This window comes from Atractosteus spatula, chromosome 18, assembly GCF_055471065.1.
Source record: "Atractosteus spatula isolate fAtrSpa1 chromosome 18, fAtrSpa1.hap1, whole genome shotgun sequence".
Classification (NCBI taxonomy): Eukaryota; Metazoa; Chordata; class Actinopteri; order Semionotiformes; family Lepisosteidae; genus Atractosteus; species Atractosteus spatula.
The window spans coordinates 4,191,170-4,316,194 of NC_142723.1; the positions used below are offsets into that span (position 1 = coordinate 4,191,170).

At 44.9% G+C, this 125,025-nt stretch overlaps 11 protein-coding genes across 18 annotated transcripts; 5 read left to right on the plus strand and 6 right to left on the minus strand.

Annotated features, from left to right (window-relative positions):
- Positions 1 to 1,648: 1,648 nt before the first annotated feature.
- abat (4-aminobutyrate aminotransferase) lies at positions 1,649 to 26,304 on the plus strand. The gene is made up of 16 exons (XM_088936424.1): positions 1,649 to 1,848; positions 9,366 to 9,494; positions 12,461 to 12,558; positions 13,241 to 13,270; positions 14,397 to 14,514; positions 18,577 to 18,626; positions 19,224 to 19,304; positions 20,295 to 20,387; positions 20,918 to 20,980; positions 21,077 to 21,140; positions 21,465 to 21,613; positions 21,925 to 22,062; positions 22,582 to 22,749; positions 23,163 to 23,309; positions 23,553 to 23,664; positions 24,565 to 26,304. Exons 2-16 carry the CDS (start codon positions 9,425 to 9,427, stop codon positions 24,684 to 24,686), a joined length of 1,503 nt encoding a protein of 500 aa, XP_088792550.1. The 5' UTR covers positions 1,649 to 1,848; positions 9,366 to 9,424; the 3' UTR covers positions 24,687 to 26,304.
- Positions 26,305 to 27,684: 1,380 nt separating this feature from the next.
- tmem186 (transmembrane protein 186) lies at positions 27,685 to 29,295 on the minus strand. 2 transcript variants are annotated; one of them, XM_088936675.1, is made up of 2 exons: positions 29,109 to 29,295; positions 27,685 to 28,785 (listed from the first exon to the last, which is right to left on the minus strand). In XM_088936675.1, the coding sequence occupies exons 1-2, from the start codon at positions 29,196 to 29,198 to the stop codon at positions 28,069 to 28,071; spliced, it is 807 nt and encodes a 268-aa protein (XP_088792801.1). In that variant the 5' UTR covers positions 29,199 to 29,295; the 3' UTR covers positions 27,685 to 28,068. The 2 variants fall into 2 exon arrangements, with proteins under 2 accessions (XP_088792801.1, XP_088792802.1); XM_088936676.1 differs by having other exon boundaries at positions 27,685 to 28,780; positions 29,109 to 29,158.
- A 116-nt stretch (positions 29,296 to 29,411) lies between these two features.
- On the plus strand, positions 29,412 to 36,822 carry pmm2 (phosphomannomutase 2). The gene is made up of 8 exons (XM_088936785.1): positions 29,412 to 29,620; positions 30,036 to 30,147; positions 32,333 to 32,409; positions 32,636 to 32,727; positions 33,282 to 33,381; positions 33,679 to 33,754; positions 34,357 to 34,472; positions 34,794 to 36,822. The coding sequence occupies exons 1-8, from the start codon at positions 29,546 to 29,548 to the stop codon at positions 34,896 to 34,898; spliced, it is 753 nt and encodes a 250-aa protein (XP_088792911.1). The 5' UTR covers positions 29,412 to 29,545; the 3' UTR covers positions 34,899 to 36,822.
- Positions 36,823 to 37,237: 415 nt separating this feature from the next.
- carhsp1 (calcium regulated heat stable protein 1) lies at positions 37,238 to 52,984 on the minus strand. Of its 2 annotated transcripts, XM_088936421.1 has the most exons (5): positions 52,810 to 52,953; positions 48,795 to 48,979; positions 40,188 to 40,427; positions 39,494 to 39,616; positions 37,238 to 38,617 (listed from the first exon to the last, which is right to left on the minus strand). In XM_088936421.1, the coding sequence occupies exons 3-5, from the start codon at positions 40,367 to 40,369 to the stop codon at positions 38,455 to 38,457; spliced, it is 468 nt and encodes a 155-aa protein (XP_088792547.1). In that variant the 5' UTR covers positions 40,370 to 40,427; positions 48,795 to 48,979; positions 52,810 to 52,953; the 3' UTR covers positions 37,238 to 38,454. The 2 variants fall into 2 exon arrangements, with proteins under 2 accessions (XP_088792547.1, XP_088792546.1); XM_088936420.1 differs by lacking the exon at positions 48,795 to 48,979 and having other exon boundaries at positions 52,810 to 52,984.
- A 1,319-nt stretch (positions 52,985 to 54,303) lies between these two features.
- On the minus strand, positions 54,304 to 61,726 carry naa60 (N-alpha-acetyltransferase 60, NatF catalytic subunit). The gene is made up of 7 exons (XM_088936422.1): positions 61,539 to 61,726; positions 59,801 to 59,916; positions 59,286 to 59,415; positions 58,489 to 58,585; positions 58,129 to 58,363; positions 57,009 to 57,212; positions 54,304 to 56,523 (listed from the first exon to the last, which is right to left on the minus strand). The coding sequence occupies exons 2-6, from the start codon at positions 59,908 to 59,910 to the stop codon at positions 57,056 to 57,058; spliced, it is 729 nt and encodes a 242-aa protein (XP_088792548.1). The 5' UTR covers positions 59,911 to 59,916; positions 61,539 to 61,726; the 3' UTR covers positions 54,304 to 56,523; positions 57,009 to 57,055.
- A 496-nt stretch (positions 61,727 to 62,222) lies between these two features.
- On the minus strand, positions 62,223 to 67,743 carry ints15 (integrator complex subunit 15). 4 transcript variants are annotated; one of them, XR_016094453.1, is made up of 7 exons: positions 67,594 to 67,743; positions 66,677 to 66,874; positions 66,106 to 66,327; positions 65,376 to 65,541; positions 64,385 to 64,912; positions 63,908 to 64,098; positions 62,223 to 63,452 (listed from the first exon to the last, which is right to left on the minus strand). XR_016094453.1 is itself a non-coding variant. In XM_088936952.1 (7 exons), exons 2-7 carry the CDS (start codon positions 66,866 to 66,868, stop codon positions 63,215 to 63,217), a joined length of 1,386 nt encoding a protein of 461 aa, XP_088793078.1. In that variant the 5' UTR covers positions 66,869 to 66,874; positions 67,594 to 67,743; the 3' UTR covers positions 62,223 to 63,214. The 4 variants fall into 4 exon arrangements, 2 of the variants coding, with proteins under 2 accessions (XP_088793078.1, XP_088793077.1); XR_016094452.1 differs by lacking the exon at positions 67,594 to 67,743 and adding an exon at positions 67,412 to 67,537; XM_088936952.1 differs by having other exon boundaries at positions 63,908 to 63,947.
- A 1,880-nt stretch (positions 67,744 to 69,623) lies between these two features.
- On the plus strand, positions 69,624 to 74,492 carry dnase1 (deoxyribonuclease I). The gene is made up of 9 exons (XM_088936463.1): positions 69,624 to 69,714; positions 70,074 to 70,221; positions 70,730 to 70,818; positions 71,270 to 71,356; positions 71,625 to 71,740; positions 72,468 to 72,580; positions 73,214 to 73,368; positions 73,926 to 74,022; positions 74,280 to 74,492. The coding sequence occupies exons 2-9, from the start codon at positions 70,075 to 70,077 to the stop codon at positions 74,331 to 74,333; spliced, it is 858 nt and encodes a 285-aa protein (XP_088792589.1). The 5' UTR covers positions 69,624 to 69,714; position 70,074; the 3' UTR covers positions 74,334 to 74,492.
- Positions 74,493 to 75,413: 921 nt separating this feature from the next.
- Positions 75,414 to 81,143, minus strand: eci1 (enoyl-CoA delta isomerase 1). The gene is made up of 7 exons (XM_088936491.1): positions 80,906 to 81,143; positions 80,066 to 80,194; positions 79,396 to 79,523; positions 78,319 to 78,465; positions 77,788 to 77,909; positions 77,005 to 77,183; positions 75,414 to 75,790 (listed from the first exon to the last, which is right to left on the minus strand). The coding sequence occupies exons 1-7, from the start codon at positions 80,946 to 80,948 to the stop codon at positions 75,624 to 75,626; spliced, it is 915 nt and encodes a 304-aa protein (XP_088792617.1). The 5' UTR covers positions 80,949 to 81,143; the 3' UTR covers positions 75,414 to 75,623.
- A 1,163-nt stretch (positions 81,144 to 82,306) lies between these two features.
- Positions 82,307 to 87,182, plus strand: ptx4 (pentraxin 4, long). The gene is made up of 3 exons (XM_088936718.1): positions 82,307 to 82,444; positions 83,025 to 84,048; positions 86,542 to 87,182. Exons 1-3 carry the CDS (start codon positions 82,307 to 82,309, stop codon positions 87,180 to 87,182), a joined length of 1,803 nt encoding a protein of 600 aa, XP_088792844.1.
- Positions 87,183 to 88,969: 1,787 nt separating this feature from the next.
- On the plus strand, positions 88,970 to 111,583 carry clcn7 (Cl-/H+ antiporter 7). Of its 3 annotated transcripts, XM_088936640.1 has the most exons (25): positions 88,970 to 89,233; positions 94,281 to 94,355; positions 95,220 to 95,285; positions 95,601 to 95,666; positions 96,219 to 96,351; positions 97,132 to 97,241; positions 97,506 to 97,586; positions 98,121 to 98,183; positions 98,461 to 98,544; positions 98,704 to 98,797; positions 99,361 to 99,425; positions 99,792 to 99,908; positions 100,751 to 100,805; positions 101,007 to 101,067; positions 101,729 to 101,867; positions 103,526 to 103,619; positions 104,739 to 104,911; positions 105,097 to 105,148; positions 106,012 to 106,139; positions 106,723 to 106,808; positions 107,208 to 107,340; positions 107,619 to 107,678; positions 108,014 to 108,190; positions 108,611 to 108,691; positions 108,959 to 111,583. In XM_088936640.1, the coding sequence occupies exons 1-25, from the start codon at positions 89,120 to 89,122 to the stop codon at positions 109,043 to 109,045; spliced, it is 2,394 nt and encodes a 797-aa protein (XP_088792766.1). In that variant the 5' UTR covers positions 88,970 to 89,119; the 3' UTR covers positions 109,046 to 111,583. The 3 variants fall into 3 exon arrangements, with proteins under 3 accessions (XP_088792766.1, XP_088792767.1, XP_088792768.1); XM_088936641.1 differs by lacking the exon at positions 94,281 to 94,355 and having other exon boundaries at positions 88,987 to 89,233; XM_088936642.1 differs by lacking the exons at positions 94,281 to 94,355; positions 95,220 to 95,285 and having other exon boundaries at positions 88,987 to 89,233.
- A 6,602-nt stretch (positions 111,584 to 118,185) lies between these two features.
- Positions 118,186 to 118,869, minus strand: percc1 (proline and glutamate rich with coiled coil 1). Its single transcript, XM_088936643.1, has one exon. The coding sequence runs from the start codon at positions 118,867 to 118,869 to the stop codon at positions 118,186 to 118,188; it is 684 nt and encodes a 227-aa protein (XP_088792769.1).
- Between the last annotated feature and the right edge of the window lie 6,156 nt (positions 118,870 to 125,025).

Consider the following 125,025-nt stretch of genomic DNA (forward strand, 5'->3'; position numbering starts at 1 on the left):
AACTTTTTTGCTGGATGGACCAAATATCTTGTTATTTTGTTCCTAGAGTGTCTGCACAACTCCCTGTTCACCTTATTTAAAACTGCCCTGAAATTTTAAGATGTCAATTTGTAAATCCAGTGTTGCACCTTTGTCAAAGTGAAAATTAGTATTTAATTCCCATGCCTATTAAACTGTAACACTGCCCCAAAATGACACTTTTAATAAATCCTATAGCATTTTTTACCTGTCCAGAGTCCTGCCATTGGCAAAAATCTGGGAGAGCTCATCAGTATCACATGCGTGCCGTGCACAGGCATTCAGAACTCATTTTCATTTCAAGGGGCAAAGGCCAAATTTACAAATGAACATCTGTTGGTTTAAGGGCAGTTTTACATTTCAAGTCACCTCACAGACGTGACATCTGGAGATGGCAGCTGTTATGGTTCTGAAAGAAATTGAGTGTAATTAAGAGCATTATCGAGCTAAGCGCTCAAAATCTCTGGTAAAAGGTACTTGGTTGTCCTGTAATTTTATATATTATAAGGTAAAAGAAACTTGATTTTTTTCTGCACTTTGCTAACTTATGAAATGAATTCACTCTGGTTTCTGACATGTTATGTTACAGTACAGGTGTGAAATGCTCCTAATGAGATCCCAAGGCCATTTGCACTTCTCATAATACAGTATAATATGGTCATTCAAAATTCCAGGGTGTTTCTTTAAAAGAGTAGGGGTGTAACCCCTGCGTCCTGGCCAGATTTCCCATTGGCCCCATCTATGAACTGGCTTCATCACTCTGCTCTCCTCCCCACTGATAGCTGGTTTGTGGGGAGCGTTCTGGCGCACTATGGCTGCCGTCGCATCATCCAGGTGGGGGCTACACACTGGTGGTGGTGGAGGGGAGTCCCCATTACCTTTGAGTGGAGTGTCCAGAGAAGCGCTATATAAGCGTAAGCAATTATTATTATTACCCCTGTGCTGGGCTTTGCCCACTACGCCTGTACTCACTCTGTACCAGATGAAGGCAGTCTTGTAGGCGTTCTCATTGGAACAGGACCCACAGGCCATTGTCTGCACCTTCCTCAGGCCCTTGGGGGCCACCTGTGGGCGAGCAGAGACCATATCAGTGAGCGGGCTGCTACGGCCGAAGACCCCCACTGTACAGTATTGCTTCTTACAGTAAGGTATCCTTTGTTACTCCTTCAGTCAAACAAGACTTTAATAAGTCAGGCAATATAGCAAGGCATGTTACACAGGTAATATATTGTAACGCTTACGGCCGACAGGTACTGTGTAAGAGCCGGCGTACCAGAGCAGGTGACGTCACCGCCCTTCCCTGTGATAGCAGGACTACAGCTACTGGGCTGTGGAGAGATCTCTCTTTAGCTCACGGGGCTGGGTCGCTGCAGAGAGACGCGGAAGTCCCGGGTTCGAGCCCCGGACGGTGTGGGGCCGACCTGATGCGGCAAGGGCGCCCGCCTGAGCCCCCGTTGCGTTACAATATTTAAAAAGGGGAGGAATCGTGTGGTTTCGTGATCTCTTGGGCGTACGCGAACGGACCTCGGTCCCCCTCGCACCCCGTCTTTGGCTCCCCCAACACGCCGCTGGAGCGGTGGTGCCACCCGTTTCCCAGACGCGTCCGCCAAGCGGAGCTGGGAGGGGAGGCAGCTGTCCCCGATTGGCTGCCAGTCTGAAGGCTCGTCCCGTCGTCTCTCCTCCCCTCCTCTCCTCTCCCCCCATCCGTGAAGGCCGCCGCGTTTTAAAGCCAGCTGCGGAGCTCTTGCCTAAACCGGAGCCTGCACGGACGCCGACCGCCTGCTCTCCCCTGCCGGTCCCTGTCACCTAGCTAGGCAGCATCACATCACGGTGGGTCTCTCCCGCATTTCCTGCAGAGCCGAGCTCCGGGTGCCGCCAGCCGCAGATCGGCTTTGCTGGTGGAGGCGTATTCGTTGTTATTTTTAAGTTTGTCGATATGCACCCGTTTGTGCACGATTGTTAATTTTGTCAGCCTCCGAAGCCGGTCGCTCCAGCCCGAGCCCGGTCACGCAGAGCGTGCGAGCCGATGGTTTTCGTGCCTGTCATTTTTTTTTTTTGTGCGTGTGTGTGTTTGTATTTACACTTTGGCCTGAGGGGGCCCCTTCAGTTAAAATTGTTTTTAACAAACTGGGATCAAACTGTCACGATAAGCGCACGCTTTGCCGTCGATGTCGAAATCGCAAGTAAATCGCTCATCTGTGAAATGGAGGTGACGTCCTCCTGCTGCTTCCAGCCCACGGCTGCTAGAGCGTCTCGGCATAAACATCCGTCCAGATCTAGTCGGAACCGGCTGCATCTGGGTGTTGCATAAACTCTCATCATTGCTTTACGCAATGACGGTCTTGGCACGGATAGTTACCGTTATGTGCCTTCCCAGTTCATACACGTGAGGAGTTCAGGACAAAAGGGCGAGTGGGGCCAGCTTAAATGCAGACGCAATTTGTGCCTGAACCTATTTTGTCAGCCTAGTTTGTTTTTAAACCTGTTCCGTATATCCTTTTTTATAGCTGCCGAAAATAATCATTTTAAGTTTCTGGAACGGAGATGCCTCCCAGCCAAAAATGAAAGATGTGAGTCGGTGCGCAAACTGTAGCCTGTCTTCTAGGGACGTGCGTCCCTGCGGGGGTCGAGACAGATCACCTGGTCTTGGAAGACCGTCGCACCTTGAAACCCCCATAATTGATAAATGACCACCACGTTTTGCAGAGGCAGATTTCAGAAGTGTCCATTTAAAGCATCTCTTTGTTAACATCAGCCGAAGATAAACACGGTACTGTACTGCATTCACCTTTTCATGTGCTAAAAACTGAAAGTGGAGTTCTGAAGTGCAGGCTGTATGATTTATCAGAGGCGGAGAGCGGCACATTCCTGCAATTGGTAAAAATCCCGTGTAAAGCGAGTCAGGACTAACCAGAATTGTAGCATCCGTGTTATCCCCCATATGCAATTTTATATTGAGTGCAGGTCGACACCTGCTGAGGGCTGATACAGTAATTAAAAAGAGCCTCAGTTATGTGACAAGTTAATTTCTCCCCTCGCACTGGGAAATCGACTTCATTCCTTTACTTTCACGGAGCGCTCATTGACCGGTGCAGGATCTGGCATCTGCTCTTCAATCTAAAACGGGGGACCCCTGTCCTGGTTATGGGGATCCCCACACCCACTTGTTCCAGCCAGGCTCTCACCTGCACAAATTAAACCCTTCATTGCCTGACTCATAGGATTCGCTCAAACTGTTTCAGCTCTCGAGCGTGTCGGAGGTTGTTCTCCTGATCGTTGCTTTTCAGAGCTCATCGAAAAATTCCAAAACTTTTTGAGCGGGCAAAAAAACAGCCAACAACTGGCATGTATTCCAATGAAGCCGCCTGCTAAATTCAATTAAGGCTTCGAGAGGAATCCTACTCCGTTGGGCCCCTGAGCAAGGCCCTTAACCCCAGCTGCTCCAGGGGCGCTGTACAATGGCTGACCCTGCGCTCTGACCCCAAGCTTCTCTCCCTGTCTGTGTGTCTCATGGAGAGCAAGCTGGGGTTTGCGAAAGACAAATTCCTAATGCAAGAAATTGTATAGGACTAATAAAGTGATCTCTATTAAGTAATTAACCTGGGCTGGAATGAAAACCAGCAGGTTTGTTGGTCTCCAGGACCAGGACTGGTGGCCCCTAAGCTGAATAAGCACAGCTTCCTCCACCACAGTCACTCTGAACCTCTCCTGGGAAACACCAGCTAACGACCAAACAGTCATCCGGGCTGCTTGTCTCCATAGTGATTCCGGGACCAGGAGGGTGCCAGCCTGGGAAAACTGGAGTTGGTGCTGTCACAGCACTTTGAGTCTTCCAGTCACTGCGGAGTAGATCCTTAATCGCTTAATTAACCCACGTGTTACAGATCACAATGATAGATAAGGATTAGCTGGAGCACAGACTTGGAATGGCCTGGATTCCATAATAGAATCTGCCAAAAAAAAAAAGGTGATTTTCTTTCATACTGGTTGGTGCAATGTTGAACATGTAATGTTCACAGGGAGTTTTTTAGCTTCAGGTAAATCATTTTGCACTGTATAATATTAACCAGCATACTGCACAGTGACTTTGATAGTAAATGCCCCCAGAGCTGTAATTATTGGGTCAGATAAGGTTTCCTCAGTCCTGCTGAAATTACCGGCCTTATCTAAGATGGGTCAAGGGTAGCTGCCATTCTGTACCCTGTCAAATAATGTAATCGTGTGTGCTGACCTTTATAGGCTTTATAGGCTGTAGGAAATTTCCATTATGTTTTTAGGAAATGTCACTTCTTTACACTTGATTTAAAAATGTCTTGTTCAGACAACAAAGGTGAAGAATCTCTCAATGTTTGAAGGCCCCCTCTGTGACAACATGGTGCTGTGGCTGCAGTTACTGCTGCACCTAATAAAAGAAGTGTCAGTAAAACGTACCTTCTCTTCAAATGAGCGCTCCTTATTGATTTCTAACATTGGCATCATAATTCCTCTGTGTACAGTATTTACAGACAAGGCGTTTCAGAGGCCTAAACATTCTGGTCACCCCGAAAACCCCAGACTGCTACTAAGCATTAAACTCTTAATGTCTCTCCTGGGATGTTTGTATCAATTGTCTTTCTCCCCATTCCTGAAAGCCAATCAGTCGATCGTTTCCAGAAATTTGAAGAGACTCCATGCACTGAGGTTTCCTTTTACAATCCTGGCAAGTCCTCTGGTTTGTCCTACAACCCACATGTGTGGTTACTGTTTATTTCCTGTTCTGGTATTTTCTCTGTTTGTGCCAGTATCACAAAATACACTACGACAAGCTGTGCTATGCCTAGAAGTACAGTTTCAATAAAAGTGTGCACAAGCGTGTATACATGTGTGTGAGCTCTGCTGTGTACACATGTGTGTATACCGGTGTATGTATATATACGTGTGTGTGTGGTCGGTGTGTGCTCTGCTGTGTGCACATGTGTTTATACATGTGTGCGCTCTGCTGTGGTCTGTGTGTATTTGTACACGTCTGTGTGTACTCTACGATGAACTGGTGTCCTGTATCTGCATCTTGCCTTCAGCCGGTTATCTGTAGAGTCAGGTTCCGGCTCTCTAGAGCCATGTATTGAACTGAGCAGTTATTGAAAATTGAACTTTTTCTATCTCTCAGGGCAGTTTACTTACAGGGTTTTCTGTGAAGCAAGATAACACCTCCACTGTTCACTTCAACCATTAATGCACTAAGGATGTGATTATATTCCTGTGGCCACAACTGTCACACTGTATTCAGTACAGCCCATCTTGAAAACTGTAAAAGTGCACTGAACAGCCTCGCCCATACAAATGTGTGTTTTAATTTAATGCAGTTCAGCAAGAGTCCGACAGCAGTTTTTTCTAGCTCTGGCAGAAGTTGCCACACAGACCTGAGCAGTGCCAGTCCAAAGCACAGACACTGATCTTTCACAAACACCGTAGATAAATGACATTTTCGTTTTGAATAACTGACCAAAACTGCACCAGTTTGTAAAGCCATTTTACTAAAAATAATCGGCTGATAGGAAATTTTAATATGTTTTGTTTAGGATATGTTTAGTTTAGAAAAATAGGATACTTTGACGGAGTGATTAAAGTAACACTGTATTCTAATATGTTCGGCTTAATTTGTTACATTTTTTTCCTTGTTGTGCCCATGTTTTGATTTTTCACATTTTACCAGGATTGTGCTGTAAATTGCCTAAGTCTACCGTGACAAAATCCTTCACAAAATTAGAACCACTGTTGCCACCACTAGTAAGGTGCTCTGTGGGCTAGGCCTGCAAAAGGGTAAATACATCTGCTCTAATGAGATTATAAAGCATAGTGCCGTGGGTTAGTCTACGTAATTATAGTTTAGTTTTTTCTGTTTTTTGTCAAGTGGTTACCTTGGCAACTGTATAATGGCGTGTACTTTCCTGTTGGTGCGGTTATTGAATTGCTGCCTCTGTCTCCTGCATCAGGGCTCCTTCTGTGAGCTCTTGTGCTCGCTGCCTCTCTCCCGTTTCCCGGGCAACGGATTAGAAGCATCCGCTTTTGTGTGGTGAGTGCGCTGTTCTGAAAGTGAGTTAACCCTCGGGGGGGGGGGGGGAAACTGCTGAATGTCAAAAACAAGTAAATAAACGAGCAAACTAGTGCGTGTGATGCTGAAGTGTATAGCGTGCGCCGTATCTCACCTTGACCAGAAAGGTTCGTGCTGCGTGCTTTCAGTAGCGGAGATATGAGTGGTATGTCAGGAGAGCAATCAGATGACACCAGTTTGACTCGTCTCTCAACCTGTCACAGTTCTGCAGTTCCTAGGCCAGCTCCTTCATGCTCATCCCTGAAAGCTTTGAGCTCCTTTGACTTTATCAGTTATTTCAGCTCACAGGTAGAAAGGGTACAGGGTATGACCTAGGCAAAATTATTTGGAAAACCTATATAAAAATATTGCATGTCAATTGATACATTGAAGCATTAAATCCGGTCACAATAACAAGCTCCAGTGAACACATCTGATAAATAGGAACTATAGCACCCTGTGGTCCTATTAAGATGTCCTTAATCAATGAAGTACTTCACAGATACGTGAAAATAATGAAGGAGAGCTCTTGAAGATTGTCAGTTGCAGCCTCTTATCAGAATTAAGATTTATCCTTCTCCGTTTCTTCGTTCACTCCTCCTGTTTTCTCCAGCAGCACCAGTGTTGGGATAGAAGACCTTAACAGTAAAACCGTGAAGTGCAAAGCAATTAGCATTTTAATGGGCTGTGCAGATGAGTTTTCGCACTGCATTTGTCCTTATTCTTGGTCATGTTAGATTCCTCAAGAACGGCATAGCCATTTGTAATAAAGGACCAGTGATGTTGAGGTATTGAGTGAATAACTAAACAAAGTCTGTCCTGTCTCATGAGGGATTCTGTTTTATACTGCCTCTTGTTCTTTACCGTCTCTCTTGAAGTGTGATTCCTCACCATTAAATAGTTCTTATGAGGGGTATTATCATTGGGGGGGGGGGGGGAAGAGCTACATTTGTAAAAAGTCACCACAATGACATTGTAATTTTTTTGTTGTTTTCTGCATAACATATTTGTTTGAGATAAAAAGCCATATGTTAGTGAACAGTAAATCAGACTATATACAGCACAGATTTATTATTCTTTAATATGTATGTATATGTTTGATAAATATGTATGTGTAAGGTGTCGGCTAGTGTACCTTTTCTCCATTGGGATTGAATTTCCAGTATTTGCTGGATCTGCTGGAGTCTCAAAGACAGAAGACTTGCTTTCTGAGGCATGCTCGGCGCAGTCATGTTTTTGTGAGAACCAGTTTTATCCAGTAAGGCTACATGTGCATCAGCCTGTCTCCTAGACACTGTGGAGAGTGTTCTTGTGCCTGACGCTTTGATTATGTAACCAAGCCAGAATCCAGAGCAGAAGGGATGTAGCACTGACATTACTACACATGGATAGCGATGCACTCTGGTTGTCTGTTGGCGAGCTGTGTGTTCAGGCTCAAAGACTGATGCCTTCAGACATCTGCATCTAGCTAACCGAGTTGAAACGCTTTGGGAAAACCTCTAAATGTTTTGCTTGGGCTGTGTTGTCATGATCATCGTAGATTTAATTTCAGAACATGCTCATTGCTCAACGGGTAACTGGTATCGCAGCAACCACATTTTCGGCAAAGCCTGCAAATTGCAGATTACCTGCGTTTTTTAGGTTATATCAACTGGGAATGTTTCTCGGTTTTTGTGAACCAGCTGTGAATCCCTTTAGAGTGAACTGTCATCCATCCGTTCCCCTAGTATATGTGTTGGACATGAAAATAAAACTGTTTAAATCTGAACAGTTTTTGCAAGATATAACTGTATGGATTTTATATGTAAGTGGAAGAAATATATAAAAATTAATGTTTAAGAATCTTTTTTTAATAGTGATGAACATTGGGACTGGAGTTTGCTGTGCGTGTGACAGATTGCTGGTAGGGAATGCTATTAATGGAGAGATGGGAAAGGGTTATAGAGGTGCTAGCACTGGGAATCTGAAGCACAGTATTTTATATGCTGTATAGAACCATTCTGACCTGTAAAGGTTATTGTGAGAGGAGCAGTTAGGAATACTGAGAACAAAAAAAAACAACTAATGCTGACAGCTACTCCCCAGTAAGCAACAAACACATGCTTGTTCTTGTTAACTCTTGGTGAATCACTGAAGTTTGGCGTTTCTATTAAGGACCATGCAAATTCCTCCTACACTTTGCTTGCCTGGTGGCTAAACACGAGAGTCTGCAGTGTGGGGTCCTTTTGCACAGGGGTGCCAAACTCCAACCCTAGAGAGCCACTCAGTCTGCAGATTTTTGTTCCATCTCTGCTTTTTAGTGATCCCATGGAACTAATTAGTAGTTCACTGGCGGCAGCCTAAGAGCTATTACCAGCTCTTGAGGTGATGCTGAGACCCATCATTTGTATTGGACTGTGGCCTCCCGGACTAGAGCAGGGCACCCCAAACTAAGGAATGCACACTGGCCCCAAAGCCTGGGGTGAGAGCTTTCTGTGGTGCTGAACTGGCTCCGTGCACACTCACACTCACAGGCCAGGCTGCAACCAAGCAGAAAGGGGCGCATCGCTGTTAACTTAACTTAACTTCAGCAGCATTCTTTTGTTTTGAAAACCAAGTCTTGGCTAAAATGCAATCCTGCATCTGTTTATTTTCTTCTCGCGCGGCTCTGCTCCTGTCGGCTGGCGGTTGTCCAGGGTGCCCGGCGCCTACCCGTGCGTTTATGATTTGCATCGCGATCCTCCCGTGAAGCTCACACGTAGGACGCCTGCTTCCACTGTGTAGTGCTGTCCAGACGCATGCCTCACGCACACACCTGGCTACCCTGTGGAGCTTCCTTGCAGTTAGTTTACGCATAATCCTCCAATGATAACATATAATAGCATTTTTTTGCATACAGACTTAAATTTCTTCCATTGTGATCGCAGTGAAATGGTAGCACCTAATGCACATTGGTTTTTTTGTGTGTGCAATTTTCATGTTTTGTTCATTTAAAAAACATATGTATATGATACAGTCTGAATGTGCAACCAGGGTTTCTAAAAATCTTTACTTATTAATATATACTATATCAGAACCTGATTGCCTCTCCCTGAGTAACTTTCTGTAATAGGGTTAACATACCACAGGAACTCCAGAACAGTACATCCATTTTAGGATACACTGTGTTGTACACTGTCTGTGTTATTGCCTGAAGATAGGATCCTCTGTTTCCAGGACCTTGAACTTGCTCTTCTGCTGCAGCTGCAGGTGTAGGCACGCCCCCAGACTGACTCTTCCTCCTGTCTGTCTCTTACAGGTAAAGTGAAGTCTGGTGCCGAGGGCTGAGCCTGTCTCCATCTCTCTCCACACACAAACATGGCTTCCAGCCTGCTCAGCCGCCAAGTGGCCGTCTCTCTCCAGCACAACCTCCGGCTCTCAGCGCCCCGTAAGTAGAGCCCCGATCTTCCCCGAAACACAAAAGACAAGTCTCTCCTCCTTGGGTCCACAGCAGTCAGTGGGCTTTCCTGTAGACCACAGGATTTCCTCTTCTGACAGAGGACGGCACCTCCCTCCTCCTCATGTTTGTCACCTACTGTTGATGTAAAATGCTGCTTGTTTTGTGTCATTTTAAAATACTGCAGTAAAACATCGTATTTCAACCCTCTGGGCTCTGTGGTTTAAAGTCGCAGTTGCAGCGCACTCCTTTATAAATATGTTTGATGAGTTAAAGTAAGTTTAATGCCTGCATACCTTGGCTCATTCATGGATATAAAGTAGCGAATGTTTTCAGTGACGTATTTCAAAATGTAAAAAAGGCATGGATATGTATTTTAATTTTTAGAGTCAGCCATGCACTTTGAAAAGTGTGCAGAAATTGAAGCTGTTTTTAGTAGGCAGTGTACAAGTGCTGTTTTCATGTAATACTGTGACTGTGAATATGTCTGTGTAGAACTGTTGCTTCAGAAATGGTTTTGAATAAGAGTGTGTTCCACAAAGAAAATATGTAGCACTAAGAAAAGCTTTCTGGAGATGTAGCAAGTTGTTGCACACTGTGACTTTGATACACCCCTGACCTAACTGCAACCTTGCCGAAAGATTTGACTACCTGCCTAATTCATGGCCTCGATTTACTGGGAGAAATAAAAATATATTGACATCGAAACGTTTGATTGCAGGCTAATGTTCTTCTTGCACAACAAAAAAGCGATTGTCATGCATAAAGTAGTTAACCATTCTAAAATTCCTGATTGCCTGCTGTATGAATTTTAAGGTGATGTGGTTTAGCTATTGTACAGTACATGGACTCACTTCCTGAAATGTTGATAATACTCATTTGCTTCTGTAGAGCTATAAGGCAAAGGTGGAAACTAGTCCCAGTAGTAGTGTACAAGTAGTGCTTGTGACTGAAGGTTTCATAATCTGCTGCAGGTCAAAGCTCAAAGGTTTCTGCAGCTGTAATTTCTGGATCTATCTAGTTTTTAGTGTTCTCAGTTTATGTAACATCTGCTGTAACTGGAGAATGCCCACGAGGACTGATCATGTTTGCTGTGGTGCTCAGTGGGTCTACATGCCTGTCTTTCTTGTGTAGAGCAATTCAGAGAAGCTCTGCAGTTCTCTTGCAGCTCCTCCAGGAAGGAAGAAAGAGTTTAAATAAAAAGAAGAAAGTTCATGACATCGACTCACCCTTTGTGTTGGTGCACACCTTTTAGTACTTATATTTGATCAAAAATGGAAAATATCTAGACACTGTAGTCTAGATCAGTGATTTGCAGCCTCCGAGACTTCAAATGCTAGATTTTAACTAGGTTGAGAATGCAGAAAGACATTATGTGGCGCAGTGTTGTATATCATACAACTCCTTTGAGAGGCTAGTCACCTGCAGTAGGGAGACCATTTTACTGCTGCTAATTGTTGCTGATAGATGTAATGAGTGGTTATTTTCTGCAAAGTGATTGTACTTGCTTCAGGTGCGCAGATGATACATGGCATTGAGAATAATCTCAGTGTAAAAAAAAAAAAAGATATTCCTCAATGCTTTTTAAAAGAATCATCTAGCACCAGTGGCTAGAGAAGGCCCTGAAGTGGGACCTAGTTATGAAACTCTTGCCAACTGGAGATTCAAAGAATAGGGCATTTCTTTGCGAAGCATTTTTTACTTGTGATTGGCAGAATGTTTAATAGCAACTGGCTACTCTGTGTCTTTTGGTTGGAGATAAAAAGTGCCAGAACATATTCGGGCCGGACCGAACGTTTAGCATGGGGACTTCATCTATTGTCTGTCTTGGCATGGTGTGAATCTCAGGCTCAGTGCTGCCAGTATGTATGTGATTTGTAAGATTTTAATTATCTGAATTCTTGAATGATCATGCAGAGGATCTACTCTACAGCAGGCATTTATAGTTCAAGGGGATTCCGTTCTTGAAATCCCCATCAAACGGAGCTTCCACTATGTGCAGAGAAAAGTTATGGGGACTGGTTCCTTACGTAGGCAAAACAATGTGTTTTTTTATTTGGATTTTCTTCTGTTATGGATTGTTGACATAATCAATAATATGAAATATATTTTTTTGTGTACATAGAAGAAATGTAGCAAGCTGGTGTTTAAAAAAAAATTCGACAAGTGAAAATGACAATAATTGTGGGATCATCTAGGGCCACAGAACTTTCGAGCTCAAGTAGCTCTTCACTTTGTGTTCAAAACAATAGTTGAATAGACTATTGAATAGAAACAAGTCTATGTAGGCGTCTGCAGCAACCAAAGTCCTTTCGTTAGCTTTCCAGCACACCGGCAAACAATTCTTATTTTAACCTTTCACAGCACAGCGTCAGTCAGCACAGGCTTGTCCTTGCTGTCTCCAGAGGCACTCTGGCAAAGCTGCAGCACCTACAGCCTGTGCTTTTGCACTTTAAACCCTGGCGCTGTTTTTTGCACTTGTAAAAATGTGCAGCATTTGCTCAGGCTAACATTCCTTCTCTTGAGTTTTGTGGCCAGCTGATGCAGAGTCTCTGCATGGAAAGTGCTCGTTTAAAAAAACAGGCTCTGCTCCTTTCTGTGAGCACCTGGGAAGCACCAGTGAGCAAAGAATGTTGCTTCTGCAGCCCAACCTCGATCACTCAGAGCAAGGATGTTGCCCGCAGGTCACGGAATAGGGGCTAAAAAAGCTGACTGTGGATCAGTGAACTGTGAAGGTCTGTAGTGTACCCTGAATTATTCTGAGACCGTTTCTGAGAGAATTTCTTCTTTTAAGCACGTTATAGCCTCAGAGCCCCAGTCTTAAAGTTGAGCACAGAGTTTAGCACTGATGCTAAGATGCCATGTCTGAGCAAACATGCCCACTCCTGTCTCTTGTCAGCAGCTGTCGGAAGAACAGTGGTTTTACTGGTCTTGACTGTCATGTCGTTCTCTCGCAGGGTACAGATGTGTGAGCAAGGCTGCAACGAAGAGCTCTGTTGAGTTTGAGTACGATGGCCCCTTGATGAAGACCACAGTCCCAGGGCCCAGATCCAAAGTAAGAGCCCAGCATCTCCCAGCATTTACCACTGCTGTCTGAGCTGTACGCTTCTCACCTAAATAGATAAGGCCGGATTTGAAAAACATGGAGTCACTTTGCCAAAAAGCAAAGTCTCTCCTCTTCTTTGTAAACTCTCCTATGTAAAAGACACAGAGTATTTCTAAAAATGCTTATTAAGTAAGAACTAAATTAGATTAACAAATGCAATATATTTGCCCTCTCATCAAATTGTGAGTTTTCTGAAAGTTAGGGCCCTTAAAGGTTGCAATCAAGGCTTCAGATAGTGTGGGAGTGCTAAATGCAGAGCAGCCCATTCAACTTTTCTGTCTGCGAAAAATGTATTTTCAGGTAGGAGCTGGTCAGACCAAATATTTTTAAAAATATATTAAGGACCAAAAAATAAATTCTGAGCCGAAATGGAAGAATTAATTTTGGAAGAGTGCTTTCGCATTCAGGTTGGGGTTTCCTGGAGTTCAGCGGTTGGCTGCTGGCTGGCTGAATCATTCTGAGCGTGCGCTCAAAACTTGCTTCAGAGAAAAACTGAAATACTAATGAGTGTCTGAAAATGATTGCAGTGCGTGCGAAACGGTGAAGTTGACCAGAAAAGGAGTTACTCAGCTTGAGTGGGAATGTAGGCATGCAGATTGACTGCATCTCTGTCTCTCTGTATCCTCCACAGGACCTGATGAAGCAGCTGGGTGAAATCCAGGTTAGTTCCAGCCACCCAAAGAGTGCACGGACTGCTGGCATCGAATGCTGGTCAAATGAGGCCAATCTCTGTCCTTTTCCCCTGTGTTTTATATAATCTGCTCATTCACATTTCAATAACCCCTTGCATGTTTCATTGATGTAACGTGATTACATAAAAAAGAGCCCATTCTTTTGACGCATCTCTGAATTAATCAGAAACCAACTGAAGACAATTGTGTCATGATGTGGAGCAAATAAAATCCGAACACTGCCCACATTTTCGGCATCTTTTCTTAATATCGGAACTATTCATCTCAACATCAGATGAAACCAGATTTTTGGTGGGCCAAGTGGCCTCATTTGTGACCTTTCTTACAAACGTTTCAAACAGACATGCCTGTCTAATTTAAGGAACGTCTCTGAGGCTACAGCCGGCATGTCAAATTCTTGCATTCTTTCCTTTGGGCATTCAATCAGAAAAACAAAAGACTAAGTAATAAAAATAAAGACACAGAACTCATTAACAGCTATTGAGTTTAGTTGTTTTCCTGTTGCTTAAAGCTATGTGCTCAGCTGAGCATTCTGGCAGGGAAACAGTTTATTAATGCACAGTTTATTAGAGACGACAGCACTGATGGATGACTTTGCTCCTGGGAGAGGGAAGATGCTGATGTTAATGAATTTTATAATGGTTCTGTGTTAGTGGTGACAAGACAAAACCCCGAGAGGGCCAGTTTTGCAGTAAGGCCATGGTTTTGTAGACCTTCCAAGCTGATAAAAAATAAATTTGGAAAATGTTAGCCATTTTCCTATGTGTATGTGAAGAATCTGACTTTTCTAGTTCAGTGTAAGGGAGATGATCCTCTTAACAGCATAAAACATGAGATTAAACTAGACACTTTCTTCATCTGCAGGAGCCTGATAATTTAGTGTAATTGCAGTATGATGTAATGCTCTTGTGAATATGTGAACAAAAAAACGTTCAAGGTTGAGTTAGCAGTTCTTCTCATTAAAATTCACTCATCATACAAATGTATGCTGTTGATGTGGTTATACAAAGCGTTTTTTACTCGACAGGAGAGGCAGAGTCCACACATGCCGAGCGTGATGCCTCATAACCTTCATCTGCAACCCTGTCGTTCCAGGAAGCTGGCGCAGTGAATTTCTTCTGCAACTACGAAGAGAGTCGGGGTAACTACCTGGTGGACGTAGATGGGAATCGCATGCTGGACGTGTACACCCAGATCTCCTCCATCCCTATCGGTAAGAACTACGAGGTGTTGACAGCAGAGACGGTCGGAAATCAGACCCTGACTGTCGCGGGAGACCAGCACTTTTAAACACAGTGGCCTCCAAGACATTTTCCTGCTCATCTGCGTGCCTCAGTTCCCACCAGAGTCATGCTCCCTTCTGCACAGAAATCTTAGTAGCAGCGGGTTTCTGAAGCTCCAGGCAAAGATTTGTGCTGAATTTGACTGACCTCCATTTGTGTTACTCAAGGACACACCTACAACTGCTGTTTAGACAAGCATACAGTAACTGCAGGATCTCTGGTTCTTGCTAACACTAAGACATTAAGATATTTCCTTAACTCCTTTAGAAACCTCAGCCCCTTGAATCCTGGTTGGAAACCAGGCTGTTAATGGTGTCGGAGTCGGGGAGGTAGGCAAGGCTCCAGCTCGTTTTCTTTCAGCCTTGGTGATGATTTTTGCATACAGCCTTTGTGCCGAACAGAAATTTTAATAACAAAAAGACAGCACAGGCTTGTGTAGACTTGTGTCCCGGTGATAGGCTTTGTTTCAGAGTGGCAGCAGAGGGTCAGTAGAGTCTGAGAAACCTTGCACCTTCTCTAATGCACACCTCAGGTGTTCACTGAGTCAAGCTCAGTTCTCTCTGGAGAATTGGTTCCAATGCTGCAGGGGTGGAAACAGGTCTTGTGTTCGTGCTTTTTTTTGCTGTTCCTGAGTTCGGCAGCTGCAGTGGGTTTCTGTATGTGAGCACAGTCTAGGGGTCTGTGTGCATGATATATATTCACAATAAATGAACAGTCGTATTTAGTAAACCCTGATATGGAACAAGCTGCAATGGAGTAAGCTCTGCATTTGCATTCCTGTATTTGTGTCATGGAGTTTTACAAGTGATCCACAGACAGAGGCCCTCTTATAGTTTGAACAAAAACACATTCTCCCTGCACGGGGGTTGATAAAAGAGCTGCATTAAAAACAAAATGGTTTGAAATAAAATTTCTTTCTGATGACTTTAAACGAGCAATTTGTTTTACCCCATATAAGGCATTTCTGTTTTGGAATTGAAGCACTTTGTTACCTGAGGGATGAAAATGCAGCATGCCTGGTTTTTCCTCCCCCTCCCCCCAAAAACATATATTTTACAGTAAAACTCTGCCAATCTCTGAGTTATTTATTGTGAGGGACTAACAGGAGCATTGGAGAAAATGAATAACTACGCGAACATCACCGAAATCGATATTAATCATATATGTCACTTCTGTTGCTTTCAGTCATCCATAACTTTGGATACGAGGCCATAAAATCTTTGCAAATAATGTGGAAAACATGAAAGAAATGCATCGGCAGCAGTACATTCACATTTTACAATATATTGTAACTCTGGTAAGCCCACCACAAGCAGCCCTCTGTACTGGCACTCATACACTGACTGGAGGCCTTTGACCAGTGTGAGCCTCACTCCAGCAGAGGGCGAGAGTTTGTTGCTTTTGCTGTTGCTCCCTAGGGAGGAATGAGGGGAGGGGCCACATAGTTAAAAGCACCTCATCTAACATCACTGAAGATGGCTTCTTCACCGGCAATTTCATGAGGCATAGCACCTGGGAGCTCAGAGTGAGAAGTGATCTGGATACGACAGCATAGATAGACCTAGAGCACCGCACCCAGTAAAGTATGCATGCCATCCATTTTCTAACTGTTTATCCCAATCAGGTTTGCTGGGAAACTGGAGCCCGTCCCAGCAAGGAACGGGCGCAAGCTGGGACTCTCCCTGGATGGGACGCCAGCCCATCTGAGGGCACACACAACACAAGCCTACACACACTCACACAAGGGCCAATTTTCTCGAAAGCCACTTAACCTACCGGTGTGTCTTTGGCCTGAGGGAGGACATTGGAGCGCCTGGAGGAAACCCACGTGAACAAGGGGAGAACGTACAAACTCAACACAGTACAAGTGGCGCCCAAGTTGTGTTATTTTGGTTCTGCCCTGTAGGCACAAGGCGCTGACCTCGCCAGAACTGATTTTGCCTGGACAACAACAGGTTGTAGCTCCTCGACAGTGGCTCTTGTTAGTGCAGCGCTAAACAGACGTGTTTCACAAAACTCCTGGCGTTGCGAATGGGCTGGATTGTTCTGGAGGAACTGGGAGTCTCTTTGATTCTCTCACTGCTGGCAAGAGTTTTTTTTTGCTCTGTGCAGGACTGCCATGATTACTGAAGCCAGATGCACAACTGTGCAATATGTCCTCCGACTTCATTGAATTTGATTCTCAAGTGCAGTTTGCTCTATCATTTCTAGTTTCCCCTATTGTTCTGGGGTGAAAATGAGGCCAGTGTCTTTTCAGTTCTGAATATCCACAGGAATCCATCATTGCCTGTTTATACCGAGGGCGTTTTGCTTGAGCTCCAAAGACATTCATCATCTGTGACAATGTACTAACGAAGGTCTGTTCTGTGGAGATAAGATGTAGACTAGAAGAGACTTCGGAGTGGTGTCCTCCGATTGTCACATGGGCTGGTCTTGTAACAAGACATTTTTCTGCTGGCTTCTTAAATGTATTTATTTTTTTATTTCTAACAGAAAAAAAGCCAAAACTCGCAATGTTGAAAACCTGCTGGGGAAAAAGAGGTCCAAACTCCTTGTTGGCTGTACCAGTGCATGTAAAATGGACCGATACTAAGAATTAAGATGCGGTATTCAGGAGGAGGCTTCTGGACGGCTTGGTACCGTTAGTGGAATATTAGTAATTTTTTGGATCCTCTTCTGCAACCTCAAAGATTCGTGTATGTCTGATAAAGTTGTGTAATCTGACCCGGACTGTAAAATACAGCTACACTACACTTAATAAGTATCCATTAGTGTTTCTGGTTAAACAAATCTCATTAATGGATGCTGCGTCTGAAACTGATTTATCAATGGAGGAACCTGCCTTCATATTTTTCTCACTACTATTTGTTTTCTTTTGGTTGATTGAAACGTAAACATATTAAGAGATATTATTATTGTTATGAAGTATTATACACTCTTAAAATTTGGTTCTGTTTCAAGGTGGAAAACATTCCATTCACATTTGATGACATGACGTGGTGCTCATGCTGTCCCATTACAGTTCAGTGGTCCTGGCCGGAGCAGAGCAGCTTTCTAAATTGTACTCCCCATACTGAGTGGCAGTGTCTAGAACGTCTGCAGCTGCTTGTATGAGGGAAGCTTTTCAATTTGTGGCGTGTAGCTGGGATCCCCGATACAGGATGCCCTGTGTGCAGCCAGCAGCCTCATTTTTGATGCAAATGATGCAGGCAAGCAATTCCACCACTTCAGGCCCCTGCATTTCCTGACGGTGACGATTCGGCTCTGGAACCTGAAAGAGCTGCTGCGTACAGCTGCGGTTGATGTTTCTTTCAGTTTCAGTTTTTCTCACCCAAACCGCATTGTCCTGAAACCCCAATCGGCTCGATCAAGAGCCAGCCAGTCCTCGCAGTCGTGTCCTTCCTTTTCTTTATGAGGCTGGACCAGGCATTGACATAGCTTGGGTAGGCAGCTACATCAGCATGCAGAGGCTGCACAGGAACAGGTAAAGGTTTATTCCATGCTGAAAGGAAACGAAAGAGACAGCATTTCGGCTGTTGAGCCTTCTTCAGGTGTCTTCTTCACTTCTCTCCTTCATTTATTTGGAGTCATTACCATGCCATGATAATATCACAGTCCTTCTCTTCAAGTTCTCTTCAGCAATATATACACTGTCACCTACATACAGGTAACTGAGTAATCAAGGATTAATTTCTGTAATGCAATAAATAGCAACAAAAGATGAGGGTTCTGTTAAAGATCTGTGGCATTTCTTGTGTCTGTTTCCATCTCATAAAGTACAAACTGTACAAACTGTCTTGCAGTATATACACCCACGGTAGGGACAAGTAGATTTAATGAATGTAATACCATTGATGAAATACTGTTATCTGTGCCAGGAGGATGTGAGTGTACTGATAAGCAATTTTGAAAGATCAAAATGTTCTGTAAGCATGAGTCTGACCTCTGCTGTATGTGTCTTTCTGATTGAATTATATTTTTTTGTTTCTTAGGATACAGCCACCCAGCACTCATCAAAGTCATGCAGAATCCCGACAATCTGGTAAGTGTGGTTTGACGATAGACCAAAAAAAAAAATCTTTGCATATCTTAAGAGTTATAAAAAATGTTCAGTATTCGTGTTGTCGTGTTATTTTTTCATCTGTTCCATCTAATCTCAATGGTCACAGCACGTCTCAGAGCACAGAAAGAGGAGAAGCCAGAAGAGGGGGAAAAAATCACATCCTGCAGTAACCTCGCTGAGGAGGGGGGTGTTGGAAACTGAGGCTTTGCTCCTGAAAGCAGCAAAATAACATTGACTTTTTTGAAACGGTGTGCATCTGTGAAAAGACCGTTGATGCTTTTCAAATGGTATTATTTTGACAGATTAAATTATCTGACTGTGTTCTGAGTGTTTGTGGTTAGACTTTAAAATACTTAAATTATTTTAAAAGATAAATGCAATCCTGAATCCTGATGTTTCATTTATTGTCCTCATTCTGCTGTGATTTGCACTTCAGATATTTTTCCTTTACTGTGGTGGAAATACTACTACTAATAATGCTAAACGTGTAAACCTGTGGAATGGAATGGTTTTTCTCACTGACTCCTCTTTGGAGCTTTACTCCTGATTTCTGCTCCCTGTCTTGTTCTCCTGCAGAGTGCATTTGTGAATAGACCAGCCCTGGGGATCCTGCCTCCTGAGAACTTCCCAGAAAAGCTAATGGAAACACTTTTGTCGGTAAATTCTGCAGGACATCCCAGCACCAGAGAAACAGGCTCAGGACTCCTGCAGTCCTATATAGTCGTATATTCTCATCAGCTTGGGCACACTGCTTGCAGAGACAGGCAGGGGATGGGCTACAGAAGTGGGGCTCTGAGTGTGTGAAACACAACAGACTGAACAGGAGTTGTGAGGGTGGGTCAGTCCGCCTACAGTTTGGACTCCCGGTCAGAGCTGTGATAATTGCAACCTTCCCTCTCAGCTGTGCGCTGCAGCCTCAATCAAAAATAAGGGCTTTTTATTCTGTTCTGCATCATTCCATTCAGGGTAAGCGTTATATTGATACTTGTTTAGCTATGGTTCACAGCTGATTTAAGAACACGGCTCAGCAATAAATCTTGGATCCATTTACAACAAGCAAGTGCAAGAAAAATGGTATTTCTGTGCTTTTACTACATCTGTGCTTGGTGGGTAGATCCCCTCCACCACCAGTGTGCAGCCCCACCTGGATGATGCGACGGCAGCCATAGTGCACCAGAACACTTGGTGTGTAGACCCGAAGCAAGGGGAGTGCAGACACCGTTTGCTGTTTAGACCCTGCAGTTGCTCTGCAAACTGACCAGGCAAGGAGACAGTTGCACAGCAATCCTGCCAGATCAAGCAGCCTAAAATCACTCGACAAGCTACCTAGAAATGCATTTTATTGATTGATACCACCAGAGCCCAATTTGCACTTCAGCGTGTCATAATGTGGTAAAACTGTAGCTGTGCTTTAGTTCAGAGATATCTTTAAAGGTCTTTATCGCTTTTCTCCAACTGAATGAAATGTGTGAAAACTATCATGCCATTCATTTAAAGTAAATGCTGTACTGTCAGTATCTTCTGTTGACTAGACCATACAGTCGGAAGTCCTGGAGTATGTGAAGTAAAGGCTGTGTGTGTACGTGTGTGAAATTACCGCTGAATCCGAAGCGAGCAGGTGCTGATATGGTCTCTGCTCGCCCACAGGTGGCCCCCAAGGGCCTGAGGAAGGTGCAGACAATGGCCTGTGGGTCCTGTTCCAATGAGAACGCCTACAAGACTGCCTTCATCTGGTACAGAGTGAGTACAGGCGTAGTGGGCAAAGCCCAGCACAGGGGTAATAATAATAATTGCTTACGCTTATATAGCGCTTCTCTGGACACTCCACTCAAAGCGCTTTATAGGTAATGGGGACTCCCCTCCACCACCACCAGTGTGTAGCCCCCACCTGGATGATGCGACTGCAGCCATTGTGTGCCAGAACGCTTCCCACACACCAGCTATCAGTGGGGAGGAGTGCAGAGTGATGAAGCCAGTTCATAGATGGGGCCGATGGGAAATTTGGCCAGGGGGCTACCCCTACTCTTTTCAAGAAACGCCCTGGGATTTTTAATGACCCCAGAGAGTCGGATTCTGGGTGAGGGGCTGCTGCTGTCCCCTTGAGCAAGGCTCTTCAGTAAAACGCCCAGCTGCATTGGTAGCTACAAGTGTGTGTTTCTTTGGATAAATGCACCTGCGTAATAAATTAGTATAATGAAATACCTGTCAGCGTTGTTGCTCACTCTTTGCCATTGAGCTCATAAAGCCCCTCCATGTTTTTGTGTGTCTAGAACAAGGAGAGAGGAGACATCAAGCCCACGAAAGAGGAGATGGAGACGTGTATGGTCAACCAGGTATGCGGCCTGTTCTGCTTTCATTAGTGTCTGCAAATCTGGGGGACTCCACATTGCCATCTGCTGGAGAAATAAATGACGTGTCTTTCCTCTCAGGCCCCAGGCTGCCCAGATTACAGCATCTTGTCTTTCATGGGCGGCTTCCACGGGCGAACTCTAGGTAGGGCGAAACGCCAAGCTCACTTTCTGTAAGAACAAACCGTACTTGATATGGAGGACAGTGCTCCTGCGCTTACAATTACTGCACCAAAGAAGCGGGATTTTTTTGGTTGAGGTTTTTTAGTAAGAGCTGCATTCTTAGCCATTCTCATAAGGGAAAGACTTAACAAACAACAAAAGTGAAAACCGAAATGGAACAGACTTCAGATATGACTTTAACAGCAGGGTTTACTTGTGTGTCGCAGGAGATATTAAATCCTCAGGAAGTCAGGGTTTACATTCCATGTGTGGGTCTTGCTGGCTGATGCTCGATTCTCGCGTGCAGGTTGCCTAGCGACAACACACTCCAAGGTCGTCCACAAGCTGGACGTGCCCTCTTTTGACTGGCCCATCGCCCCCTTCCCCAGGCTGAGGTACCCCCTGGAGGAGTTTGTGAGGGAGAACGCCCAGGAAGAGGCTCGCTGCCTCGAAGAGGTGAGACCTGAGCTCACACCGCCCTCCCACTGACCGCCTGTTTCCTGTTTAACCAGCCTGCAGATATTTGGTTCAGATTCTGCCGTCTTGTATGAATACGTCCACATATATATATACAGCGGGGGGCAGGAGACAGACTCTCGGGGGGGCCGTTGGTGGGGGGCTGTGAGTCAGACTCTCGGGGTGACAGTGGGGGGCTGTGGGACAGACTCTCGGGGGGGCCATTGGTGGGAGGCTGTGAGACAGACTCTCGGGGTGACAGTGGGGGGCTGTGGGACAGATTCTCGGGGTGACGCCGGGCTGTTTTGCAGGTGGAGGACCTCATCGTGAAGTACAGGAAGAAGGGCAAGACTGTGGCAGGGATCGTGATTGAGCCCATCCAGTCGGAGGGGGGGGACAACCACGCGTCCGACGACTTCTTCAGGAAGCTGAGAGAGATCGCCAGGAAGGTACAGGCCCCCCTAATCTCCAGCGCCCCTTTCACAAGCATGGGGCTGCAGACGCGAGAGCCTCAGGGAGAATAGCCTCCTCTCCAGATACAAAAACAGAAATGATTTCTCTGTGAATTCAGAATTGGCTACTTTTGAGCAAATCCGCCCGTGAAATAGAGAGTATTGTCTGGGAGAGGTGTGATTACGCGACGATCAGAGACGCACTCCGGGGACCACGTTTTGTGACAGGTTGTGTGAAGTCAAGCGTTAAGTGTTTGGAGAGGAGTATGTCTCGAGTGAATGTCTGGTGTCTGGTGTCAGTGGGTCGATCGACAGCAGGGCCGGCTCAGTCTTCATTTTACATTGTGAGCTAGCCGCCCACTTGAGAGTGAGGGGATTAGACGGCAGTTTGCCGGTGCTGAAGAAGCAGGCCTGCTGGTCGCCCTTGTTACCACGCTCTCTCTCCGCTGGGTGGGGGGTAGCTGACCGTGACCCCACGCCTGTCCTGCCTCTCTCTCCCCCCCCCCCCCCCCCCAGCACGGCTGTGCCTTCCACGTGGACGAGGTGCAAACGGGCTGCGGCGGCACGGGCAAGTTCTGGGCACACGAGCACTGGGGCATGGAGGACCCCGCGGACATCGTCTCCTTCAGCAAGAAGATGCTCACCGGCGGCTACTACTACAAGGAGGAGATGACCCCCGACATGGTATAGCTCCCTGCTTCTCCGAGACCTGCAGCCGGCTGTTTTCACCTCTTTTTTTTTTTAAGCTTCTGTTTTTGTTGGGGGCGCTTACGATTGGGTTTCAGGGTGGTGTCGCAGGACTGGGTCCCGGACTCTCATGCACCTCCTGTGTGGAGTTTGCATGTTCTCCTCTTGGTCATGTGTTGATATGCCAGGGTGTTTCAGTTTCTTCCCTCCTTCCAGAGACACACTGGTTTGGTTAACTGGTGTCTCGGCATGGTTCCTGTGTTTTCCACTTCATAACTCACATTTCATATGCTCTTAGAAAGGAACGGCTGATAATATTAAACTAGAAGTGCGTCACTTTCGGGTGTTGTTGCGGTTGTATAGATCACTTACACTGTGGCAAAACCCGGTCTTGTGTTTGATTTACCCAGCCCTACAGGATCTTCAACACGTGGATGGGAGATCCTTCCAAAAACCTCTTCCTGAGCGCAGTCCTGAATGTCATAAAGGCGGAGAGGCTGCTTCAGGAGGTGTCCCGGTCTGGGAAGGCCCTGCTGGATGGCTTGTATGAGTTACAGGTACTGTACATGTACTGCCGGCTCAGCCGAGCTCTGGGATTAACTAGCAGTAGCAATGATTAAGATGACTCTGATAGCACTGATGTCAGGCTGCATCTTGTAGTTCAGCATTAGGGCACATGATGGCTAATGGCTACATGGTTAAGGTTTTTATTACATTCAAGCAGAGAGACATTAAAGCACCCAGGCCTGTATGTAATCTGAGGACCCAGATTGAATTTCACCTGCGGTGTCTCCCTGCAGGCTCGCTACCCCCACATCCTGAGTGCTGCGAGGGGCAGGGGGACGTTCTGTGCGATTGATGTGCGAGATGAAGACTTGAGGAACAGCCTCATCACAAAAGCCCGAAACAAGGGTAAGAGCAAACTGAGGGGGAGATTAAAGGTTTAGGACTGGGGATCTGGGGCTGGTCTTTTTCACTCTGGTCCACGTTACTGAACCATTAATTGGTCTTGGGTTATGATGGTATGTAGCCACTGGCTGAAGGCACCTTTAACACTTGACAGCTTGATCTTGTTTCCCAGTCTCATCAGATCTCAGAACCCAGGTAAGGCCAGGTCTGATCTGAGGGATTGAAACCTCTTAGGAAAACCAGCTTGCTGCAGTGAGTGGTACTCTTGGACCAGTAGGAGGCACTCTTCTATCCGGATCCAAATTTCTAAACCACTGCCCCAGTCTTGGGACTGGTGACGTGGTACTATAGGAGGGTGTACTTCGAATGAGACATTAATCTGTGGTCCTGATCACCTCACCATTATTTAAGATCCCATGGCATTGTTTCTGAAAGTAGAGGTGTTAACCCTGGTATCCTGCCTTAAGCCCCAAACTGAAATTAAGTCTACATAATGTTCCCAGCAATTTCTCCCCTCTCTACCTGACAGCTGTGTAGTAGGGCTACGAGCACAGAATACCTGCTGTGCATCACCCAGGTTCAGTCCTTAACTGTATATGAAGCACTGGGATACTTCCATTTGACAAATGCTGTATAAAAGCAGGGAATTATTATTTCCTGAAGGTCAAGAGCTTTCAGGTGTTGTCATTTTCCAGATTAGCCTCAGTTATAAATAGTGAGCCCTTTATCACGAGAAGCTGTTTCTGTGATTCCTTTTGTGGTGTTGGAGAGTCAGGGGGTTCAGCACATCTAATATTGTTGATCATGATAATACGTACAGAGAAAGGACATTACTCAGGCATGCAAAGCTCTGAAATCTGGACCTCCCTAATCTTGCGCTGCACAAAATTGTGTCCCACCCAGGGGTGGTGCTGGGAGGCTGTGGAGAAAGGTCCATCCGTTTCCGCCCGGCCCTGGTCTTCAAGGAGTACCACGCGCACCTCTTCCTCAACATCTTCAGCGACATCCTGGCGGAGTACAAGTAGGCGCCGGGCATCTCGGCGGAGCGACGCACAGGGTCCACGTCCCGAGGGAAGAGAGCACTCGGACATATCGCCACGAGGCCCCCTCCCCCCCCCTTCCCGAAGCAATCATCACATCACAGAAAACATGTTTCTCCCAACGACACCCGCATAAACACTGATTTCAAAAGCAGCCCCGAAAAGGGCTGCGGCAAACTCAAAATCCATTGTCGGCTGGACAAGGAGGGTTTGTTGTTTTTAATTGTACGGAAAACCCGTTTATTTGGGGGCATTGCCCTCTTACCAAGGGAATTTTTTTAGCCATTTCAGCATTGTTTCTTTCAAAACAATGTTACAGAGAGCAATAGAAGCAATATACTGTATACTCCATCAGTACTGGCACAGTACCCCCTTTTCAGGAGACTGTGGGCAGAAGGCAGCTGGCATGCTGTATTGTGACGGGAAGATGTTCTGCACTTCTGAAACACGATCTACCAACTGATATGCGGCAGAAGGAGGTTAGGTGGATGCCAACCTAAATGTACTGATGGGTCTTTTAAAATACGCCTGATGGTTTAAATGGCACAATTCAAGTAGGCATTACTGAACCTCCTCCAGTGCAGACTTGAATTGACAGGACTTGGGGGACGCTCACAGAGGTGGGTGGCATTAAAAAAAAAAATGTGTTGCCAAAAGGCACAAGACATGCAGTGTTGGAAAGGTGTTGGTAAAGAATCTAGCCGGGAGTGTTTACACATTTACAAAACGCTGGCTTCTTCGGAATTGGAAAGAAATTCTAAGAAGGAACTCAATAGCTAATATCACTGAATTTCTCCGTAAGGCTTTTATTACACTACAAAGCTGCCCAGGCTCTAGAGCTCTAATATTCCTTTTACAGTCCAGCTCCACCATGCACATTTATAAAATGTGTTGCCCCTTAGTTCATATTTTTGTTTTATTTATGCCTCTGTTTACCAACAAATTCTTTATTGAAGCCAAGAACACAGTTCAAAATGAATCTCCACTAATGATTTGGAGTCCTGTTTATAAAGCTGGGCATTTTACTAAAGTAATTTGCAATGTCCCACTTGGGCTTTAAACCCACGATCAATGGAAGATGAAGCTAATAAATATTTTGTAATCGTGTCATACAGCAGTTATCACATTAAACGTAAGAAAAATAATGAACATTTTGCATCCTTCACACACTAATCACTTGTCAGTCATGTACACGCACAAATATATTAACTCCTTTAATCAAACCTATTTTAATGTTTAAAGTGGTTTCCTTTTATTGTTTTAATGTTGATTCAATGTCTTAATTGTTCCTGCTCGGGTGAAGAGTGCAGGAACACTCTGAGTTTCTGAACAGAGGTGGTTAATGTCTGGTTTTTATTTTAAGAATATGTACTGGCCATATGTGAATGTGTGGAATGTGCAAGCCAGTCTGTGTAGAGACTTCTGTATCTCGTGATTCCTGCCTGTTAAAAATAGACAAATGATAAGAGTGCATTTTTGTTTACAATGTTCTGTGACCTAAGCGGTGCCAAAAGTTGGTGTGATTTACTAAAATAGGTCTCATTCTCGTTGGAAAAAGAAAATATATCTGAATTCTAAAATAAATCTTAGACATTTTGATTAACTTAAGTGTGATTTTGTTCCTACCTGCACTCTTTCCCAGTGGTAAGCTGAACTGTGTACTTGAATATCTCCTAGCACCTTTTGTTCTTAAGCCTGAAATTAACATTCACACAAAAATAAGAGGGCAGTGTGAACTTATTCACCCTTGGATACACATTTTATACGGATGTACTACTAACAATAAGACTGTCACATGTACACGACAGTACTATTTGACAGTTCGGTGCTTTCTTTCAGTGTACACATCCATGTTGTCAGAGCCGATACTCCGAACCACTTCTTGCAAAGACACAGCTGGACGAGACGCTCACACCTACTAACTACGACATAGGCAGATGACCATCTCTCGTTTGCAACCTTTCTTACCAGTTTAAAGCACATATATTCCTGGCTATGGCTCCCAAATTAGAGGTGTTTTATGACTGACAGGAAAAGATGCACCTGCACGGAGGGAAACTGACCAGGTCTAGTGCAAATGATCACATTACTCCTATCCTGGAGTCCTTGCACTGGCTTCCTGTCAAATTCCGTGTGGACTTTAAAATCCTCATGCTCACCTACAAGGCTCTGCATGGCTTGGCACCTCAGTACCTGTCTGAACTATTATCGCCCTACTCCCCACCTCACAACCTTCGCTCTTCTAATTCTGGTCTCCTTACTGTCCCCCAAGCCCGGCTACATTGTATGGGTGACAGGGCCTTCTGTTATGCCCCCAAGCTCTGGAACTCTCTCCTCAAGGATATCAGAGAGTCACCTTCTCTAAACTCCTTCAAATCCAGACTCCAAACCCTCTTCTGTAGAAGAGCCTTTACTGAACTGGTTCCATTCTTCACCCCTCTGCTTTTCTTAGTACCACCATCCACGCTCTCCTCTATATATTGTAATTGTATCTTATCTTGTGTATTCTTTTTATTTATTGTTGTTGTCATTCTGTAAAGCGCTTTGAAAAGCCACCTTTAAAGGCGCTATATAAAATAAAGTTTATTATTGTTATTATTTATTATTATTATTATAAACTGAGATATGCCCATTCATGCAGACGGCACGGCTGTGGAGTGTGGGAATAAACCAGAGCACCAGGCAAATGCCCACAAGGTAGCCGAGGCCCCAGACAAGCTGGACAATCGAATCCAGCGCACGGGTGTAGAGGCAGCAGCGCGGTCGCACCAGTGTGCCAAGGAAACCCAAGAAAAAGGATTCTCCTTCGTGCAGCACTCGTGCACATCCCATTTCAAGTGTGGAGCAGTGGTCAGGGCTCCAGCCATGTCACCGGAAGGGTGTGGGTTCAAATCCCAAGCCAGACATTGTTGGTGTAGCCTTGGGTAAAGATGCTGCTCCCATAAAATACATTCGTACCCATTTATAGAGCTAGGCAAGTCAATTTGGGTAAATTAATCTTTAATTCATACACTGATCTAATTAAGCACACAAGAAGGCCTTTTTTCAACTCTACATTACATACCGCCACTATATGCAAACAGTGTCAGAGGTCCAGCACTCGTCCCAGACAGATCCTGTTCTTTTTCAGAACAGATCAGAACAGATCAGCCTCCCAGCCGGAGAACAATTTGCAAAGCTGGGCCGTAAGGAAATGCCAAAGAGCAGCACCGCTACAGGCTCTCCCAGCCGAAACATCCGCGATTCTAGTCACTGCAATACTGGATAGTGTCAGTTTTCCTCCGAAAGATTAAGTCAAGTGTTTCATTCTGCCGATCCTTTGCCTTCCACTGGGAAACCATTTTAAAACAATGCTTTCTTTGGAGTGTCAGGGGACAGGACCAAAGACTTCCACGAATGCCCGTTTGTCCACGACCTGTCCCAGGCGAATGGTGAAGTACAGGACCTCAGGGTGGCTGTAGCGCTTAAACCGCAGCAACATCTCATTGTGGGGGTCCCCCGTATCCCCGAGGGTCATGATATCTGCCACTGGCACATACTGATCCCGTCTTTGACCCCAGAAGGTCAGGTGGGACACCTTCAGGACAGTTTTAGAGTCGTTAATGTACATCATCCCGATGATGTGCCGGAGGTAGTGGCTCAGAGAGAACAGCATCACAGTGGCAAAGACGGCAACGCCTGTGGCGTAGCTGGCGAGGGTGCCGGAGCACAGTCCCTGCGAGAACAGGTAGTACACAGGAGGCAGCGTAACCACGGTGATCCCAGTCTGGAGCAGTTTGAGTCGGGACACTGCCCTGAGGACCCTGATGGCCGGAAGCCTGTAGATCAGGGAGAATTTCTCATTGGAGCAGTTTTCAGGGCTTTGCAGACCCTGGCTTTGGTGAGCTCCGGTTAGCAGCTGGCTGTGCACCCTAAGTGTGGTCCATACTGTGCGTTCCTGCATCGAAGCGAGGGGACGGCGTTCGTGCTGGTGAGGGGTGAAGGTACGGCCACCGACCAGACATCTCTCACGATGCGCTGCAGGAGCGCCGGGCCACACACACGAAGAAGCACGAACGGTTCGCAGAGACAGTATTGATCTGTACTTTAAAGGAGATAAGCGGGGGAAAAGTTTGCTTATTATAGACTGGTGTAATTGACTAATTTATTGTTAATAATGAATAAACCCAAGCATGAAGGTTAAGACACAGAACAAGATTAACATGTCAAATACCACAAAACACAGGTGAACTAGCTAACAGTATTCTATTCGACTGGGCTGTAATAAACGTGTCACAATCACAAACGTCTCTTCACACATATAAGAGCAACCCTCCTGAGCATAATAAAAGTATTTGCTAAACAATGCATCCTCCTAAACGTAATTGCTTCAGATATTAAAAGGAACGATGCAGCAAAATCAATTACCATCACAGCAGACCGAAGTTGCAAGCCAAGAGGGATGACATCGTAAACGCTCCGGGGGAAAACAAAGCCTTCTTCGACAGAGTACCGCATTCATCGAAATCTACCTGATCATTATTTTTATAAGAACATTATTGAAACAAAAAAAATCGTGTAAATGATACTGCTTACTATTAACCGCAAAACCGACATAGATTGTTTTTCTAGAGTTCGGTTACTCCAACCATCTCTAAAATAATGTCTTTGTAGTCCACTTCCGGACTCACTAGCTCATTTCCGCCGATGGTGAACCGAAACTGTACTACAAGTCCCAGAGTGACACGTAATCTTTTCCTGGTGGAGCAGGTCTGGTGTGGCTGTGATATTTGACTATTTTCACGTTAATCACAATCAAGACTATCTTTTCATTATTTGAAACAAGCAGTCTGACAGTAAAGAAAATGGCACCATCTGGGAAGGATACGACAACTCTCTGCTTGTTCGATGTCGATGGGACTCTAACTGCAGCAAGACAGGTGAGTTGTAAATATTTCGAGCTGGTTTTCCTGAAATGCTCGTTCTTCTTTGGAGAAGCTAAAGATGATCCTGAAAATGTGAAGGGATCGTCACGGGATGCTGGAGTATTCAATTTCAAAAGGCGCGGATTAATGAGGATGGCGAGAACGTTTAAATAACCAAAAATAAAGACGTGTTTCCATTCTGATCTTTCCAAGCCAGTCACTCTGATGTCGAAGTCACACCATTGGTTTTAGTCTGGCTAGCTTTTACGAACATATTTAGACAACACAGAACCGATTCACCCCAAGAGTAACGTAAGAAAAGAAAAGCGAAAAGCAAACTGACTTAGAGTTCTTTGAACAATCAACAGTAATCAATAGTTAAAATAGGATTTTTCGTTCTTAAATTCTTACGAAACTTTCCCCTCCATAGAAAGTCACCCCTGACATGGATGAGTTTCTTCAGAGGCTGAGAAAGAGGGTGCGAGTTGGAGTAGTTGGGGGATCTGATTTTGAAAAGATCAAAGAGCAGCTCGGAGCAGATGGTGAGTATTGACAAGCCATTAATCATATTGATTGATTAATCATATTGCAAGTCAGTTGGAAGATGAGTGATGGTAATTTGCCCACCCTGAGGCAAAAGCAATACTATAACTTTGTTGTGATCTGAAGCCAATCCAGGCTATTAATGCTGTTTTTTCTTTAATAATTATAAAGTATTACATTTAGCAGCTCCAGAATCTGTACAAATGCACATTATATTTGTAGGAAGGTACAAGCAACCATACCTGCTGCTAAATGCATCCTTTGTTGTAAAGATATTGTATTTCACATTTGAACCTACAGTGGGACCAAGGCCTTGTAAATCTAAGGTATTGTGATTTTTGCCTATTTGATCTGAAGATTTTTGAGTGGAGGGGTTTTTAGTACAATTACCTCTCTGTAGGAAGGCTCTCAGGTGCTGGTCAAGACTGAAAGCCTGAGATAATGATCAGTGTAGCTCCAGTATTTGTAGGATATAGTATTAATAACTAAATTATTAGTATAGTATTAGTAACTAAAGTAGTGTATACAAGGAGGAGAAAAAAAAGGTCAATGTAAGAAATTCTGTGCATATGATTATATACGATCTCCAGTCTGTTCACTTTGCACAGATAATTATAAACCGCAATTTAAAATGAGCTGATGGGTTTTTTGACAGTCCAGACAACGTCATACATTTCGGGATTGAAAAGCGGCGAATTAAACTAACACCGCTTAAATCACGTTTCTTAATGAGTACCATGAAAATAAACTACGTGTAATTCATCTAGTTAGACATTATCACGTTTTTACACGCACTGTTACTCCAAACGATTGAGTGATTGTAAGCGTTTCCGAGCTATTAAATTCACATTTAAAGAGATCTATTGGCATTACCAGTGGACTATAATTTTACCAAAGTAATGACATTTTCAAACGTTCAGAACAACAATTAAATGATAATTTGAGAGGCTCACCGTGTATCTCAGCCAATCAGGGGGCTGCCTGTGATGGGCGTGTTGTGGGTGTGTCCGCTGTGCGCAAACCGGATTGCAGGAGATTGAACCTTGATGTCTTTAAAGTTTCATTACAGTTCACCTGTTTGTTCCTGTTTTCTAAAGACCATATATAGGCGTTCACTTATAAAATCTGCATTTCAGTATTAAGAGAATAGTATTCATTTAGGGCCCAGTTTTGTGTTCAATAAAATACGAGACGATTGTGGTTTGCACAGCGTGTTCATGGGCAGGTAAACATCAAAAACGTGAAAAGTAGCCCACAAAATATGCCAGAACTATTAATAATCGTAGCTGAATGTTCCTTATAAAACGTATATTGCCCTGACAGGCTGACTAACGTTTGTTGAAAGTGAAGGAGACGAAGGAGTTTAAAGAAAGCACAAAGTGACACTATAAAATACTCTCATCAATGTCTGCTCTTTAGAAGCACATAAATCGAGACCACGTTGTCCATGAAACATCAATATTCACTATCCAAAGAAGTTTCAGATCACCTTTGTTCATTTTATAACATTAACTTGTTTTGGCTAATTAAGAAGTATTGTCCCTTGCCACAGAATGGCTAGTGAGATTTGTTGGGTCTGCAATCAAATTAGTAAACTACCCATCTGTATAAATGGGTACAAGTGAACGTTGCTTTGACTGAAAGCATCAGACAAATGAATTTGTAATATTTAATTCCTGCTCATCTGACTCTTCCCTGTGTTGGATTCAGTTGAGAAATCGTTATGAGAAAGGGCTCGGTGAACATGGCAGGAGTGTGCTAATGGGCGAGATGAGAAGATGGGAATTGTGCACAGCACCCTGGAGGCCACAGCATCAAAGCAAAGCCTTCTGCCTGTGCAGCTCTGTTCAGTTTAATGAGCAGGGGGATGTCATGGAGTCTGTATCTCTCTGCCCAGTGCCTTATCAAAAGTGAAGAGCAGAAACCATAACAGGCACCTATTGGTACAAGGAGTTCTCCTTCAGTTTGCTTATTTTGATATTTCATCTTGTCTAGTCGAGTACAGAAAGCCCACTCTGCCTCTTCTTCACAGCACAGTGTCTCTGCAACAACCAGTGCAAATCTCCCAGAGAAGCTGTTGTGTCAGAGATGTTAGACGAGAAAACCCAATACTTTCTACAGAGCTGTGCAGAAGGAGAGCTGTTCATTGCTGTTCTTTATTACTGAACCTTTTTTTGTTGGCAGTGGTGGAAAAGGTGGATTATGTGTTTGCTGAGAATGGATTAGTTGCCTACAGAGACGGAAAGCTGTTGTCTGTTCAGGTAGGGATAATCTCCGGACTACCTTAAAACACAAACTGACACCGCTGAACTGCTAATACCAGCTATAGAGCAAGGCATCATTACGATTGACCATAATATACTTAAATCATACTAAGAGAATTGTCATGGGTCATGTTGCAAAAATGAACTTTTTCCATACTTTTCTTTCCGTGATTTTTAGGACAGCTAAAGTGATAATTGGTTGTTGTTTTTTAATTCTTTTCAGAGTATTCAAGCACATCTTGGCGAGGAGCTGCTCCAAGACTTTATAAATTACTGCCTGAATTACATGGCGAGGATTAAATTGCCCAAGAAAAGGTGTGATGGTCCCCAGATCTTCCTGACCGCATTCGAACTGCAAACCATGGTCTTACTTAAGCTCTTCCTGCTAAAGCATGAGAACATAAAAATATAATAAGGGTTACAAATAAGAGAGTGCAGTTCAGTCCATCCAGCCATTTCTTGAAAGCAGTCAGGGTGTCGGTTTCATCACTATGGCTGGGTAGCTTGTTCCACCCTCCCACAACGCCTCTTAATCTTGTATTTCAATGAACTTCCGTGTAGTTTTTACTTTGTAAAACCATCTTGTTTTAGTCACATGACTTTTAAATCACTTTTCTATGCCTAAAGCTAAGAGTGTTATGCAGAGTTCAGTTTGTTTCAGCCTTATCAGTGCTTGAGTTCCAGTTTCAAGTTCCACACATGAATACCATTTGTGAATAGTATAGTTTAAGAGGGAAATAGATATAGCCAGGCTGTTTGAAATTTGGTACTCTGTCTCTTCACGCTTGGAGCTGTGCTTTAATTAACTCGGCAGTCGTACAGGGCTGACTCGTTAAACCATGCTGATGACTTCCGTTTCCTCCCTGCAGGGGCACGTTCATCGAGTTTCGTAACGGAATGCTGAACGTTTCCCCAGTGGGGAGAAGCTGCAGCCAGGAAGAGCGAATTGAGTTCTTTGAACTTGATAAAGTGAGTCATTAATTCGTACTCTAAATTTTCCTCCATTCATCTGATGAAGTTGACCAGTTTATCATCACACGCTGATCAGATACACCAGAAAGCATCTTCCTTGCTTGACAACTTGAGTTATATATCTACTGCGTTGAAATCAACTGCCGTATATCCCAGTATCCAATGGGTGTTTCCTAGATGTTGCATTACAGGCAGCGAGTGTACCTGCAATAGACCGTGACCCCAGGTTTCCAGCGTGTGTATATGCAGTAGGTCTTGACCCTAGGCTTACAGCCTGTGCTTAACTGTTTCCAGAAAGAACGGATCAGAGAGAAGTTTGTTGCCGCTCTACAGAAGGAGTTTGCTGGGCGGGGGCTGGTGTTCTCTATAGGTGAGCGATTTTCCAGCAGGTGGGGGTGTTGTGCTGTCTAGCAGGGTGATCCGCTCATGTCTTCTGTGCGCCAGAGACGGCTCTTCAGGAGTGTGAAATGGAGAACGTCAACACTGCTGCAGGTGGCATAAAGTGTTCTCTCCAGGTGTCCTTGTGATTCACTTATCTAAGTACAGTTTCATTAAAACAGAATTAGAAATTAGACAGACAGAGGTCAATAGATAGACCTTGAAACAAATGCCCTTTGTCTATTTTTTGTATTGCAGCTATTATTATAAATTATAATTATTGCAGTGTCTGAGACCTACATTGTGTAAAAATGTATGACTTCCTATACGATTCTGTTACTGCTATTTTCTTCTGGTGTAGTTCATGATGTAGTGTTCCATTATTTCATTTAGAAAACTGCATCTTTCTCCCTACATTAATTCAATTCAGTGTATTTTTATATAGTGCCTTTCACAACAAGGTTGCCCCAAGGCGCTTAACAATGCAATAAGAAAGCAGTAATGCAGCTGTTGATGTGATGAGAAGAAATAGCTTAATTTGTGGAAGGTTTTAACATTAGTTTACAATGATTTTTTCTGTTTTCTGCTCGCAAGGAGGACAGATCAGCTTTGATGTTTTCCCTGAAGGCTGGGATAAAAGATTCTGTCTGAGCACTCTGGAGCAAGAAGCCTATGAGAAGATTCATTTCTTTGGAGACAAAACCAAACCAGTAAGTGATGCTGAACACCAAAGTATTATAACAGTGCAACTTGCTGCTTCTTTTCCATAATGCACAATAAAACCCTGATAACGTCTTTGCTGGAAAAAAAAAAGTTAATTTTCATATTTAGGCGTTTTTCCTTTCCGTTACGTGTGCCATCATGAAAAAGGAAATAGAAAAAGATTTTCGGGAAGATAAAGCATGAAGGATTATCCAACACGCATCTCTTGTGCTTAAGTGCAGCCAGTAAGATGGTTTAGTTTCCTGAAGCAGGACTTTGTCTCTGTTGACAGAACGGGGTTTTTCTGACCTGTTCTGTTTCTTTCAAAGGGGGGCAATGACTATGAGATCTACATGGACCCCAGGACCATCGGCCATGAAGTCTCCTGTCCGGAGGACACAAAGCGTCTCTGCGAGGAGCTCTTCTTCAAGTGATGCCCCAGCGTAGCCCTCCGTGCCAATGAAAATCACAGTGGATAGACTTGAATGTACTGTAATTATGACAACCTCTTAATTCATACCTTTAATTCCCTCCTCCCTGGGCTGAAGGATGTTCTGGAAGTGTATTTAAGCAGACAGGCTGGAATAGTGTAGGGTTTGCGTTACAAATAACTATATACCTTAGCTATTTTTACCCAAGATTTATAGGCATTGAAGTTATGGTATCTACCTCATAACATCCTTTCTTAATGTTTTTTATTTTTTACTGACGTACCAGACTGTCTGGTAGCTAATCCATTTTGGTAAAGCTTTTTTTTATAGCTATATGATAATTATAGGCAGGTGGTTCAGTAGAACGTATGTGCAACGCATATATCCCACTAGGCCTCCTGCTCTCATGACAAAGAACCAGTAGACGTGTCTGATGTGACCTTTTTCACTCATGCTGCTGTATGACCTGATCTGTTGATGCCATTTTCCTGCTGCAGAGGATTCCTTGTGGTCAGTGGTGACAACTAGTGTCTTCATGTAGGAGACAAACAGTCACCATTGTCTCTAACTGGTGCGAACTGATTATAGTGCTAACGTGCAGGTCAGCCGGACTGTAATTTAACTCTTCTTTTTGAACAGGTCTGATTTTTAAACCATTCATAATATTTGGCCTTTGGAGACGGTAAGAATAATTTCACTAGAAGGCACTGCAGCCCAAAGTGACTGTCCGACCCTAGAGCATCAACAACTGAGTCACTGACAGCAGGGCCCTGGGTTGACGTCTCTTCTCGAGGATGAAAACCACAGCCCTGTCTGCACAAACCGCTTTTGAATTGCATATTGACATCTTGAAACGCCTTGTGCAGTAATTCAGTCACAGAACCTGCACTCCTTCCCGATGCAAAAAGCTTGGCTTACAGTTCCGGTCAGCCTGCACACTCATTGCATGATTCATGAGCGCTAACCTGCTGAGCAGTCAGTCTGCGTCAGCTCCTGGGCTTAACAAGCACAAGACCCCGGCTGCTGAAGAGCATGTGTTCTGTCGCAAACACAGAGAAAACCTGGCATTCAGCTTCTTTGTAGTCTGGATTCTTAATGGAATCAGAACTCAATGCACCAGGATCATTGAGGCCTTGCCATCTTCTGCAGCTGTAATAAACAAGCCTGTTAAAACCAACAGGCTGTGGTCTGTTTCCGTGCAGAATACAATGCAGTTTTAGCTCCAGCCCTCTCTGCAATCAGTTAGCTTCAGAGCAGCGTTTTGGAATCTTAGACAAGCTGTTGTGTGACTCTCTGTATAACTGCTGTTCCTGCCCTAGGCAATCAGAGTCACTGCTCTGCCAGTTCTGCTGCCTTATCTGGTGAACAGCATCAATAGGAGCAGTATGGTACAAAGCCCTTCTACTCCAGGAAATCAAGTCATTTGCATTAGCTAGTTGTGTGCAGAAAACAAGACAGCATTGTAGTACACAGCACTCCTGTTTCTGGCATTGTCGGTTCCTTATTTTATGAGAGCAGTACGCCAATATTGAAAGGCGCACGGCCCAGTAAATTCTATGGTTGAATTAAATGTCCTGTCAATGTTTCGGATGTGTGTGAAAACGCACGATTGCACAGCTGCTGGATCACAAAGCAACAGTTCAGTTCTTGGAATCATATGCTTGATTTTACGTGGAAATCATGAAGTTAAATGATGTTCGAATCTGTCGTACTTAAACCATTGTACGTGTCTGTCCTTTTTGGGGAATTTCTTTGTAGGTAGTGGGCTTATTCAGTCTAATATTTGAAGCTTGGAATATATTCTTGATGTCAATTTCAATTTTGTTGTTGTTGAAACAGACTGCAGGCAACATGCATTATTGATAAGGATTTTGCCTAATGTCTGTAGTTGCTGACTTACACAATAAAAGCCTTTCTAAAAAGCAAAGCCATTTGCAAAATGCTTGAGTGACATGCAGTTATTTGTAGGTTTCCTCAGTTTTTCTAACAGTTCACAAATGTGCAAGGCAACGAACATATTTTGCAAAGAATTTGACCGATCTGTGTCATTTCAGTTTTTAAAGCATTCTAAATTAAAGAGACCTGTATCCCTCCCCATTCAGGAAATGATGCTCACAGAAAAGAGTCAAATGCAATAGCTCTTCCATATGATTGATTTGCTTTAAGAATGCTTGAAAATACATTTCTAATTACTTCATGTTTTCATGCCATTATTACTATAGATGGATGCTAGACCTTGTAACATTTAAAAAGCAGAGCTGTAATTACTCAAGATTTTTTAAATGCATGCAAACAATGCAGATGACAGTACAGAAAAAATATCCAGGGGGCGCACACAGTACTTCATTTGCAAGCTGACTTTATTCAAACCACTGCATTCATAGTATTTCACAGAGCAATGCTTTAACTCTGCTAGAACGAAAGAAAACTTAAGGCTAGGTAAACCTTTCCACAGAGAAGATAGTTAACAGCCCTTTAACAAAAGAGCAAAACTGGTCATACAATCTGCAGATAATATACTGATGTACTTGTAGCTGTATAAAGGGGTTTACTCCTCTACTAAGAGAGAAACACAACACTTTTTTTGTCATTTTTCAAACAAAGCACACTGTTCAATTTTAATATTTAAATTACCTCCCTAAAGTTATAGATACAAAAGGAAAGATGCTTGACTATCTGATTTTCTTGGGACCCCTAACCCAATATTCAGGTTAACAAGTAGTTTAAGAAAAACTGAAAATGTATTCCCAATTACTAGGCAATGCAGAGTTTTCATGAACTGAAAGCACACAACAGACTGGTATGGTACTCTGATAATAAGCCAGATAAGCAGAAAAGAACTTTAAAAACAAGGTAATACTTTGATGTACACCAAGTGCTTGATGGACAATAGCAGAGGATCAATTCAAGAAAGGGGTGATGGTGAATAACTGTGAAAATAACACCTTTAGTGCTTTCTTATAGACAGTGAGGGCTGTTCTAAAGGTTTCCATTAGCTTTCTTTATATCCATTTCCAGAAAGCATCCACATGGGAGCAAGACGAAGCAGACTGTTCCCAAAGGTAAAACACATTTGGAATGGCTATTCTCAGAGCTACAGAAAATGGGAAAGGGCAAAGATATTTTGAAGGAAAAAAATAGAGAGTAAAGACTACATTACAGTACAATAAGTCGAATTCTACCAAGCAGGGTAGGATATTAGTCGGGGGCTGAACCTGGGGAAAAGCAACATTAAGAAGTGAACTCCCTCATGGAAATCTCATGGTCAGTTCTAAGTCTGGTCCTGAAAGGCACATCTTGCAAAAGGCCGAGATTACACATCTAACTGGGCTGTACAAAATTCACAAGGCGTGGTCAGTCTTCCAAGCCTACTTGCGCTGGAGAAAGGGCTTCGGGATGAAGGTCTGAAGTAAAAAAAACACTTTTTTAAATTCGATTTCTTACTCTGCCATTGCTCAGAAAGATTTCTTCACTCTGTCACGAGTTTACACATCCGCTCAGTGGCAGCCGCCCGGTTCCCAGGGCTGGCTGTGGAGACTGACGTGCCTCCGGGCTGTGGTTAAGAACTGACCGCTGTCCCTGACCACGTCTCGTGCTTCGCGCCCGGTGCCAGGTGGGTGATCTTGACCTCCACAGCCTGGACCTTCTCATGCTTGGGTGGGATGGAGCAGAGCTTGTAGGTGACCTCATCGCCCTCCACCAGCACATACTCTCCTTCAATACTGTGGAGAGGGAAAGAGAGTTTGAGACAGCTCGGGCAAGGCTGGGCACCTTGCACCTCTGTTGAAGCTGAATTTCTTTTTCTGCTTAAAAAAAAAAAGCAACAGAGCCCACGGAACTTCACTTTGCAACCCAGACTGAAGTTTGTGCAGCAATTCAGTGACCTTTGCATGTTTTTCAGTACCATGAAACTACCATATCCTTTCAAGTGCTCTAGATCAGACTACAAGGTCTAAAGTCTGTCCCCCCCAAAAAAAACAGTGTGGGAATAGGAAACTGTACCCAGGTTAAAGGAAGAAGGAAGGAGGGCATTATGTGCAGTGCTTCTAACATCACGATGAGCACACGCAACCCGCAGCACAGGCTCAGGGGACTGGCAGAGGTGTAGGCTCAAGGATGGGCCCATCTTTGTATGCGGCTCTGACTGCAGAGCCCACAAGCCCGCTCTTGAAAGAAAAGGCTCGTCTGGTTTTTTGCTGCAGCTTTCCTCACCTTGGAGGAAGGGGTGTGTGGGGGCTGAGAGGAGGACCTGCATACCCTCACCATCACCCCCACCCGCACACTGCACCCTCTTCACAGAGGCCCCCATGGGATGATCTTACAACTATCAACTAAAGACGGTTAAATTGATCTGGCACCTTGACACCTTGATCAGTCCTTACACCAATGCCCCGAGACTAGGAAGGACCCTTCTAAGCCAGCACAATCCTTCAAGCAGAACCGCACACACTATTCTCATGAGGTCTCTTGCCAATTCATTGTGAAGTCCGGCTGCGTTAGGTCTCGTGTATACTCCTACTCCCGGCCCACAAGCAGTCCCCACACGGGCTCCTTGCCGTAGTTTGTAAGCGAAATGAAACTTTCAGCCGGCTGCTTACTCCGAGATGTGGACGAAGATGTCGGCGCCGCCGTCGGCCGGGGTGATGAAGCCGTGACCCTTGGATCGCGAGAAGCACTTGCAGACGCCGGCGAACACGGGGCCCTCCGCGGCGCGCGCCGCCCTGCGGGAGGAGAGGAAAGGCCTTCGTTAACGCCCGGCTCCTGTCTCTCCCCCTAGCGGCTGGGAAGGACCAGGAGGAATTCAATACAAATCCAAAATAATCCCGAAACTAGGATCACACCTTCCCCCTTCTCTCACCGACAGACTCGTTTCCTTCTAATCCTCTCTATTTATTTGCAGGTTTCGACTTCACACCACCTGAGTGCCCACTCTGCCTCCTCCTTGCTTTCGCCTCCCCTCCACTCCCGACTTTTGTCCTCCCTTGCTTTATCAGCTGCTGAGTGTCCAGAAAAGCACTATATAAGTGTAAGCAATTATTATTATACATTCAAGCAAGGAAAAGGCACATACATTAGTTATTTCATGGATGGCCTACACATGAACATTCCCGTTAAGATCAGCAGTGTTTGTTTTAAGTGCTGCTTAAAAACACCACAAACAGAAAGGTGACTGGTGACCATTTTGCCTAACTTTGACACCCTACTACAACAGGGAACACTGCAGTGATCTGGGGGAAAATGTTACCCAGGACGCTAATGGGGAGCTGGCAGGGGGGAAGGGGGGGTACTCACGCCGAGCAGGTCCGAGACCGGCGGGTGGGCAGGGGGCTGGGGATCAGGTAGCCCCGCATGGGCGAGGGGGAGCGGTCCCGGGGGCGCCCCCCATCCGGCAGGCGGAGAGAGCTGGGGGAGAGGGGGGACAGAGGGGACGAGGGACAGGGGTCCTGCCCCGGAGACGGCGGCTCGGAGGACATTCCCAGAACGGCCTCCCGCCTCGGCTGTTCCCGACCGGAGTCCTGGTCCTGCGAGAGACTGCAGCGGGAGAGGAAAAGGGTCCGATTAGACGGCAAAGTCCCACACACCTTCCCAAGGGCAACACCAGTACAAACATCCACACAGGAGACGTATTTCTATCTAGAAACAGCTTCTTTAAATGCCTGTGCCGAACAAAAACTACCAGCATTCATCTCTTCGCACTGGCGGTGGTGTAGTGTGCGGCACTTTAGGACTCTTATACTACAAACAACTAGCAATGCACATTTGACGTATATGAGGCAGACTTACACAGGGGCAGAGAGGTTGAATGACCCTCATAGCAGGCTGTGGCCACTGTAAGCTAATGTAGGCATGTTGCACAAGGTTCTGCTGTAGGGCATCCTAAATTACACACAGCACAGAGGTTCAGCAGCTAAAACCAGGCCAGCATTCCTACAACCCGCTTCCACGGCAACCAACCGGTTTATCAGGGTCCTGTCCCTGGATTCAGTTCAGTTCTGGGCTGTAATGGGACAGTGCTGCTCTGATCCCTCAGTCCAGCAGGGCCAGCAAGGAGCCCAAGCCCAGTGATGGAGCTGGCTCTCCTGTTTCCGGCAGAGGTAAACGAGACCCTTCTATCCTATTACACAGCTGCACGCTAACATCTCATGCACGGATCAGGAAGCTCCCATAAAGAAAACGGGGATGGGGGAGGGGAGCTGAACAGAGTCCTAAAAGGAACATCATCACTTATCTGAAGAGCCTGATTTTTCATCCCACACCACATAAAATAAACCGGCCGGCCAGTTCTCACTGTTACCCTTACAGAATTCTAATATGTGGAAAACTGATGTGGTACAATAGTAATAGCACACTCTTCCTCCTGGATCCTGGAAATATATCCAAGAGCAGACGTGCTATGGGAATTAGGCTTGAAATACCCAAGGGGAGTTTTTGGGGAGACAAAAACACACACACATATATGAATTGATCGGTCAGGACTGTTGCAGCCTGGAAAGACCACTGTAATCAGTTCAGCCCCCTTGCAGATGACTAATCACGCAGAGAAATCAAATCAAGTCGTGCAGGTCGAAGCAGAATCCAATCTCGAGCGCAGACAGGACCAGTGGGTGCAGCCTCCTGCATCCCTGCCCGGCTCAGGTTTCCCACAGCCGTGACGAATGGGCTCAGCACAGCGCTGCCTGTTGCCTTGCAGCTTCCTGCTCACACCACACAGCTCTGCTCCCGCCCCGGTCTACAGAGGAGCTGCAGGGGTACCCGAGACGTCACCTAGGGCATAGGGCCTCCTGTCATTCCGAACACTGATGTTCTTTGGCTCCAAGCGGCAGAGACCCTACCTGGGGATATCGCCAATCGATCTGCTCAACTTACGATAACTTCACACGGCTTCTCTCCTCCCCTCCCGGCATTACTTGTTTTTTTATTGGATGGATATTCTTCTCCCCGTTCTGGTTAGTCAGGAGGAAACTCAACCCGAAACAAACTCAAAACCTGTCCCCTGCTGATCTTCTCCCGCGACACCACTGAAAGCTGTGCACGTCTGAGGAAAGCCTGTGGAAACAACCCACACTTCCATCCACTCACAGGAGACACACAGAGGCCCACGCTGGGACAACGATTACAGCATAATGCCTTGGCTCAAAGGTGTGTGAGCGCAGCCGGTTCTTTTTTCAAAGGTTAAGTACCAGAAGCTGGGGTTTAACGCCCTGTAAACACCGTAAGCGCCTGTTACTTGGCCGGCCGCCTGGGTTTTCTTGGCGCGTGCGTTTCGTTTAGCGAAGAGGACGCCCACCCACAGCCAGAAACCATGGCGGCAGGGCGAAGAGGCACTGGGGGGGGGGGGCCTCTGCTGCGCCTGTTTCACACGACAGGACCGCAGCCCTGGCTCAGCTGCGGCCCCCGCGGGGTCACGGCGTCGCACTCGCAGAGGAACGCAGGGCTGGGCCGAGTCCTCCAAGTCGCACAGCGAGCGGGAAACGCTCCACACAATATCTGTGCCCCCAACCCGGCAACGCAGCTGCGGATATCACAGCCCCTACTGACCTTTCAGCTTCATCTCTCCACTATGCAACCCAGAAACCTTCAGGGACATCCTACAGGAACAGCTGATTTTATTTAGCTCATCAGATTCACTTCAATTGATGTCAGGTGAAGGCCAGTTCATCATGTACATGATTTGAAATGTGATTGGTTAAATCTGAACACAGTTACAACCCCCTTTAAAAAGGGTGTGCACACTCAAGGCGTTGAAAGTTTTTTTTAATTCTTTTTCTCCTAAAAATGATCCATTTGTTTTTCACTTCAATACTGTTGGTTACGAGATCTTATTAAAGGCTGAAAAGGGTCTGACATTTGTCTGGATTTCAGCCTTGACATCACCAAAAGCTGAAATTTCAGACTCCCAGTTGGAGGTGATGACTGGGACACTGTGGGCACACAACCCCTCCCGGCTACACACAATGTGCACCTTCCCACACACCACACCATCAAAGCACAACTCCAAAGTGTGAAAACAAAACGTGGAATGTGGAAAGGGTCTTCTAAAGAACAACAGACACGTTTCAACTTGTGCCGGCTGGCCAGGACGAGGACATAGGCAGCCTGGGTTAACGAGCGGTCTGAGGTTCAGCCTCTCCCAAATGTAACAGGCATTGTTTGGACTGGAAAAACCTGAAAGACGTTATTATGGCAATTAAGGCTCAGCCAAGGTATAAATTAAAATCCAAACCACCATGACAACGCTTGGGATCTTGGAGTCAGGGCACGTGGAGCAGTGCTGAAGGGTTCAATGCCATTATCCGACAGTGATCACCTCTTAACTTGCTCAGCTTCCATTACATTTGTGGAATATTTCAACACATTTCTTACGAGCCACACTGCTAGAATAACACAAATACCAATCAACATCAGCACTGAGGAAGTTCTTTCCGAAGGTGGAGTTCCATGGTGGTTATAACTAAAGATCCACACTATAGTTCAGCCATGTGCACTTCCTGACATCTTATCAGTCCTCGTTAGGAATCTGATGCCATGACCAGCACTGCAGTCCTGCCAGCTGGCAATGTCTCACCATTATCCAGACCAGCTGGGACACCAGAGAGCACTGCTGTCTGCTCCAGCTTCAACCCTTAAGGAAACAACTCAAGCTGCACCAAGAATCTGCAAAAGAGACAGAAGAATCTTACAATCTCCCGCTCAATCCAGTAATAATAGCAATAATCTGCATCACCATCACCACCACAGCCTGTTTTAACAGCTCTAGCATCCTGCTTGACACAGTTTATCCTTTGGAGCAAAGATTTCATCAAAACGCTGCATGAAGCGCAGTTAAAGGTCCAAAAAAGACTTTATGCCACTGCTCAAAAGCTCTGTGAAGCCGCGAGCACAGGCAGTGGAGCAGGCAGGGCTCTGGACTCAGAATCGGAACCCAGCTGTACAAAGGTATACAAGTGGAAGTCGGATAAAAGCTTCAGCCATTATTTTGTATGACGCATCAGAATGCCGACTGCCTGGATGATTCTCTTACAGCACAGAGACAGTGTGGACAAGGGGAGCTGCTGACTGGCACATTCCTGGGTGAAAACACAGCCACAGAAAAAGCCATTGTCCAGTTCCAGGCACACTCCACTGCTTTCCAAACCAGGAACATTCCGGAAACCCTTCTCATTAGGGGCCAAAAATCATAAATGACAATATTAAAGCAGTGACAAATGTGAGGATAATCAACAACTTCTTAGTAATATGCTAGAATCCTCTCCTAACGACAATCAACTGAACCACACCCTCCCTCAAGGGTGATTTTGAGAAGGCAGCTTGTTCCAGATATATTTAATTAAAACACTAAACGCTGTATTTTTATCCATTTATTGTGTCATTAATCAACCCCTAAGTGTAACCTGCCCTATAAACAAACTCGCCTCTCACTCCAGAAGTACTTTATGATGACATGTGACTAAATCTAGTTTAAAACCGACACCATTGGTCGAAGTCAATCGCATGATCACTGCATTTAGAGGCACATCGAAGCCATACTCCCACTGCCAGAGCTCTGGAAACTCCCCCCCATCTCAGGAAGCTCTCAGCCAGACACAGCTAAACACGAGCCCGGTGTTAAACACAGGGCCCAGAGCTGTCTGGGTTCCCCACGCCTCCTCCAGGAGCAACCGCGTGGAACGTGTTGGTCAGGTTGTTGCCACAGTCCTTGTAGTTTCAAATGGAAATCCCACAGTTCTTCTCACTAAATGTCAATTGCCTCTTCACCTGCCCTAGCGATCACCTTGCCTACTTGTGTTATCAGAACTCCTTAACATCACGCTGGCAGCTACGATTACAGAATCAGCCTCTCAATCTGAAGGGACAAGCCCTGAGGCCCGAGGTAGGGATTGGTCACATACAACATGTCAGGTGAAGTCTGCAATCCTCTATTTCAGCCCTCCACTTTCCAGAGTGTCTCCGGAAGGGATGGAAACTCCCACGGACCGCTTGCTTCCACTGCTGAAAACCCTACCCTGGATTCAGGAGACCACGCAGATAGCTCCCTACTGCTGTGTCTAGATCCCTGCAGAACCACACTTCTCCCAGGGAGGAGGCCAGCTGAACGCCCGCTCATTAAACAGTATTAATGGCACACTTTAAATCCCTTGACAGGCCGTACATTCGTCTCATACCAAAACACTCTTTACTGCTCTGGAATTACTAGACGAGCAAGAAAAATAACTCGACCTCACTATGTCACAGCTGTCCCGGGCTCCCCAGGCACCTTGGTTACAAAGGTCACCTGTCCAACACCAACAAGAGCAGGGGGTTTCAGACTCTGCCCTTCCCTTGTTAAGTCAAGCCAACTGGACACTCCAGAGAGATGTATTACATTACAACAATGTATAGGCAGTATGAGGTATAGTCAGATATAATGTATGACATTCAATTTCCTGTCTTGCAGAAAACAGTTTGTCATTTAGTACATGTTATTATAAAATAACTTCTATTCATTGTATGTTGGCTTTTATAATGGAAATGTGTTATCTTGAGGCCTGTATCTACCTGAAGCCGAGCTGTTAGCAGAGTGTTGACCCTGAGCAGTTGAGATCAGATTTTCACTGGCACACGCTGGCAGGAAACACATGGAACTCCCTTCCTGTTTGAAGCCTAAAACAGCCACGGGAGGGAGGCGTCAGCACTTCAGAGTGCAAACACACCAACTCCATTCCCAGCCACCGAACGCTGCTCAGCAATGAGCTGGAGGTCTTGGATTTCCCGGCTAGCCCAGGGTGCCACACTGTACGCTTGGAAAGGCCTCATGAACTTTGAGAAGTATCCAAATTTTCAATCCTTGCCATTCTTTCTGACCAGGGGTTTCTCTCGCTTAGAGCTCTTCGGTGTTCCTCACTGCCAAACTGGCTTGAGAATAAGGAAGCAAAATCTTATGGGACACAGAGTGATCTACAGTAACACATGGACACATCTTACAAAAAACAAATGTTTACACAGGTCAGGAAAAAGAAAAAACACTTGCAGGCAGCTCCAAAGCCCCTAGGACATGTCTGAGTGTACAGCAGTGCACAGCACATCTACCACTGCCGAGACTGAAATACACCGCCGAGACACTTGTGTGTACAGTGACTTAGAACGAAAACATCGGCATGCATCACGCATGACTTATCAATCAGTGTTCATCTGGACCTTTCCAGAGCTGTGATCCACGCTGATCAAGGCTGTCCAGTGTAGAGTTTCTGCAGATGATACATATTTAATAGCCTAAAGGCCACCTGCAGGATAGATTTGACCTTGCTCAGTCTGAGTAAAGTTACCAAAGGGGCTTCAGCAAGCTAACCGACATTCCCTCAGCAGATGAGGCACACTGACGCTCAGAAGACTACAAACCGCAAGTTGTACATTTTTACCACTTGATATAGAAAGAGCTATACCCACCAGCAGGTAGTGAGAAGGACCCTGAAGCACAAAAAGCACTCCAGCTCAGTTCCAGGCAGTCTGGCCGGGAGTAATACTGCACCCAGCTGTCAGGCAGCGATTGACTGTGGCCGTCAAACATCACGACCAGCAGCAGGGCTGGGCTCCCCTACCTCTCCATCGGGCTCCAGAGAGACGCAGCCTTGTGAGGGAAGCCCACAGTATTCAGAAAAGCTTCCAAAACTCCCCAAAGGTGAACAAATTGTTCCATTAAACTCCTGCACCACAAAACGTAAACAGAAAAAAATGAGTCCCTTTGGCCGGCTGGCCTTGAAATGCTGTTGACTGTGAAAACCCATTCTGCCCTTCCTAGTAACTGTAGCAGGCTGCCTTGGTCTAGAGTCCACTCCACTCCCTCCCTCATTTTCATTCTGACATCCAAAGGACCTTGAGGCAGGCAAGGTGACTGCTCTTATCGCCACGTAACCAAGGAGGGGAATGTTCACCTGGAGGCCCTGCGAGAGACTTTCTGCCAGGCCACCCCTCGACACCAGCAGTGCTTCTCACTGCAACACTCTTCACCAAGTCACCCATGCTCATGCCTGGCGAAGGGGGGGTGCATCATGAAGGTGTATTTCAAATTCAGTCCTACATCAATCCATTAACTACATCAAGGCTAATAACAGTAGAGATATGCACACACTGAAAAGCATTGCGTGGGACTCAATTAGAATCAATTGGACCACACAGCATCTCAACCTGCCTCCTGCTTAACTGGGACAGGCCCTGGGATGCTTATTCGCAGGAATAAGCGGCTTTGCGATAACAAATCTACAACAACCTTCTCCTTTTCTGCCAGAGCAAGGAACCTCGGGAGTAATCCGCATTTTTCAAAAACCAAAAACGTTCCAGATGATATGCACTATTCCCCGCTGCTGCCCATTTTTACCGTCGCAAAAACACTGCTCCCTTCTCAGTGGAACGCCCCAGGTGTGGTCAAATTAAAGAGCAGCAAACGCAGCAGGTGAAAGAGAAAACTGCCCTGGGTGACCCTCACAGATCCTTTCACAGGTGCCGTCACGGACACCTCGCCAGCTGGGCTCCTGCGCTGACACACCCCGCTGTCTCTCTGACAGACCAGGAGGTCACTCAGACCTCCGAACGACAACACCCACGGGGCACGCGCTTACAGGCAGAGCAGCGCCAGGATCAGCAGAGCCTCTGGGATGTACTGTCAACCCTTCAACCTCAAAAAAAGAGGACGGGATTTAACCGAGGCAGGGGCCAGCTCGCCCGCACTGTTCTTGTGCTGGCTGTGAAGCCCTTCAGACGAAACCATCCGGCAGAATACTGTACTGTAGGTATTTAAAAAAAAGAAAGAAAGTTAACAAAACATCTTCCTCAAAAATCACAAGTACAAAACCCTACGCCTGGCCTGATCAGCCCTCTTCAAAACTGCCAGAAAGCGTAAAAGAGAAAAAGCATGTTAATATATTCATTTTTCAATCCTGGCTGTGCTGCGGCTCATAGCTCCAGGAAGGGGTCAGTGCGATTAAGATCAGTTCTTTGTCCTTGAGATGCTAACCTGCATTTCAAGTCCATTTTCCTGCATACTCGAGCTAATTTTGAAAAAGCTGTAATAAGAAAGCCATGGAAGGAATTTTAATATTGACACTGATCTCCCTGTCCTGAATTCAACTGAAACACTCTAGTAGGAGGTGGTGTCTGTGCTGGTTGCGTTTTACAGCTCCTTAAACACAGAGGTTCACATTACAGGGGTGCACATAAGGTCAGAGGGAGGAGCGAGAAACTGAATAAGGAGGGAACTTCAGGAAGGCCAAATTGTTGCACAGAGAGGAATCTGGACAGGACCTCAGGATTAACACTCTTCTCTCTCAAGTAACATCGCTTGCTTATTGCCCAAGGCACCAGGACCTCAGCTGTACATCTCATCCCAAATAGGCTGCCACCTACAGCACAGTGTCCCCAGTCACCATACATTGGTTTGGAAATTCTAGCCTAGAGGCAAGAGCGCCTCCTACTGGTCAGTCAACATGACCTCCAGTAACAACCTGAACCTGGAGCTCTTCCATCCCTGTGCTGACTAGGCCCAGCCTCGCTCAGCTACAAAGCTCTGAACGGATCAGCCTACAAGCAGGTGAGGTGGTTGTTTTGGCGAAGACATACCAGAAAGACAAGAGCAAACACTAGTACAGCAGTAGGGCTTGGCAAACTCATAGATCTACACTCAAGCCACAGACGGGCTGGCATGATCTGTCAAAAGAGAATGTTTTGGCACGCAGAATTCTCGAGAGATGCTCAGAAATGATTTCCACGGATCGCTGTGCTCTCTCCTCCTGTTTGGAAAGGAAGGAAAGCTGAATCTCTTCATATTCTTCCCAGAAAGCACCGCAAACTTGATACTGATCCAATGTTATGTCATGCCACACTAACCTCCCCCCTCTAGACATTTTATCACTTTTATTTTTCACTTACTGGAAGGAGGGGAAGACAGCTCTGCCTTTCCTAGGAGATCAGCAGTTAGATGATCTCACTGCTGTGTGCGTCTAACAGCACATGGATAAAGTGCCTGGATAGAGGCACAACACATCTGTCTCCAGATGGCACCCTGCCCGTTTCCTTTCAAGATTTCTCAGGTAACACTGTCAGCTGATATTTCTCTGCAAGATAAAGAGAATAAATTAACTGTCCTGCTTGCTAAATCACATTAGTATGCCTCTCTAGTTGTAACAATGCTTTAAGAACAAAACCCAGTGGTGAAGGCAGCAAAGACAAAAGCCTTTGTTCTTGCACTGACCTGTAGATCCTGTAAACTTGCAAAGCAGTAGCAGCTGTTGAAGCTGTTCAGAATTTGTGCTGGACTGTATTGTAAATATTGCATAATAAATAGTACAATGCTGGTGATAATAATAATTGCTTACACTTATATAGCGTTTTTCTGGACACTCCACTCAAAGCGCTTTACAGGTAATGGGGAACCCCTCCACCACCACCAGTGTGCAGCCCCACCTGGATGATGCGACGGCAGCCATAGTGCGCCAGAACACTCACCACACATCAGCTCTCAGTGGAGAGGAGAGCAGAGTAATGAAGCCAATTCATAGATGGGGATTAATGGGAAATTTGGCCAGGACGCCGGGGTTACACCCCTAATCTTTTCGATAAACACACTGGGATTTTTCATGACCACAGACAGTCAGGACCTCGGTTTTACGTCTCATCTGAAGGACGGCGCCTTTTTACAGTGTAGTGTCCCCTTCACTATACTGGGGTATTAGGATCCAGACAGACTGCAGGGTGAGGGTATCTTAAAGTTTACATTGAAATAACCACCTCAGCATCTCAACTGAAGTCAGAATGGCCCTTTCGTTTTCCACTGCAGCAATACATTCTTACTGACTGCATCAGGATCATCTAAGCAAAAAGGGGCAGATTCCCGCTGTAAAAACAAGGTGGCCTGATTCGCCCCGGGCGAAACATCTACGTTTGCGCACGTCATTCAGCTCCCAGAGTCTGGTGCAGGAACAGAACACAGAGGCAACTTCTCATTAGGAGCAGAAGCTTCAAAAGAGAGTCAGCTGAAGAGACGAGCAAGCACACAAGAGCCTTTTCATCGGGTGGAGCTCAGGCAGATGCCTCTTGCTTGTTGACTGCCCATCCACCCCCCCAGAATCCCCACAGCAGAGGCGGCTGCGTCACTATGGTTACAGTCCCAGGAAATCAAGCAAATTGCTCATTCTAATCCGTGGCACCTGAGAGCTCGCAGGCAGCGCAGCAGGTAGCAGCTTCAAAGGGGGCAGCCTGGTATGAAAACCAACTTTGCCCATGAAAAATTGAAAGCAGCTCAGACTCGGGGGGAACTTTCTCTAAATGCTGCCAACCTAACGGGCACTTCTGCCTCTCGTCTTCCTGCAATAGTGTTGCGAACTGTAGGAGCAGCTTCAGCTCTTAATCTGCTGAAGTACTGTACCTGCATGACCGGCCACACGCAGAACAGCAGTCACAGTCCTCTCGGCTACCGGCCAACTTTCAGAGACTGCACCAGGACTGGACATTCCTCGCACTGTTTTAATGTACAGAGGCACTACACCCACACACGGGGCTCATGCAAAACCTAACCTAGATTCTGCTGGCAGTTTCTGAGAGAACATCTCTCCCATGGCCCCTGCAAGCAGGGCTGGCGTGAAAAGAGCTGACTGCCCAGGTCCCATGCGCTCACCAGCAAGGACTCGTGTGCACAAGGTTTTGCACATTGTCGTGGGAAAGATCGACTGCTGGAGAAAACATTTCCGCCTCGACTCGAGGATGAATGGGTTTCTGTATGAATGGATGCCCAGACAGATGCCCAGTGTCTGGGGCACTGAGTGAGAACGAAATGCAAGGAGCCAGCCTCCCCACTGAGCCAAGCGGTTCACATCTTCCGGATCCATTCTGACAGACACGGCCAGGACCAGAATAATGATGGGGGCAAAGGCACTGGTCTGCCTTTGTGGCTGGAGCAAAAAAAAAAGACTTCAGCCATTACATAGGGCTGCACCATAATGACTTCTTCTGCCCAGGAACCAAATTCACCAGGATGAGGGATACTTCAGCTCTCTCCTATGACCAACGAGCCCTGCTACTACCCCACACCACAGAACTTCACCCAGGAAAACTCATCCCCGAGCACACAGAGCTTGTTTTGAAAATGAAATAACATAACATCACTTTATTAGCCCTATACAATTTCTTGCATTAGGAATTCGCAAACCCCAGCTTGCTCTCCATGAGACACAGACACACAGACAGGGAGAGAAGCTTGGGGTCAGAGCACAGGAGCAGCTGGGGTAAGGTAAGGGCCTTGCTCAGGGGCCCAACAGAGTAGGATTCCTCTGCCGGCTGTGGGATTTGAACCGGCAACCTTCCAGTCACAGGCGCAGATACTTAGCCACAGAGCCACCGCTCCGCCCCGATTCAAGTAATTTCTCTGGGAAATTACTTGAATTTCCCCAGAGAGAGCCAGTTTATTGTAAGTGACTGTGTATCTTAGATGTACAACAATGATTACGTGTTTGAGCACAGATGTAGGTCTGTCTTAAAAACAAGCGACCGGAAAAAGGCAAAGCAAGAGGCAGACAGACAAGCTGTGGGGATCCTCGCTGTTTTCTCTAGACTTGAGCGTTAACTGCTTAGTCGGCTGAGGAGGAGAAGTGACTGACTGACTGTGCCACAGACTCGGAGGGAGACCAGGAATGATGTTTGCACAGGGATCTCTCTCAGGAAAATAGTACTGCCCGTGCTGGCGACAGATCACTCCGTTGTGATTTACAGCACCATCCGGTAAACCTTCCCGATCGCCGAATGAACCACAGACAACCGGAGAACCATTTTACAAACACAGCACAACTTATCTCGCATTTAATTATGGTATTTCCACAATCTCCCGTGTGAACTGTAATCCAGCCCCGGCCCTTCAAAGCCAATCCAGGCAGCGAAAACTCGCAATACCTGTCATCTCCGGGGAATTAGGCAGGTACCTGTTCAATTAACCGAAACTTGATCTCCGAGGGCTGAAGAGTACTCAGAATGCGTTCTTCATCGAAAAAAGAAAATGGTTCTAAATGTTTAGAAACTGGTGATTTATTGGTGACTTTAAAACCGGCTGGGTTGTAGATGTCTGCAAGGGCTATTCTCAGTTCAACCCCAGAACGTTACTGCGAGATAACAGATTATGTGACCATAAAGCGTTTCCCTGTTTGATCTGGAAGTCCTAGCAAATCAGAGCCTACATCTCCCGTCTGGTCTTTTCCAAATTCAGCCCAGGTATTTTATCTCACAACATGAAACATCAAGACGAAACAACTCGAAAGCCTAAAACTTCCGATTCTGAAATAACGCCTAGTGTGTGTGTGCATGCCAAAAAAGCACAAGTTCCCAATTCAAATCTCTCCTGTTCATTGTGGCATCTGAACATGTAATTTAGCAGTAAAGAAAATCGAACCAGAATAGCATTTCCATGAGTGCAACGCTAGAACATTAATACCTTACTCATTTAAAGATAAGCAATCGCACCGGACTAGAGGGTTACCAAATTATACCCATCCATCCTCAACTAGCCAGCACATTTTTGAAATCGTTTACAGATTATGTAATCTAGTCTGGCAAACACGATGTACCTTAAACTAACTTGTACGTGAAAACAAACTCCTAACATGCAAATAATAATGATAAAATAATAATAATAAAGTCCGAACACAACATTAAAACAGTCTAACCGATTAAAATAACACATCTGCATCCCAAAAGAGACGCTTCAACATTTTTAATCAACATAGTTTTTGCTCATTGAGAACTCAATACTGCCAATCAAAGCATAATTAATGATATTAATCACAATGATGACGTCGAACTTCCCAAGGAAACAATGTAAACTTGACAAAATGCCGAAGTAGTTTGCCAAATTCTTTCGTGTCAACAGGCACACACCGAGATGAACAAACTCCTCACCCACCTTTGCCGTGAGTTTGCCGCAGCGGGGGTCCGGCGATTCGTGGGGGGAACTCGAGAGCGCACCGCTCCAATTCACCTGGGACTGGGAATGAGGTTCCACACCGGGAGCGAGCGAGCCCCGAGCTACTGGTAACACTCGACTTGAGTTACTATCAGCGGGAGGGGGGACTGGGCAGCGTGTCCCTCCTAAGGGGGCGTGACGCAAGGCTGAACTCGGGCAATAACGTCACGGAACGGCCCCGTTACCGTATGTCACCTAATAGCAGACGGGCAGATCTACCATTTACGTCGTCAGAAGAACGTATACTTCTGTATACTTCTGACACAGTTTGTTTATAGATAAAATTAGGCCCAGTTAATATTAGAACAGGACGAATGCACAACCCAAATTCTGATTTCGTGCTTGGCTTTTTCAGACAGCCCTAGTCCTGGAGGGCTTGTGTCTCTGCAGATTTTCATTCCAACTCGGCTCTTAAACACAATCAGCCCGTGATCGGCTTATTGCGACCAATTTAACAGCTTCTCCCGGCGCTTCTTTAGGTGCTGCTGCTTCGAAGAAACCTAGAAAACCCTCCAGGACCAGGACTGCCCATCTCTGATCTCTGCTCAAAGACACGTAGCACTTCCTGTAGAATACACTGCATCAACAGGACGTCTTAATCTTCACTAAACGTAAAGCTTAACATAGGGCAATTCATCACATTCTAAATTGTACACTCGGCTATTTTTATGGTCAGTGTATTCTGTAGAAGCCCTTGAGAAGTACAGTTCTTAAAAAAAAAAGCTTCTGAAAAGAAGTCCTGGAACAGATCAGAGGGGAAGTTGTTACGAGTCCATTGTTTCTAAAGGAGGGAGGCACCCAAGCACCAGACCTCAAGGTCATGGGATGGTGTCCTCAGGGCACTGTCCTATATTTAAGGTTTAGCAGGAATAAAAGACTGCATTAGAATGAGAGGGATACAACATGCTTCTTTATCCTTTACTAGTGCTGGACAATTAATACATATTTAAGGCATCAATGCCAGGTATAAAATATATACAGTACCCAACACCAAAGTGCATCAGGTGGAAGGAGAGATTAATGGAGACCATTTTTGGCATGACAATGATTCAAATCACACAGCCATAACAAACAATTAATAAAGAGTATATTAGTTATAAGGTTTGAAATGCAAGTTGCATTTCCTATAGTCTGGATGCATCGAAAACAGCATGGACACAGAAGAGGATTTGAAATTACCTAAAACACACATTTGGGAATATTCTTCATGACATGTGGAACAATACTACAGTACTGACCATTCATGCACAAACATAATGAAGAACAGCATTCGCCTATCACATATAGTAAAAAAGTACATTTTGTGTTTTTTTCTTTCATTTTCATTGTACTAAACTACAGCTGTAGATGTCTGTTTCCAACCTTTCGAACAGAACATATATAAATCTTTGCAGAGCTAAAAAAAAGATTCACCCCACAAGTACAAGCACATTATGTCAGTTAACCAATATCTTTATTACCATTCATTGTATTTAAAATCAGTAAATCCTCTTCTCACATTTTATAGAAAAAGATTAAATAAAATCAAGTTAACATAACATTGCAATTTCGTGGAGAACATGCACAGCAAACATCAATTAAAAAATAAAGAAAATAAAATCTATATTAAAATAGAATCATGTTGAAAACACAAAACAATGAAAACAGGTAAATTGCACTATTGTGCTTGTGGTAGAAGATAATAGGGTCCCTGCAAAGTTAACAATTACTTCAAAAGTAATTAAAATAAATGTAATTAAATATTTCTAGCAGAATAACAGCAGAGGTGGCCCTAGTTTACTACCTAAAGGTCATGTTTCACATTTTTACTGTTGTTTTCGATTATTTATTTGCATTTAAAAACTGAAGACATGCGCTAGCTTTTAAAAACAAATCAACCATGCTCTTTTTTAATTATTCAGACTGCATTCGGCCAATAAAAGACAGCAGAAGCTTTATGTAGAAAAAAAGACCTTGCCCTGGACTTTTACACTGGTCTGGCAGACGACAAATTTATCCAAAGAACCGATGACCGCTGAAAGCAGGGGTTCCTGTGGACCAGTAAACATCAAGCAGCTAACTCTTTGAAACGACAAAGAGCTGAAAAGAAAACGCTGCTTTTGTTTCATACCCATAAGGAAAGAAAATCTAGTCAAACACAACATTATAGCATGAGAGAGAAAGCTCTGGACGGTGATACCCCTCCCTAACCCCTTTTCAAACACACGCATAACAAAAACAGGATTTATCTGAAGAACGTTCCCTATAACCACAATAGAGTGCATCTGAGTTTCGATCATAAATATCTTTTAAAAATCAATCTAGCTAATTGTTTATTCAATTCAAAAAGTATTTAAACTTATATTTACATTAACTACATCGTAAGCATTGTTATGCTAAGTTCTCACAAGAATCAGAAGTTCTACAGCCAGGCCTCTCTCCTAAGCGTTTCTCAATCCATCACTTGTACAATGTTCCAATATTATACATTGATTCACACTACAAGTAATTGGAATTCCCTTTGGTCAGACATTTTTTTCCCCATATAATTTAATGTTCTGTGTACATTCAAATGTGAAGCTGTATGTTCAACTGAGACTCAACATTTCTTCTTTTCAAAGGACCAGCTCTGCCTGGCCTGTTATCCCATCAATATTCAGGGTGTGGCTGCAGTGTAGGGAGGTTTTCCTCTAAACACAGAGCAGCCAGAAAATGGACAGTGTTTTTACAAGGCTCTCTATTCTAAAGGAAACACTCCTTTAAAAGAACATGACAAAAAAAGGACATCCAGTCTTTGTATACAAATACATGAGCATTAAAAACTTGTCACTGTATTCACCATCTTAAGAAAAACAATAAAAATGTTTTGAATCATTAACTATGCAGTATTATTTATAAAACTTTCCGTTAATATGCATCTTAAACTTGCAAAGAAATACAATAAACAAAGCAAAGCCTGCAAGATTCTTTGTGTTTAGGAATGCATACCCACAGCAAAAGTTGGAGCACAAGCTAGCCTGCTGGCTGAGACAAATCACTGTTAAAGGCTATTCAGCTGAGCATTAAACAGAACAGAAGGAAATCACTTCTATGAAGCTCCATTTTTTTTCTATAATCTATAAAAGCAATGTTGGTTTTCTTCATGTTTGAAATGTTAACAGCACTGTATGTCTGTTAATTTATCATTTACTCTGGACATTGCAATTAATCAAATCGGTGCAGTCGTGAATATTTCCTAGTACCGCAATGAGCCATCATCACCAATTTCGATTAGCACTTAAGATTTATGCACACAAGAAGCATATGTTTGGAAATCTGGCCTGTATCTTAAGGGAATACTGCTACTTGTTACAGATTTGTATTTAAACCCTAATATAAACAGGCACACATAATCATCTACTTTTTAATGAAAAACCAGGGCAAGACATGTTCTGGATTTCTAACGGAGCAGCAAATTACAGCCATTTGGTGTGTACAAAGAAAAGTATGTGCATCAACTGAGCAGCCAACCAATGACTATAACACTGTTCATCGCTTTTATACATATGTACTGTACAAATATAATACAATGTCTGAGTTGAGTGCGTTTTTCAAAACCTCAGGCATCACTGGGTCCCTTGTGGAAATACTGGTGACTGGGCATCAATTCATCACCAAAAGAGCAATGCTCCATAGCTGAAACAATAAGATAAGAAAACTACGTTAAAATGAGAAACAGGTTTCAAATAATATACTACAGAACAGGCTCCAATTCTGTAGGCTGAAATTTGTAGAAAAATGCATTCACTAAAGCATAAGGCTTAAACAAGCTCCAGACTTCCAAACAAAAACTCAGCTGTTTCCAGTAACCTTACTCATCAGAGAAATAAAAAGCTTCTCATTTTTTTTATTTTCCAGCATGTGGCAACTAATGCTGCTTTCACACTAAGCACAAGCTTGGCGACAAAAGCTGAGGGACATTTTAGGGGTTAAGAATATTATCTAGACTGCCTTAATTTACACTGCAAACACCTACTATCTCGGCTTTCACACTCATTAAACACTCTCGTCTTTTTGTTTTTTGACAGAACAATGGCAGACACCGTCAGGTCTCTGAGGAGGCCTCCAAGAATTTAATTAGCCTGTGGGTCTGGCAAAGCACCAACAAAAAAGGCACCAACCTCAAGATGGTCCAGGTCACTTCCTGACTTTCACGATGTTGCTGTCGTCACATCGTCCGGCTGTACTCAATACCACTCTTTGCAGAGATACCTGACCAAGGTAAAAAACTGCGTAGCAGGTTCTGTGCTTGACGATATATTCTCTGAGGAATGGAACAGGGACTCAAGTTTGCTAAAGTAGATCCAATGTGCTGCAAATAATCAGTGGGAAGTTGTTAAGGAGAACATGGGGTTTGTTTCTGTTTTCTTTTCAAAACATGATGATTCTAATCATTCAAAAGATCCTAATTTTACTTACCCACTAAAGAAAAAAGGAAAGAAAAAATATGACCCGATTATATCTGTAATAAAAGAGTCTAGTTTCTAGAAAGAGGCTTTAACATTCCTTTTACTGGCATCTACTTCATATTTTTGGAAGCACTTACATTGTGTAGCAGTGAACCGCAACCCCTTTTCCTTTCATTGTTTCTGCTCCATACCAAAGGAAGTGACAAAGGATAACTCTTCTGGAAGCATAGGGCTATTCTTTCCTTACACTATTGAAAACAAACCTTCCCAGCTATAATCACAGCATAAATGGAGTTTCACTCCACACACATTTTATTCAGAGCTCTGAAGATTCGCCTCACTCACTCAGTGAGCACTTGCATAAGCCAATATGACCTGGATTCACAGATAACCGATTCCTGAGTGAACTGTCCTCCAAATGTATGATCCGTCCCACCGCACTGACACCTCCAAAGAACGCTGCAACTGAGCATTAAAACAGTACTGGAATTTCGATTTTCAATTTTCATGGCTTGGAATAGTGACAGTGAATATAGAAAATTAAGGAGACACCAGGAAGTGAAAAGGAATCCCCTAACTGTGGAAAAAGCAGATCAGAAACAAGTTGCCATCAGGCACATTGGGAAAAGCACACAAGTAGAGCAGTGGTGAATTAGCTAATTTATTACTGTATAACATTTATCACTGGTGATACAAAGTAATTAAGTAGTACTGAAGTGTTGAAACAGATCCTAATGCCCTCATGTTCATCACAGGCTGGAGACCATGATGTTCATTCAATCCTGACAGTATCACACATGCACACAGCAAAAGGCCCATCAGTGAAGGATATAAAATGGTCCAAGGAGGATGTCCGCCATTGATATACAGTACGTAGGTGAAGCCATCTTTCAGCACTCCTCGTATAGAGTAATAATAAGGTAAATAGTGGTGCTGTTTAAAGTCTCTGTTCTCATAGAAGTGAATGGCAGTGTTATTGGTTGTCAGGACATGAAGATAGATTGCTTTACAGTGATCCTGTGCAGTGGTAGATATGTGTTCTTTCAAACTTTCAAGCAGAAGTGAACCTGAAAAAGGCAAAGACAATGGTTTTTAGTCATACCTGTTGTTACAGTAGTGCTCGTAAGCCATACTAGACTAAAGATTGAAAAATAATAATAATAATGAAGTACATGCAAGGTACAGATCTCACCTATTCCATGTTTCCTAAATTCTTTCACAACTCCTAAGCTCAGGATGTAAGCAACCTGTGTATCAACAGGAAAGCTAGAGGCCAAAATGTCTCCATCCTGTGGAAAACCAGGAAACAGCAGGTTAAGAATGTAAAAGTAAGAAAAATAAGAGAATTATGTTTTCAACTATTAAAAGCCTATAACGAGTGCAAAGATTTGTTTTTTTTTGCCCTTTTGATAATGCTTGTGCTAGACAGCCTATAAGCTTCATACTTGTCAAGTATATTGGCGCACATGAGCCATTAAAAATGTGACAAAATTGGGATTCTATGTCATGATGATGCCCTGGCCGTACATTTGAAAACCCTTTCTAACCATCTTCTTCAATAATCAGTCTGCTTTCCTTTTTGTTGATTGTCGATTGATCAATGAACTCCAAACAGGTACCACTGTACTTCCCCTTAGCTTCTTTACCGGTCACCTACACTGTTCAAATAAAATGGATCTTCATCGCCATGTCACCACTGTCCAGATTTTTTTTTTACTCGGACAGGGATGTTCAGCACACCATGTGGTTAGACATGCTTGAAAGCCATCATTTGTTCACACTGTCTCAAAGTGAAATGATCAGAATGTAACGCACTCAGAAACCAACGTGACAATATCACGTTTGACCAGATATGTTTAATTACATGAATGAGCAAAAATGGCTCACTCAATTAGCTCTTGTGTTAAAAATACATTATATTTTTGGTAAATATGTTGTACCATTCAGCTGGTACCCGATTTAGCGCAGAAAGAATCAAATGAAACTTACCTCTTTGTGTACTTTTGTTCGACCTTTTATTTCAGCCACTATCATTCCCACGATGCCCCCTTTGAAGGTGGCAGCCAGAGAAAAGAACTTCTTGTTTGAAGTGATGTCGCGGTACCATGAGTCTGGGTACCTACAGAGAACGAGGCTGAGTTATAGAAGTCATGCAAAACTGTTCTGTTCTCCCAGCACTGGCTTTAATAAAGTACTGTTGCACATTAATAGAAGGAAGGTTTTCCGTGATGCAGCTGTCTGCTGTTTGACTATATAATCACGTCAATACACACATAAAACACAGATAGTTATCTATACTCTGTATAAACACTTATCCTATGCACTGTTACTGCCACAATGCTACATAACTGCTTCTTTTAAAATCTCCAATGCATGAACAAATAGAAAAATACATTAGTATCTTCTTATTAAGTGCAAACAGTGCGTAGCTCAAGAGCATGTTTTATGATGGTGATGATGCCTGCTGTCATTCACGTCTAAGGCATGGAAAGTGAAGTACTCACTCAATGGGAAACCAGTCACCGCAGAGCTGTTTGACGGTGTCTATGTCATCGTGACAGAGCAGACGAAGTTTGATCTCACCAAGTGCAGTGGGGGGCACCACGTCTGTCATTCACACCTGGGGCACAAACCACGCGATCACTGCTAACGAATCGAAAATCCTTCCACACACACACACACACTGTCCCAAGAAAAACAGGCCTCCACAACCACAGTCTCTGTGATGCCACTGTAATTGGGCTCACTTGCACCAGTTACAGTGATGGGATTCCCCAAGATCAATGAACTGCACCGTCCCGCAACAGAGAGTCACAGTCTTGTGCCATTGGGTGGTCTTCTGCTCTCGGGAAGAGGTCCTGCGTGGCTCAGGGCTGAGGTGCTGAGACTGAATCCCATCAGGGCTACAGAGCCCACCCGCAACACGGTGATGCTGTGACTCGGATCACTTAGTGGCGGTAAGTGTGACAGAACTCATCAGAGCCATAATCCCCCAGGACACTCAACAGACACCAATTGGCATGCCTCAGTGGGAGGCTGTGCTTTTGGAGTAAGCAGAAAGCACTGGTGGTTTGGAACAGGTGCCACTTGGCTATGCTGCTCCAAAGCAACATGATCGAATCCCAAAGGGCAGGACTGCGAACTCCACATCTGCTACAGGGATTTTACACAGATTCAGAACAGCCAATCTAGAAAGAGCCATTCACTGCTGTTCTTCAGCTCGAAGCTGCAAAGAAACGTTTCCAGCCCTTGAACAGCGGTTGGGGTAAACAAGGGATGTTGAGACAGGTTGGCTACTTCATTATCTGCGCACACACAACTGTTAAATCAGAGGCCACATCCTAATTCTCCCAAGTCCACGGCACTAGAAAGAAGCTTTAAACCAGGGATCTCGGGAACTCCTATCCTGGTCCAAGAGAGCACCAAACAAGTTAATCTTATCGGTCACTCTGAATCAACTTTAAAAAAAAACAAAGATCAGAACTCTTGAAAGTCACCTATCAATGCATTAATTTGTTCACTTAAGGAAACGCTAGTCCTTCAGGACTGAGAGGTAGTACCAGTTTTATTACAAATAGTCTCTCAATCACTCAGTTTAAATACATCAGCTGTTTAAGCCATCACTCCACAATTGTTCCGGGTCTCTTAATGACTGCGGCTCTCCAGGAGCGGGGTAGTAGAGTTCCGCTTTAAAAGCACTTGCTAGAGACTTACAAAAGGTTTCAAAACGATAAAAGGGACGGGCTCCAGAACTCCAGGCGGGTTTCCAAATAAAACATCGAACAAAAGTTTTGCTAACCTCGGAGTTTACGGAAAGCAAGTACAGTAAAACACGGCTTTTGCTGTCGAGCTCCATACCGCCACTAACACAAGGCTGCACAACAGCAGATCTAGTATAATGATTTTTGATCGGTTCATAGGAACTTGTCAATACAAAACAAAACTCGTCTCCAGTGCCAAGCACACACTCCACTCCTGATTGAAAACGAAATTAATTCACCCCGGTTCTTCGTGTGGTAAAGTATACCGAGCTACCTAAATCTGACAGTTCGCTGAAAATCAAAACTTAAAGCTTTAAGATGGATAAAAAAATCCCCATATGGATGGATTCGAACGATGCAGTCGCTTTTTTTATATAACATACTTTTCATAATCACTTTATACACACGTTAGGCCAAATACTGAATGGTAAATATTTACATAAACTCCATCAGAATTCAACCAAGTTTTTTACCACCATACCTTGTTTCCGAGCGGAAAGCGACAGGAACGTGAACACGTCTGTGCTCCTTTGTTGCGCAATTAATGTTCACAAGAGCGGAAAGACCATGATAAAAAAAAAAAAATTACGGTTTGCGTTTTGGGAAGAAAAAAATTCCTCCTGTTTGCCCTGTGTGCAACCCCACTGAAGTCCAAATCCTTTCCGGTGTGGCTTAGTGATCCGGAAGTCAACCTCTATCCGAACTTCTCTACCATAGATACGACAAAGCAAATGTTCGTAAATAGGTCGCCATCTTGGTACAGGGAAGAGTCATGAATTTCGTCATTTTTTAAAAAAAAAAAAGGGGTCAAGAAGTGTGTTACAGTCGAGACACTCTTGGGGTTTTGACTAGCACCATCAGTGGTCTCAGGATACAGTTTCACATTTTATGTTGAAATTTGGTAAGGTCTTCTCTTATAATTTTTTTTCCCCCGCAGACTTTCTAATTTTATCCAACTTTTTCTAACTGCTTCAGCCAGTTCAGGGTCACAGGAAAGATGAAGCCTGTCCCAGCAAGTAACGGTGCAAGACAGTCCATCTCAGGGCACAAACACAGCCACTCATACCAGGCCCTATTTTCCCAGAAGCCAAATAACCTACCAGCATGTCTTTGGACTGTAGGAAGAAACCAGAGCACAAGAAGGAAACTCACACAAACACAGGAAGAATGTAAAACAAATAATCTTTAGTACTGTATATAAAATTTATTACAACTTCCCAACAAATACAAAAAAGCTTTTTTTTCCATTTATGGTCATAGACATTATCATTTATTTTCAACACACTTATGGTCCGTATCCAATATCTACTTCTAGCTGTGCGCTGTGTGTATATTACTGAGATTCTTTCATTTTTTTCTGGACAGTGTAAAAAAGGCCATTTAGTTAAACAGACGATTCACCACGTTCATATTCCACTCAAACTGTGCTTTAGAAGCTGAATTAATGGAAAGCACTTCTGACTGAAGCACAAATCCCTAGCCTGTTGTACAGTTCTACCGTATCATACAGAATCATTACAAGACCTTGTGGAACAGTCATTCCATTTGTTACTACATTATACAAATTGATCTTATAAATGTCCTTTTTAATAGATGCATTTACTAACACCTACAGGGGGCAGTCATTATGTTAAATTATGCACTGTATTTTGACATTCAAACCCTGTTTAAAATTCACCTACGCTCGGAAAAACACGGACATGTCTACTTTTATTTTTCCACTGTTTATTAAACGTGATAAAACGCACCTTTCAAGAACGACCTGCTTCAGTCATTAAAACGTGAGTTTTTCCTTCCCAATTCTCCCCGTGTGTATCAGTCTTGTGCTCTCAATTAACCCTGCAAACAATGACTTCTAGTCCTGAATTATCTGGAAATATCACGGTGGTTCCTATGAAAGCCAAGATTGATTTCTTTATCAAAAACCTCCTTTGGAACTTGACATCTGTTCCCCACAAACACAAATAAAAAAACATAAAAGTCTGAACACAGGTAAACTTCCAACAATTTCCAAACCAACGGCCTGAAAGCTGGTCGTATTGCAGACGTTCCCTTTGCAGAAGACTGGGGTTCACGAGTGCTGGCGAGGGAGAGACGTAGAGGTTCTGTTGTAATGTTAGTGCCCGGTCTCGCCCGGCTTGAGGGGTGAACGCGGTGCTAGCGAATGGGGCGATAGGGGAACGCCATGCCTGGGAGAAAGGGCTGCACTGGGTGTGCGGGGAGCGCACTGTGCGGCGGGTGTGGGGGGTGTGCGGGATGCTGGGAATGGGCCGGTGGGGCGGGCCGGGCCGGGTAGCCCAGTGGCGGGGTGTGGATGTGGGGGTAGAATCCAGGCTGGAACGCAGAATGAGGGGGCTGCTGCTGCACGGGCCCCGACAGGACCAGCTGAAGCAGACTGTGAAAGGAGAAAAAAACAAACAATCACATTACCCGACCTGGTTTTAAAAAGACGAGAAGAATAATAAGCGAATTACTATAATTCCTACTGTCCAAATTCTGACACTTTAAGTAAATAAATCTCCTAACCAAAAATACCGACGTGTCTGCTATTTTCTGATCATGGGAACAAGTAATAGGTTTATTCCGTGCTGCTGAAAAGAGAAGAAAGGAAACAACATTTCGGCTGTGGAGCCTTCTTCACCCGAAGAAGGCTCCACAGCCGCAACATTGTGTTTCCTTTCTTCTCTTTTCAGCATGGAATAAACCTATTACTTGTTCCTTTGCAGTCTACGCAAGCTGACGATTTAACCACCTGAAACATTTTCATTACTGCTTTATTTAACAAATGAGAAAGAGCACTGATAAAAATGAGGTTATCCTCAACTGTAGGTAGAGAGCATCACATCTTACTTGTTGTGGGGCAGCCTGGAGCATAGAGACCTCAGGTCCTCTGTTTAAAAAAATAAACATTTTCCATTAAAAAAAAATTAGTTCCAGACTGAAAATTAATGCGTGTCATTTATTATACTTCCAAATGAGCAAAGCCTGTTCCGGCAGTAAAGTCTGTTTCGATTCCAAACAGAAGGTCATCGGTCTTTGCTCTAAGAAGGAAGCAAAAAAATTGCTTTACTGAGACAAAGTGCACTATAACTATAATTTAGCCCTGGGTATTGCATGCATGCTTGAAGCTAATGATTTCTGTTACATACTCCTGCAAATGCACTAAAGGCAGCACGACAGTGGTTCCAAAAACAACAGGTACAATAAAGCAGCCTGTACTGTACCATAGCAGAAGAAAATTAAGAAAATAAAATGCATGACGTAGCGTTTTGGTTCCTGCAAAATGACAATCAGATCAATGGAATCAAAAACCGATCGGATACCTACCTCTGGTGCACAACAGTGCCCCCGATGCCACAGCCACCTGTAGGGCCTGAGCCAGCCTGTCCAAAGAAAGCTCTGTCTCCTTGGTGGCATTGAGGGGATTGAGCTCATCCACCAGCCTGCTGAGCTCCTCCACCAGCTGAACCATGTGATCGAACACAAGCAGCCCAAGACGCCCAAACAGGTTTTTTTCCGTCAGGTGCACCTGGAGCATCATGAGGACCTGCAGGATGCTCAGATGCAGCTTGGAGTACAGCAAGTCTCTGTCCCCAACACCCTCCTCCTCTTTCTCCTCTTTGGACAGTTTGCCGATGTGTCCATTGGTGAGAGCAGGTTTCCTGTTTCTCTTGTAGGCCAAGGGGGCCTTCACACACCAGCGCACCAGACCCACCAGGGGGGTGAGGTCCAGGCAGCCCACTGGGAGGTTGGCCGAAATGGGGGTGTTGAGGAAAGTGATGAGGGTCAGCCGGGGGTCATCAAAGATCCAGGTGACAACCATTTCCAGCAGGTCATTAGGAGGGATCAAGTCATCTACTCAAAACAAAACACCAAACCGCCCCCAAAAAAGAAACAGTGTCAAGATCCCTTTCCTGACAATTTTACAAGAGAGCAGGTGGCTAACCCTGTTGCAAAACAAACGTCTTCTTAATAACTACAGATGCAACACAGGACGTGTCGCAAATGATCGGATATGGTACACACGCCAGCCGCCACAGATCTCATTAGAATCCAAACTGCATGATGCTGTTTTTCTGGCTGAAGCTGTGTGCGTTTGTAGGATTACTCTTTCACACGCACAAGGAAATGTACACTCTCTCCAGTACATGATGCATCCACTTAATGGGAACAAGAACGTACTTCCTTGTGCTTAGACACGTGCTCTGAAATACAGTATGTAGCCAAAGGGAAATGGCCCGCTAAAGAAATGAAATTAATCTTAGATCAGACATTGGGAATCGGATGAAAAACATACTCGTTCACATGGGTTCAATACCTGAGGACATGTCAAAGAGTGCTGTAACGGCAGTGATGAACTGGCAGCAAAACCGGGGGCTGGCACTGAAGATCTGCTGGAGGGTCTGCACTGACCCTGGCACCAAGCTGCAGTAATCATCAACTAGGACCTTGGCAAGCCTGACACAGTAGATAGCGTGGGTTCTCTGCGAAAAGGAATGGCATGGAAAATTACCAAAAGCAACAGCTCTTTCAGCGTCTGGCACTCAACCTGTTTAAAACTGATGTTTGGCCTGACTTTCTCCTGACAGAACACATCTGCTCCTTTCCCATGGCCCAGACTCACAACTAGCCCCTCTCAAATGCTTTCATCTGCGACGATACTGTATCTGTCCCAGATTACACCTAACAGAAACTGCTTATATAGAAACTGGGTTGCCCAAAAGACACAGAACACTTAAAAAAAAAAATCTGATTTATTTTTTTCAAAACACACCATCTCACCACCGAATTTCCCCCCAAAATATTTAGCCTATAATGCAAATAGTATGTTTCTAAGTTTAAAAAATCTGAATCTTTATTGCTTATTGGGAGCTTACTGGATTCTTGCACTACACACTTACCGTAACCTACCATATGTAAGGTCAGTATGATGTTAGGTCTTTAAAAGGCGCTATGTAAAAAATGAGACACACACTGATCGATAAAATGCAAATCCGCAATTTTGTGATCATGCTTTGCCCAGCATTAACTCCTGCTGATCGCTGTACCTGCAGCCACAGAGCGGCACACTCCAGAATAGGCACCCTGCAGACAGCCACAGCCATGGAGACCAGCTTCCCCAGCATGGCCATCCTGCTGTCGTCGGCCTTGTTCCCCTGAGGACTGAAGAGAGCAGAGAAGATAACCTGGCGCACGGCATCCTTGCTCTGCTCCTGGAAATAACTGCACATGATCTCCAGCAGCTGCAGCTCCTGCAGGGAGCTCATCCTCTGGGGGAGGGAGAGGGACGAGTTAGGAATCGGTCAACACAAACTCTCCGCACGAAGGCGTGGACTTTCTTCCCGGGCTAACAAATGCGTCGTACCCTGGATTTCGAACCCACAACCCTTTAGGCGGTAGCCCAAAGCCCTAATCTATACTCAAAGCTGTTGGCCTAATGCCATAAAATTTCACGGAATGAACAAGGCTTGAACATGGGTGAGGGAGTTACAGTTGCGTTGTTCAGTTTTTTAAAAAGGTTTTGGTCTGATCAAACACTGACACGTTACATTCTTAGTATAGATGCAAACAGTTTCACATCAGCACTTAAACAAATGTACAAACTCTGCTGGGTTTTACCTTTGGCAGAACACCGCGTTCTTTAGGAACATGAAATATGAACTCCTCGACAAGCTCAAGGGTTCCTTTGTCCACAATGGGAACAGCTGTGCTCTGGAGCTGGCTGCTGAAGTAAATGTCAAGGTGATACAGCACCTCCTTGGCAGCACTCAGGGCATCTCGGCGGAGCAGGGAATGGCGGATATCACTCATTGTGTCCTGAAAGAAACCATAGTGTGCACGTTTACCACACCAGAGCGTGGAGGACCCTAAGGTCCACACCAGAACCCTAAGGCTGTGAAGCTGTATGGACATGCCACTGCACAGCCCCTAAACGAATGTCGTGAAGGCAAAGATTACAATTTTCATTCAAATCTTTTCATATGGTTAAATGTGTAGACATCCCTGCTTCACCGAGATGAAAACACTACTACACGCTTAAGTTATAGATGCCTTCACTCCTGAAGTTCCACTTGAACTGGTCCGTTTTTTTCACATTTATTCTACTGTGCATATATCAACTCTGAATCATAATATAGTTTTTAGAACTTAAAAAAAAAACATGGCTTACATTTTGATTCGTCAACCACAACACCTGAGATCCTAAGTATAACTAACACTACTATAATGCCAGGTCTCCGTTAGATGATTTACTACATTTAATTTTTGTATAAAACATAATAAACGTAACGATATATGATGATACCTTAAGTTTAACTTTGAAGATAAAAAGTCACATTTTTTTTTAAATCTTACGTCAGTTTCATTAACGACAAAATCCCCGAAGCAGTGTCCATATACAGTCGGACTGACCATCCAAGCGACTCCCAGGCTTTACCCTCACACACGGCCTACACGGAACGGGCAACAAACTTGAAACACGTTTCCCTGTGTTTTCTTAAAACATACAGCCCAAACTCAGCCATAGTTTGTTTTACCTTTAAGTTCAATGCCACCCTGACATCCTCTTTTTTTAACGAAAAAAATAAAGAAAAAAAAACAATTCCAAACGAGGTACACAAAGAGTTTCGCCGTGCTCGGGATATCAACGAGATTGCAGTACGGCGGCCCTTTTAGGACAAACTTCCTCAAACAAGTCTCGCTTATTGTATAAGAGGACATAACCGCTGCAGAGTGGATACTGACACTATTCATTTCCGATAACGAGTCCAGAGCCCCGTTCAATAATTTTCAATTAGAAACTCAGAAAAAAATATTCTGTAACGTATTAAGTAAATTCACTGTCTCTCAACACACTATCTAGGATGACTGCTCACCAGTAGCTCTGCAATGAAAAAAAAAAACAATATTGTAATGTTTAACAAAAACGCTAAATAAATTACTGAATGACATTGTTAGAAGCAGTGTCTGTACTTCTGTGCATAGCTGTAGATATCATTCTGTTAGGTATTGGGATTATTTAAGTACAAATATTACCAGCAGGTAGTCGTGCTGCTTTGTACTTATAGGTTCCAGAGCTCATCTCTGAGCTGGTTCCCTTGTGTGGGATCAGCATGACTTTAATCCATCTCCCAAAGGCATGGTAGTAGCTCAAGTGGCTGTGCTAAAAAAATATTCGTTGTATCAGGAGGTGGAGTGGGACCCTCCACATTAGTCTACCCTGCCTGGGTCGGCTCTGTTACAATGATACCCCCAGTATATTAGGGTTCAGTCTGTGGAGGTGGAGAGGTGGAAGATTAACATGGTATTTGTTCACTCTGTTACCTTTTGTTTTTTAAGGAGCAGTGGGATCATTAGCAAGAGAGGCTTATTAACTGTTCTCCAATGGGGAAAAGGGCTAAGAATCACTATAGAGTGTATGATGAACTGAAAAACGGCCCACCAGCAGATTAAATATTAGACAGGTACCCTCACGGTTCATGTCAGTTTCTGTTTGACTCTATTTTTAACATAGCTAATATTGGCTAATATTGTTTTTTAAAATTCTGTTTACTAGCATAGCATTCAAGGTCATGACTAAACTGTGTTCATCTCAGAGTGTAGCAGTTATTATTGAGTACTGCACTCTTACTTCCTTATACTGTAATTGTAATACTTTATACTTTACTATAAAGTAAATGTTATATCACTATATAGTAAGATAATAGTAATGCATCACTGATATTGATCACTCTGTACTTTACCCTACACACACACAAAACCTTTTTATTGCAGGACAACATAGTGAACCCCTTTTTGGAGACTAAAAGGCTCAAACTCCTTGGACTTTCATTCAGGTATATTCAGGTATTCAGCACGGCTACACTTCTTTTTTCTCACAAAACGGGTCGAGCAGGATCACCTCACTGCAATTCTCGAACCTGCCCTTCAGGAAAATAGCTGGTGAAATATGAGGATATAAAGCCCCAGAACTCTGCAGTGCTTGTCAGTTTGTTGTGTAAGTGGGGACAGCCTATTCCACTTCTTACTTTACTGAAGTAAGAGGCCGTTGGGTTGTACTTAATCAGTAATCATGCAAAGGCTGGGGCTGTGCTGGGCTGGGTGACAGGGGTGAGAACACGGCAGATGTGAACCAGTAGGCTGAGCAGGAGTTCTTCCCTTGGAGCTTCTGGCACCAGGCTGGAGAGGAGATAGAGATGAATATTCTCACTGACTCACAGTTCTATACCCACATACCACAAACAACAACAAACCAGAGGACAATTCAGGATATGCAAATACGAAGCAGCAAAACAACGCAAATTTGCAAACGTCCTAAAAAAAGATCAATTCAATACTTGGATCCTGGTCATTTTGATGAAGGTTGAAAAGGAGGATACCATTCCTTGAGATGGGTTGATGGATTCAGGGATGCAGTATCGTTAAGACGAAATTAAAAAGGGATAAATTGTGGGGAAAGTTGTTGCTGATTAACAGAGGGCTCTGCATATTTTTGCTTTTGGTTTTCAGTCTTCTCCACATGCGGAAAACAAGTTCAGATTCCTTTCTATCACGTGGGTCACAGCATACTGTCGAAGAGGAGGGCTTGGCTATATAAGGAACACAAGGTTTTCCTTATCACTGTAAGAAACACCGAAGAGGACGAAGCACAAAAGCAGGTAGAAACATACCCTGGCAACTTTACCTTTACACGTGTAAAGTAATGATTTTTCGACCTTAGACATGAAGATGAGTGCACTTAATCAATATATGTTGTTCCCTGAAATGCAAGTAGAACATTATCATGATAGAAGATTAACATGTACGGGCTTGAAAAGGTGTAGGTGTGAATGAAGCTGCTTCACTGAAATGTGATCATGTTAATGTTGTAATTCTGTTTGCTGCAAAAAATCCTCTGGAGGAACCAAATCTTTCAGTTCTTTTGAGGTCTGGAGAGCAGCTAGGAGAATTAAGGTCTGAGTGTGAGTGTCTGTGCTGCGTCAGGCTGGTCCAGTGAACGTCTTCTGCCCTGGTACAGGATGCTGGTGAGGAGGCTGTGCACCGTGGGGCTCCTGTTGATCTTTGTGGAAGTGACCACCTGTTCGCTGTTGATTGGAGCTTTCAACATCAGAGCCTTTGGGAACAAAAAAGTCTCAAATGCCACTATACTTGACATCATTGTTAAAGTAAGTACTTAACTTTGGAAAGGTTTCAAAGGTGGCTGGGGATCCTTCCAGTGTATCCTATGTTTATTATTGAACTATGACATGATATTCCAGGCTTTACTGTGCTTTACTACACAGTTTACTCTGCTCTTGCCTTGATGTGTTAGTGTTAAAAGTTAAAAAGGCATCAGATATGGTTTATTTCTGGCTAGATGCAAAAACCCATAACATTTGAATGTTTCTTCATGTTCATCGCTTCAGAATATAGACGAATGCTGCAGGACTTGTTTATGAGCGCATCTGAGCTCATGAAACAGACTGCAGTACTTTACAACTTCTCAATGAATGCAAACAAATAATCTTCAGCTTGCATTGTATTATTCATTAGACGCTCCTAGTCTCTCACTTGCAAATCAGCCCGGCACTTCTTTACTGTTTGTGAAGTGTTTTGGAAGAATATGTCTGAAGAACAGACTACTTCACATGTACATGCATGTCTGCTCAGGGTCGTGTCCCTTGTCTTTGACAGACAGTGCAGAGGTATGACATTGTGTTAATTCAGGAAGTGAGAGACAGCGACCTGTCTGCTACGACCAGCCTGATGGAAGCTCTGAACAGGTCAGGAAAGTGATCCCACAGAACCAGGGTACCTGGGCACATCCACTGCAGCTTTACAAATAAGATTAGGGCTTGTATACAGTATGTAATAAATCTGATGAAACTGTCACCCCATTTTAATAAGAAAACAAACATGTGCTGCTTCTTTCAGGATGGTAATTGATTAGTTTGTGCAGGCTATTCAGATTTTTATCCTTACAAAAAGTGGAAAAAAATTTATTGAAGTAAGCCAAACTTGCTGGGAAGTACTCTATAAACAGTACTCCTCCCTCTAGATAGATGCCTGATGTCTGCTGATGATAATATTGAAACAATAAGTCTGACAATGTATATCTGAGCATTGAGGAATACATTGACCTCTTTCAAATCAATTTTTTATCCACATGCACCCTAATTAGCTATGGTGCATCTACACTACATCACTGTTTTCTGATAAGCTGTTGTTCCTCAGGGGGTCATCACCTCATGTCTACCGGCATATAATAAGTGAGCCATTGGGCAGGAGCTCCTACAAGGAGAGATACCTATTTATCTACAGGTGAGTGTCCCCAGAGAGCCTGTTTTTCTATTGATTGCTGCCCCCAATGCTCAGCAATGCAGAAAATCAATTTTGCTACAAGACCACAACTAAATGCTAAAAAAGCCACCTGCTCTGGACATGCTGAAGGCGAGAATGCAGGGCATTTCAGAGGTTTTAAAAATCAATTTGTCAATCCCCCAAATTAAAAAATGAATCCCGAGGTTTTTTCCCCTCAATGGCAACGTGCATACAGAGACAGATGGGAATTGTTGTTTTTTTTACCCAGAGATGAAACAGTGTCTGTGGTTGAAAGCTTCCAGTATGACGATGGCTGTGAGCCCTGTGGGACGGACACATTCAACAGAGAGCCCTTCGTAGTGATGTTTTCATCACCTCACTCAGGTAAACCCTGCTGGTGAACAACAGAGAGCCCTACCACATTGCACAGGTTATATCTGCTCACTGATGGAAGCCCCTGACACCAGTCTGCAGACTACAAGTGACAGGGCCAATAGTAATTCCTTACACTTACAGTATATCGCGCTTTTCTGGATGCTCCACTCAAAGAGCTTTACAGGTAACGGGGACTCCCCTCCACCACCACCAGTGTGCAGCCCCACCTGGATGATGCGACGGTATAGATGGTGATATGTCTGCAGCCTAGGTATTCTGGTGTGCTCTGGCATGCACTCCAAAAAATATAAAGCAATCAGACACATTGGATCATTTTAAATCTGGCCTTAAAACCTATTTGTTCAAACTGGCTTTTCGTAATAATTTAATTTTTGTGTTCCCATCAGTTATTTTTCAGTAAGGCACCCTGAGACATTTTTTAATGAAAGGGGCTTTATAATCATTAAAAGATCATGAAAATAAGCAGCCATAACAAAGCAAGAAAAGCAAAACTCCAATCCCAAAATGGAGCACACACAAACCCACCTTTTGCAGCTCCGCTTTATCATTTATGCAGGGCCAGAGGAAGGTGATCCCCCTGGTCATTACTGGTGTCACTGTAGGGAATCTGGACTGTTGTGTGCCCACTTTGATATGGTGATGTTCTCTGCTGCTCCTGTCTGTCTGAGTTCCAGTGTGGCCAGGATCCAACGTGAGACTCCTCTTCTCTCTTCAGTTGTTCAGGAATTCGTGCTCATACCCCAGCACACCTCTCCTGACGCTGCAGTGAAGGAGATTGATGCTCTCTACGATGTTGCGGCGCATGTAAGAAACATCTGGAATACAGATGTAAGTCGAAACTATGTCCAGTTGGCACCGTCATTATAATGATGAAATAGAATGGATTCAGAAGAGTAGAAAGATCTGCCTGGGCAGTGACCCAGTTTATCTTCGATTGCTCCTGGCTGAAGGAATAGAAGTAGAAATAGAATAGAAGTATGCCTCTGCAGCTTTAATTATAATTCATTCTCGCTTTCAAATATCTTGTTACTATCTGCAGAGGCCCATAAACATTGCATGAGAAGAAAACGATGTAGAAAACCATCAGCATTGTGTCTGGCGTATTTAAGTGCCACTGGTAGACACCTGATGAACTAGCAGGGAGTTTCACTGTGGCCAAACTGGTACGGGTGGGTTTATTTACATCTTTAAAAGTGTGATCACTAGCTCACTGTCCTGGCAAGGATTCACCTGATAGATGATGATAAAACGCACCTCAGTTTCCACCTGAATCACAGGTTTTCATCGCCAGCCCTCCCACAGTGCTGGGTGAACTTGTCTGACAAATGAAGGGTCAAAGGGCATTAAGCGTGTGATGTCACCTGTACCCGTACCAATCTAGCCTTTGAACAAGCTGTTTTTGGTAGCTGGATCCCAGCCCCTTTGCCTGAGCAGGTGGTGATTTGCCTGTCTGTGTTCCAGAACATCCTGCTGCTGGGTGACTTCAATGCTGACTGTGACTACGTACAGCATTCAGACTGGGCCCGGATCCGCCTGTACACTGACCCGCGATACAGCTGGCTCCTGGCCACGGGCATTGACACCACTGTCACCAACACAATCTGCACTTACGACAGGTCAGAAGGAAAGAAACTCACTGCGATATTCTCTTTCTGTCCTTCACGGTACTGCCTGCCTGGAGCAGACGTGTGCCCTGTGACGGCAGCAGCAGACAATATTCCTGGAAAGGCACACGTGTTTTAAGACAACAGGCATGACTTTTCTACAACCATTTAGTACAGTAGTATTAAAACGGCATTTATATATTATAAGTGTCTTATACAATATAAAATATAGACACTTATATACTCCTAAGTGTCCGAATCAGCATTCACCACATGTTACAGAGAGATGATGGAAAACAGCTCATTAAAATCAACAAAAACCTTGATAATATAGTCCATTCTTGCATGATTTTCCAGTCTTGCATTTGCATCTCTCAGGTGGAGGTCTCTATATCTGCAGGGGTTTCAGTTTCATTGTGGCAGGCTTGTTCTTTTTGATAAATGGAAAAATATCGAGACCTCAGTATACACAGTTTGAGCTGAACTGTGTGTATAAGATGTAGAGAGCTGCCCGACTCATCCTTTACAGTGTGGACATGCATCACAGAGCTGTGTGTTTGCCCACACAGGATTGTTGCCAGTGGAACAGACATGATGAAAGGTGTCGTTCCTGGGTCTGCTACTGTTTTTGACTTCATGACCACATTCGGACTCAGCCAAGCCATGGTAAGACTGCATTTCTCACTTGCAAGAACCTGCATGAAGTGGTTTAGATTCCTGAAACTTTTTACAATTCTTAATTTCCCCAGAGTTCTCATATTAACAAGCAACTAACATAGAGGCAAGCCAGACAGTTCCTATACCCCCCTTGTAGCTTGTAAGCTTCCTTATTTGGCAGAGCATACCATGTGTCTGCTCGCAGTGAAAGCATGTTTAAGAGCCACATTCAGTGAGCTGACCCTAACAACTCTCTCTGTCCCCAGGCTCTGGCTGTCAGTGACCACTACCCTGTTGAAGTCCAACTCAAGATACATTGAGCTCCAGTCCTGCTTCCCACCTGCAGAACGTGCCAAAGGCTGTCCTCTGCTCTGCTTGAAATCCGACTATTCAGTACCGATGTACCCAACCCATAGTTCAATGTGCTCAATATTAAAGTAAACTGAGCTTTTAATAAAGGCCATTGTTCTCTAAAAAAACAAGCCCTTTTCTGTGTCCATCTTGGGTTTGGAATGAATTCTTTTAAAGTGAAGTAATTCCTGTTTGTTCACTTCCATTAGGAATGGAGGTGTTAAAGAGTAACTTGTGTTATTTATATGCTGTGGTTAAAAGTAACAGTGGAAAAACGAGTCATGGCACATAAAATGCAGCCAATAGAACCCTTTCAAAGACAGAAGCGTGGTCTGATCGCTCACACACCAGCGGCTATGCATTGGCTCCTGTCATGAAGAGTTCATAAGCCAACTAGAAAGCATTAAAGTGGCACCAGAATCCATTACACAGCTGCTTTCCTCTGATGAGCCTTGAGGTCTTGTCCCACTGCACCAAGGCTGAGATCAGAGAGGAGAGGAGGGGAGGACCAGCCTTTAACCTGCAGGTAATTTAATTTCAGATCTCTCTTCTTGGTCCTATCAAAGTCTGCCCTGCGCTCGTCATGCCACAGTTATAATCTAGATTTTAAATACAGGCTAATTGCCACCCAACTGCTCTTCGTAAAGACCGCTGTCCTTCCTACTCCTGTGCAAAGCTCCCATCGAAAGTGTCGACCAGCTCCCCCTCCACTCCTGTTCCCTGTGTTTACGGATGAAGCCAGCATCCCAGAGCCAGACTGCACACTACACTGGCTACCTTACACTCTCAGGTTCTTCCCTTTCTCTTGAACTACTTGGTTTATTATAATATAGCATTTTTTTCCCCAGAGTGCACCAGCTTTTGATTTACCTTATCTAAAAGAAACTATTAAGGAAAATGAAAAAAAACAGAACATCAGTGATTAAGGTTCTCAGCTGTATCGATTTGTCTAGATTGGAGCTGAAGGAACCATTTTCTTCTACCTGCAAAGATAAGTGGTTCCAAATGGCAAAATGCTTCAGAATCAGAGAGAGCACACAGATGAATAAAGTGAAAAACAGTTTATAATCTCAAACCATAAGCATAGAAGCCATACATACTGTAGAAGAGCTTTTGAAAACAGTTTTGATTCCGATAAAACTACTATGTTTCTGAAAGGACAATAACATCTTGCCTTTGAAGGCCGTTAACAAAAGAATGACCTGAACAAGATTATCAGGCATTATCCAGACACTGTTTACTCCGTTCTGCCTTCGCTTTCAGTTCTTCCTCATTTTTAACCCCTCCAGGTACATCTTCAGTGACTTCTGTATCGAGTCCTTCGTAACGAAGCTGACAAAGTTGGTGATGTCAGCTTCCCTGTGCGACAGCAGCTTGTCGATGGTTGGCTTTCGCATCATGGACTTGGTGATCTGACGGGCATGGTCTGCAGCAAAGGAGAAGCAAAGTCACTCTGAAAAACAGTTCACACTCCAAACTGAATGAAGCCCTGGCTCAGCTTGATTGGTTAGGCAAAGGCTGACTAAAAAGCAAACACTGTGTGAGAAGCTGCTTATATAAACCACAATGGCCACTTCTCCTCAGGGGAACTAAATCCTCTACAAATGTTAAATATTTCCATTAGTGGATGAAAAACACTCATCAGAAGACACTTCTAGAATCCCTGTGCCGAGAACAAAACATGTTAATCAGGCAAACACAGCAAGTATTCACACTGCACTGAATCAGAAATTCAGATTCAATTAAATAGAATCTTATTTGCTGGATAGATACTGTAGCTTTTGGAATCAAATATTCAACATTTAGGAGCTATACAATGTGGCATCTACACTTGGATCGTAATTATCTGCATGACTGATCTTCCTTTAGTCTGTTCTACTGGTAAACTGTGTGCTGTTGATACAGTGGTGTATGTAAATACAGCCAAGAAGGGTTAAACATTCTGGAAGTAGTATCAAAGTGACTTGGCTGTACAAACCTAGCTTCCCTCTTGCTTACGTCTAAATGTGTGCAAAGCTTTAGAAATGCTTCTTTACTATGCAAAATGTAACCATCACTTTGATACATTGTTTTTAACAAACAAAAAGATCACCATAATGCCAGAGCTAAAAAAGTTTGGAGTTACAATGAACTAAAAACTTTAAGAAACAAATTAAAAAAGTCCATATCTAAATCTTCTAAGTCTTGACATTAATTTATCAGACATCTATTCCTGGAGCTCAGATGTATGTACTGTACAATCTGGGATTCTCTCTTCTGTCCTGTTGTGTCTTATGTTAGAAGGATGGACCAGTTAAGTGTAACACACCTAAAAAAAACACACCTGAAAAAGGCTCCACAGCCAAAACATTGTGTTTCTTTTCTTCTCTTTTCAGCATGGAATAAACCTTTACTTGTTCGTTTGCACACCAAAAAATGTTATGCTTAGATCACATAACAAATATTCACAAGCACTGTCAGCTTTTTATTCTCTGCACGATTTGGCTCCAAATTGAGATTTTTCTCGTATTGATGTCCGGTATCGAAACGAGATCCAATAAAGAGCTCAATTAAAGCAAGAGCTGGAAGAAGCGGTTTCTGTCGGAGAGACCCTGACCAGCACAGGCGTGCCAGCAGCAGCAGCAGGAGGGGGTTCCTGACCTGGAATGGCGAGCCACTTGGCCATGGTGTCCTTGGCTGTTCTCAGGACCTCGTGCTCGGGGACCAGCTGGTCCACCAGGCCGACCCTCAGGGCATCAGGGGCACTGTACAGCAGGCCCAGCTGCAGAGACAGCTCCGCCACCCTGTTCCCCACCGTGTTCACCATGGTGTCCCTGAACCTGCAGGGGGCAAAGGTCAGTGTCACCCCACTCACAAGCCAAGCGACGGGGACAGAGATCCACAGCGCCTTCTGGAATACTGACAATCTGCAAGCATTTAACTCTCAGGCTAGAAAAACACCTATTCCTTCCATTTCAGCTCCTTGAACTGAATCCCTTTTCCACTGAAGTGCCGTACATGCTGCTCGAATCTATAGTAAATCCCAAGGCAGAAAAACAGCATCTCCGACTCCACATTTCCAGATATTTTTGCCCAGTATTTCTGTGTTCCATGTTTTAGGCGTGCCCTTTTTTTCTTTTACACTTGTCTTCGTCAGATTTCTTTTCCCAGTTAAAAACACTAAGATCCTCCTGCTAATTAGGAAATGAAATGAGCTGCTTTTCCACAGAACATTGCAGACGCGGTTTTCGCTCAGCTCGACAGGTAACACTGCCCATTTCACTTGCATTTTACTCTTGTAATTTGCCCATGTACAATTATACAATAATCATGAGATAACTCAGATAATATTCTGTTACCTAGTGAAGACAACAGGAGCGTTCATTGCGTTAAAAAGAAATAGCCATAATGCAGAAGACTGCATACCCCCAGGCCCAGACTCACCAGAAGGGGGCGACAATCCCCAGCTGTGTCTCGTTCAAGCCGATGCTGTACTTGGGATTGTCAGCCATGATTCTGTAGTCACAGGAGGTAGCCATGAGACAGCCCCCAGCAGGACTGGAGCCCTGAGTGCACACAGAAGGAAGCAGAAAGGAAAAAAGCAAGACTTCCTGTAATCAGAGCAAGACTCACCGGTTAACCAACCTCGTTAAAACCGTCCTGCATTCATCAGTAGAAAACTTAATTTAAAGGAAACTCCAGGAAAAAACGTTCGAATTTGTACTTACTGGCAACCGGTACCTTCCAGTTCAGAACTTTTCAAAACCCAATCGTGACCAGATTATTGCCGCACGACTTTGAGACAGTTCATTCTGCTGGCAGACTGATTTGATCAATCAGAAATGGACTGGTGAGCAGTTTAAATCAGTTCAGGCCATCAGAAACCAGCTGCTAATTGCCCACTTGGGATTTCCTCTGATCGCCGTGCTCGGTTGGCTCTGAGCTCGCCGAGCACGGCGACCTGTTTGAACTTACGTTCACAGCGGCTACTGTAACCATGCTGGAGCCATAGAGCTTCAGCCACAGCTCCTGCACCGCCTTCCAGAACTCCGCGCAGTGCTCCGGACTCTTGCCGTACATCTCCGTGATGTCCAGCCCAGCCGAGAAGATCTTCGGGAGGGACTGCGGGGGCACACAAGGGGGGGACCACCCAGTCACAGAGAGAAACAGCGTGCCCGCAGAGGCTTAAATCAGATCAGCAAACACCTGTGCCGGGAGGCACTGACCCAGTTGAAGATAATTAGAAAAGAAGTGTTTTAACACCTACGCGTGTCTATTTTTTACTATCTTACATAGGGGCGTTCTCAGTAGCTTGGTCCAACATGACCAACACGCTTTTGTTTTAATTTGAAGCAGAAAGAGAGAAAGCATGGCAGTGGGCCACACAGTATTCATCCATAAGGCTCAATTCAGCCACCCTGACAGCTCTGGACAGGAGCGGTCAAGCCCAGAGGAGCCCTGACTACTGGCTACAGGAAGCCCCACTCCTTGATGACATCAAATCAAATCAAAGTTTATTTATCAAATGCACAACAATACAGCGTGCAGCAGCAGTAGGTGCTGGCAATGAAATGTCTTTTCTGCGAGCTCACAAAAATCACAAGAATCACAAAAATGACAAAATTAAGGTTACATAATAATAGATGTAATAGAAATTGAATAAAACTCAATATGCATAGAGCTGCTATGTGTCCATTGTGTATGCAATACATACAAGTAGTGCAGTATGCTGAATACAGTGAAAACTGTGTGTCCATGAAGCCATTACAGGTGATTTGCTAAAGGAGCTGCAGGTTGGCTATTTAGCAGTCTTATTGCCTGATTTAGCAGTCTTATTGCCTCACGAAAACACTGTGGTTCTTAATTAGTCAAGGATTTCAGAAGCCCCACCAACATGCAACACGCACACAGAACAGCCAGAAAGGTCCAGCACTGGACTAACCAATGCCCATGTGATGATGAGCCAGATTTGGTTGTGGACCTCTGTAGGCCTGGGTTCTGGCCTTTCCTGCCCGTAGCGATCGCTAAGGGGAGAGTGAGGCAGTGACTCACAGAGGTCAGAATGACTCCCTGGCAGCCCCGATCCATCTCCAGCTTCTCCAGGCTGATGCAGAACTCGGTGAGGACGTCCAGGCTGAGACTGTTCACCGGGGGGCTCTGCATCGTCATCACGGCGATGCCTGCACAACACACGGCGCAGAACACCCTTCTCGGTTTCTTCTTCTTGAACTCCAGCTAGGGTAACCTTTCCCTGCGAGAGTAAAGGCCTGGGACTCCCTTTCTCTGTCAGGGGAGCAAATTCCTCAGGGATGTCAAAATTGGCAATCAATCAGACATCTTTATATGGCATTTTTCCCCCCAAACACCTTGTGGAGTCAGAAAGCAACCGAGACAAAGATGTCGACCGCCATCAAGCACTCAATCCCATTAAATGAATTAAAATTGGTTAAATAGGCAATTTATCCATATTTTGCTCAAGGGGAAAGCTGGGTCCAAATTTGTTAGATGCACGTCTGTGATGGACCGGGACAGGATCTCACCAGTGGGCAAGTTGATGGAGGAGGAGGTACTTAGTCCACAACAGCAGCCACTTCACATGATGAAAATGAAAAGCAAAGAGCTCAGGTACTGACAAAACCGGCGGAAAATAGGAGATACCTGCTGCACCTGGGCCGTGGACTGTAGCAAAGCAGGCAGATCTATGAGACGAACGAGATTGTACCTGTGTTGCTGTCCATTTCCACCTGAATTTTTGAGCTGGCCGAGGCGTTCCTCCGGCTTGCCGCGATGCAGGGAAGCGTCCACGAACGTGTCGCATCTCTGGTGAGCGTGGAGAACAGGGACCGCCTGCCTGTGACACGATCAACACACCTTCACTGCTCAGCCCTTGCGACCGTGTGCGGTTTATCACCCATGCGGTTATAGTCTCCCGTCTTTATTACCCCTAAGGTCCAAATCCTGCTCAGGCCAGCTGCTGAATTTCAACAGTGACTTGGCATCGGCGAGGTTTGCAACCCACCAATAGTGATCTCCAGGAGACCTTTACCCATTCCGCCCACTCCGATGCAGAATATAACCCACAAATGAAAAGTGCAACAGGACAAAAGCGATTGTGCATGACAGCCTTTAAACTGAGCGCTTATGGGTTGAAATGCATTTTGTTCACTTTCCAAACCGTGAGAACATTGTTCCTGAAAAGTGTACATTTGTTCTCGAATACAAAAAAGATCAACACCACCAACATCAAACGGCGTCTTTACACTCCATTTTAGAGGTCAGAGTTTTAGACAGGATGCTCGATTCGTAGGAAAATTTTGCATAATTGCGCTTCCTAAATTTAAGCAGTTAAGCAGGTAAAAACCTGCAAACCTGGCTACAAATTCTTAACACCGATCCTGCCCGTGACCTTTGCTCCAGTTTTAACTACTGGGGAGGGGGAACAACAACCTTGAGAATTTTACTTCGCAAACTAGAGATCAGCACAGGAACAGAGCAATCAATACAATACAATAAAAGTGGTTTTGAAAAAAAAGCACAAAATTCCGGGTTTTATCCGGCATACCTGAGAGGGCGCACCTCAGCGACTGCTGCAGAATACCTGCCATGCTCCTGCTGTCAACTGAGCCGCGGAATCACACAGCTTCTTAATGATGAACGAACACTTTATTAACACAGTGCTCTATAACTCTTAATACACTAGCTCTGTAAACTGCCTAACCAACTGCCCCTCAACCTTCTACTCTCTATATATACACTACATATGCACGTAAAGTATCATCTGTGCAGTACGGCAACCCGTAAGGATCATACTCTACCAATATCCCTACAAACAGCGCCCTCTATCGAAAGGTGATTTTTGGATGAAGAGACTTGGCTTCTAGGAATTGAGACGAGGATTTTAGTATTGATTTCTCCATCCATCCATTTTCTAATTGTTTTACCTAGCGTTCATTACTCGTTGTATTCATTTCTTTGTATCTGTCGATTTGTGGGCTGTAAAGATGCCGTTCTGCCTGTCAAGTGAGATGTACCCTCTACAGATTCACAGCACGTCTAGTTTTCAGGCTCTTGGTTAATGCTGTTGAAAGAAAAACAACAGCCCAGAATATCACACTCATCCTTGCTCAGTGTTTGTTGTTTTTCTCTACTCCAGGTCTTTTCAGAGACTAGTGATGGACTTTTCTAATTTGACCATTTATTTGAATAATGGCAAGAGCAACTCTCCACCTGCCCACAGTAAAAAAGATCCCTCAGCAGAGACGTCAACAGCCTTTCTTACACTCGTCAACAAGGAGAACAGATGCGGTGTTCCGTGACCTCTGACCCCAAGAAGCTAAATTTCAACCCAGAGGTCCCGCGGGGAAAATAGAAACACCACAGCTGTCCCCAAGACCCCTCCCTGACCGCAGGACTGCAGCCACTGTCTCCCTGAGAGGTTCGTCGTTTTCAAGGGTGCTGTAGTGGATAACACTCCAAAGTCCCCCGAAGTCTCTGTTCTGTCTGCACCGAGCTCAGCGCAAGTGTGGACAACACACGAGCTATTAAAGATTGACTTCATTGTTTTTTTTTCCATTTGCTGTAAAGTGAAATTAGCACTGCGATAGCCTCTCTAAACAAACAATGCTCAACGTTTCAGCACGCCGCATCACGGGACACCAAGAGAATAGTCTAAGATGTGGGAGTGGAAAGTCAGCCTCACTCCGTATGGAAAAGTAACCACTCTGGTCTGTGTGAAGTGGCTGTGAGTGTAGAGAGTCTGCAGAACTCATCTAGCTGACAGACAGCCCCCCTAAATTCTGCAATGCATCCCGAGAGCAACATGACCTCCTTTTGGAGAAAGCTGCGGGCAGGGCTATTAATCAGACAGATCCCATTCCAAATATAAAGCCTGTGTGCACACTGAGGTAGTTAATATAGCCATTGGCTCAAGACGCCGAGAAGCCAGCCCTGCCTCTCCTCAAACATGATCGCCTGCAAAGAGGGACTGTACTTCGTCTTGGTCTTCATCTGCCTCCACATACAGCCTGCTTTTGTGCAGGCCCCTGGGCAGACTGAGCAAAGGAAGCCCTTTTTTGAAAGGCTTAGGAGACTGGATGAGCAGGTAAGGACCTTGTCTCGAGCTGGCAATCTGTGTCCTGTCCTGTAGGCTGCTTTGCTGGGCTGTCATGTCGTTTCGCCAGGGCACGGTCTCACAGTCTTGCAGAGGCTCCTGATCTCTGAGTGCGGGGGTTACGGTGTGTGTCTCCAGGCTTCATTCATTCCAGGATGGCCACACAAACCCTACAGGACACTATGGTGGCTGATAGTTGTCATTAGGACTTGTTTTTTATATTTTGAGTAGTTAACCAAACAAAATCAAGAAATACATTTAAAAAAACATAATATATGAGAGAATATAGTAGCTTTAACAGAAGTTCTTATTAAAAAGAAAAGTCATAAAGAAGCTTAAAAATGCACTGTTTACTCTTTACTTTAAATGCTATTAGAGTTTTTACGTACTGGCCATTGCCCAGACTGGGAACATCCACATTCAGTCATGTTAGGCAAGAGCTGCCAACTAATCTCCTTGAGGAGACAGTGGTTGACATTGTCTTAGAGAAGGACTGTGTCGTGCTTGCTCTTGTGAAACTATGTTAAACACACGGTTGATGGGTACTCTTTTTCTACCATCTGTTTGGCAGTTTCGACGATTCCAAGAGGTGACTCTCACGCGCCTTCAAGGAATAGCGGAAAATTACAACATTTCCTACAACATCAATTCCCGTTTCCAGGTTTTGACAGAGCAGTATGAGAATATCTCCAGGGTGCTTAATGATTTCCAGGCCACAGTGGACAACGACCTGAACAGTTTGAAATTCTGGACCAAGAAGCTGCAGAAGAAAACCAAAAAGTTGGACCTGAAGGTAACAGCTTTGGAGAAAGACGTAAGTGACAAAGGCAAGCAGACTCTGAGAGAGAATAAGGAACATAAATCTCTACTGTTTAACCTGACCCAGGAGCTCCAAATCCAGAAGAAAGATATCAGTTCCCTCTCTGAAGACAGAGAGAAGGTGCAGAGAAGTCTGAAGAATCTCCAGGATGCTCTCAAAAACCAGGGAGACAAGATGGTCCAGTTGGAGGTTCAGGTTCGAAGTATGTTGCAGAATGATGCTCTTTCCTCGAGAGCTGCGGCACAGCATTCCAACCAAACTCCTCAAATCCCTGATCCCGGAAGACAAGATCCGCTGAGGGAGCAGGAGCAGAAGCACTCCATGACAAGCCTGAAGCTGCAGTTCAAGCACTCCAGGGGCAAGAAGACCCAGGCCAGACTGCAGCCTCCTGAACCAACCGAGCCACAGCTTCAGCAGCCAGCCCAAGCCCCACTCCAGTCAGAGCCCCAGTCACAGCTCCAGCCCAGCCCCCAGGCAGCGACACAACCCCCGCAGCAACCCCTGTCCCAGTCGCTGCTCCAGCCCAGCCGCCAGGCAGTGACACAACCCCCGCAGCAACCCCTGTCCCAGTCTCAGCTCCAGTCTGAGCCCCAGTCAGAGGCACAACCCCTGTCCCAGCCTCAAGCCCAGTCTGAGCCCCAGTCTCAGCTCCAGCAATATTTACAGCATGAGTTCCTAGAAGAATCAGAGACCCAGCAACCAGCAGACCTGGCAGAGCTCCCTCTGCGGCACAAGATCCCTCGACAGCAGCAGGCACCCAAGAAAGCAGGCACGAGTAAGTACTACCTCACCGACATGAGTAAGTACTACCTCACACAAGTACTTCCTCACAGACACAAGTAAGTACTACCTCATAGACACAAGTAAGTACTACCTCACAAGAGAGTAAGTACCACCTCACAGACACAAGTAAGTACTACCTCACACAAGAAAAGTACTACCTCACAGGCACGAGTAAGTACTATCTCACAGGCATGAGTAAGTACTAATTAACAGGCACAAGTAAGTACTACTTCACAGGCTGAAGGTCTGTGAAGGCTGGAGTAACTAATACTTCACAGGCTTGGGGATTTATTCCGTGAGACACAGAGCCATGTGAGAACTAGACCATTTGAGTTTTTTTTCATTCACTGTTGCACAATATAATACAAAAACATTTCAAAACAAACAGAAGGACAAAAAATGTATTACGTATAGTATGTATAGTTGTTTTCCTCTTTTCAGCATGGAATAAACCTTTAATTGTTCCTTTGCAGCCTACGCATGCTGATGCAGCTCCCTACTTGATAAATATGTACATATTAGAAGACGAAAAGGGCAATGGAAAATGTTTCGCACATATCACATGAGAAGTAATTCTTTATAAATGAATGATGCCTATAAATAAGTATGATTTAAAGAGAGCTCAGTCTCCACCAGCTTCATAGAATACATTCTTTCGCTGCAGCAAAGCCTGCTCTGGAGAGGCGTCATACCTTAAAATTGGTTAACATCTGGGAAGTGTAGTTGAGTTGGAGGAGCCTGTATATGAGGAGTTGTATATGCTGAATAGAACTGCACCGAACCGAATCAAATCGAATTGAATCGGAGGAGACTTGTGCTCAACGCTAGTTAGAGCATTCACCTACAGCCAGAAACACTCAATGGTTAAAGGTCAACAGTAGGAGAGTAGTGTCTTAAGCAAATAAGACGATGAAACTAAGCATAATTTGAACAACTAAACTGTATACTTTTCTATTAAGATTACAAAACAGTAGTACTTAGGAAGGTTCTATAGATTGGTTTGTACATGTTACTAGAACTATGGAAAGCTATTTTGCCCCTTATAGTGCAAGAGTTTGTAAGTTACTTTGCTGTAAAACTGTGATATTTTTACATATCACAGTTTCAGTAGGGACTCTTTGCTATTTTCAATATGTCGATCATCATAAAACCAAATGAAACCAGAACAAGATGGAACTGCAGCACAGAGCCAATCACTGAAAATGTTCTTTAAGACAGTCTGGAAAAGCATTTCCATACTCTTTGTGGAAAATGGAAATCTGTTAAAGCAATTCCATACTTTTCACCAAAAAATGGAAATAGCAGATGGTGCTTATTTTTTGTACAGATTGTACCTACAAAGAATCTGAAGCTTTGCATCGCTAAAAAAGACAAAAGTGTGTCTAAAAGGATAAAGAAAACAGAAGTTCTCTGTGTGGAAAGGCGATTAAGGCAGCTTATGTCCGATGAATGCCTTTAGTACAGTTCTTGTCAGGCAACCAAAATCACTTAACCACCCACTAATGACAGTCACGTGCTAAGAAGAGTAGCTAATGCAGAAATTATTATATTTCCAAATACAAAAATGTGACATTAGTTATCTACATGTTCATTTTATCTCTGCAGATTGCCTTTGAAAGTGTCTGCATAAACAATTTTGAAGACATTTCTGTACGTTTCAAAACCGCATCATACTGTAGACAACAGGAAATTATAAAGGTGTTGCTGTGACTTCTCAACAACCATGTCACCAGCTCTGAAAAGCATTCGGGTGTGATCCGGAGCAGGTTTTACACCTTAGTCTGTGAATGTCCAAAATGTTAAAACACTGAAATATACACAGTGTGCTAAAACCCTAAAAGGGGAGACGAGCTGAAGACAGAACTGTCCAATTCAAGATAGGCACTGTCAGCATATCAACTCAAAACATTTTGCATAGAACACTGAAAAAGATATGAACATTTAATGATCTTCCACTTGGCATACAGAATTCAGGAATTTTAAGTTCTGGAACTATAATTAACATTGATAAATTGAAAACACTTTGATTGACTCTGTTAATTAAGGAGAGAGCCATGCTGTACAGTTTTTCTTAAGATGTATGACAGAAGGGCACCAATAAACATCCAGTCCACCGCTTTCCAATACTGCGGAGGACCTGCAAAGGCAGAGTGACTCTGCCCCCATGTGTCGGCTTGTCTTTCGCAGTAGGCCGCCAGCCGGGACACAGATCACTTCAAAAAGAAACAAACATGTGGTCACATTTGTGTGAATCTGACCACACAATTAATACATTGCCTAAGAGGTACCACATAGGTATAGGAACCATGCACACAGCAATCTCCTGAAGAAAAGCAGCAAGATTTCTGCTGTAAATCTGACCTGAAACCAATTAGGAGACACAAGCCTTTCCTTGCAAGGTCATCAGCTTGATATTGTTTGAACAACAGCGTGTGAGGAGGAAGGAACTGTCTGGTTTCTGACTGTATCCAATTGTCTCTTACAGTATGCAACGTGAAGTCCATGCTGATTTTCCCCGGCCCTTCGATCCAGAACTACGCCACCTTCAGGAAGGGGTTTTCAACGGGCATCCACGAGCTGTCCGTCTGCACCTGGCTGCAAGTCGAGGGCGGGTACCTGGGCACCCTGCTGTCCTACGCCACGGAGGAGAACGACAACAAGCTCGTCCTCTACGGCAGGAACTCCAGCGAGCAGGCCAGCGTGGACTTCGTCATCGGCGACCCCGCCTACCGGGAGCTTCCCGTCAAGGCCCTGCTGGACAACAAGTGGCACCACCTCTGCATCATCTGGTCCTCCATCGAGGGCAAGTTCTGGCACTACACCGACCGCCGGCTCACCTCCACCGGCTCCAAGTTCCAGAAGGGCTACGAGATCCCGCCGGGGGGCTCCGTCGTTCTGGGCCAGGAGCAGGACTCGGTGGGGGGGGGCTTCGACGCCGCCGAGGCCTTCGTGGGCAAGCTGGCGGGCTTTGCGGTGTGGAACCGGGCCCTGGATCCTGGCGAGGTCTCGGGGATCGCCACCGGCAAGGGCCTGCCCCGGGGGACCGTCCTGACCCTCGACGACGTGGCTGCCGTGAACGGGGCCGTGCAGCACGTGGAATGCGGCTGTCTCGAGCACTGCCTATGAATCCCGGACAGGGCGGACCTGTCCGTGCTAGAGCCGTGTGTACTACAGCTTGCTCTCTATGCCGAAAACTCCTCTCTTACGGAAGAAGGGAATTTGTGTAGACTTGTGTAAACACATGCAAGGCCTTCCTGCAGACCAATACTACTAATGTACAGACCAAGCAGCTGAGAGGACAATCTTCCAATAACTGCAGCAAGAACCAAATCCTGTTTATTTTCTTAATCACGTACGAGTGGGAGCAAACGCCGTTCACTGCTGGGGTGAGCAATGTGAAGGAGTCCCGCAGCATGAAGATCTGCTTTTTTTCAGCCTGTGCCGTCTCTCTCCTCGCTGACTCTTCAGTCATTGCAGACAGATCCCTTCCCTGCCCTCCCCCTGTGAGACTCTCCGGCATCATGCATAGCATCAGGGACGTCCACCTTCACGGGGATCTACAGCACGAGCTGGAACAACTGGATCAACAAAATACTCTTCCATGAATCGAATCCACTTTGTTCAGCGGGAAAAGAGAACCAAAACCGTAGTAGCTGGGGCTGGATTTCATACGAACAGAAATGTAACGAAGTTAATAAACCTTTTTTTTTCTTTCAAAGCCTTCTTATTTGCAACCATTGCTCAGTGTCTGGGTTTCAAAGTAAGAAAAAAAAATAGGAGGTGGGTGATTTGACTTTATCAAATCGCCAAGTTCTAGTTCTGTTGTAACTAATACTCAATAGACATGAAATAAGAAATGATCTTGATCTGTCAATAATTAGGAAATAAAATACATTATTATATCAGAGACAATGTCCAATTGTTTACTGATACTGGGCTGCGGTTAAGAAGCCAGTTGTTTCAGTAATAATCCGAAGAGCACTGATTTCCATAATGCAATCTTGTATGAATTGATTTGGAAATGCAAACGTCCTGCTTTGCACTTTGGCATTTTGCCATATTTTTCAAACTTCCTATCAAACACCTCTCTGTAGGATAGGATCTCCAGTGTCCTGGCACAGTGAGCAGAGGCTTCACGCGTTCACACTGCGAAGTGACTCACACTGGCGTCTGCTCGTTAAAAAAAGAAGAAGGAAAGAGACAAAATAATTCCATTCAAAGTGGTAAGTTTCTACTACAACAGACATCACTGATATCCAGCTCAAAGGGTTAACCCATGAAGAGCTCTAAAATATTCATTTAAAAACAAAGAGAGCAAGAACAGTTCTTCCATCCTTCCCCCCCCCCCAAACCTTTCTGTCTTTCTCAGATTTGGCCCTGAAAATATCTCTGAAAAGACCAGTAGTAATCAATTCCATGTACGGCTACATCTTGAGAGCCTTTCCCCTGCTTCCTATCAATTGGGCACTGTCCTGGTAAGACAAACTCTCAACAGGGGTAGCTGAATTTCTCAGAGGCGCACACTGCGTTGTTTTGGGGCGACACCAATGACTCCGGAGCTGTGATCCGTGACCTCCACAGACCTGCTCACCTGCTGTGGACCGGAGTCAGCTCCCTGCACCAGCACTCAGCCCGGGAAGTATTCATTTTACTGACTTCAACTGCTCAGATCATTTTTCCACTATCGTGTGTCCACCAAAAGCACCGTTAACGTGAAGCAATTAATTCGACTTCAATTAATTGCTTACTTAAGCCCTAAAATGATTTTTCGTGCGTATTAATTTCTAGTAAAGTTCTATTACTTAGCCCTTTGTTCTTTTTGTCCTATCTGTAAAAACTACATCTCCCACAATCCTCGGCCTCCAAAGGTTGTTTGTCCCTGCTTCCTTGCCGTAGTAGTGTTGTGACCGTTCATTCTCCGTCACGGGATTCCCAGCAAGATGAGTGCCATAGGAAGAGCTGAGGAGGAGAGGAGCTGCTGAACAGGCTGTTAGAAAAACAGGAAAAGCAGGGAGACGGCGAAATCTAAACACAAAGGCTGCGAATCCCTCCCGCTGGGCACCATGGCCAACATTACTAAGAAGGTGTCGTGGTCCAGCCGGGACGAGGACTCGGCTCCGGGGGAGGACACCCCGCTCTTGAACGGCAGCAGTGGGGCGGAGAGGTACCCCAGAAAGGTAACAGCTGAGGAAGCGGTCTGCGAAGTTTGATCGGGATTAGACGGACTACTCTTTTAGTTACTTTTCGATCGCTTTTCTCTGGTCCCCGACGTGGGGTAGCTGAGATTGTCATCAGAAAGTGAAGGCGCTCGTTAAGTCGATGGCAACAGGGCGAGCTGTGTGTGAAATGGCCAGTGATCTTGTGTCCAGACGGGCTGGGCATTTTTTAAACCCCGGTTGCTGAGGTCTGTCACTGCTCTCCCTGCTTGTGCAGCTGCTGCAGTGCGCGCTGTTCGGAGCTGCACAGTCGGTGTCCTGTCTCTCTCGGCAAAGATCACTAATTGGGAAAGGACCCGGGCGCATTAAAACCCCAGCAAGCGCCATTTACTATCAAAAGGCGTGTTAATATCGTTTGATGTTGCAGAGGTCCAGGAGTAAAACCGTATCGCTGTTGCATCACGCCGCACGCACACTCACCGGTGCGTATCCGATATGTATAAACATACGCACACATGTATACATGCATACTGGAAATTCAGTCTTGTGCACGAATGGCCCATGTAAAGTAAGTGCATTCTGATGATGAACAAATTTGTAAAAAAAAATAAAACGGATGAAGGGGGTAGATCTGTGCTAACTACTCTTAAAGCAGTGTAATGTCTGGAAAGACAGAGGTAGTTGAGGAGTCCTGTGCAAAAACGATAAGAAGGTTGCGAGTCTGTGTAAATATCAGACTGATCAGACTTTAAGGATTATTGCTGGCGACAGTGCCTGCACAGGGGTGTCTGTCCCTCAGAGGCCAGAGTTCAGGAATTGTGCAGGATGTTTGAGCAACACTGAGGCATTTCCACATGCAGGCACTAATCACAGTGTAATAGTAAGGGCCGCAGTTCAGGGGTTTTGCCAGGGTGGCTTAAGTCTGCCCTGGTCCAGCAGGTTACAGAATCTGCACGCACACAACCGTGTCCCAGAATAAATAAACCTTTTTTTTTCAGATTATTTTCATGCACCAAAATGCCTGTCAGATTTTACCGTTTAGTGTAAATGAATTTGCGCAGTTTCAAGGGTGTTGTAAGGGATTTTTCGGAAGGTCCAGCACACACCATGCTTCCTTATTCCTTGTGCAACACACAGGAGAATTTAATTCTGACTCACTTGAGACCTGATAGCTTTTCGCCAAAAGGGAAGTACTTGTTCACTGGCCTTTAGCGCAGTCTGGCCTAGTTAGTAAATTCTGTGAGCTTAAGGTCCCTTGTCTTGTCTTCCCTTCAGCACAGTTCATCAGTCTGGATTGTCTGGGTGTTTTTCACCCCCTGCCTTTTTCCTCAAGATGGTTTTATGTTTTATGGGTTCAGCTGTATCATAAAATCAGTTTGGCCGCAAATTGTGCTTCTTGTCACACTGAATGTTCAGTTGTTGTCAGTGCCGATGGAAACGTTTATTACACCATCAAATTAAAAAGTTATGACGATACCTGCTTGCTTTTGACAAGAAAAGACGACCGATTCTAAGGGCAGCATTGCTGCTGAATGGAGTATTTTAAAAATTCTTCTGATTACGCTTAGTCTATCTTTTTTTTAGTCAAAGAGGCTTCCAGTAAGATCTTTTATACTTCTAGTGAGGAGCAGAGGCAGGGGTCATCGCAGAGGGAATTGCTGGCATCCTGAGGAGGGCAGGCAGAGGGAGGGTTAACGAGTCACATGTCGGCCGTCAATGTTGTCTGACTTTGTTGTTCCTCAGCGGAGATGGGGAGATGCATGCTCACATGATGTGCTGTCACACGGCCCTCTCGGTGGTGGGGATCCAGAGTTCCCGTACAGCACAGAACCGCGTGGCACTGAGTGCTAGAGAGAGCGCCCTCCAGGGCACCCTGTAGCAGAAGGGCAGGTCCGTGGGGAGACTGGCACGCCAGTGTGTGCAGATCATCTGATCATCTGGTCGTGACAATCAAATTGCTCCCTGCATCTGCCCATCTTAAGCAGAGTCAGGAGGCGGTGTATGAGTGGTGTGAATTACACTCACAACAGTGGCGAATAGTTGATTTTTCTCCTCCTGCTCCTCCCTGCTTGTTGTGTCCTAACGCCATGACCCAGCAGGCTGTCTCTCTAATGTGTGAGAAAGTGCTTCCTCTTCATGCAGTGTTTTTATATGTTTACACCAGCAGTATATAAGCATGTCCGTATGGTTCAAGTGTTTTCTATGGGTTTGCCAGTGGTCGCTAAGCAAAGGTCCAGGCGCAGGCTCGTTTGGAACACTTGGAAGCCTCTCCCTTCGCCTGAATCTGCGAAGAAAGCCAGCACGCGCTTTCCGAGACCGAGGGGGGGGGGGGTCTGAGAGGGGGCTGAGGGGTTCCTCTTCCGGCACGAGCACCGTGTGCCACTCTGCCGGTCCTGGGAGCCGTGCCACTGGCCTGCACCAGCAAAACATTTCCAAGAGGGCACAGCCGGTGTCGTGAGGCCTGTGCCCGCAACCGTTGTCACGGACCCGCCTGGGTGCAGTTGTGGTTTTGAAAAATCCAAACCAAACTGTCCAGGATTGGGAAAATGGCAGGAGAAATAATTGGGAAGCAGCAGCAGCAGTCCCAGCTCAGTGATTTATATCGTAATGCAGTTCTCAGAATGGCAAGCCACATCACAGCTGACTCCACACACCCACTGCATTCTCAATTCGTAATACTCCCATCAGGGAGACAGTACAGGGGACCAAATTCAAATACAAACATTTCTAAGAAGTCCTTCGTCCCCTCTGCAATAAAACCACTCAATGAAGGTATGTAAATGTACGTCCCCCCCTATTTATTTATCCAACTGTTTATGTTTCACACACTGTTGTTGTGATTTCATGCGACTCTTATGTTTTGTTTGTGTGTTTTGTACTTCTGTGGGAGAAACAAAAGACACATTTCCACAGCAGTGGACAATAAACTAGCTACTGTAGCTATTTATTTATTGAAACAAAGGGACTTTTAGTTTTAAATCTGTGTGACAGTGTATTGTCCAGCGGCGCAGAACATTAAAGTAATGGCCAGGAGTTATCGGGCTTGGCCGTGGTTCTGATTTGCTTGCTGTGTGGAGTAAACTGTTGCCACAGTGTAGGTCATGTGGCTGTTGTGTGTGGGGACGTCCACAGCCGCCAGGGCTGGTGATTTATGGGAAGGTGTTGTGAAATGCTGGAGCTCCTCTTGCGCTCTGCCAGGTTTCATTACATTGGCAAATGCTCCTTTCTTATCAGCAGCTGGTGGAATAGAGCAGTTCAGATTCTTTGTTCCTGTACCAGAGATGAGTTTCACTTTTCATATTAACTTGAAGTTCCACATTTTTCATTTAGTACCACATAAAAGGCCTTCGGCAGTCTGTCACTTCAGTTCTTTATTTGCTCTGAGCTTGTATCTCATGTTTGCGTTTGGAGAGAGAAAGCTACATATTTGCTCTGTTTTATTTTTTCTGTGCCTTACCACAGTGTGCTACCACAGCTTATAGTCACAGCTCAAAAGCAAGAAGGCTTTTCAGTTGTTTTAGGTGTCATTTTTTGCCTGGGTGGCATTAAATTTGCAAAGAAAGTTGGTTTCCTGACACAGAATTACCGTCGAACAGCCACATCCTTTTTTTAGTCACAAAAGGGGAAGACCTGGGGGAGCATCTGAGGAGTTTAAAAACCTGCTCAGGAGAGCAGCATTTGAGCTGTGTGATGCCAAACCAGCTGAACTATACTGTCCCATTGTGGTCTGACAACCAGAACTCCAATTTCCACATTTGTTCTTGAACAAATGCACAGGAGTTTGTAAAAGAAATGCGTGCTGTGTACGCTGTGTACGCTGTGTACTTGATCTGCCTCAAATTCCACCAGCAATCTTAGCTCAAAGCTCTGTGCACTCAGGAGCATGCATAGTCTTCGAGTGACAGCCGACTTGGGTTGGGGAGAAAAATGATTTTTTCTTTCAATTCAAAATGCCGACAAAGCTGTCGACCCGACCTGTGGTGTCAGGCTGTCCTGGTGTTTGTGATACTCCTCTGCATTCAGATGAAGTGTCCTTTCAAAGATTGTTCTGTCTGTCGAGGCCCTGAAATCACAAAATCAAATGGCCAAGCCAACTGCATAGCAGGAACACTGCCGTTTTAATGAGCTTTTTGAAGACCTCAGACAGTGTACTCATTCCGCTTTCTTGCTTGAAGTAGCAAGAGCAAAGCAGGATTTCAATTTGCCCTGAGATCCACAGACAAATAACTGGAGCAGAGATGCCAAAACTGGAGTTTAAACAGCTCCCCTACACTACAGTGCTGCACTCATAACAGAAAACCAATTTCCTTCCAGATTGACTGGTCTCTCCTGGCACACCACAGTGCATCTGTTCTTCTCAGAGGCTCTTGTGCTTTCTGTTCTGTGTGAGCAGTTTTTCCTTCTGTAAGCTCCTAGGTTTTCTGCTCAGAGGCAGAGCCAGATGAATGTATATGCGGTTTTAGGGAAGTGTTTTTGTTTGTTTGTCCAGCGCATCTCTTGCAAACTGCAAAAAGAAATCTAGATGTGTCAGTTGTAGTCACCGTTTTTCTTTATCTGTAGGCTTGATCAGAAGTTGGCAGACAGGGACAAAATCATTGTCTTTTCTCATTAACGATCAGAGCACAGTCTAAAATAGGAATTCGCTCTTGCTGTGAGCCAAGCAGATTTTGCCCACAAAGAATGCACTGTCCACAGCTGATGTTACAATAAATGCAGCCTGAGATTTGGATTAGTCTGAGATTTGCCCAGCTGTGGTTCTTTCCTGTGTGGCAGTCAATAAGTCATAACCAGTCTTGCTCATATTTGTTTCTTGCTGCTTTTCATGTATTTATTTCAAAAGTATGCAATTTCATTTAACCATAGAAAGCCTTCTGAAACAAAATGGGTTTGTTTCCTGTGTGCAAACATCCCGTTTTTTTTCGTTTCCTCAGTTTTACAATCAGATTAGCAGTCGTGCAGTCGTGCAGTCGTGCAGTCGTGCAGTCGTGCAGTCGTGCAGGGGGTCCTTCCAGATGCCAGTATCTGTTTGCTGATGTTTGGTCTCTGTGTAACATGGTTTGTCTTGTAGATGTCTGGCTCCGGTATGTTTCACATCGGCAGGCTGAGCACCGTGGACCTGGAGGAGCCCATCGCAGAGCAGGAGGTAATCGTGGCTTCTGACACTGGGGCGCTCAGATGGTTCCCTTTTGCTTCACCTCTTGACTGTCATCTCTCTTGTCTCGCCAGTTTTGCACATCTTGTTGTCTGTGGAACGTCTTTCCGTCTAGGCCCTGCTTGTGTCTCCCAATAGAATTTTATTCCTTAACCGTTTGTGCTTCTCCTCGACAACCTTGACTGAGACTTGGAGGCCTTGCTTCCCGGCTGGTCCCACAAAAGTGTTTCTGAAATCGGTCCGTCGCAACGCAGAAGGGACTGTTGGGATTAGTGGAGCGAAGGCGGTTTTTCCAGCGTTTGTTTGTGGTTTTCACTGCTGCGGAAAGCATGCAGACTGTAGGAACCTGTCCAGTCCACCTGAGGCCCGTGCTTTGGGCTGGCTGGGAGCGGGTCTCCAGTTTACTTACAGCTGCTAAACACTTGAGTGACTTGTGCGATACACAGTATGAATATACACGGTAACCTTCCTGTTGTGTCAGGAGCTGGGAGTGGGGTAGCTGGTAGAGACCTCCTGAGAAGGGAGCAGTGTGACAGGCTGCTCCCTTGGACCTGGAGACTGTGTTGAAGCTCAGATAGTTGCTAGTTTTAGAAGTGCAATCGAGGAATCTTATCAGGGGAAGCTCCGTTTCTGCTCGTCCACTGGGGTTGTGCTTTGCTTTCGCTTTTCACCTTGTGTGGAAGAGAAGAGTTCTGGTAAGATTCCGAATTTTCCATGCGGTTCAAGGATCTTGACCTTTCTGTGTACCTCTTGTTCTGCTATGGGCATTCTTCTGCATTACTCAAACCTATATTGTTAATTTCATATTCGCGTTTCTCCGTCAGCTGACTGTTCTTTTCCTCTCTTCCCGTGCAGGATGCGTTACTCAGCTGGCCCAAAGAAATACCTCACAACGAAAAGCTCCTTTCGCTCAAATACGAGGTAATCGGAACTTTTCTCTGGCTCGTTCAATCTTTTTGGATCACGCTCATGCTTAGCAGTACCTTTTCTGCCTTTCCTCCGTATATGTGCCCACCCTGGGTTACGAGACCTCTGTCAAAAGAGCAGCAATGAAACATTTTGGTGAAAGTGTGGCGACTGCGATCCTTACTTTTATATCAGTGAGGCCCCAGAGACACAGATGTGTCGTACGAGCCGGGTCATTTTCCGACTGTGCAGGAATATCAAGGCAACTGACTTGCATCTCTGGGGCTGGCAGGGAGGTTGGGTTTACCAAATGGATCGTTTTTGTTTCAGAGCCTCGATTATGACAACAGCGAGAACCAGCTGTTTTTGGAAGAAGAGCGACGCATGAGTTCCATGGTAAGTTAAACTGAGGGCTGTGTGGAAATGAGTTCAACACAACTGAAGGTTCATTTTCTAAGGACTTTCTGGAGTTCGCACACGTGTGTGTTTGAGCTTGGACGTCTAAAAAACATTTGCAATTATGGCATAATCGTGCCACTAGATCATTTTATTGATCGTTTAATTATTTCAGTTTTCATAAGGCGAAATTAGACTAATTGTAACGCACATAGCTACTGCCAGTTAAATGCCTTTTGTCCAAATTCTTGACACTTTTTGAATCAGGGAAACTCCAGTCCTGCACTGCTACATTGTCCTCTGGTCTTAATTCATTTTTATAATTGTAGCACGACTTCTTATCCTTAATTAATCATGGAATTGATTGTTTCATAATTAGTCATAAGAAAAACATTCCGCCCTTTGTACGGTCTGATCTGTGGCTGCTTGAAAAAATACTTGCAAGAAAGGCAGGAGTTGTTCCTTTGTGCTGTATCAAGTAACCGAATGCCAGGCTTGTTAAAATAATGCGCCACACTGGTGGGTAATGGGGTCCTCCTGCTTCCTGTGCAGGGCTTCCGGTGCGTGGAGATCAAGAGGTGGGTGGTGTGTGCCTTGATCGGCATCCTGACGGGACTCATCGCCTGCTTCATAGACATCGTGGTGGAGAACCTGGCTGGGGTGAAGTATCGTGTGGTCAAGCACAGTATCCTCCTGCGCTGTGCAGGGACACGGCCGTACAGAGGCGTTCCCGATACAGATCCAAATAGGTTTCTTGACCAGCCGCACAAAATGCAGAAAAAAAAAAACTGGCCTGATTGGCTAGGTATTTTAGATCGGCCCTTCAGAGGCACTTAAAGCTGTTAACTGAGAGTATTGCCGCAACGACTGCAGAGGTGCAAAGGGCACCAAGACCTTTCAGAACCTTGGGACTGACTAAACAGTGAACTTGACTAAACAGTGTTTTTTTTCATAGCTCCATAATCCAGGTTGCCGCTGTAAAAGTTGAATGGTAGGAAGGAAGGGGAGCTGCTGTGTGTTATGATTAAATGGCTTAGATGGTGATTATTAGGAGCCGTTTATTGCAGTGAGAAAAAAGGAATAAACTGTACGCAGTGGCAAAAAGCTCTGAAAGTCATTTTCAGGATGTCCGAAGGTTTGTAAATGAGAGGAGGCCTTTTCATTTCAGTTTGTTCGCCTGCTAGAAGCTAATTGATTCAGGGATCTCGCCCAACCGTGTCTGTAGAAGAAGTGAGGTTATCGGCTTCGTCAACACGACCGGGCAGCCTGTTCCAAACTTCCTCAGCCCTCTGTGTGAAGAATTGAGCCACTTGTTCTCCGTTTTCAGTGCACTTCCAGGTGGTCTGCATGAGCTGGATCTTAGAAATGCTTCTCTGTGTTGTCATATTTCCATCCTGGAACATTACGTTAGCCGTTTCCTCCATCGTGTTTCCTGGTACAGTCTTTCCCTTAACAAACCTTCCAGGCATTGAGAAATTCACTGAAGCAGGGGGTCTCTCGATATCCCTGCTTCTGTGGGCAGCACTGAACTCGGCCTTCATCATGGTCGGCTCCTGTATAGTGGCCTATTTTGAGGTAAAGTTGATTTACATTATACCCCTTAAGAAAGACTCATTAATAGCCTTTATTATTATGTTCTTGTTTTTTAAATCGCGGTTACTCTGGCCGGGAGGTGCAACACAACACTGTGACTGTGTTTAGGCTTGCACGTCCTCCTCAGTAGCTCACACCCCTCGTGTCCACAAGCCAGTGCGCGGGGGGGCAGCGGTACTGTCGCAGCGTGGGGACTGGGGTCGCCCTCACCAGACACTGAGCTGTAAGCGTGCCCTTGTTTCTCAGCCCATAGCAGCCGGCAGCGGGATCCCGCAGATCAAGTGCTACCTCAACGGAGTCAAGGTTCCCCGGGTGGTGCGGCTCAAGGTAAAACTAATTCTGATCCGCTGTGCCCAGCGTCCGGTGCGTCCAGCCGGAGTATTGGGAAAACACGTGCCTCCCGCCTGGCTGGCCCTGCTTGTCATTGGGATCATGAACAAAAGGAGAGCAATGATTAGAACAGAGGTTATCATTGCAGTGCATGCAAGTATTACAACAACTTCTGCTGTTTTTGAGACTGTGACATGCTGTAAAATCGAAAGAGTACAACGGCAAGGGAAAACTGAATAGCATTTGAACTAAATATGAAAATGGCAAAGTGCCAATGAGGGCTGGAAACGAACCATATGTTAATTTTAGGGGAAAAAACAACTGTTTTACAGCTCTCGTGGGCTTTCCAAATGTGGGAATGGCACAGTAGGTCCAGGAGAGTAGTACAGAATATTTATTGCCTCACTGCAGTCAGGGGCCCACCTCTCCCTCTCTGGTTTGTCCTTCAGGGTTAGTAAGCTCCTCCGGTTTACCCACAGGAAGGTGAACTGGCGCTCGATGCTCTGTTAATGAACTTTGTTTGCCTTTCAGACCCTGGTTGTTAAAGTGTGTGGAGTGATTTGCTCCGTCGCTGGCGGACTTGCAGTAGGAAAGGTAAAAAAAAACATCCATTTAAATTTCTCATTTAATTGGGTTGTATAGATTTTGTAACTTTCAATGAAACCTGCCGTGGAAGATTGGACAAGACGTATTTACAATCAAAGCTGATTGTCAACGCTGTGGGTTGGATTAATCAAGACTTGGACAGACCTAGCCACCACTGTACCTTCCAAATTCAATAATTGATTGCAGTTCTCTGATCGAATGTTTTGGTTCACCTGTAGCTGTGTCTTGCATTATAATCTTATCAGTTCTCTGTCTGTCTGCCCAGGAAGGCCCGATGATCCACTCTGGGGCTGTGGTAGCTGCAGGCATCTCACAGGGCAGAAGCACGTCACTAAAGAAAGATTTTAAGGTTTGAAAAAGCCGTCTTTGTGTCAACTAGCTTCCTAACTTGTGAACGTTTTTATTACAGTGCACAGAGGGGGGTCACATGGAACTCCTTCCTTTTAACATGCCTCCATGGGTATTTGCCCAGCAGGCCTATGAAATAATGGCTCTCTTTGCTTTTCAGATCTTTGAGTATTTCCGCCGAGACACAGAGAAGAGGGATTTTGTGTCGGCAGGAGCCGCCGCCGGAGTCTCAGCCGCGTTCGGGGCTCCTGTAGGTAAGAGCCAAAGACCCGTGTCGACACAGGGCTGCAGCTGCCCGAGTCTATCTGTCTTGTCAGAGCTGGTGCGATTTCAGCTCTTTTGTGCTCAGTTCAAGGGCCCTGACAGACAGGAATTCCAGCAGCGCAGTACCACAGAGACTTAACCAGGAAATGTTTTAAAGCACTCTGCAAAAAAAGGAACAGTAACCCTTCAGAGGGTCATCACAGGATTGGTCTCTTGATCTCTTGCCCCTCACAGCATGAGATATTCATACTGACTCTGGAGTGGGAATCGGTCTGGTCAGAATTCGTTTACTTTGGGGATTTTTGGACTCAAAAACGTTGAGTTTTATGAATCAAAGCACTATCTTCATTTGATAATGAGTTGCAGAGTATTGCCAAAACGGATTTGACCTTTTTTTCCTCGTTGTCAGGAGTGTCCAGGTTTACCGCCCGTATCTCTGGTTCTGAAGATGTGTACGAGGTGGTTGTACCTCTGAGCTGTTAGAAACCGCTGGTAGAAAGGCAGTAGCATCACTGCGCTCTCGGTGGCCTTGAGGTGGACCTCTGTTTTTCAGGTGGGGTCCTTTTCAGCTTGGAGGAAGGGGCCTCTTTCTGGAATCAGATGCTGACCTGGAGGATTGTGAGTACCCGGATACACGAGGGACAAAAACAGGCTCTTTGAGATCACGTCTCAGTGTCGATTATTTCCTCAGTCTTGCAGACGTTCTCTGAAACGCCGCTTTTAAAAGGACCTACTGTATGACCAACGTTGTTTTTTCATCTGGTTTTAAAGTGGAAGCCCTTAGAAAGGCATTTGCAGGAACGACTTGGCCCCACATCTGCAATGTGAGCCTGAGGATTAAAATGGAAAAGCCTGGGACAGTGGGGTGCCTGTGTGCTTGTCGTCCAGTTGTCTGATGCACTTTGGTGTTGTCTGTGCTTCCCATTAGCTAAAATCTGCTGCTGATTGCATTAAACTGGTTTTAATAGAACCCTCTGTTTTTAGTTCTTCGCGTCCATGATTTCTACTTTTACACTGAACTTTGTCTTGAGCATCTACCACGGTAAAATAGGGGATCTCTCCAGCCCTGGTCTCATCAACTTTGGCCGTTTTGAAAGTGAGGTAAGTGATCTGAAGGCCGTCTGAGGATGAGAAACATGTGCAATGATAGTTGTTTGAGCTGTAGGACTTGAGTTCTCCGTTAGTTAGAAGATCAGGACACGTCTCTTCAGGGGTATGGTTCTGCTGACTTAGGACAGCTAGGGATTTTGTAGTTCAGATGTTTACTTTTGAAATCTAAAATATGCTGTATTTTTGTAGTTATACGTTTGGAGCTTAGTATTCGTCTGTTGCTATCAACCGGATCAAATTTCTCTCCTTAAGAAAAGCAGACACTTTTACCCTGGCCTGTTTTGGCAGGGCTGTTTTGTGTTGCACTGAGATTTATTATTTAAAATGCGTTTTAAAATGGTAAATCTGTCTGAAACGGGCCACTTCTTTCAGCCTTGCGGTGCTTATCTTTAACTCCTAATCTGGGTCATGAAGCCTACATTCTTTATTTCTTAGCAACAATGTAAGAAGCATTGTGTATTGTAACCAACTAAGAGACTGCTGGCAGCCCTCTGATGTCCTAGTTAGAAGGGAGTACAGTTTGCAGTTATTTTTAATGAGCCTTTTTAGTAATGGAAATTTCAAGCAGAAGTTATTGTTGTCTCGTATCTAAGCATAATGACCAAAAAAATGAGTTCCTTTATATCGGGTTACAGGACAGGATTTTCCCTGTGAATTAATTCCCCGTCATATTAATATATTTTGGAGAGGACAGGAGAAGAATTGGACTCTTGCGCATCTCAGTTTCTGTCTCTGGAACAGCCGCCAGGTGCGAAGTGACATGGGTTTAGAAAGAAACCAGCCGTTGAACATGGAGCACTGCCAGGCCTCAAATAGCGTTTTCTCTTTTCCAGAGCGTGGAGTACTATGTGTACGAGATCCCCATCTTCATCCTCATGGGCGGAATAGGTGAGCAAGTTGTCCTTGGTTTCCACAGGTATGCTCAGCTGCTGGAGCTGCCTGCTTCACAGCAGTCTGAATTGTACTTGTTTGCCCCCCCTTGAAACTGTTTGTGTGCTTTATTATATGAATATTTAACCATTTCTTACTTTAAAAACAAATGCGTGTGACTTCACATGTCAAGGAGTTTATTTTTACTTTCTGTTTCAGGAGGTATTCTGGGAGCGCTCTTTAATTCCTGTAACTACTGGCTGACAATTTTCCGAATCCGGTACGGCGTGCCAGTGTTTTGTCACTTTGTTTCGTCGAAATTCTTCACCTCGCAGTTTTATGCTCTTCCTTCGTAGCCAAGCCCTTGTCAAGTGACATTTGAGTGTGCAGCTGCAGCTGACTGCTGACAGAAGGGTCGTCCTCCCTCTCTGTGTCACACAGAAAAGAGCAGAACAGAAAAACCCAAGCAAAACACCAGCAGTAGAAGCTGTGTCTGTCATCTCAAAAGAGAGGAGCACATGAAGAGTAATACCTTTGGTTGGAAATCAGTCGACTCCTCTTTTTTTTCTCAGTGGAATTAGATTCTAGTAGCTGCTTCTGTTGCATAGAACAGGATTCTGCTGAGCATGTTGTTGGAAATGACTGTTTCTTAAAATGCTTTTGTTTTTGTTAAAGTGCTTTTGCTCAGCAAGACATTTCTTTGCTAAATTAATCTTCCTATAAATTGACTTCTGCTGTGGTTTCAATGGACAGAATTATGTCTCCAGCTTTCGAATGAGTTTGTAGCGAGTGCTGTGTGTGTGGAGAGTACTGGGGGAGAGTGCTCCGAGAGTGGTCGGTGCTGGGGGAGAGTGCTCTGGGAGTGACACGTGCTGGGGGAGAGTGTACTGTGTCCTTCTGTGCAAGACGAGCGTGTCGTGTCTGTGCCTCCCTGTCCGCAGGTATGTGCACCGGCCCTGTCTGCAGGTGATGGAGGCCATGCTGGTGGCTGCGGTGACCGCGGCCGTCTCCTTTGCCATGATTTACTTCTCTAACGACTGCCAGCCCCTCGGGGAGGACAGAGCCGAGTACCCCCTGCAGGCTAGTGCCCGAGCTCGGTCACCCCGGTCACACTGTCAGCTCTCTGTCACTCCTCTCCCGCTGACCGCCTGCTCTCAGTCACTCCTCTCACGCTGACCGCCGGCTCTCAGTCACTCCTCTCACGCTGACCGCCGGCTCTCAGTCACTCCTCTCACGCTGACCGCCGGCTCTCAGTCACTGCCCTCACGCTGACCGCCGGCTCTCAGTCACTCCTCTCACGCTGACCGCCTGCTCTCAGTCACTGCCCTCCCGCTGACCGCCTGCTCTCAGTCACTGCCCTCACGCTGACCGCCTGCTCTCAGTCACTGCCCTCACGCTGACCGCCGGCTCTCAGTCACTCCTCTCACGCTGACCGCCGGCTCTCAGTCACTCCTCTCCCGCTGACCGCCAGCTCTCAGTCACTCCTCTCACGCTGACCGCCTGCTCTCAGTCACTCCTCTCACGCTGACCGCCGGCTCTCAGTCACTGCCCTCACGCTGACCGCCGGCTCTCAGTCACTCCTCTCACGCTGACCGCCGGCTCTCAGTCACTCCTCTCACGCTGACCGCCGGCTCTCAGTCACTCCACTCACGCTGACCGCCGGCTCTCAGTCACTCCTCTCACGCTGACCGCCTGCTCTCAGTCACTCCTCTCACGCTGACCGCCGGCTCTCAGTCACTCCACTCACGCTGACCGCCGGCTCTCAGTCACTCCTCTCACGCTGACCGCCGGCTCTCAGTCACTCCTCTCCCGCTGACCGCCGGCTCTCAGTCACTCCTCTCACGCTGACCGCCGGCTCTCAGTCACTCCTCTCACGCTGACCGCCGGCTCTCAGTCACTCCACTCACGCTGACCGCCTGCTCTCAGTCACTCCACTCACGCTGACCGCCTGCTCTCAGTCACTCCTCTCACGCTGACCGCCGGCTCTCAGTCACTCCTCTCACGCTGACCGCCTGCTCTCAGTCACTGTCCTCACGCTGACCGCCTGCTCTCAGTCACTGCCCTCACGCTGACCGCCGGCTCTCAGTCACTCCTCTCACGCTGACCGCCGGCTCTCAGTCACTCCTCTCACGCTGACCGCCGGCTCTCAGTCACTCCTCTCACGCTGACCGCCTGCTCTCAGTCACTCCTCTCACGCTGACCGCCGGCTCTCAGTCACTCCTCTCACGCTGACCGCCGGCTCTCAGTCACTCCTCTCACGCTGACCGCCGGCTCTCAGTCACTCCTCTCACGCTGACCGCCAGCTCTCAGTCACTCCTCTCACGCTGACCACCTGCTCTCAGTCACTGTCCTCACGCTGACCGCCTGCTCTCAGTCACTGCCCTCACGCTGACCGCCGGCTCTCAGTCACTCCTCTCACGCTGACCGCCGGCTCTCAGTCACTCCTCTCACGCTGACCGCCGGCTCTCAGTCACTCCTCTCACGCTGACCGCCTGCTCTCAGTCACTGCCCTCACGCTGACCGCCGGCTCTCAGTCACTCCTCTCACGCTGACCGCCAGCTCTCAGTCACTGCCCTCATGCTGTTGTCTGAGTGTTTAGTTTACTAAGTGTAATATCTTCCACCCAACATTGCACCTGTGTGAGAGGGGTAACATCCCAAGCTGAGACTCCTGCATCTCCGGTCGGTTACGATTGCCCTGCAGGTCCCTTCTAACACGGCTTTCACTCTGGTGTGTAGCTGTTCTGTGCTGATGGGGAGTACAACTCCATGGCAACGGCCTTCTTCAACACGCCGGAGAAGAGTGTCCAGAGCCTGTTTCACGACCCGCAAGGTCTGTGCTGCAGAAACCTCTGCTTCCTTATTCAGAAAATAAGAGTCAGCGCTGGGCTGCAGGCAGAGAACACGAGAAACCAGACAAAGACAGACCTTTATGAAATGATATGTAAACGTGGCAGTGGCTTTTGTCCTTGTGGTTTGTGGAGCTAAGGTGAAGCTACCTGGGCTCTGGCAGGCGATACCATTTGACTGGGGTGGAAGGAGAATCTTTTTTCAGAAAGGTTGGAAGCCTGAGCTAAAAGTTTTCCACTACAGTATTTCTGGAGTTTTTCCTGAAACCTCTTCGCCGAGCCTCTGTGGTGTAGATTTCCATTGATTTAGTTCACACAGGATGTGCAGCAGCTGGTGTTTCACTCAGACAGCCCAGATTCCTCCCCTCCTTCAGATTCAGATGACTTTCCCAGGTGTGCATCCTGCTGGGATGGTGATCTGAGCCCCATGTCCAGGCCTCTGTAGCATTCCTTCATCTACCCTAGCAGGCTCCTGGATGAGGGAGAGGCTTGTGTTTTTTAATGGACAGCAGTGATCCCGTACTGAACGTGCAGTTGTTCCTGCATGTTGTGCCTAGAATTTCAGTCCCAGCTTTTGGAAAGGCAGCACATCTCTGCTGCTGCTGCTCGAGAGAGAGAGAGAGAAGGTGAAAGGTCTCCAGGTTCTTTTTTAGTTTTGTAATGAATACCTTTGCCTTTTCTAAGAACCAGTGCTGTTTCTTCCCCAGCTGAGACCATGAAAGATAGACTGGAAAATAGATCATTTAGGTGATTAGGAAATATTTAGTATGCCAGTTGTTGGTTTTTTTAAAATTGCATTTTATGCTTTGTTGAATGAGAGGAACATTATTTTCTTGAACAACGCTGCCCTCTTCTGGAGAGCAGTGATAACGCTGTTGCTGTTTCTCCTTTAGCTACCAGCCTGTTGTTTTTCACAAGAACCTGTGTTTTCTCTAAATTGTTCTCCGTGAAGAAAACTTAATGGCATTCCGGCTATATAGCTGCCAAAGTAGCAGGCTCTGGCCTTGAGATTTCTAAAGCAGAACACCATGCAAGGGCAAAATGCTTCATGATGTTGCCTCAGCTGAATGAATAATGTTAGTTACTTTATTGTTTTTTCTTAGGCTCTTATAATCCACTGACCCTGGGTCTGTTCACACTGAGCTACTTCATCCTGGCCTGCTGGACCTATGGGCTGACAGTGTCTGCTGGAGTCTTTATTCCCTCCCTGTTAATTGGCGCTGCGTGGGGTCGACTCTTCGGCATCCTGATGTCCGTCCTAGCTGCAGATGAGTCGGTGAGTGACGACTGTTTCGAAGACAGCTGGAATCTGGAGGAAATTGATCGCTCACACCTAGGAGAAGATTCCGTGTTTTCAAGCAGTTTTGTCGCCTGCCTGTTAGTGCTTGCAGGAGATGCACGTGAAGCAATGGTTTTTTAGTTGAAGACTTAGTGCCTCTGTGTCTTTGATCTATTTGTTAGACGTGGGCGGATCCAGGGAAGTATGCCTTGATTGGGGCAGCAGCACAGCTTGGTGAGTACACACATTCATTTATACTGTGTGTGGTCTCCATTCAGTCCATTAAGGACACGGGAGTACTAGGGCTAAGCTAAAAGCCTTTGTCTTGCTTCCTTAAAGCTGGAAAAATACAATGGATAAGTCTTATCCCCAAACTTTTCGTGCTAAGAGAATTCCTTTTAATGGTTGTTGAAGTTAGAAGCCATATCTCTGCTGCTCTAATGGGCTCTATTCCATTGAGCTGCACTCAAGGAAAAACAGCCTAAAATACTGTATTTTTCTCATGTGCAGCAGATACAGAACAGGAAATAAGATAAGACCACTTTATTGGCCATATACAATTTCTTGTATTAGGAATTTGTCTTTTCGCATACCCCAGCTTGCTCTCCATGAGACACACAGACAGGGAGAGAAGCTTGGGGTCAGAGCGCAGGGTCAGCCATTTATACGGCACCCCTGGAGCAGGGGGGATTAAGGGCCTTGCTCAGGGGCCCAACAGAGTAGGATTCCTCTGCCAACCGCAGGATACAAACCAGATCCTTAGCCACAGAGCCACTGCACCGCCCTATGTGGTGTTGATGTGGGATTCTGGGATTGATCTGTAATGGAAATGTTTGCTTGACAGGAGCAACAAAAGAGGCCTGATGGCCAAACTCTCTAGAACAGTCTGTGTGTTGCCATTACTGACCTCTCTTGGGGTATTTCAGCTTACTTTTCAATCCACTTAGAAGTAAACAGCTGCCTGCCTGCTTGGATGCTTGAATAAAATGTGTTAGTACGGTTTCTTTGAAATCCATTGCGCTGGGTGGCAGTATTGCGTGTTGATGGTCAGGGACTCCTGCTGAGCGGAGTGCTGGATGGGAATTTTCTTGGCGCAGGTGGAATCGTGCGGATGACGCTCAGTCTCACTGTCATCATGGTGGAAGCCACAGGGAATGTCACCTACGGACTTCCCATCATGCTGGTCCTGATGACTGCAAAGATAGTGGGCGACTATTTTATCGAGGTAAAACGGATCGAGCTTTGAGGAAAACACAACAATCCTTAATTGTAGAATTCTAAAAAATGACCACTTTAACATCTATATCAACAGCCTCATGCAGTGCATGACTGCTAACATTAAAAGCATTGTGAGATCTGATGTATCTAAAAGCTAATAATAATGATATGAGAATTGGTTTCTTTTAAGTAGACTTAAAAAATAAAAGGAACATGTTTCATCAATATAAGCTGGCAGCTTGTCTTAGTGTTAAAAATGCCAGTCTCATTGTCATGTATCAACTTTTTTAAAATGAAAATATTCCAGTCTCATATCTGATATTTGGTTAGGCTGCAGTATTCCTAGTAGTACCTCTGCTTGTCAGCAGTTCTTCCTGATGGAAAGTGATAACCCCTGGAAAGTTCAAATGCTAGGTGAGACATTGCTGATTTATCTAAGAGTACGATACTTCACTACCCACACACCTCCAGTAAAATGCTCAGCTGTGTAAATGGGTACAGATGTGAATCGCTCTGGGTCAAATCATCAAATCAGTAAATGTAAACGTAGGTGGCCGGTTGTAAGTGTGTTTTTTGTCTGTCGTTTCCAGGGATTGTATGACATCCACATCAAGCTGCAGAGCGTGCCTTTCCTACACTGGGAGGCTCCACACACCTCTCACTCCCTCACCGCCAGGTCAGCTGACCGAACTCGTCTTCAACGCAGATCTGCAGCAGCAGTGCCAGTCAGACAGGGGCTTTAGTGAGATGCGTGTCTCCTGCATTCTCACTGTGAATGGGACATGTTAAGAACCAAAAGATGTGCAGTATCCTAAAAGCCGGGAATGCTTAGGTGTTTTGCAGAGGAGATGCTTTGTCATGCATTTTATTGGTCATTTATAATCCCTGCAAATTGAATTTAAAGTTAAACTACAGTGCGAGTTGTCAGATGACTAAAATTCTTTGTGCTGGTTTTGTTTACCATAGTAAAGTATGTAGAAATGGAGCAGCATGTCGGGAGTGCTGTCTCATTATGGGCTGGTGTACCTCTGCGGCGTCCTGCTTTGTAAAGGTCCGTTCTCTCTCGCGGTTCCAGGGAGGTGATGAGCTCTCCAGTGACGTGTTTCAGCAGGATGGAGAAAGTGGGGGTCATTGTGGATGTGCTCAGCAACACGTCCACCAACCACAACGGCTTTCCGGTGGTCAGCGAGTTCAAGGACGACGGCGAGGTGTGCCTCTCCTTGCTGCAGTGGGCCAGAGGCAGCAGCGCAGTGACTGCGTGTCTAAAATTCGCGATACACCGTGCGGCACGGTGTCGTTTTGTGCCAGCATAACCAAGTATGCTGTTTTCAAATGCTCTAGACCTGTCATCATGAAGGGCTGGTAAAAAACATAATACAAGGATGTTTGTCTGTTTTTATTCTTCGCCTTAATGCATTTGTATATACAGTATTTGTCAATATTTCTTTTTTTTTGTCGGATTATTTTTTTCCTTCTTTTTTTATAGCCCGGGAAGATATGTGGGTTAATTTTGCGCTCACAGCTGATTGTCCTGCTCAAACACAAGGTGAGGTCCACGCACTCTGTCATAGATACCGCGGCGCTGTGGTGCTAGGGGTGTTTAACAGAAATCCTATTGGCACCCATATGGCATTTTAAAAACTGTTCCAACCAGGGGTTTACCTGAGTAGCATTCCCTAGTACATCGTACATTACCCTGATAATGCCTTTGCAGCAGCACTCAAAGAGAAGCATTCAGGTTTTGTGGTGTTTGTATTGCATTTCCTTGGAAGCAACTGTTTCCTGGCTGTGTTGTGCAGCTGGTTTTGGACAGCAGGGGGAGACAGTCCTGTCTGCCTGCCTAGGGGTGATACAGACTCGGGTGTGTCTCTCTCGCCCCAGGTGTTTGTGGAGAGAGCTCACTCTCGCCTCAATCAGCGTAAGCTCCAACTGAAGGACTTCCGGGACGCCTACCCACGGTTCCCCCCCATCCAGTCTATCCACGTGTCCCAGGACGAGCGGGAGTGCATGATGGACCTGACGGAGTTCATGAACCCCACGCCCTACACCGTGCCGCAGGTGCGAGCCGTCCCATCAGGCAGTGCGGTCGCGCGTCCAGAGAGCTTAGCTTGAGCCAGCTGCTGCGGGCACTGGTGCACAGGTTTGCCTTGAGTGCTTGGAGATGGCACGCCAGCATGTCCCTTCAGACTTCTCTTTAAGAAGAGAAGAACCTTAAACCCGACTGCTTCTAAATAGTCCTAGTCACTGCAGGTGACTCCTACTAATGCACCTGAAAAACCAATTGAAGCCGGGTTTTTTTTTCCCCAAATAATGTTTTTGCGTGCTTGGAAAACGAAGCACACGTCTGACTACGCCGAGGTTCGTTTTTTAGTAGATGTGAAAATGTCTTTCTGCGTTTTGTTTGGACTTTCGGGTACCAGCTATTCCAAAACGCTCTCCTAATGCCCTGAAATCTCGGTGTTGTTGTGTGAATCGCAGGAGACGTCCATGCCCCGTGTCTTCAAGCTGTTTCGAGCCCTGGGCCTCAGACACTTGGTGGTGGTGGACAGTGACAATACGGTAAGTTTTGGAGCGCAGAGCTGGAAGGGATCTCACCAGCAGCTGAATTATTTCTCCTTATTTCAGGAGGTATTAATAAGAAATGTGTGTCGGACATCACTGGGCGTGTAAGTTGTTGTAGTCCGATGTCCTCTTTTACTCCATGCTATTTGTAATAAAGGAAAATGTGTGTTTTACATACCGAGCGGACAGGGATGAAACTTGATGTTAGCAGGGGGCAATCCTGCGTGTCTGGAAGCAGTGCTGACTCATGCCCTGTCATTGCAGGTTGTGGGTCTGGTGACCAGGAAGGACCTGGCTCGCTACCACCTGGGCAAACACGGGCTGGAGGAGATGCAGCTGTCACAGACGTGAGGGGACGAGGGCAGCCGCGCTGCACGGAGACCGGGCATACCACTCTGCCCATACCCCCGCTGCCCGGAGAGTGTCAGCAACTCTCTGCCCAAAATCGGGCTTCGTGGGCAGGCGGGGAGGGGAGGGGGGGAGAAGGCTCTCAAAACGCAGAACAGTAACGATGCAAACATTCACCCGACAGCACCATCTTTAAAAACAGTTTAGCTTTATTATTTTAGGAGAGCTCTTTTGTTTTATAGGTAGCGATGGCTGTTTATTGTTGCTGCTGTTGCATTTCGCACAGAGATCTAGGTTTGTTGATTTTGATTTTAGCGTGCAAACGCTTTGCACTCAATGCTGTCTGTTATGATGTAAAGAAATAGTAAGTCATTGCGAAGTGATTTTCCATTATGTTTTCACTGCCATGTGCCAACAGTCTCCTTTTGTAACAACGATCAAGCGATGAAGGATTCAGACACAAAAGTAGCACAGTTTGCAGGTTTGGATTGTCAGTGCTGACATGTATGATCCGTGCGCAGCAGGTTTTAGCAAATAATTTTAGACATCAACATAAATGTTGTCCTTGCTTTCATATTATTAAGTGACAGTGGTAACAGAGACCCACACAACTGACTTTTTAATGTTGAAAAAGATTTTGCCAACAGGTAAATTTCAAATCTCTGTTTTCCCATACTGTGCTGATTTCCAAGATGTTTTGATCTGGTTGTTGCAAACTTTTCTAGGTACAGGTTGGAGTGGTGTGCAAATCTTTTGAAATTTTGTTAGTGCTGAATAGAAAAAAATTGCTACATAGAAAATGTAATAGATATACTGTACTTAGCACCTGTTTGCCCACAGATCTATATTACCTCGATCTGCAGAGCACTGGAAAGGATTTGCCAATTTACAGCAGCACTTTTAGAAATATTTTAATTCTATAAGAAAAGCATTAGATCTATAACAGTAATTTACAAGTTCCAAGATTTGTAGACAGAAGACAACTGTTCTAGATACATACAACTGGATACAACTTCTGGAGACAAGCTCTGCTAACTTTAACATGGGTTAAAGTTAGGAGGGAAGATCGTAATTACACAAATAGAATCAGGAACTTGCTTTATCATCTCTGAAAGCATGGGAAGGAAACTGTTAAAGATGTACCTTGTGTGTGACAACAGACTGTTATCCTTACAATATCCCAGATACTAGAAGATGAGTCAATGAAAAGAGAGGTAGTTAACAATCCACATTTGACTGGTACTTCCTAAGTGTTATGTGAGTTTGTGTATATGTACAGGTATGTAATATAAAATACTTTTTTTAACTTTAAACCTATGGAAACATTTGGAAATTTTATCTATATGAATTCCAAGTGTAACACTGTTACCATGTATATATTAAAAGATATCTGAAGTAAAGAGACGTTTACAGACTCGTCGAAATGAAATAATTACAAAAAGTTTGTAAAATAACTTACAAAATTAACGGAAAGGGCAGGAGTTTTATTTTTTATTGGTTTTATCCTTACTTTCTGCTCAGTCCATGTTACATTTTTGAATCCCTGTTTCACGTACACACGATGGATAATTGTTCCACCATGTGCGCATGAAGATTTAGTGAAACTCTTCCCCAGTTGCTGGATGTTTTTATTTCTTTTGCCAGCTATAAAGTTGTGTGTGCTCTCAGCTCTCCTCACTGCTCATTTCAGCTTTTGGAAAATAACTGTTGCTTTTTGCTCCTGGACATCAAGAGCTGGTCAGCTGGTTTTGTTTGTATTTTAAAAACATGCATGTCCGTCTTGTACAGTTTGCTTTTTGGACAGGCTCTGGGTTGCTGCTACGCTATGAGGAACAAGCCGCTGTTTGATAGCAGACAGATGGGTTTATGAAACTTCAAAAGACTGTTTATGGAAAAAAAACTGCTTAAAAGACTAAGCAGTTCTGCAAAAACAACGTCTCTGCTGGAGCCTCTATGACCTCCACCTGTTCTCCCCCAGTATGGGATTTTTGTGCACTGTGAGATGTATCCCCAGGTTGATATGGGTGATATCAGCTGTGTTGGAAATTGCTCATAAATTCCTTCAGTGCGTTTCAACACCTTCAGACCAATTATTAATCCTATTGAACTGCTCAGTGGAATTTTCCTGCAGGTGACTGTGGAGAGGAGACCCCACTTCTGAACTGCCTCACTCTCAGCCTCCTCCTTCCTGTACCTCTCATTCCATGAAGAACAGTGCCTTTTGTCTTCACTTCAATGTTTCTTTTACATTAAAGGCATTTGCGCAAAGGGTTACCCTGAAAGACCCTGAATCTGTCGGTTTAAAAGCGGCAAGATTTCAGCAAAGATATCTCGTGTGCTTAAGCTTCAGGTTTGTTGAAATTGTGTCAGTTATTTAAAATTTTTATTTCCCTCGTATGTGTGTAGATTTTTTTTAGATAAGCTGAATTGAAATATGATGTCTAAAAATGCTAAGAAATTGTGACAGATTTTGTTGAATTTTATACCCTCTGTGATTTGGGGGAATTGTGTACTAATAAAGCTACAGATTGATAATAGAAATTATGTCTTGAGATCTGCTTAAAGTGTTTTGTCCTTATGAAGAAAGGAACTGACCACTTTCTTATGAAAGTCAGAGCTGTAGATATTGACAGTCTTGGATTTACGAGACATTTCTCCATGATCTTTCATGAAGTGTTTATACTGCACTAATCAAGCGTACCTCTTATAGGTATTTTCTCTGTTGATACTGCCTTCTGTGTTTTATTCTTCTTGGGTTAGAAATGCCAGCAGCCATATCAGCTTGCAACTCACAACTGGCAATCCACTGAATTCCAGCAGGTGTGAGCCTGGCCAGTACCTGGATGGGAGACCTCCTGGGAAAGCTAAGGTTGCTGCTGGAAGTGGTGAGGTGATAGTGGTGCCAGTAGGGGGCGCTCACCCTGTGGTTTACATAGGGCCTAATGCCCCAGTATAGTGACGTGGACACAGTACTATAAAAGGGCGCCGTCCTTCGGATGAGATGGCCTCCTAATAATCCCCATCTATAAACTGGCTTCATCATTCTGCTCTCCTCCCCACTGAGAGCTTGTGTGTGGTGAGCATACTGGTGCACTATGGCTGCTGTCGCATCATCCAGGTGGATGCTGCACATTGGTGGTGGTGGAGGGGAGTCCCCATTACCTGTAAAGCGCATTGAATGGAGTGTTAGTGAGAATTTTGCTAGAGCATTTTTAAAACGGTACTGTTGCCATAAATGTGGATGACCAGAGAGGGGCAGTGGTGCACCAGGTTGTCCTGAAAAGGTTTTGTGTAACAACTGCATTCAGAACAGTCAATGAACTGTTCATTTACACAGTGCAGAAATACATCGTGCAGTGTAATATAAACAGAACAGAAGAAGAATTCCAAATAATATGATACTGAAAACAGTACAGGGGGCAGGATTTACTGCAGTGCTTGGAGATATCATGCTGTAGGTTTTGAAGGTGTGGTTATCACAGTGTTTCCTTCTCACCTTTGCTAACACATTGTAGTTTTCAGATTGAAAATGACTTCAGAAGGAAAGCAGTGCATGAAGCACCTTTCAAAGGTTTCAAAGAGCTTTTAAATGTGCCTTTCAAGCACAGCAAAGGGACTATACTGCACTTCAGGTGTTAATAGTGTTAATATCCTATTTGCTTCTCCTAAATTGCCTAACCTTGTCATGTTGGATAGCATTGTGGAGCATAAGGAATTGGTACGTTTGTATGGGTTATGTTTCAGTTTTGCTTGAATGCTGTTAAATATAATTGCAATTTTAAATAAGTAGAAATAATTTATTTCATTCTCTTTTTATTTGCATTCAAAGTGTTCTTCTTTCACAACCCCAAAGACTATTGTGGAGTCTTGGCTGTTACTGAACAGAGCCAGGTTACACTGTTGTTCATGACCCACACTGACAGCAGGTGAAACAGTTTGTAGCTGCTGTCTTGCCCTTAGAGTCATGTAGAATGTTAATGGAAGAGCTGTATGAATGTGATTCTGATAGTCCTGAAATTTGGCCTCGACTGCTCTGTAAATAGTGACAATGGAGCTTTAATCTCTCAGCTGAATATGATGAGGAATGTGTTAGTACAAGCGTCTAAAGCATCGAGAAATACTGGGAAAACATGAGATCTTATTTACTGAGATTACTGAGCTGCCAAGTATCCTCGGTGTTTTACATAGCCAAGGCTTTTACAGCCCAATCAGCATGATAATCAGTGACAGGCTACGAGAGAGATGACATCCGTTTTGAAGAGGAAGAGTGACAGATCGAGATATTATACAATATATTCTTTAAATGTCGGGGACTGTCAATACATTTTCTCCTACTGACACGCCAGCATGTCCAGATCTCCTAATGGATACGTCTGGCAGTGCCCATATCAGATGTGAGTAGCTATTTAATATGGGTAGGAAGCTGAGCTTATATTCTACTTATTGCTCCAAGCTCTGGCAATGGCCTTTAGTGTAGAAATTACCCTTTTAATTATAAATGATAAATAGCCATTTGTAAGCCTTAAGTCTGAGGGCTTTACAGTATTTTTTTTTGAATTGGTTGAAAAAAATTAAGGTATTTTGATCTTAACATGTCTAAGTACAATCCATTTACCTCACTTAGTGATTAGGTGTTTAATCCAGTACACCACAATATTCCTTTGGAGTTGTTAGAGTAATCTCTTTATCTGTGCTTTGTATTGCATATTAGGTCACTGTTCTAACAGTGGCACCTTGTATCATTGCTATCTAACAGAGATTAACTCAAAGAGCTTTGACAATCTACATCAGTAGACTGAACTGAAAACTTTTGTGATCAAAACCGGACTCAAGGTTAAATTCTGGTTTCTGGCAAATTTGTCCTTGAAAATACCCCTTCTCTATAAGATACATATCTGCAAAATCCATCTGGTAAAAAATATATATGTATTTACAGTTTGTTACCAAGCTACATAACTCAGCATTTAGATTAAGAGAAATGAAAGTATCTGGTTTTAGGAGAGCAGGTTACTGACAACATAACCCTAGAGAGAGGGTTGTATTGCTTTGTATGAACTTTTTTAAATATAATAATAAAGTCGGCTGGGCACCCATTCAAGACTGCCACTTGTTTTATCAGTGGGGTTGCCATTAAGATGTAGGATACTGAGCTGATGGCTCGTCACTGCTTCATTTTAGACTGTGAAAGCAATGTCTTGTCTTTGAAATTCCTCTTATTTCAGATACACCCTAAACTCAGAGAAATACACAAAAAACGTGCTGAAGATTGAAGACTGAGCACAGAGGATCTGCAGGCTGTCTGAGCGCTCTTCTCACAGGTGGTACAGTGTGTGCACACATGCTGCAGAGTGAAGACTGAGCACAGAGGATCTGCAGGCTGTCTGAGTGCTCTTCTCACAGGTGGTACAGTGTGTGCATACATGCTGCAGAGTGAAGACTGAGCACAGAGGATCTGCAGGCTGTCTGAGCCCTCTTCTCACAGGCGGTACAGTGTGTGCACACATGCTGCAGAGTGAAGACTGAGCACAGAGGATCTGCAGGCTGAGCCCTCTTCTCACAGGTGGTACAGTGTGTGCACACATGCTGCAGATTGAAGACTGAAGACTGCCCAGCTCGTGAGATGTGTACAGCCAGTTGAATTGTTACAGTTAAACATCACCTCGTCATTCATTCCTCAGCACAGTATTTGCAGTTCAATTCTTTTATCCAGATATTATTTTGCAGTTACACCAGCTATCTAAATTCGCCGTTTAATGAGACCAGATTCCTTCATTTGTGGCAATGTTTGAAAATGACAATGATTCTCAAAATTAAAACCATCCTTCTTAATGGTTCTTTCATTTTTCATATGGATACTGTTTCTTTAATATAGATTAGAAGTTACCTCTCCCCCTTAAAAAGGGTTTCCTACTATAATGCTATGTGAGGATCTAAGAGATTGGTAAAAGTTTTACTTGACCCCGGCACAAGACTATGACCGGCACAGAGCAGCAATATCATGTGGTAGAAGGTGATGAGACAAACAGGAGGTAAGCTACATTGTGTACAGACTCCTGATACATCCTCGGTTTAAGCAGTGGTGTTATTAGCTTCCTTACAGTCTTACAGCTGCTCGTCTTGAACCTGTACCTCATGTTTTCCTGTTTCAGGCTCTCAGTGCTGAAACGCTCCAAAATGGAACAGTCAAATGAATGGTGTTTCTCCTGCAAGATGAATACTTTCCAGAGCACATGCGAGTCCTCAGTCATGTGTACATCAACACTCGTCTTCAGAAAGATAAACAGGGGGAGGAAGAAAAACCGTCTCTGGGTATAACAGGAATAACGGAACCTAAGACCTTCGAGAAATCTTGTGCATATTCATCCTGTTTGCAGATATCTTTTAATCTGTCATAAGGGAGCAACCATATTGTATTCCTAGATGTTGAAGAAACACATTCCAACCATTACACACTTGAGTTGTTTTTTCTTTTAAACATGAATCGAGTGATAACAACACAGCCCATCCTGAGAGCTCTTGGGTTGTGAGACTGAGTGGGGAGTCATGTCCATGTAGGAGCAAGTAATGGTTCTACTCTGAACGGAACAATCTGTGGAGCTTTCTGGCAGAGTCAATAATATTAGCCCGTTGCTGAAGACGAAGGAGAGTAGGCTAGGGCAAGCTCGGGGGTGCCAAGAGGGAACAGGGCTTAGGGTCAGCTGTTAGTGGTCAGAGCTTCGTGGCCCATGCTGATAACCTCCTGTCATGCCTCTGAAGGACAGCACGCATTAAATATGACCAACAGCTTGGAGATAAACAGTACTTTTGGTTTGCAAAAGACAAACACAGCTTATTGATTCTGTAGTTTTATCTCTGTTTGGGTTTTTTTTTCCACAGTCTCTTAAGAGGACTAATCTAAGCTGAATGTGCTCGGAGCATGGAGGCCTGCTATGGAGGAGGTGAGGGCAAAGCCTCTGTGAGCGGTGAAGAAGCCACCAGCTATTTTGGGTTCATCTGGAAAAGGAACTGAGATAGCGAATGAAACTTTCCGGTCAGTCAGCAGAAATGTAAAGAACATTTGTTTTAGAAATATGTGTGTTCAGTTTTATATGGTGCCACGACAGAAGAGGAACGAGGGCTCTCCTGTGTGTGGGGTGTCGCTGGGAGCACACTCAGATCTCTCAAGTTTAGGGTTTAGTAGGGGCGTCTGAGTGTCTGTCACGGGTCTCGTATGGGAGCCTCAACATTCCCACTGTACAGGCAGGGAAAACATGGTCTGGGTTCGGTTCACTGCTGAGGAACCTGCTAAGCCGAGATCCTTTTCCTGCATGACCTTGCCAAACAAGAACATGATCAGAGAAGCCCCACCCCACCATCCCCAAATGATGGTGATTTGATGTTTGATTTGATCTGATTGTTTCGTGCAAAGTGATGTAGACAGGCATGCGAGACCGCTATGGTATCAACTGCTATGGTAGGGTCACTGACAGCAGGACCTCAGTTTGATATCACACCTCAAGGATGGGGTACAGGGTGGCTCAGCAAGCTGGAGGACTTGGGGCTCGACCCCAGGGCCCTCCAGATAGTGAATCCTAAGCTTTAACCACTGGATCACGTTCTCCTCTTGCACTATGGAAGTTTGAGAAAAGTGCACTGATTAGGAGATTGGAATAGTGGAAGAATGGCACTCCCCCATTAGCGCTTAGTACACAATTTCAGTGTGTACACTGTGTTTTCTGTATTTGCCTTAAATTGCAGCAGAACTCACTTAAAAGGCATTTAACTGTGATCCTAAAGCTATAAAAATGATGTCAGCCTCCCTTTCTGCACTTCTCTCCAGGACAGTGATTTCCGCCCATGGAGACTTGAAATGGAAAACAGTATTGTAAACCCTCTGCTGAGTAAACCGGCTCTGTTTGTGTATCTAATCACAAATCATTGTCACCTCTATCCCGCTCTGTCTGTGTGGCTGGAAGGGGCTGCATCCTGCTGCACCCTGTGACCCATGTGCACTCATGCCACCTCCTCCAGCAGCTCTCTGCCCAGGGCACTGCTGTAGCATCCAGCATGGTCTTTTCCCATTCCCCCCCGGTGTGCTTCAGACAGGTGTCACGAATTACTTATCTTAACCGTACAGGTAAAACTGCACAGACGTCTGGCGCTAAACTAGAGAATGGGGCAACAGAAATACAGCTGTTCATTTTCAGGAGGTTTAGAGCCCACTCAGCCAGTTGACCTGTGTGTCTGAAGAAGGGCTTTCTAGCAGTAGTAAGCATAATCATGAATTGATATTACCCAATTTCAAACCTAAAGGGTCCCAGAGCACTAAATGCAGAGGAGGAGACCCACTTCCAACTCCTTCTGGCACCAGGGAAGAGAGGCACCCACCTCTGTGAAATGTGGCAGTCATTCTGCACCAACAGCAGTAAGAAACTGCCTCACCGGTTGAATTGTAGGGAGCCCAGACTGTACCAGCCCTTAGTGGAAACCTGGTTATAGTGTTCGCCCCTACTCTTATACCAGCAGTTCTCTGGGAATTTTATTGCCCAGTTAGGGTCTGGATTTAATGTCTGAAGAACAGCTCTTGCTACAGCACAGTGTCCCTGATCCCTACACTTGGGCATTAGTTTGGAAATGCTGGCTGGAGGGGAAGAGAGACACCTCCTGTATTTGATCCCCAAACAGGCACATAGTCTGTACATAACCATGCAATCAAGCACTATAACATCTGATGCTTTTTCCAGGAGTCTGTTCCACAGGAAGACATTTGTACAGCCAATTTTATTACGGAACACATGCAACATTTCCAGATACATCAACTTGATACATCAAGACACACACAAACATCCATTGGACAATACATGCACATCAGTCTGCTGAAGTACAGCATCAGCCTTTCACAAGAAGAGGAGTATTTTTCAATTAAAAAAGTTCATTCCTGGGATAAGAAAAATGTTCAAGCCCTCAGTGAACCCCAGAAGCTGTTAATGGTCTGTAAACATAGAGCAGAGAGTGAAGTGGTCTCCATAGCTGGTAACACGTCACTGCAAGGTATGAAATCCAGTTCTGCAGTCTTTGATTTCTAATCATGTATGGAGAAGTTCTTTAACATACAGCAACTGCGGTTTCTTGCACCAGTATTGTCTGTAGCTCCTGCTGCCTGTCTAGGAGACGCTGTAACCAGCAGCCTCTAGTGTCTGTCTGCTCAGCTCACCTGGTGACTCTCTGCCGGCAGTCTGGAGCTCATGGCTGCTCTCCGAGGTCCAGTTGGCCAGGAGATCACTGAAGTCAGGGGTGCTGGAGACGCTGAGCAGGCAGGCAGGGTGGGGGGAAGGTTCTGTCCAGAAACTGGGAGGGAGCCGGCGTTTGCACATGGGCACGATCTGTGTGTGCTTCCTGTCTCCTCTCTGCTGCCTCCCGAGCCTGACGAACCTGCGCAGGCCGTAGTCGAAGAGCTCGGCCAGGGGACCCAGGGTCTGGATGTTCTCCCGGCTGCACAGGGCCCTCAGGACCTGGCAGTCTGGCTCTCCCGGGGGCGTGAGGGGGTGGGGTGGTGAATCCTCCTCTTCCTGGTCTCCCGTCTGAGCCATCTTCACCAGGTCGGCATAATAGCGCTCCCGACCTGACTTCCCGGAAAAGGCTCCATCCCTGTCCTCGTAGATATCGCAGGCGTCTGGGTCCTCTTCTTTGCTTTTACGGCCAAAGTACCTCTGTATGTCGCAGCTGATGAGGTCGGCGAAGTGAAGCAGCTGGCAGGTCACCTCAGCATTGCTGGGGGGGGCCACTCCAACCCCCTCAAGCCAGGCCTCAGGCCCTGCAATCTGGCCGGGCAAATCTTCCTCCTCCATCTCCTCCTCTTCCTCCCCCTCCCGCTCCTCCTCCTCTTCCTCATCCTCTGTCAGCACGTCCGGGGGGTCCATGTCCCCTGGCCTGTCTAAGGGGCTGTAGAAGGAGTGTGGGTAAGACAGGGCGAGCCTGAAATCGGTCCGGTTGCGAATAACTCCAGCCGCCATTCCTGTCCTGGTTCTCTTCGTTGACTGAGAAATGCAATTACAGGAGGGGTCAGACTGTGGTCTCCATGCAAACATTCAAAGCAAACAAAACTCTTCAGCTCACCATGTTCTGCAACTCTGGGTCTGCAGAGCAACAGCCTCTCCTGTTTATTGATTTCGGCAGTAAATGAACTCATTAGTTAATTGAGCTAATGAATTCCTTACTGAGTCAGCATCTCCAGCTGAGGATTGCAGACACAGTACAAAACACAAGGAGTGGGTCTCAGCGGGACTAAGGCTGTCAGGCTGTTTCCATATCACACTGAATTAATCTGAAGGGAAGCCCAGGGTTTATGAGCAGATAAAAAACAAACATTTCAGAAATCAAGACCAGCCAGAAACATCCACATTACTGAAAGAACAGATCTTTAAGTAATATGTTTAAATGTACTGTAAACCCACAGTAAGCTGAAACTGACATTGCAGTGGATCTCAAGTCAGTGTCACCGATTAGCTGTATTGGCTTCATACCGGTTACACAGATCTTTACATTGAAAATTCATCCGTTTAATCATTCTGGATCACTAATTACATTTGTGCTACACATGTCATCACACAGAGGACTCACTGTTTGCCAAGACCGAACAAATTATTCATTGCATTCTGCCGAGCTGGTGCCGAACGATATACTCTCATAAATCAGCAAATCAAAAGAAAAATAATAGTAAAACACTCTGTCTCAGCCTTCAGAGTAACAGTGAGAGATGAACTTTGCCTATGTGATTGTATCATTTCATGTTTTATTTATCTGTTTAACACCGTCATTTGAAAATAACAGTGCTAACAAATAATATTGGTTGAGTAGCATTTGACATGCATCAGTTCTAACATGATGTTACAAGTACAGAAGGATTTCAGTCATTAATTCCATCTGTCCTTTTGAAAATTTCTCTGACACGGAGTACGTTAATACAATATGTGGTCATTTTATTTGACAGTGCTAACTAAGTGTGATGTGAAATGCATTTTCTCTCAATTCATATGTCAAGAGATATTTACACAGCTACGAAGAGCTGGACCCAAGCGATCAAGTAACAATGAGGACTCCAGGCACTGCTTTACATCTGAAACGGAGCTTTTATCAGGACTGTCTGAGGACATCTTCTTCAGGTATGTGGCTTGCTTTAGAGGTAAAGCTTATGATAGAGAATGTCTTAAATGAATCTCTGCTTTATTAGATATCATTCCTTTCCTTATTACTGAAAGACAAAACACTCAAATGTTTGTCTTTGCTTTTTGGGATTTTCCTTTCTGAAGTGCTTTTGTTTTTGGAGTTTGTAACAGTAAACTGTTGCAGTTGCCTCATTTTTATATCTCGATTGTGCACGACCAAAGCGTTTTAACAGATGCATCACATCTGGCTGCTGAAAGCAATCCTTATGTGTGGTTACCATTGGGAACTTTTTTATTTTGTGCCCTGCCTGTTAGCCTGTCATCTTGCCCTGTGGATTTAACATGCCTTCACTACAACAGACCATGAGGACAGCGCTGTGTGCTGTAGCAAACATTCCTCAGAAACAGGTTTTGCACAGCCCCTAGTGACGGCATGCTCGAGCCATAGTGAAAGCTCAACAATACCTTTCAGACCTTAAATTACAACCTGCAAGATCTGGTTGTAATTTCAAAAATGAGGCTTCTGACACGAAAAACACTTCTCATTGATCTAAATTAGCACGAGAGTATTTCGTAAATTATCTCTCAATTAAATCCTCCTAAATGGAAACCATTGCCATTAAAAAATTTTCAATTGAACAAGTCAAACGATTTATTGCCCTTGAACAAGTTACAGAATGCATATCTCGTCCGCGTGCATTTAGAAATAACCTGGTGTACAGTTTGCCAGGAAAAGTGGTTTTTCCAGGCAGTGCCCTCTCATGCCACCACAACAGGCTGCAGAGGTGTCAGGTGTAAAGAATCTGGATGTGGCTACAACCCCTTCTGCAGTTCTCTGAGCAGGTTTTCCCAAATCCAAGCTGCACCCCAATATCCTTACCTCCGTTCTGCAGCAGTCCTGAGCTTGTAGATCCCCAGCGCTAGGCTGCTTGGATTCTCAGCCAGGCCTGTATTTATAGCAGAATGTGAGGCTGCCTCTCCAACAAATATTTGAAGGCAGTATTGTCGTAGTAGACTGGGCAAATAGAGCATTGGTTTGTTTTAGCACCCAGCAACCTGGGAGCACTGAAGAGAGAGACTGAGGGGGGAGGAAGGCCAGGGAGCTGTAATGGGCTTCCTGCTAGGGGACTCTGGAGTGTTGTTCCTCTGGTTCCGTCTATTAAACTCGTGGCCACAGGTGCCAGCTGGCCGTGCAGTATGGGACTCGCTATCACTGTCCCTCTGATCTGGGTTTCATATCGAGGATGAGGCCAAATGGGCGGAAAATTAAATTACACGCTATTTTGACTCCTAGAGTAGGTTCCTTTTTAAAAGAACATCAAGCTTATCACAGAACCACTGCTTGGAAGAGGCCTCTTAGCAATGAACAGGAACAGGAACTCCCTCCTCACATCATTAGATCTTTCCAGCATTTATTGACTAAATGAACATCATAAAAAGGCCCATTTGTAGACAAATAAGAGAAAAGTAGCTCGGGGTTTACAGAGCTAGGCTGAATAAACTACATGACAATGTACACACATCTTGGGTCACATTTCTATTGTTTTCTGCCTTTACTTAATGAAGACAAATTGCAACAGGACTGGTGTTGAGAATGAAGCCAAAAGCGCAGAAAAGCTAAGAAAGATTCTCGCCCAATGATATGGAAAATACCTTTAGCCCTTCCAATTAAAAACCCTCAGGCTGTCTAGAGAATGAAGATGAATCTCAGGATATTTTCAGCACTCGGTTAACCCAGAATCAGGAATGGAACATTGCATAAATAATGTACACAAAAGTCAGCTTCTTAAAGTCCAAATTACACTTGTGATCTTGCAAGGCTGAACTGACGTCTTACAGCTTCATGTTTGTCCAGTAAAATGTGGGACAAAACTGTTTTGGAAGCAATTTGAATGAAGGCACTCATAAAATCGATCTAAATGCAGAAAACGTAAAACAAGCTATGTCCTGCCACTGCACATGAAGCAGTTGTGTAAACAGACCACAGTTAATGCACAGTGCTGGTAGAAAGGAGGGAGGAACATCTCTCTTACACCCACAGTAGAGCTGCTTCATCCCACAGAGGATCATGGTGAGTTATAGCCCAAGCTGGCAGATATAGCGTGCAGGTGGGACTACGCTCTGCATGGGACACCAGCCCATCGTAGCTACACAGACACTTATAGGGACACAGGCTGTGAAACGAATCCTAACACCTCAGTGCTGTGAACTTATATAAATAAGTATAAATAAACATTTAGACATAAACATTACAGTAAAACAATACAGTTCCAAGACAGCTGGTTTGGATCAAGCATGCTAATATCAAAAACAAATTCATTTTAAAAGTCAAAAAGGAAAAAAAACAACACTTTGACTATAATTCTTAGTTACACCTTCCCCGTTCTGTGCAATATGGAACATCAGACTCATTAGCCAAAGCCTCTTCCTGTGTCTGTTAGCTGGAAAAAGCTAGGCACTGTCAGATGCTGAGAACTGCTTCATGTCAGCATTGTGACACACAATCTGAAAGATATGATCTCATTCAGAAAATTCCTTGCTGTAATGCAATGAGTGGAAACAAAACGGTCACTCAGCTCAGTTAACAAGCATCTCAGGCCTGCCTGTCGATCACAGGGATGGAGCAACACTTGACAGACACAGGTCAGGGATGATAATGTGCTTTCACACTCTGCTGGCACTGTGGGTCTGGTACTAACACGTCATGCACTACAAACAACTGTGTTCATCCCTTCTAACTGTCTTGGCCAGTTGCTCCTGGCTACAGAGATTGCTGTGCACTTAATAAGCAATAGTTTATTCCTGCTTAGCTTCACTCCAGTTAACACAACCTATTTAAATATTAAAGTATTTTAAGTAGGTAGCACATGCATAGGCTGCAAAGGAGCAGGTAATGGATTTATTCCATGCTGAAAAGAAAAGAAAGGAAATACAACGTTTTGGCTCTGGAGCCTTCTTCAGGTGTGAGGTGCACCTTTCTTTTCTTTTCAGCATGGAATAAACCCGCTACCTGTTCCATTAAAGTATTTTTATTATTCTCATAGCAAAGCTCTGAACGATATAGCCATCAAATCCATCGTCAGTTCTCTTTTGCTATTGAGGGCCGCCATGGTAAATGGCTTGTGTTTTTCTTCCAAAAACAAGTGTTTTTGATACTTTGTAGCCGTGCAGTAAAGTCAATAACAGAAACCACCGTAAACACATACCATAAAGATCACCTCCTGCTGCCTGATGCTCGCAGGCTGTGAGGACCAAAATACGAGGCCTCTCGGTAATGATGGGGTGATTATTAGCCAACCTTGGAATAATAAAGCCTCTAATGACCCCGTGCAGTGTGATGGAGCATATGTCCTAACATATGTTCAACCAAACCGGCTCTTATACCTTGATTATAATAAAAAAACAGAGCTCAATATCAGTCCATCTCCCTGTCTTATCACTACATCACATTTGGCTTGATTCCTCGTCCTTTTCAACTCTAAATATCATACGGACCTGGTACAAACACTTCAATATTGATTCGGGCAGATGAAAATCAATAGCTGCAATATGTCAGCACTCAAGTGCAGATACAATAAATTACATGAGCCATTAGACACACAAGCACAGGGGCACACAGGCACACTAGTGGGTAAACTGTTTCTCTGGTGTTTGTCTTGTAGATAGACAGCATGTGAACTGGTTCCAATTAGCCAGTCTGCCCAGGGACACCGCAAGGAGCTGCACTGAGTGATTCACAGGCAAGAAGCAAGAATGTGCTCTCCAACCAACGTCTGTTCTGCTTCACTCTGATAGAAATGCTTTACAGACTTTTATAGACTATAAGCCCCCAGATCCCCATCATTCATCATTGAAAATTATGTTGTTTTTTTGTTAAAAAGCAAGCTGTAAACCCACGACACCCTCAAAGACAAACAGAGCGAAAATGAACGGACGGATGAATGATTTCTCGTGGTTTTGAACTCTCTGCGTTCTTATTTTGCCACAGGGGTCATCGTCCGTTTCCAATGCAAGGTCATCGTGAGGGGAGAAGGGGATGAACTGTAAAATAAACGTGCTCATCTCCTGTCTGACTGCCATGTTGCTTGTTTGACTAATGTTGATATGGCTGCCTATATGAAGACCCAAGAATTAACATGTATTCAATGCTAATATATGCGTATGTGTTTTGTGAGAAATTGCTGATGCTCAAACAGATTTTTATGTAATGTTTTACTTAACTAAATATTTAGCCAGAGGCTGTGCCACTGAACAAATAGGAGGAGACAATAAATCCCAGATTGTGGAATGACACAGACAGGAGAAGTATCACTATAACATTTACAACCTCTATAACACATTCAATGTTTATATCAACATGCAAACCTGTATCAGTCTGTGTTCACATCCTCTGCCCTGTAATGGATCCTAAAACAAACTGCAACAGAACGCACTCCTGGGCAGCACAGACTGGAACCGAAGCTCCACTGGAGAACTCCAAGTCCAGCATGTTGGTTTAGAAATACTGTCTCAAGCATTCAAGCTTTAGCTGTGCAAAACATCTCAACATATCAAGGTAATGTATAAAAGCTGGAGTGTGTGACTGTGGAACACAGTTCTGAATAACTCTTCCACATCGATCTCCTATAACGCACCACAGAGTGTATTCAGACAGAGGTAAAGAGAAAGGTTTAGATCAAGGAAAGGTGCCATCGTAAATCCATGCCCTGTAGGGGCTGGGCATCAGCAGTCTGTGTGCCACTTCTGCCATCAACCATCCAGAATCTGTGTGAGGAATCTGGGTGATCCACTTAGGCTGTGTCTGGGGGGGCTGTACTCATGTCCGGTGACCTCTCTCTG

Bases quoted from the DNA above. Each gene is read 5' to 3' on its own strand.
- eci1 (XM_088936491.1), bottom strand. From the start codon at position 80,948: ATGGCAGGTATTCTGCAGCAGTCGCTGAGGTGCGCCCTCTCAG. The intron at 78,466-79,395 runs GTGAGTCACTGC...GTGCCCCCGCAG, and splicing joins AGGGAGTCATTCTGACCTCT to TCCCTCCCGAAGATCTTCTC. The intron at 77,184-77,787 runs GTGAGTCTGGGC...TGCCCCCTGCAG, and splicing joins GGGATTGTCGCCCCCTTCTG to GTTCAGGGACACCATGGTGA.
- pmm2 (XM_088936785.1), top strand. From the start codon at position 29,546: ATGGCACCATCTGGGAAGGATACGACAACTCTCTGCTTGTTCGATGTC. The intron at 32,728-33,281 runs GTGTGATGGTCC...TCCTCCCTGCAG, and splicing joins ATTAAATTGCCCAAGAAAAG to GGGCACGTTCATCGAGTTTC. The intron at 33,382-33,678 runs GTGAGTCATTAA...AACTGTTTCCAG, and splicing joins AGTTCTTTGAACTTGATAAA to AAAGAACGGATCAGAGAGAA.
- tmem186 (XM_088936675.1), bottom strand. From the start codon at position 29,198: ATGCGGTACTCTGTCGAAGAAGGCTTTGTTTTCCCCCGGAGCGTTTAC. The intron at 28,786-29,108 runs GTAATTGATTTT...TCTCCTTTAAAG, and splicing joins AACTTCGGTCTGCTGTGATG to TACAGATCAATACTGTCTCT.
- dnase1 (XM_088936463.1), top strand. From the start codon at position 70,075: ATGCTGGTGAGGAGGCTGTGCACCGTGGGGCTCCTGTTGATCTTTGTG. The intron at 70,819-71,269 runs GTCAGGAAAGTG...GTTGTTCCTCAG, and splicing joins CTGATGGAAGCTCTGAACAG to GGGGTCATCACCTCATGTCT. The intron at 71,741-72,467 runs GTAAACCCTGCT...TTCTCTCTTCAG, and splicing joins GTTTTCATCACCTCACTCAG to TTGTTCAGGAATTCGTGCTC.
- naa60 (XM_088936422.1), bottom strand. From the start codon at position 59,910: ATGACAGACGTGGTGCCCCCCACTGCACTTGGTGAGATCAAACTTCGT. The intron at 59,416-59,800 runs GTGAGTACTTCA...CGTTCTCTGTAG, and splicing joins GGTGACTGGTTTCCCATTGA to GTACCCAGACTCATGGTACC. The intron at 58,586-59,285 runs GTAAGTTTCATT...GGTTTTCCACAG, and splicing joins GAACAAAAGTACACAAAGAG to GATGGAGACATTTTGGCCTC.
- carhsp1 (XM_088936420.1), bottom strand. From the start codon at position 40,369: ATGTCCTCCGAGCCGCCGTCTCCGGGGCAGGACCCCTGTCCCTCGTCC. The intron at 39,617-40,187 runs GTGAGTACCCCC...CTCCTCCCGCAG, and splicing joins CGGTCTCGGACCTGCTCGGC to GGCGGCGCGCGCCGCGGAGG. The intron at 38,618-39,493 runs GTAAGCAGCCGG...CCCTCTCCACAG, and splicing joins ATCTTCGTCCACATCTCGGA to TATTGAAGGAGAGTATGTGC.
- ints15 (XM_088936951.1), bottom strand. From the start codon at position 67,471: ATGGTCAGTCCGACTGTATATGGACACTGCTTCGGGGATTTTGTCGTT. The intron at 64,913-65,375 runs GTATTGAACCCA...TGTTTTGAGTAG, and splicing joins ACTCTTTGACATGTCCTCAG to ATGACTTGATCCCTCCTAAT. The intron at 63,948-64,384 runs GTAGGTATCCGA...TTTTTTAAACAG, and splicing joins GGCACTGTTGTGCACCAGAG to AGGACCTGAGGTCTCTATGC.
- clcn7 (XM_088936640.1), top strand. From the start codon at position 89,120: ATGGCCAACATTACTAAGAAGGTGTCGTGGTCCAGCCGGGACGAGGAC. The intron at 96,352-97,131 runs GTATCCTCCTGC...CAAACCTTCCAG, and splicing joins GTATCGTGTGGTCAAGCACA to GCATTGAGAAATTCACTGAA. The intron at 107,341-107,618 runs GTGTGCCTCTCC...CTTTTTTTATAG, and splicing joins AGTTCAAGGACGACGGCGAG to CCCGGGAAGATATGTGGGTT.
- percc1 (XM_088936643.1), bottom strand. From the start codon at position 118,869: ATGGAGGAGGAAGATTTGCCCGGCCAGATTGCAGGGCCTGAGGCCTGG.
- abat (XM_088936424.1), top strand. From the start codon at position 9,425: ATGGCTTCCAGCCTGCTCAGCCGCCAAGTGGCCGTCTCTCTCCAGCAC. The intron at 20,981-21,076 runs GTATGCGGCCTG...CTTTCCTCTCAG, and splicing joins AGACGTGTATGGTCAACCAG to GCCCCAGGCTGCCCAGATTA. The intron at 22,750-23,162 runs GTATAGCTCCCT...TGATTTACCCAG, and splicing joins AGGAGATGACCCCCGACATG to CCCTACAGGATCTTCAACAC.
- ptx4 (XM_088936718.1), top strand. From the start codon at position 82,307: ATGATCGCCTGCAAAGAGGGACTGTACTTCGTCTTGGTCTTCATCTGC. The intron at 82,445-83,024 runs GTAAGGACCTTG...TCTGTTTGGCAG, and splicing joins TTAGGAGACTGGATGAGCAG to TTTCGACGATTCCAAGAGGT. The intron at 84,049-86,541 runs GTAAGTACTACC...TGTCTCTTACAG, and splicing joins ACCCAAGAAAGCAGGCACGA to TATGCAACGTGAAGTCCATG.